We start from the raw sequence: 126,271 nt of genomic DNA on the forward strand, positions 1-126,271 counted from the left end.
ATATTTTACATTTTACATGTATTTATATTTTAAATAGTCATTCTATGTTTTAGTGAAATTGTTGACATGTCAGTTGTAAGATAGGAATTTCAAAGTGTCAATCTTAAAGTTTAAATATAGTACATTTTGAATGAGCTGTATTTTGAATGAGCTGTGAATGTATTTCACACTTTCTCTGCTTAACCAGATGTCCTGAACTGTTTGTACAGAAATGGATGTCAATCAGTAATATCAAAGAGGAAAAAGCAGTGAATCAAAAACTTTGATGGGTGTTAAGACTTGCCAAGCATCCAATTAAATCTACTGAGGAGCCATAGAGAGCTTTTTAGCCAATCTGATGTGTACAGTGTCTGAGAGGACCTTTTCTTGTGTAACATTGAAACCATAAAAGCACAGCTAATAATGACAAAAACTGCCTTTTTTAACTGTTATTTTGTTCATAAAAAAGCATCTTTCTACAGAAAACCTATGAAACAAAGGAAAATCATTGCATCAATGAGAAGGAAAGATATCTTGTCATTTTTCTATCTCTAAAATAAGTCACTGTATCAAATATATATTGTGAAATATTTGTGCATGTTGCTTTCTCATACTGAATTCTCACAGAGAGAACAGAAAAGTATCAGGAATTTGTCATCCTTTCATATGAAATGCAGATTTCATAATGGTACACTTTCACTTAGCAAACATCAAGATATCTCTGAAAGTATGGCGCCGAAGGGCGCGCCAAAAAATATGAAACATCCTGATATCTCTGATATATATGCCTTGTATATTAAAGTCATGCACCTGAAGGGCATGCTGAAGATGTATGATATATTAAAGTAATGAGCTTGAAGAGCACGCTGAAAAATATTTAACATACAGATATCTCTGATGTATGTATGCTTGATATGTTAAAGTTGGGCGTGCTGAAAAATATGACTGATTATTAAACTTACGCGCCCAAAGGCCGCGCCGAAAAATACAACTGGATGATGAATTTTGTGGCTGACACTAGCATTTTAGGCAATGATGAGCCTGTGTCAAAATTCAAAACACACTGACCCCCCCCCCCCATTGGGCATTTCAAAAACATGGTGACCCCCCCATCACCAAAGTCAAAAACAGGGTGACCCCCACCCCCCCCCATGAATCCACCGGCCCCCCCCCCCCCCCCAGGCTGAAGAAACTGACCAGTCCCTAAAATACAGGAAATAATCCATGCAAATACAGTAAGTATTATGGGTTTTCATGCAGTGAAACATTTCTCCACTCGTCCTTTTAATTGTCCTTTAATTGAAGGTTTTATCTACCCTTACAGCATTAATCAGGAATTTTTTGCCACAGTCCTAGTCTTAAAGGTACCTAAGTTAGCTATGTTTAACCACTCCAAGTACTGAAGTATAAGCTACCTGGTGTGCCCTGGACAGGAATCACAGGAATAGATTGCTGAGTACAGTAGCAAATCCAGCTATCCAACACACAACCCTAGGCAACCTCAATTGAACTACATGTACTACACTGGAGCAAAGGAAGAGATGACAGTTACAAATGCTTGAAGATATGACCGAGTATACCAGTAGCAGAAATACGTCTGTAGATGAACTGATGTCAGGGTACAAAACCTTACAACAATGTCTACTTTATAAATGCATTCATTCATGTCCCTATGCAGATGAACATCACCAAGTTGCCATACTGTAGATTTCAGCTTGGACACGATGACCCACAGTCACCTGTGTTCTATTCTATTCTTCTCAGGCATATGTATGCACGTCTATGAGGCACACAGGCGCAGAGTGGAATAGACCATGGGTGACTGTGCGGATTGACCATACCGTGAGGATATGTAGTGTGTTCCACATACATGTAATCAATAATGACAGAGTAACCTCAAATATATAATATATGCACACACATACAATCATACATGTAAAAAATGTACACACACACAGACTTCCCTTTCACAAGCTAGCAAAATCTCACATCAATTGCAAGATTGAACCTTACTGTTATAATTGAGTACTGTGAAAGTAACTAACATCTGCATGATCAATAAACAATGGAATTGAACAACACACATTGTAGTATCGACTGTCAAGTCTTTATTGTTTATATAGTCATATACTTGTATATTATCTACAGACCCTCACTGATACATAACAAAACAAGTACAGGAAAAATCATGACAGAATAGAACCAAGACAAAACAAGCTGCAAAAAGATGAGAGTTAATTACAAGTGGAATCTGGTCCTAGCAAAAGACATGTTTAAATAACTAAGTTTTGTTGGAATAAAACTGGACTGGGAAATGAAATCACTTGAGGGAATGAAAGCAGAGTGGATTATCTTGTTTATATTGTGAAAATTATTGTCATGGCAACAATATGCAAATATTGCAATATCATATTTGGGCATTGGCATATGCCTGTATGCTTGCAGCCTTCAAAGATACTACATAACTCTTCTTGGCTTTTGTACGAAGCAAGACAGACATGCGTCACTGCCTATGTTAGTTATCTGGCAGCTTCCTATTTTACATTCTGAGCCTGGCGTGAAGGATCCTTCAACTGTTACAATGTAGATGTACTGTGAATCGATGAAACCTGGAATTTAAAAGGATCACGGTACAAAAAATAACACATGCAGAAATGTTGACAGAACAATAGTTCTATCACAGATTCTGTGGATACATATACATCATGTGTATTCCTTTACACACATATAGACACATGTGTTTGTTTGTACCGCTTACAACATAGTGTCGTCAGCATCCACTTTCCACAGAGCACCTTAGTTGTCAGAGTGCAACATTTTGTTCAGGAGTAGGCCCCCTGTGTCAGTGTTACTGTTCTGTGACACGTATGAAAGCGTTGGCCAGTAATGTTGTTTGCAAATGTAAAGTGGAGCCAAGCGTGTCACAATTTGACTTCTCAAAAGTGTTAAACAACGCAGAACAGAATTGTATGTGATTAATTTCTGCTACCACACACAGTTCATCAGGCAAAAAGAATCTCTTCAAATATTGCTTGCATAGAATTTAACTTCCAACTCAAAATTAATCATATTAATCAACTGAACACAAACATGCAGCATATGTTATGATTTGTCTGCAATTGTCTGTCTAAACCCCTGTTAAGTAGATTACAACTATGGGAAAGCGATCCATGATAAATTAAATACAGGACATACAACATTAACTGGAAAATTAATTTCACAAAATTAAAAAACAACCTCACATCACTTTTCTGTAAAAAGTATACAATAATACATTTAAATTGTCATCATTTACACACATGCAAATATCCATATTGCTTTGGACAGACTGAAAAGGTCTTGATGTACTAACACAAAGTATTGCTGGTAAGGGCTGGCACATTGGAATGACTGGACGAGGGCAACTTCGGGCACTGTCATAATTACAATGAGGGCTTGTAAATGGTGCCCCCTAGAGTTTGTCATGAGAGAGGCTACAAAATGTACCGACTGTCAGAATTGACAGAAGCTTGCTGAACATACACACTGATATCCTTGGAACAAGTGCTTATACAAGCATAATTCCTTTTCTGCTTTTATAATTACAGTAAGATACAGAGATCACAAACTAAACAACTGCAGTTACTGCAAAACAATGCACATCCTGGCATAGTCACGGAAGTTGATGTATTTCTGTATCATGCAAATACACTGCAAGTTGTTCTTACGGTTCAACACAAAATACTGACAACCTTGCATGTGACCTTAAGTTTACACATTGGACCATCAATTACAAAAGAAAATTTCCAAACTCTGCACCATTTTGAAAGCATAATTTTGCCAACAACTGCAGACCTGCTTCAAATCTGCTGAACACAGATAAATATTTATTATAATCACAGCTGATGGATTTGCTCAAACGGTACAAAAACTATCTCTTCTTACAAAATATGAACTCTATATCCACTGATCCACAAAACAAGGAAACAATCTCTATTGTCACATTATGTTTACTCAGATGCCAAGACTGTTCTTGTTTATTTTCTTTAATAAACATTAATGTCCGCAGACTTAACTGTTCGCATATTAAAATTTCTTTCACTAGACTGACCAGCATCAACTACAATTAGAATATTGCCTATTTTTTTATCATTGCAATTTTTCTCACTGTTTCCAGATGCTAAGAAAAGACAAACTCATTGACTGCAGTGTGCCGTAGCTTACCTATCATCATCCAATGCATAAATAAGGCTTAGAATATGCACTCAATTTAAACTGTTCAGATAAACAGAGTGTACACGTTCTTTGCACACATGAGCAGGATTTGTGATTGGCTTTCTTTTTGCAAGTTTTTTTTCAGATTTCAACGGATAAATACACTCAATTGCTGCATGATAATGATTATTTATTGCACACATAGTGATAATTCAACAGCGGTGATTCAATGATTGACTTCAGAATTGTAGGACATTTTTCAAGAAAAATCAGGTTAATGTTAAAGAAAATCAACAAATTCAAGGGCTCTTCTCACAACTGTAAATCTTTTGTCAGTTGGTTTCTCTATTGTCTATGATTGGATCACATATTTTACACTTTCTATCCATCGTCTGCATTCAAGTTGAATTTAGACTGAATTTCATTGTACATGCTCCTTTACAGCTTGTATTTAAACTTACTACAAGCAAAGCTAAACTTGTTTAGACCAATGCTTTCCAAAGAGAGAGTAAAAACACATACAAAGGCTGAATGACTTGTTCTTTGATGATAACAGAGTGATCTCAGTGATCCAAGCATTCATAGAGGATATAGAGCAGTGCTCTTTTCAAGAGACAAGTACAACTCAGCAGTAGATAAAGACCTGTCTCTATCCAAAGTTCACAGATCTAGGATATTCTACAAAAATTCCAGTTAGTAATTGTCACATAAATCAACCAGATCACAATGTGACTGCTGTCACAAGATGTCAAACAGCATGCAAGAACACTTTATGGAGCTTTGATTTCTAAAAACTCAGACTTTAACTGATGAATGCACATGTATTTCCATTCAGCTTTGTCTTTGATTTGTTCTGTATATTCTCACAACTGTTAGACGACCTGCCTTTCAGGTCAGTATCTGTAATAGTTCTTGCCATAGCTTACAAAATGGTATGGATTTGCCCCCCTTTTTAAGAAGTCATCACAGATAATGCAGATTACACCATACGGTTCTTAAGTGTTTGATACATGCAGACTATTTCACTGCTTTAGAGTTGGAGTTCATAGTCACCAGAAAATACCAGAAAGAAGTTCATTTATTGACATTATTGGACTTTCTGTAAATGAAAAAACTGAATAAATAAAATGGTTTGGTTGTACTAGTAAGTAATCAACGAATCAGTAAATTTTGATTGCGGGACACTTGAATTGCATGATTCCTAGGATTTGCTGCGTCAAATTTTCTTCAGTTACCCCTGTAAATTAATTTCATTGATTCATTATCCTACGGAATTTCATAAAGAAATCAAACCCATTGGATATTGGACAAAAAGTGTCACATAAAAATCACAAAAACATCATGGGTAAGTTCATGCAACGCAGAGAAACGGTCACTTTCGTTATTTGTACACCAGCTCCTGATTTGTCAATGGACAGATGTTGCCATTTTTTCCAGTCCAATCACGACCATTCTGTACACAAGATTTTTTTATCCATGGGCAGGCTATCACACTACATGGCTGCTGCCTTACCTTTGATCAACACATGTACAACAAGAGACACTAACATGTCAGAGAAACACTATGAATCTAAAATGCTACAAACAAGGCATGTCATTCTGTATGCCTTCCCATGTGTGTTATTACTGTGGCAGAAAAAAAAAAATGAAAAAAATACCTGAGCTTTTATTGGTTTGGAACACAAGAAGAGCAGGACTAGCATTAACCTGTTTGCCCCGATACCCTGTAAACAGGTCCACAATCAGTATTGATAACAATGGGTTTGGGCCAAACCATTGTGGTGAAAGGGTTAACACTACCCGACATATGGCAAGATCTGTGAGGTAGGTATACATCTGACAACAGGAAGACAAAAGGAATATTACACAATCATTCAAGAGTGTGGCACACAGTCCATGTAGCCGACAATGACATGCAAATGTGATATGCGGTTAAGGTCTCCTCAACTAACTTTCAGCTGGTTGTTCACTTTCTACTATTTTTATAGTATTTTATACAAAGGCACAGACTTATTCTACCTGCAACTTAAAACTGATAGTGATTTTGTAGCTCATTCTTGACTATTTTTCTTAGTTTTTGGTAGCCGGTAACAGACACTTCGTGTTCGTGTCGGCTACATGGACGATCTGCCAGAGAGTGTGGCATTGCTGACACAACATACAAGACATATCAGGGACTCTTTATATCATGTTTCATTTGCATTTTGGTAGAGGCAACAGTGTTGTCATAAATCAACACATTTGCACAATCATCAACATTTTCTGTCTTACAGTATCAGAAACACGGGCATATATTTGAACATAAATTTGATTGCATGCCCTTTTCTTGAATAAAATTCATCCAAACTAATCTACACATTAATGAAAGATACATAAGAAATATCAGCTTATTAGCAAACTTTAAAACAAAAATGGATTGCTTTGTGAGTTAATTATGTTTCATTTGAATTCCAGTGCCTGGAAAGTACCAGTTGTACATGAATGCTGTGTAATCTTCCATCTAAACTAAGAAGTAATGTATATAGTAGACTGTACTTCATGAGACTGGGACATTTCAGAGTCAAGTTTGCTGGACAAATTCACCAAAACACTGGAAGGAATGTACAAAGTATCCTGACAGTTACAAAAGAGCTGACGATGCATCAGAGCTGTTTTTTTTTGTTTCAACACTTATAGGCATCTTAGATTTGGTCAGGCAAGTACGGTACAAGTACATGTGAAAGCATAGCGGAAAATGACATGCCCTGCATAAATGTACACCGATAATCTCACTTGCATAGTAAAATATTAACAAATACACATGACGTACAGCACCTCTACTCAATGTGGTACAAAAATAAACAATAAGTACTCCACCTGAACTTCATCCATGACCTTCAACCATGACCCCAATCATGGTTTACAGGTTCAGGATGATTGCATTACAAAATACATAATTATTAAAAAATAAATACGACGGTAAATGAAATATTTGGCTAGACAACACCTGGCAACAGCCACAGAGGTTTCAACTTAAAAAAAATTATTACCAACAAGGAATGTCCTGTTGTTTTTGTATTGCCTTCTGTTTGTATTCTATTGGATATAAATGTGTCACTTCATGAAGACACATTCACACAAACCTTTTCATGAAATCAAAATATTCAATATTGCTACCTTGGTACCCTCAACTCATGACATCATTGCTTCACCCCTATTACTTAATGTATGGCTCCAACCTCACCATTGAATGCCACAGGAGGGTTAAACCAAACTGATGAGGTTAGAGGGTTAAAAAGCAACTGTCTTGTGATTAAAATTGTACAACCAGTATTAATCACACTGTCACTGATATATATACTTTATATTATTTATATGACACCAAATGTATATTGTATACATCAAATCTAAGATAATCCAGTTTTGTGAAAATCTTTTCAGACTCTAGATTCAACAACCATATTCATTTATATCACATTATTTACAACTCACTGTACGGAGCTAAAACATTACACAAGTCAAACTCTCTTGTACTCAATGACATAAATAATAATGAATGCACTAGTAGCTTCATTAATTCTGTACTTCTCAATAAATGAATATTATTTCCTAGTTACATTCTCCAGGTATGTTAATCTAATATCACAATACAATAACAAATTTGCAGACACTGAAGTGTCATGTTCAATCTACACTATTTCAAGTCTGAGTGTCGAACGAAGGCGTCACTTCTTCCTGTCTGCTCCACCATGTTGAATGCTGCATGATGTGAACATTTCAACCTCCATGTTGAATGTTGCATGATGGGCTCACTTCCTCTTCTTCCAATCAGGATCAGGGCCCTAGGTGTGTCCCTGTAGAACCATTAACAACATGTGACTTACATATTTACTCTATCCTTGCCAGGTAATTAGCGGGAACGTAACCTTGTTGTCCGTTTTTCTCTACCAGCCACCATTCCGGATTGCCTTCCAGGTCATTCATTGTCACCACCCTCACAGCTTCACCTTCACCAAGGCTGACCTCATTTGGCCCTGTAGCCTCAAATGCCCACTCAGCATAGTAATACTGCAAAAAATACATCAGGCAGAGTAGAGTTAGAATGAGGCATGGAAGGCTTACAACTCAACACTGTGCTGTCGATGAAATGTTTTCCAGTGATCACTTTCGACAGGTGTTGAAGAGTAGATATGTGACATGAACCGATTCACAGATTAAAGTAATCACATGTGTGTCCCTTGGTGATACCGGTATGTCACAGTCATAGAGTAGAAATACCATGAGAGTAGATGTGGAATAAAATGTAGTTTTTTGAGAACATGATATGTTTTGATGATCATCAGAGTGAAGTATTATTGAACTGACTAGATATTAAGCTCTAGCTGTTTTCAACAGCACTTATCAAACACATGACTGTCCACCTGGCAGTCATACTAAACGTTATTGAAAGGTACAATGTAAATTGTGGTGAATGTACAAATATTTCTACATTATCCTCGCATCAACCTTGAGACCAGTGCAGCGATGTATCTGTGTAAACAAAGTTCTATGAATGCAGACACAACAATTAAATCCACAGACCCATTGGGTATTGACAATACACTCAACATTCATCTTGAGCATCACAATTATACCATGCCAAGATGGTGTTATTTTAGTACAAACAGAAAATGGAATCCTATATTTGATCATCTAAGGCAACAGATCACAACTTGTTTTCAATCTGTGGCACTCACAATCACACACTGTGTATATGTTTAGCTGTATGGTAGGTATTCTAAAATCCCCAAAAGATTTCATCTGATTAGTGACTTTGAGTATAGTCTGCCGGTTCTTGTTTCAGTTAGCATGAATGAAAATTGTTATGTTACCTGGCACACTGGTTCTTGTTGCTCTGGTTGGAACTGCTGACTGAAGGAGGAAGAATCTGCCTCACTGACGTAGTCAGGCTGTGAATGGGAACTGCTACTGAGATCAGAGATGGACGCTATTGGTGCATCTTTCATCTCATCCCCGCATGCTTCCATTATACTGCTAGGTACAAAACCCTGAGATGCTGTTGTGAAACAAGTTGTACAGAAATTTCATGTTAATCAAATTCTGGTATTTTAGTAATGATACAGGGAAAAGTACAAGGTGACACTGCTAGGCCAAAATTCTGCTACAGTAAGTAGATAACCTGGTTTAGAAGTTTTACACAATGAGTAGCAAATCCATCATCAGACAGAAATTAGAAAGTTGTGACACTTCATGTTTGACATTAATGCTCACTTTAATCATGATTGTCCTGAAAACAGACCATGAAGACCACAGTACAGTTCAACGGTTCCTTTAACCCTTTTCCTGCCAAGTCTATATTTCACCACCAGGTCAAGATGGTTAAAATTAATGAAACACAACATATTCCATATGGTGTATTTTAACATAATACTGTACATTTGAAGGCTGTTGAAAACATAGATAAAGTTTTTTTTGGACTGAAGATGCTATAACAGACCAAGCCAATTCGGTCAAAATATGCTGTTTTGGCTCAATACCGCTTTTTACTGACTTGGCTGATGGAGAAGTGATACTGTCTGGCAGGAAAAGGGTTAAGGAATTCTAGATGGCTAAAATTGTGCTTCAGGTGAACTCCCTAGATTGACTGTGGTTAGAGTACTTTTTGCTTTCACTTGACTCTGCTCTTGTCACTGAAGGTGGAAAATACAATGTACCAGCTGAAAAACTGACAGAAAGGTTCCAACAATCAAAGTCACTTCAAATTCAAGGATGTTTAAGGGCTTATTTGGCAATTTTCATAGACTTTTTGAGGCCCAAAATACCATTTTCCAGAATATCATTTTTATAATATATTAATTTTATATATCATTTTACATATCAATCTCATGATATCAAAACTGATTATTTATTTTTGAAAATTGTGGTTAGATTATCAATTTTCCAGGGCTTTCCATGAGTCAATTTCATTTTGAAGGACTTTTTTCAAGGTCTTTCCAGGAGGCTCTAAAATTCAAGGACTTTCGAGGACTATCCAGAAGTGGCACGGTCATAACAAACTCACCTCCATTATCAACATACCACTTGTCATTACCACCCATGGGATCCTGTCTTTTGATGACACCGACCAGATCTCCCTTTTTAACACTGATATCCATGGAATCCCTCGCAGTGTAATCTAACGTCACCCTGTACAGCTGATCAGTCAGATACCTGGACAGTACATACGACTTCTGACCATCCCCTTGTGATGTGGACTGCTGGGTCAAGAGGTCAAATTAGTATCCATGGTTACAAGAACTGGCTCATTTGAAGTCGAGGATTGATTTTGACTATATTGCATGAAATATTTGGAATGACAGTAATTGATTATATATGCTTGTGTTTCATTGTTCATCAGTTTCTATGGTTTACATACTAGACATGAATAATGGAGTCACAGATACAAGACAGCAATACATCTGATCAACTACAGCAGTACAAATGATTAACGACAAATTTCATCAGGCAAGACGTAGCAATTCAGTTTCCAAAACCTCCCTTCTGTTCATTACTGTAAGATATTCTCATTCCCTTCACAAGACCTTTGACTATTGAATGGAAAATGACTTTACTAGCAATATCAGTTGTAACTTTGCAGTCCGTAAGTACTATTTGTCCATCTTTCAAATAAATTTTCTTGTTCTACTCCCCTTGGCATGATGATGGGCTCTCGATGATACTAACAAATGCACTTCTTGTCTAACTTTGAGTCCCTTGTCATACTTTGTGATGGTCAAACTATAATAGTACATACAGTATAAAAAACAGGGTTGAATTGAAGATGAATTTCAGGACACTGAGGGTGCCGGATCGATTAAGTAGTATTGTTACATTAGAAAACAGACAAATTTCTTGGTACTGTTCCTCATACCCATTGCACATCTTTGCTGACCAAGTTCAAGTATTGCACTGCAAGGTATCAGAGGAATACCATGTATAACTTATATTATTATACACCTGCGTCTGTAACCTATGGAGTTTCGTCATACAGTAAGTTTTGGTATCAGAAGACGCGGAGTCCAATAACTTTAGGTGTTATTAGACGCTATTTGACCTTTGACCTCAAAACACCTTTATGTCAACACGGAGAAAAAGGAGAGACAATTTCACATATTTTACAAAAATATATACTTCTTAGCACTTAGTACTCCCAAATCAAATCATGGTTCCCAGTCAAAACGTGAATTCGAGTGAAATTCTGCTGCTGACGTACAATTTCTACCGTGTGCACCTTGCAGCGCGGGTTGAAATTTCGTTTTGCGCGCTTAGCACACATGCTCAACGCATTCCCAGTCTGCTCGTGATCGCTCAGTACAGTGCGCGATGAGCATCAAAAAGACGCCTTAATTTTGCCTTTTTTCTTGTAAAGTTGGACTAAAAAGGTGTATAATAATAAGGTTATTCCCAAGGTTAAGGTTATACCAGGATTTACGTCCTCGTACATCGTATGCTTCGGTATTGTCCTCGATCCTACGCGTTTCGAACAATACCTCTGCTGCACGATGTACTCGGACATAAATCCCGGTATTTTGGGAATAACCTTATATTCCATACACATACCTGGGTTGGCATCTGTTTTGTTGGTGATGGTACTTTCTTGATTGACTTCTTTTCACCGGACTTTTTGTCAAAATTTCTGGGTACAAAACTGAAGGACAAGAACTTCTCTATGGCTTGCTGGTTCCGCGTGGTGAAGTCATTCAATATATCCTCCCTTGAACTGTCTAGAATCATTGGTAGCTAATGAGAGAGTGTACAAAATGAAAATACTGGTTTTGAAAACTTTATTAACATAAGCATCATCAATAAAACTAAACATGGGGCCCCACGGGCACCGACGTCCTTTGTACCTCCTCCTGTTTATTATGTGACATGAATGTTAAGTTTGTCAAAAAGTCAAATTGTTTAGACATACTATTAAGTACTGACAAGATTTCATTGACTATTTCATACGAGCTCTTCAATTGGACGATACAATCCAAGAGTTCTAACTTATGAAATAGTCAATGAAATCTTGTCAGTATTGACAGATAAAAATAGTCACAAGACAGCAAACCCACTCTGCAGTGACTTTTTCCCAGCCAAACTGACACAGTATTTCACACTGCTGTTCCAAATCAAACTGATTACACGATCCCTGGATGCAAACTACAACAATGCCTTACTCTTTCCTATAAAACACTTTCTATATTTGAGCTTAACTATGGTGAGGAGCTTATAGACGGATGTGCAGCATTTTCAAAATTCCTGTAAAAGTAGTGGAGGGTGTTACACTTGGAGGAATGTGGAACATCACTGAAAGTACCATTCAAATTTTGCGCATCATAGTTTTGGAATCCAGCAAACAAAAAAGCCCAAATGTGTATGTGCCAAAAAAGGAAAATCTCTTCGTAACTCAGCAGTGATATTGGAGATTTGGTACAATCTTTATTGACAGAGAGAAATAAACATACCTTAAGTAGTGGGTAGAGATGTTTAAGAGTGGCATCAAAATGATCCCTTTCAGCCTCTATAAATGATTGCACACACTCTTTAAGTAGAGTCACTGACATGCTGTACAGCTTGGGCATTTCATCAAGTAACTGCTTGTTCAATGCTTCATAGTTCTTCAGCGCCAGGGTTCGCTCGTCTTTGGTCTGCAAGAATGTATCACACTTAAATTAGCAACCTGATCTTCAGAAACACTAGTGGCAAATACCTCAAGTGATAATGACGGCAAAGATAAATACCTGTCCCACCCCTTGTCCAGATACATGTATGAGAGATATATGTTTCAGTGTTTATGCAATGGTTTACATGTAGGCCATACTATTTCTGTATAACAGGAGCATCCCAGTAACATGACGGGGGAAACTTGGTGAAATTTATCAGGGTCCTGCCACATTAAAAACACTGTATATGGTTCAAAGTCTCACATTGACTGCAATTCACACATTCTGACCTCTTCAATATCAATGTGTACCGGTATAACATTGCTTAGTCATGTGGCACCATACAATATTACAGCAAAACGTTGACAAAATAGCTTATAAAATATAAAAGAGTGCTGAATATTATAGGGCTCTTTGAGTACCGGCCGGTTTAATTAATCACTGTATATTTGTTGAATATTACGTATACCGTACATGTACACAGAAACAAACACTATTCACTTTGTATTCATTTCATGATCTCTGCACACATTTCGCAGGCTGCTTTTAAAAGCACACATTTTCATTTGATATGGTTTGACCCTTTACTCCACTAATAAATATCGAACAACATAAACCAGACAAGGTGCACTACTTGTAAAAGCTAGTGGGATGGGTTGGGTAAGAAAACTGACAACAACATTACAAGCTCTTCATATAGAACATCAGAACATGCTAAATGAGTAACTGTATACAATTAGTGTCCTACAATGACTCAAACATTAGCTATGTAGGAGGTAGTCTATCACACTGTTCCTAGAATATCGGTATACTTTAAACAGAAAGAGCATGGTTTCACATGGCTGAATCCAATAGAAAAGTGACAAAAATAATGTGAATCAGATGAGTACATATGTTACAAAAATGGACATTTGATGGAGAGAAAATAAGCAACCCTGAACACAATTTTAGAGAAAATTGTAAAATGTTGTTGTTGATAATGTAGAGCTTGCAATTGTATTATGCCATCGACAGGGAATACAATATAAAGGCTTATCTAAGCAAATCAAAATAAGATAGAAACTGTGACCATCTACCATGCAAAACGTTTAGGCACACAGGTCATGCTTGAATGACAGAAATCCAACAGAAATATCCTACAACATTAAAAATCTACACAGTACATGTGGTAGGGAAGTATTTAGCTACAGGCTAAATCATAAGAACAAACAGGGAGGTCAACCATTGCTTTCCAACCTCTTTGGATTGTTTTTCTTTATCTTTTTCTCTTATTCCTTGATACTTGGTAATCTTTGGGCTATCGCAATCTTTTTCCTCATCTAACTCCTTTTCCTTGTGTTTGGACTGCACGGAATGCAGGCACAGAGAGAGAGACGGGAAGAGAAGACAACACATAATAATAAGAATCAGCCATTGTTACCAGCATACTAGCAGAGATTATGGACAGTTTATTGTCTTTGATACATGCTTTCTCAGTGAGCTTGAGGATTTGTTGACAATTCATGCAACCTGCTTTAAAAATTACAGTGTTACAATCCTACTTTACACAAGAATCAGACATACATACTTCTAGGAAGATATTTTTTTCAGATAATTTTGACCATAGTTCGAGACTGCTTGATGGATCAATCTATTAATCAATCAATCTATCTATCTATCTATTTATCTTTCTATCTATCAATCTAACTAGCTATCTATATAACTATCAATCTATCAATCTGTCTATCTATACATTTTCAAAACTGAGAAACCAGCAAGTAATTAGGATATGCATGTTTCATCCTCTCTTAAAGACGTAGATCAAACCTGATACATGTAGCTGAAGTTCAAGGCAATCGGAATAGACAGAAATATAGGGGAAAATTGTTTTTGAGTGCTTTATAATATTATGTACATGAAGACAATACTAGAGTACGAGTCAAGAGTACATACATCATGTACATGTATATATACTGTACATCACCAAAGTCATATACATACAAACAAACATTCATACAAAAAGATTCCATTCTCCAGAAAAGGTTCTGGCAACAGAAATTTTGATTTCTGTTTTTTTGACTGAATCTCACTCTTCCATTTCCAATACATTGTTTATAGAATAAACAGATTTCAATGTAGAACTTCACCATTGCTCAGAGCAATATTGTAATTTGCATCAGCAGTTTTTCTTTTGTGTTCCATCTTTATCAATTCAGTGATTGGATAAAAATTAAAAGATCACACTCCTTTTTCTGCAGTATCATTTGAGCTACCACGTCTCCATCATGATTTACAGTTCCTATCAAAGACATAGTGTCTGTTTCTTATCTTAATTCAAAGTGATGAAGTAACTCTTACTTCAACTACATATGCATTCCATATTCCTGATCTACTAAAACATGATAGCTATTCTCTATGACTGCAGATATCAACCTCTAACATCAGTCATATTTCAACTCCTCTTCTTTGCCTTAATTTTTGCGAATTGTGACAAAAGTTAATACCACTTTACCAGAGGCAGTTGATTGGTGGGCTAATAGCTGTATTTTTTATGATATTTTTCACTATTTTTGTTTTATACATCGATCACAAGTTCTTCTTTTGCCTGAGACATGTTGAAACACCAACTATTTACTCTTCAACACAATGTTTATACATGTAAAATGCACTGTTATTGTTTACATACAGTCTTGTACAGACCCAAATTTACTTGTCAACAATAACAATGCAGTCTCCACTTCTACAGGCTGAGTTGCAAGCTGAATACTGTGTGTCTCAACATGCTTTGAGGAGTAGAACAAGAAACTGTAGATGACACTAAAAGCAAAAACTGAGAAAAAATCACCAAAACTTGTCACTACTGGCCCTTCAAAACTCTAAGCATGCATAATACCATGTGATTTTATTATTCTGTACAGTGAATTTACTGCTTTTAGTTAAGATGTTGATAGGAAAGCCAGTGACACTTACCTTAGTTTTTTCACTTTTGCCCTTCTCACCCTTGTGTAAGACACTATCATAGTCTAGAAGTTTATCAAATCTCTTTTGGATCAGTTTATGAGGGCCTTGAAACATGATTAGAAGCTGGTTGAGGGGTGAAACAACCCTCTGCTGTACAAACAAAGTCTGTATAATGCGTGGAGAAATATGATAAAAATATATAATTATTGTATATATTGTATTATGATACCTTTTGGTTTAAAAAAACTGTGCTCATTTACCTCGCAAAATTGTACCAACCGGAGGTATGCACAATGCATAATACCAAATTCTGTCCAACATGTCGCTATCAGTTAGTAAAATACCCCATTTGATTGTGGAGGAACCTATCATTAGGGGTGACGATGATGACGAGTTTATTGATAACTTTGGTGAAAGTACTCCAACATTTGTACATTATGAACACTGTGAAATGAACCCTCTCAAACAAACAACCCATTAAGCCCCTGTCCCAACATCTATAGATGGTAATTAGAAAAAAAGATTACTAACAGTATACTGTCGCATTCCAATAATGAATAAACACATAGTACACATCCCTAGCTTTCAAATAAGTACACATATATCTAGCTGTCACTCCGTCATTTTTTCAATCACAAAGCTGGGCCTTTTTTGCCAGTTATACAACAAAGTGTACAAAATTACTTACATAATTTTTATATAGTTTATTAGCAAGATCACGCTGTGATTTACTGTATTTTGCCACTTCATCTAAATTGGACTGGTTGGCATAGTAGTCTGCGATATCTTCTGCTAACACAGCTTGTTCTGATGTGGCTTCCTGACAACGGATACGTAGGGAATGGAAAGATGAGGTATGTCAAGGATGGACAGCACTGGAGTTAGAAAACTATACATGTCTAGCACTTCTCAAATCACTGATACTGTTCTGTATTTTCAACATGGAGCAACTTAGACAAAATTAATTGATTGGTTAAAGAGTAGTAAATTCTTCATCCCATAATATGGCATGGAGCTCCATGTTTACTACTGAAAAGAATTAGGCTGGAACTTGTGACAAAAATTTTATGAAAAGGTCAAATGGTAAGATAAGAATCTGCTACGATGTAAAACACAAGTTTGCAATTTAGGTAGTATTGGCCTTAAAACTCAAAGTTTTAAACTTTTGCCCAAACTTTCCTCAGGAAGAAGCAATTCTCTTTCGTAATCAACGTAAGGGGGTCACAGTGAAAATCACAGAAATTTAAATTTTACCAAAACTTCAATTTTACCAATACTTAAAATTCAAAATGGCCACTATTCCTATCTTAATTCCACTGGAAAAATTAAATTTTTCAAAGTTTACAAAAACGAGACGGTGAAAACTTCATTCACTCTACAAGCTTCAAGTGAGTTTACACACAGCATATCAGCAAAGTACTGTATATATTTGAGGGCCTGTACACTTGTTACAGGGTGTCTTTGACCTATGTAAAGTATTAGAAAGCTATAAAATTGCGATATTTTCATACAAAGTAACAAGTAACAGATCTATGGTTCAAACAGAGAAAGTCACTGCAGAGTGAACACAGATGAATGATGTGAACTGTTAAAGTTGCAGTTTCACTTAAAGTGTATGGCAAAGTGCAAATTAATCCAAGTACAGCGTTCATGGGAGCATATCAAACTCAAGAACATGGGGAAGGATAGATGAGGTGGCTCGATCAGTGCTGTCAAACTTGATCTTTATTTTAATAACAAATAAAGATCAACTTAAAGAGTACATGAAGTCTTTCAGACTGGTTTTATAAAAACTTACTTGCAGTTTTTCTAGGTATGAATTGACATCTTTTACAAATATCTTGATTGTCTTTTCCAGGTCTCGGAATTTTCTCTCCTCTTCCACAAACTCTTCATCAATTGTCTGGAAATACAAATGAAATGCAGAGTCATACACTGAAAAGTCATAATCAGTTGTTTGGGTGAATGGATGAACAATTCAAAATTTATGTATTGTGAAAGAATGTATTGTGAATCAAAAGATGGTACATGGATATATCCTGTCCATAGAACACACACTCCTGAACAGAAAGTTTGGAATTTTTCACTCAAACTTTTTAAAAAGAAACTTTCAATCATTTTCCTTTCATTTTTGCGTCCTTAGTCTATAAAATACATTATAACATACTGCTATAAAGTACACTAATAATGTTTTTTTCCATGTAATCAATACACTGTCTCCTAGTCTTAACCCTTGGAATGCTGTACTTTGTCCAAACAACATTTTTGTGCAGCATTTTACCACTTTATATATTGAATTAATTTTTCTGTATATTTTGTTGGATATTTTTTGAACCAAATGGATGCAGCATTTATTGGCTACAGTTTTTGATCAAAATTTTGGAAAAATCTGAAAAAATTACCTGGACCTCAAAAAATTGTATGTGCTATATTTCATAAAGGTGACAAAAATTGATTTTGGCACACAAAGGATTAAAGAAGTGTTTGTGTAAAACTGTTTCAGGGATTGAACTAATGACTGCTAAAGGGGAGTGCCTATATAGAGAATGCAGGAGAGCAAATTTTAATTTGTCTTCATATGATAGATAACTAAATATGCATACAAAGTAGAAAGTTACTGTCAATATACAGCATTTACGAAGCAACATATAGAGTTAACTCTGTCACATGTGTATCTGTATTGAATCGGTAGTTTTAATTGACTATATATTGTTCTGCTGTACAGTAAATCTAACAATTATGAAAGCATTATAGTGGCTTTCCCAGAAAAAATCTCAGGCACTGTCCTGAGTGGAGTTGAAAATGGCCATACCTGTGTAACAAGTCCTGTCACTTGTGAGAATCTCTGGTTCATTCTCTGTGATTTCTTGCGGATGGAATGTAAGTTGAGTTTGCCAAGTTTGTTGGATATCGTATCGCTGTCTGACTTCCTGTACTTCAAAACTATTAAGACAAGTTAGGAAAGGAAGAAATCATGAGTCCAGGTTTCATGTATCTCAGCTCAAGTTTGTGTACATAAAGTTTGTCCGGTAAAGACTGCACTGCTGAAATAAAGGTCACGTCTAGTCCTTAGTCAGCCATTTTCATGACCCTATATGACCTCACATCCTGGTATCTTGGGTGGTATGTAGTATTCAATATTCAATAAAAAAAGTGAAGTTTTGAACAAGAATAAGTTATAGATTGAAGCAATTCAAGTACAGAATTCAGTGAATATCTTTTGGTTGTAAACAGTGCGATCAATCAGACAGGTGGATTCACAGGCAAAAAGATAGAGTCATGTAACTTCATGTGGTGGTAATGAAAATCCCAAACTGTCACTGGCCTTGCTGAAAACAAATGTTGGGAGACATGGCTCTTCCCAGAGTCATCTGTTCCCATATTTTACTGAGTTGCTATGCTGATTATAATACAATTGCATAAGGAAAATAACATGTAGATGAAGTTTGGTACTGATAATAAAACATTGTTTTTTATAGTGTTCTATCATATCAATTTTACAAGAAAACAAAATAAAAACATATGAAAAGAAACCAAATGTGAGAAAACATTTTCTATTACCTAGATCTTTTCTCCTTTTGAATTCATTGATGGCAGTGGCAACATCTGTCATTGTGTTGATGGCCTTCAGTAGGTTACTCTTATCAGCGTGATCTTCTTCTGTCACCTGGGGTGAAAGGGTAGAGGTCAAGAGATAGCTTGAAAGGAGACTGACAATCAGAGCACAGAAAAATGGCTTGTGAAAGATATTACTGTATTATGTACAGTTAATATGTATCGTTAATCTATGGAAGCCTGGAAACTCTCTCCAAAATGGGTCAAGATGGCTTGCCTTCTCAATGTTGGAGGATATTAAAAATTTGCTTCATCCAAAAGCATGTAGTCTGCTCAAATACAGTGGGTCACCCAAGGCCTATTGTGTGGGAAAAGGTACATACAATGTGAGTCGTAACTGCTGCCCTCTAGAGGCCACTTTATATAAACCTACATCATCTCTCAAGATTTCGTAAAGACTTGAAAGGAGACACCCTTGAGAGTTTCTGAACACAGAGCATTACTTCTAGGTAAGCCTGATTAACTATCTCTTGGCTGATTTTCTGTAATTGAAAAACCCTTGCTGATTATGTTTGAAGACGAAGACAAATTGGGACTCTGTATGTCTTTCAGACTTACCTTGATGAGTTCATTCAATAACAATGGGTACTTGAGAATTCTCTGGACTGGTTTTATTAAGAATGATGCCAAATCCCAACAGTTGGTGCTTTGTCTGGAAAAGATAAATAAGTAACTTACTATGTTGAACAATATATTAATTTTCTCAGTTTTGTTTCCCTGGAAATGTTCAAATATTTCACTGGGCAGTATACAGGTATGTGATGTTAACCTTTTGAGTGCCAAAGTCAATTTTTGCTGCCTTAATGAAATGTAACTCAGATTTTTTTTTCAGGTTTTTTCCACAATTTTCATCAAAAACTGTTGCCAATGAAAAGTCATGTCCATTTGGTCCAAAACTGTCAAAAAAATTACCAAAATTTCATAAAAATTGAAAAATTTTGCACAAAATTTTTGCTTGGAAAATTTACAGCACTCAAAGGGTTAATACAATCTCCTGCCATGAGTCTTTGGCAGAGGAGTGTGGAGAATGTGATACACATACTTAAAACCAACTACGTTAAATTCTATGCCGCCGGTATCATACTTGTACAAGTACCAAATACTGATTACACCAAGAATTATTATTCTGATCGCTAGTTTAATATTTTTATTTGGTGTTTGATAATTTTTCACCACAATTAATGTGATTACTTGGGCCTTTACACATATAAATGGTTAGCTACATAACTGACCATCTTAGTTACAAATCAAATAATTGTGTGGTCAAACAGAATCTAAGAGAGAGCAGAACTGTAAAAATATACCAGTACAGATCAGAAACAGTCAGGGATAGGAAGGCGGATAATAACTGAGATTTAATCTGCTGTAATTCCATTGTCTGCAAAGGAGAATGTAATTGAACTGCAGCTTTACCTTACAATGGCAAGACCATCATTGATGTACTCTTGAATGTCTGGGTTGTCTTCGTACTGGAACAGAGTGTACAATAAAACATTTATTCAATTGTACTGATGTGTACCCTGAGGTCACATGATGTGTCCTTTTCCTTTGAGCAACACAGCACGTCTTATGAATGAACACGTTTTATTGAAGTACCCAGTGTTTGCTGAATGTTGCAGGGCTTCACAAGCCACTTCACCATGAATCCACTAAAAAACCTGCTGCACTGTTGCAGACAGCAGAAATATTTCCATAATTCCAAAATAGTACATGATCCTTTGCCATAGCAAGTACAGTAGAATAACTCAGTTTAACTTAATACCATAATGTGAAGAGGGCTTCTCAACTGACTGACCTTTTCCAGCAGAGCGATGGCATCGTCATGGTTCCTACAGTACTGAGAATACACTTCCTCAAGTTCCTTGGAAAAGTTGATAAAACACAAACCTAGAATACAAAAAAAAACATGTTAAATGCCATCAACACTGGTAAGTATAAATAAATGAATGAGTATGGTATGTACAAATTGAATTAAATGCATAGGCACATACTAACACACTCATACAGTACATACCATACATACATACATAAATACATACATACATACATACATACAAACATAAATACATACATACATACATACATACATACATACATACATACATACATACATACATACATAAATACATACATACATACATACATAAATATATACAATATGTACATATAGACATACATATATAGTACATATGTAGATACATGACGGTGCGAGCAATAAATACACATTTTGTTGCAAGTAAACAAATACAAAGAAAATGAATAAAATAAATAAATAAATATTTGACTACAAAAGGATACAAAAAGTTAGAGCTAGAAAAGCAAATTAAAATTTACAATGTGTAGAATTCACCTCCCGAGAAATTTGTAAGTGCTTTTTTGCCTGTAGCAGTATACCAGTATTTTTGATAAATAGACACTATCATGACCTGATTTGACCTCAATTTACTTGATAATAAAAGATATCAAACTTCACAAGTCATCACTACTGTTATCACACTTCATTCAAAAAAACATTTCAGGCAAACCACAAGGTTGAATGATGCTATGTTTCTCTCAAATAAGAGGTTAACATGTATCAAGTAAAGGTATAACCTTGGCAAACACAGTGAGGGGCATACAGTGTAGATTACATATGGCATGGCAGTACCAGTTATATATGATACCCACCATGAACACCCCTCACGTGATCTACATGTAATACTTTGGTTACATTGACATGAAAGTACAGGCACATGATATACCGGTACAGTATCACTTTTGAAAACAACTTCCTTCCTCAGAAAGTACACTCTGAGGTCACAGCATTGGGATACTGGAGCAATTTTAACTTTCTATCACTGCTGTCACCAAATAAATTATTGGAATTCCTTTCAACTTTCACACTGTGTTCGATATTCCAGACATGTCTGCCTTGCTACCAACCTGCGAGTTGTTCCTCTGGTGGTTTCCTGGTGATGTTTTCCTCCAAACTTTCCAGAAACCTTTCCGACACATCGATGACTTGCTCCACATTTCCGAAGAGGATGTCAAGTTCTAGTCCCTTCATCTGTAAACAGAAACAGATGAGATGCAAATTTCCTTTTCCTTCAAAGACGATCCCAGTGGTGAATCTACAGAACAATTCATGTTGTGAAAATTCGTAGTTCTACATGACTGGCATAATTTATCAAAGCTAGCCTTGAACTTGTATGCACCGACAGGCTTCATCTGAGATATGAAATTTGAACTGTCGCTGAACAGAATGAAATTCTACCTGCTGCATATTCATGTAGAATCTAAAATTTCATTTTCAATTCAGTATTTGGGAATCTGCCTGAGACAAAGTCGTGTGATACTCAAAACAGGGTGTAATTTTACACTGGCTGAAATATAAATCCCTACCACCTTAGGTACAGGGTATAATTTATCTTTCTGTCTGTGGTCTGTTTTACAACAGTGTTGTAAACCACAAGAATGTTGTTACGCATACAGAATAAACTATACTAACATGAAATTGACTACTTGTCTTATCTATTCAAGAGCTGTATTAGTTGTCTGATCTGAAAATGATTAAAGTGAATATGACTAATAGTCTTGTAAAAAACAGACAGAAAGAGAAAAATTGAAGAAAGCTGCTGGAAAGATTCTACTGAGGACCTGCCACCACTTTTTGATCTATGGCATTCATAAAAGCATGCTGCCAATTGGTATTAAAGTTATAGTCATTTACTTAAGAGATCTGCTGATTGGCTGACAATGGACTGTATGTCAAATTTACTTGTATACTAGCGAATTAAAAGGCCAGTAACTGTAACTTTTGATGACTTTTCCACTATTTTTGTTTCTAAAGTTGAGTACAGTTTCTTGTTATACTCCCCAAAGCATGTTGAGATACACAGTATTCAGTTTGTCAACTTAGCCTGTCCGTTTGTGGACTTAATTGGTATTGTTGACAAGTGAATTCTATTGGGACTAGAATTCAAACGTAGACAATTACAGTGCATTTTACACACCAGACGCTGTGTTGACTAACAAAGTACTTAGTGTTTCAACATGCTTTGGAGAGTGGAACAAAAACTTGAAATTGAAATTCAAAACAAAACTGTGAAAAAATCATCAGAATTTACAACATCTTGCCCTTGCAAATTATCTTTTATACAAAAGACTTTAAAAGAAGCTATGGAGGGCATTTCTCGCCATGCTGTTGCAGCAGAACACAAGAAAATACAAGGATGCAATACTTTTCATACAGAATATATTAACACAGGATTTGCCACAAAATCCTTGAAAACGAAAATTTCAATGATTTTACTAAGATATGATCCTTTAGAGAAATTATTTGAGATGCAATTTCCTACACAAAAAATGTTCTGAGATGATTTCAAAGACAAGTCAGATTGATGGGGAAGTGTTAAAGCCTGTACAGATTTGTATTGCATGTTTTTTTTTTCACATGCAATTTATCCTGTATCTTTGTAATAAGGAAATCAATATGTGAAAAAAGTGTGAAGAGGTGCCTAGCCTTTAAAGTTGAACATTAGGATGATAGAGCTTGAAATAAGAAAGATTTGTGTCTGAAAGAGAAGGAGTGTGTGATAGGTGAACATTTTGGCTGTGTGGTGTAATTAAGTCAAAAGTGTTTGTATGTGTGAATCCCTCACCTGCAGGAAGAAACAGGGCTGTAGGTTAACTGTTAGTGGTTGTATATAGGGTTAAAATGAGCAAAGACTAAAGGTAAGTTGTGTTATCGTGGCAGCATCTGGACAGCGTGCATATAAACAGAATAGGAGCATGGACAGGGTGAAGAGTGGGGCTGGGGTCTCAGCATGGCAGCCTTTTGAAAGAACTGTTAGCATAAGTTCTAGTCAAGGGTACAAAAGCTGAAAGGAACAACATTATCGGTAAAAGATGAACATTTTAGTGTTAGAAAGGAAATGTGCACAAATGTGAATTGCAAAATAAACAGTTCAAATGGTTAGAATACAGCATAAATAGAATAAAGGACAAAGTGAGTTCTGTCATGCATTCTGGAAAGTAAAGTATAAGTAAAATAATGAGGAATCTATGTAGCAGAGGTTGTATACTATTCTCTGTGGGCTTCTTATCATGTTATCATAAATCTCTCTCTCAATGGGTTTCTTATCACCTTACTTTAAATCTATTTATCTCATGTTTCTGTAACTATGAAAATTGAACATATGACCTGCATGGGTCATGTACATGTAGGTACACATGTGTGTGTGCCTGCATTCTTTTTAGTGTATCTGTGGCTTCAAAGTGTTGTCATTTTGATCACGGTACATTTTAAGCAAATATACATTTGGCAAAATCTGGATTTCAAGATCTAAGAAAAACTTCTTTTTACGTCAGTCAGGAATTTGTTCTCAACTTATAAAATCACACAGAAGTTTATGGTACACATCGACTTGAAATGTAGTGATTGATTTTTTGGTATATGCAACTATACATGAGTCAAGATCAGCAAAAATTACTGACATTTATGTGAACAACTCCATATGAAATTTACAGGTTCTAAATTATGGCAAGAATTTTTAAGGCTCCATAAAAGTGGGTCATGAATTTATGCAGACAGCGAAAAAAATTGGTGATAGGTAACACATAGGGCAATAACTATGATACCTATGTATCAATCACAACTCCTGCTACATTGAGATGTGTGTTAGGGATACAGTACATGCATATCAGCAGGAACTAGAAAGGTAGACAGATTTGTTCAAAATAATTTGTATTACGGCAAGTAAGTGGGAAGTGACACTCAATGCAGAAAAGTACTATAAGAATTAGAGAAAATACAGTTATAAAAGGAGACAAATAAAAAAACAAAACCAACGGAGGATCTGTTTTGCTTGTTCTTAGAGTCCTCTTCCTGTTGCAGGGCTTTGGCTCTGACAAGTAATGTCTGGAACTAAAACAGTAGTCACAGGTTCAAAGGTCATTTCCCCATGGAAGTCAAAATCAGGAAATAGGAATTTCAAAGTGAAACAGCATGATATGTCACATGTTCTGTAAAAGTTGGAGTCAATTCACGATGAGGTGATGTGCAATCACCAAGGATGAGCAAATCCTGATTCACTGCATGGCAGTATTTGGACTGGTAATCACTGGTTACCAGCAGTCTGGCCTGCAGTCAAGATTTCTGGTCATGCGTACATTCTTTATTATAACAGGTGCATTTATCTGCACTGGCTGGTAAGCCCTGCTGAAGGACAAATTAATTGTCTTGGCTATAAAGCAAAAGATTTTAGTGTTCTAAGAAACGTGGCCAATGGATTTGCTCAACCCTGGATAAGCAATATAAGTATACACAATAGTACCAGTATATATGTTCATATACATGTTGGTAACAATGCAGGCATGTTGAAAGTATGGCTAGTACAAACATACATGTGTAGAAAACATAGTATTATATTTGTGCACGTTGTCATAGTGCATGGTTGAAAACTTCGTAGATGGATGAAAGTATCACAAGGTGTGCTATGCAATACAAGTGTCCGTGGATGATATTGCTTTGTTTGAAGTGTAGAGACTAAACCTTTTTAGAGTGCAAACAATTTTTGGACCAGGTATTCATGCGTGGTCAAAAAGATAATATCATTATGATGATGTTTAGGGTTGAAGTTTGTTCTGGAGTTTTAAATGATGAGATGTTTTAACAGAGGTGATTACTCCCAGTGCTGTAACAACAGTAGCAGTAACAAAATTGAATCAAATCATAAATACGTATGTTGCTTACGTACATTTACACAGGACTGGTCTAACTCAAGCTTTAAGGCACTTCACATTTATTTTGACATTTGAAATATTCATTCTCTACATATGAATCAACCATTCTGCAAAAGTTGACACCGGACACTCTTTTAATTACACACTCGTTTAAGTTATGGTCATGAAATCTGCTGAAGTCAATGCAATTACACAGCTATAGTAAAGAAACTTGTCTCTTACATTTACACTTCAATTGCCAATTCTGCTTGTAATCAGAAAATTCACTTATCCCCAGATAAAAGGATTATTTCAGACAAGCCAGCATAGGGGAATCTTTGATAATGGATCTACAATTGATACACTGGACAAAGCTATCTACAGTTGACATAGAAAACCTTGGAGTGTGCTTCTGTCCACCTTCTCACCTTTTGACCTTTGAGAGATCCAATGAAACCTTCATAGCATAACTTGATATCCTTGACATAATCTCTCTCCGTCTGCATCAACTCGTCCACTACTTTAGTTCTCATCTGGGCATTCCTCTTCTTCAAGTCACCAACCGGATCAGGTCGGAGGTCCTTCAGTTCACCTTCAAAGGATTCAGAAAAGATAAAATTTGAGCTTATAGCTTCTTTCAATGGTGTTATTATAATATTGTTTTGAATGATGTGGTTGCTGCCCATACTTTTCTGTTTAATGTTTACATCTTGGTACAGTGACAAAATTGCTGTTTGGACATAATTCTAATTACCATTTTTGTATTACTGCAGAAGTATGATAAATTGTTCAGTATATTTATGTTGAAACATTGGTGGACAAAACATAGCTTCGATTCTACATACTGACATAACCTATGGAAAGAGCGATGACACATAATTTCAGGCATTAATTAGAAATATATGCTAATAACAGAACAGCTGCTACGACAAATTATAAACCATAGAATAAAGTCCACAAAGGTCTTACTTTGCCTTCACCACAGCATGTCATCCATCAACATTTTTCAGTAGTTTATTGATTTTAAAAAGATTTTTCATTAATTTATTCACACTGTAAAAGACTGACTTTGTTTGGACAAAAATGAGATGTATGTCTACAAATGTAATATTGTACAAGACTTGAACACACAACAACTACAAAGATTATTGATGAGAAATGTGCCATATGACTCTGTCATTTCTGGACTCTTTTAGTCAGCATGGAACTCTATGGAAATTTCTTAGCATCAGTCCTATACTAATGCTTGTAATGTATAAAACTTTTCTTCCCCAGAGTCTTGAGTCAGTGACTCATGGGTCGATATCCGCATGAGGGTTGCGTATTACTGCTGTTACAATTTCCCTTTCTTCCAATGTGCATGCATACCTTTTACCCAGCTCTGCTCCTCAGTCAGTTTGTCAATTTCAGCAATGCATTCCTGCAACTGTCCCGTAATGTCCTCCCTGTTCTCATCACTCACAACTTTCAACATCTCTTCAAACTTCACTTTGGACTCCTTGATGGCCTGGAGAAACAAAATGATAAATTTATCCCACATTTATTTCTATCAGTTGATTGTTCAAGGTGTATTGGTATCTCACCTGACTGGAAACAAAATCTGGCATTTAGGGATTTAAACTGTGCTATTGTTATTCACCCATTCAGGATCTTTTTAGAAATTACCCTCACTCAACTCCATTGTAAAATATCATATCCACCACCAAATGAGACTACATGAAGAATGAGGGCTGACTGGTACCATGGGCAAGTCTGAACCATTGTGATGAAAATATTATGGACATGTTGATACAATACTACAAAGTATAATAAATAAATGCCTGTACATTTGAGATAATTACATTTCTATCAATAGTATTAGGGCAAAGATCGATGTGTCAATTTAGTTGTAAAGAAACTGTTCTGTGATATTATTATATCCAAATGTACAGTGTGTGAATAACAAGTGAAGACATCATTAGAAATTCACAGTTCATGATATGTTACAAAATAAAACAAAATAAAACAAAGTAAATAAAATCAAATAATTAAGAAGCAACTGATTGGCAAGATGATCAATCAATTAATAAATTAAATGACTGTTTGGTATTTACTTGTTATGAGTTCAGGGAATTTGTGACTAAAACCAAAGTGTAAGTTGCAGCCTTATGAAAGAAATGGCATTGGTTGAAGTTTCAGCAAGCCAGAAGTCTTGTGGAATTGTAGAGATGAATGAATTTTGGATTCATAGTAATATTACACTGAACAGGATGTAGGGTGTCTATGTTGTAGGGCAATGACCAGATAATGATGGTGTGTGTAATGACACCTGATAAAGAGTGACTGCATAGTGATATGACTGTGAAATTTAAATGACAATTGATTTGTGCATTTTGTAAACGGGATTACAATTACATGTCACAGAATACGTCGAACTGATAAATTTATAATGTTCTACTGTACCATTCAAGTGGCATGACAAAAAGAAAGAATATTTACTGGAAAATAAAATGCCATGAATAACATTCCTGGCATATTGAGGTAATCAGCTTTATCAATAACAGAATTTAACCTTTGACCCTGTGAGTTACTATGAAATGGTATAATATTATAAGATTTGTGACCAATTCCTAAAACAGCTGGCATAAAACTGCCTGGGCCATTGTAGAAATGGGCTACTCATGCCTCTGTTAGCATACACTGATATAATAAAATATGCTTTTGTGGTACTTAACATTTAAAGTATGTTGGTGTGATACTGTACTTGGATGAGCTTGGTAAAATTAGACCATTGCAATATCAGTGACAGTAACATTAAAGTTTGCAGAATTTAAATTACTCCTGGAGAAAATATGATGTTGTTGGTAAAAGAGAAATACAAGATAAATAAATAAATAAATGACTTACATAAATTTCCACATCCAGCTGATTGATTCTGGTTTCCAGCGATGCGATATATTCTTCATTCTGGTCCATAGTTCTGCCTGATAATTTATACATAGATACAATATGTGGCAATAAGCACACAGTTTCTATTAAAAGATAAAACCTAAAAATAATACATCTGCATGTAATTTGCATGTAAACATAAAGACACTGTTATTGATGGTTCCATGGTAGAGAATTATACGGATCAAAGATGTTCATTGTGCTGATATGTTTGGCTGAGAACTGAGAATATCTTAAAGGGACTATAAGTCACTCTTTTTTTAGCATTTTCCATGAATTTTATTTGATATGAAAAGTAGTTTGTATTGTTTGACTTTTTGAAACATGCTGAAATATTGGTTAAATGTGCACAACCTCAACTCTGCTTGCAGCCAGACAAGATTAAACATTCTGTGAAATAGTTTTTGGTCTGTACCAAAAAATCAAGTTAAAAAGGTACGACTCTCACCACGCACGGCTCAACATACACAATTACATTTCAATGAAATCTTAATCAATGGTGCTTTTCCTACAGCTAAGGATAACATCTTTCCCTTACATTGTAGCAATGTTTATCTGTCACATGAAAGCAAGTCAGAATAGGAAAATCCATTTTGCTTATACATGTAGAGGTCACAAATGAAATCATCTATTTGCATTCAGCAAAGGGGTAAATTTTGACACTTCACAGTCATCATTTTCTACACTTAGTGTCACATGTTTTCTTGATATCACACAAAGGTCAAGTCCCTTTAATTTTCACAGGTATATGTAATAATCAAAATTTAACAATGATAAAAATGATATGAACTGTAAATGCTCACCTGTTTTCATTATATATTGCAGTTATGTGTAAATTTGAACCTTTGCCACATGTTTGCAACTTCATTGAAAGTATTATGATCAACATAATAAACAATATTCACCACAGATTAACTCTATAGGTTATTAAGTATTCAAATATGTAATTAGCTGAAATAAAAATAATTAATTTCTTTGACTGCTATCATTGTATCACCACTTTATATAGCAAGTGTAATTGCCTTTGGTCAAGTCCTTCAAACTATATATTCCAAACTTTGAAAGCTCATTAGATATGCAAACTATAAATTAGCTGACATGAAAACTAAGTGGAAAACTTAAGTGCGAAATGATTTCCAATATTGGTATAACCTGGTATAATCATCAATGTACATAGCATGTTATGCCAACTTTGATCAAATAAATCCAAGTATATATCCCTAATTAGGAAAGTTAATGAAATACACACATTAGGAATTGGCTGAAGCAAAAATGCTTAATGCCTTTCAATAATATTAGCCTACATAATAGTATCTTTAATGTACATAGCAAGTTTCATCAATTTTGGTCATGTAAATTCAAATATATATCCCTAATTTCAAAAATTCATTAAATATGCAAATTAGGAGCTGGATGAAGTAAAATGCTTAATGACTTTCAATAATGTCGTATCGTAGCATCTTTAATGTACATAGCAAGTTTTGTCAACTTTGGTTTAGTCAATACCGATAAATATCCTGATTATGAAAGTTCATTAAATATGCAAATAAGGAATTGGCTACAGTTCAAATGCTTAGTGACTTTCAATAATGTTCTATCATAGTATCTGTAATGTACATAGCCAGTTTATCAACTTTGGTCACGTCAATTCAGATAAATACCCCTAATTAGGAAAGTTCATATAATATGCAAATTAGAAATTATGGCTGGAGTAAAAATGCTGAATGACATTTAATAATGTTCTATCATAGTATCTTTAATGTACATAGCAAGTTTCATCAATTTTGGTCATGTAACTTCAAATATATATCCTTAATTTCAAAGGTCATTAAATATGCAAATTAGGATTTGGATGAAGTAAAAATACTTAATGACTTTCAATAATGTTAAATCATAGTATCTTCAATATGCATACCAAGTTTCGTCAATTTTGATCGAGTAAATTCAGATATATACTCCTAATTAGGAAATTTCATTAAACATGCAAATTAGTAATTATCTGTCACGTCACCCCTTAATATCTTTCAAAGCTGATATATCTTGGTGTGATCAACATTTGTAACGAATTTCATCAAAATGTGTGCAGTCGTTGTCAATATATATCAGTTTTTTCTAAAATCATTAATTATGCAAATGAGCAAAGAGTAAGCAAGCCACACCCACCAAAAACTAATCACTCCTTGCCATTTGCAAACTGAATCTATGTACCAGATTTGATTCTGATCTGATGAGCCGTTTTTGAGATATTGAGTACACAGACAGACAGACAGACACACAGACACACAGACACACAGACATCGCTGCGACATATGCCCACGTGTGTCAACACGTGAGCAAAAAATGATTGATGGCTGTTAGATAAAATTGTGAGAACACAAGGATGACAGGTATGGTAGCAAGAAAATTGTGATATTGTTCATCAACTTTCATCTTATTCACTGAGTGGAATATTTCCATCATGTTCTATCATTTTTTATTTTTTTATAATATCAACTAAGTAAACCGCCTGGCTGCATATCTTAGGTTTGAATTGGCAGTGATTCCAATATCTGTATACCTGCCTACCCTGAACAGTGTAATCTAATCACTTAGTACATATCATAAATGTCACTTGTTATAAGAAATAACTTCTTCTTTTTTGAAAGAAATACTGTAATATTCATGAATAAAAAATCATAAATAAAAAGACTTCAAATAGAATGTTAATAACACTGTACTACACGGTATTTAGCCTTAAGATCTGTTTCCATATTTGGTTTGAAAAGTAAAGGGACACCGTACACAGGACACAGTAACAACTTTAAACATGGCGACAAGACTATTTGTGGCTGTCATGACATGCTTTGTTTGCATGTTTTTGTTATTCTTCAAAAACCTCACATTACATTTTTGGTCTTGGATTAATGCATATGCCACAATCATAGATTTTTCTCTGAGTGGTACACATGTAAATTGCAAACATTTAAGGTAGAAAGCACCTCGTGGACAGATATTAGTACTTTTAATATTTTACAATTCTTTTGTGGTAAACCAATTGTGGGAGATGTTTTTGAAGCTTTGAGCAAAGTTTAAATCTTTGAATTTAGAGGCACATACTACATTAATCCACACCTTCATTACAGAATTTCACCAAGAGGATTACAATGAATAGTAATTACTATAACCTCCTTATAAAATGATCCGTTTTACAAATATACACGTGTTGTATATGGTTGTAGCATGCATGTGAAATGTTTAAATTCCATAATTGGAATATATCCCAGTTTACACTTGCAATACCTTGATCCATGATAATGTTACATTGATATAAAATAATGCTTGTGTCACTCATACCAAAGTTCTATTGATTCTGTTACTGACCTTCACTGATTAAATGATCAGCATGTCCATTAAATCTACCTAGATATTCAACAATGTTGGCAAGGCAAATGGTGGACAAAAGTTCTCATACTTGTATGAGAGCTGGAAATGTAATGTCAAACATTCAATTTCTTCCAGAGGAGAATTTTGACAATTCTTACCAGAAAATCAGTTACTTCTGAAGAAAAAGTTTGACCTAATTTCTCAACCTGTATGATGATTCAATCATTTTACAATTATCGACAATGAAAAAGAGGATAAGGGTTTATACGCCAATAACTTTTTGATCGGCGCTGTGCGGTACAATGAAGTACTCTCAAGCAATGCTTGCATAATCTAAGATAACAGTATTCTGCATGTCTCAGAACATTGGGTGGACTACAAACTTAAAGAAAATACCTTACCCTTGCGACGCTACCTTAGTACACTCTCTGTTTCTCAATGACTGAACATTCACTAAACCGAAAGATCTCCAGTGTTACAATGGTTTAGCCACACAACAGGTACTATAGCTGACACAATGCAAGCAAAGAATAGGCCAGTCACATAGAAGAGGTCAATGCGGTTATCTACAATGGAGTGCTTTGGTAAAGGATTGCCAATGGTACAAAGGTTATATAAGTGGAGGATGTTAACTAGTAATATTTAATGATTGCCCAGATTTGCCTACTATGTACTTGATATTGTTTGTTGGTGCAAACACAAACTGTAATGCCAGGTAACTGAATTCTATTGTGTGACATGGCAAAATGTCAATAGCAAAAGGAGAAAATATTTTGCAGATGAAAAAATGCCTTGCTAGGCAGTATAGTGACAAATCTGTATGTGATTCTACCACAGATGACTTTAATCAAACAAAAAAATCACACACAAAAAAACCCTGACAGTTTGTTCATTTTAGCTAGATATCAGACAAATTGACAGGTTGATTCACTGACTTTGACCTGTTATTTTACAAAAAAAATTCTCAGCCATGGAGGAAGAATTGTGCCCCTGTTCTTCCCTAGCTGCCCATGTGTAACTACATGCTGATTATTCAATCAATTGAACACTCTACAGTTATACTATATCAACCATAGATCATGTTAATTTGATGCACAAATAATCATCATGTGAGGGCGCTTTATTAAAATTCCATTGAAATATTTAGGTATAGTTGATAGTGCACAATTTAGTCCAATATTTTTTAAACACTTTACATGGGAGCCCATATATTACAGAAATAATTGAGATGTTTTGGTAGAATATGGAATTTTTTAGAGTAACATATTCACAGCCTGGGAAAAATCATACATTGAAAGCTTTGTATTTAAGCACTCAAATATGAAAATTTGCAGCATAGGTTTGGTAAGCGTTGTTCGTGCCTCAAAATTAAAAGACTACAGCTTTTGCCCAAACTTTTCTCAAGGAAATTTTAAACCATTCCTTTTCAATATCAAGAATAAAACCAGGGGTTTAATGCAAAATTTAGTACTTGAGAAAGAATTTACCCAATATTTACCCAAATTTAAAATTCAAAATGGCAGCCATCCATGTGTAAACTCTATGGAAAAATACAATTTTCAATTTAAACAAATATAGGCTGGCAAAAACTTTATTTCTCCATGATCTTCAAAATGAGTACCCTCAAATGGTAGACCAAAAGGTATATAAAAGTTTAAGAGTCCAAATATCTGTCCCCAAGGCACATTTGGCATTAAGCACTCTTGGAAGATTACTTTTATAGAGCTGATAATAAATAGGAGAGTGTCTGACACAAATGTAATTTCTTGATGGTAAAAAGGGTGGAAACTGTGATTTTGTATTGGAGCAGTACTGCGGTATAGGTATCGTGGCTCTATTTGTCCCCCTTTTCTCTGACTCTGAATGAGTGTGATCTAAAAACAGCTTCACATTGTGTGTCTTGTGACATTGTAGATACTGATACTGGTACTTAAGTGTGGGCCAAATCATACCTAAACACTGTAAAATATGGGAAACGGATGGTACAAAATGCCAAATTTCTTCAGATTTCCACCTGGGCCATTATGTAACTGTCTGTCTCAAAGGTCACATGTACAGATATGAGGTTTGTTTCCCACTTTTATTTAATTGTAAAAGAGCATAACAGTACTTTGGCATTTGTCTGTAGATTACTATGGTACACAGATACCGTATTATAGTGGTATAGAAGGTACATGTATGTTACTTTCATGCAGACTATGGATCATTGATGTATGTTTCAAATATAACTATAAAGCCCAGTGGCTCTAGCTTATGCTTGCTATAATGAGTAGAAAATAAAACATGGCTTTTTAAAATGAGGCCGAGAAAATTCATTTTACCTGTGGCAGTCATCTAGGCCACAAGGAACTTGTTTCAATAGCACTAATTGTGAATGTCTGGGTTCATTTGGTATAAGCCAACTTGAGTCATCATTTCTGTATTTAGGGCTTAGTTTATTCATGGAAAGAACATTCATAAGAGAACTTTATTTGACCAGGTGAGGCTAGGAGAGTAGACTCAATTAACTTACAAGATGTGCACCATCGGCAACTTAAAGTAACTAACAGTCCGTGTCGTACATCATCACAAAAATAAGAATGCTAGTGAAATTAGAAATAGATTGGCTAATTTCCTGATTTCGCCAATTTTGTATTTCAGTACAGAGTTGAAGCCATATTCAAACCAAGGTTCAGAATGAGTTAATTACACCTGAAGGAATTCCATCAAGGGCACTTAAATGATTGCATTCAACTGACAATGTACGTGGTACATCAATCCATTCTTGCTTTATAGACAAGGCGTAACTTTGCGTCTGAATTACAGAAGTATAATTTTTGACCATGTACACTCACTCTGATAATTTTGCATGTGTACTATCAAGTGCACATTTTGCTAAATGTTTAATTTTGCTAAATGTTGGATTTTCATTAAAACACCAATTTATCTGCTGTTTTTCCATTCTTAAAAATAAAATCACATCAAAATATTATACCTAAATATGCATGGCGTAACTTCTGGGTACAAAAAGAACGATGACAATTTATAATAATATTGATACACTGTATACAAATATTAATAATTATAAATATCTACATTTATGTAGGATGATATACCCATACCCTCTAAAAATGCTAATAAATCGCACTTGATAAATAAATAAGGCATAAAGAAGATAAAGTGATGTATGTGCAAATGTTTTAACGAAAAATAAAAACTTCTATTAATTGAAACAAAAAATCATCCTAAATTCACAACTATAGTTCTTGTTATGTCCGTTAGAAGGTTAATATAGTTGGTTCTGGCATGAAAGGAAACAACGCATCCACCATCAAAATTTTGTGGGATTGTCATTTCAAATTTTTTTAGATGTATCACGGTCCAGGGACCGTGGATGTATATATATCTGTGCATGAGTGAACGCGCATACATGTACACGCTGGTTTAGGTTCAAAGCTTTCATCAGAGATTTGTGGTCTCATATTACATCCAACTGATATGGCAAAATCAATATTTTATTTTGCATTGACGATATGAAACAATTTAATATGATTGATACAACTCACCTCCTGGTCTGAGGGGGCCCAGGATCTCATCTTCCACAATGGTCTGGGGTCTTGTCTTCGGTGGTGCTGGTCTTGGCGGTACTTTCTTGGGGGGAGGGGGCCTGGCCACTGGTGGTGCCTTGCCTGTAGAAAAGAAATCTGTAGGAAGATTAGACAACTGGCAAACAGAGAAGATACTGCATGGAAAAATTATGTGATACTTGGAAATGATGATGGGTGTTCTTCCGAAGGCATCCGTGGTGTGTGAGGTGGAAAAATGAAAGAGGGTGGATCATGACAAGTCAAACACTAAATATGATATGGTAATGAGTCAATAACTCATGAAAACCTGTTATTGACACTGTATTTTTGGTCAATGCCCTTTACTATGGTTACCAGAAGTTATCATTTACATATTTCTGTATAGCAATAAAATATCGTAAACAAATGTCCATTCAGAAACTGATATGGTTCATGTCTTTTTCTATGTGTTCTATAAAGAGAGCCTGATAAAGAGTTATGTTTCAGTGTGTGGGGAAAATATTTTGCATACATCAATTGCAATATGTATGATTGTATTTCTATTTGACCAAATTGTATGAGATGGTATATATCAGTCTTATTTTGTTTTCACTGTTCTAAAAGACATGGGATGAAATAATGAAATTTCATATAAATTTATGGTTTTTATCATCAAAATCCAACACTGAATTGAATTGATGTGAAAATATGAATTTTGTATTTGCAAGGTATGTCAGTCTTTATGACATACAAAATGAGAGGATACCTCATCTTTAGACAAACTAAGTATTTTAACAGTACTGATTTCAATGGTAGATGGAAGCTACTTTGATGGAGTGAATGTATGTTTTGACAATGCACATTAAAAGCTAGGCACTCCAGAAAGGTGACTGATGCAAAGAAATCGCTTAACTGATGGCAGTACTGCCTCAACCTCTGAACCCGATGTCTTACAGTTTTGACCTTTACCTCTAAAAATGAGATCTCACTGGATCATAAAGGCAAATAGGTCAGCCTTTACTGAGTTTTATGATTCAGTCTGATTTTCTTCATTGACATTACATTTCATACAGCATGACCTTTCTTGTGGAACCCATGAAAGTATCTACATCGTGGTGATTTCTGCTTTTCACTTTTGTATGAAATGCTGAGGCACTGCATCAAGAGATTTTTTCTTTTTAAAGAAACTGAAAGGCATCCTCCAGACATCTTGTCAATTCAGACGGTATGTTATCAACACAGTACACCCTCATGCTGACATTAAAAAGAGCTACATTGAAAGTGGTTTTTTGAACATTTGAAGTTCAAACTTGCTGTCGAGTTACACAAAGGAAAACCCAGAAAACTAAGCATGGATGTCTGGCATTTTCGGAATCTGTTATTTGTAATGATTTTTTCAAAGATAGCTTTGAATAACATTTGAATTTCAAACACTTTCTAATCTACAAAGCTTTGTTTTTTTGAATTTTGAATTTGAAAATTTGAATTTCAACACAGCTTGGTTTTATGAACTTTTGAGCCTCTTGTCTTTAACAGGTTTCATAAAATGAAATTGACAGACGTTTTTCTTGAACATAACATACAAGTATACATAGTATTACACATTACAATTTAACAATACTGCCATATCTTTGATAACTGCAAAATGTGAGATGAGTGAGCCACAGCTACTTAAGAAAAGGCATCATACAACACAACAGAAATGTGGTAAATGAGAGAAATTATCAAAATCCAGTGGAGGGGCATTTGGGTACTAGCTACTAATAAATCTATGTTAATTAAAGAAATAAAAGAAACGAAATCAGTGTGCATCTTGCTTTTAGGATAGTCTCTTTCAGCTGATTCCATTTCAGCATGTCTTTATATTTCATCAACTTTTTCCAAAAAGTACACTTGAGAATAAATCTGATGTACATAAGATGTACTATAGAATATTTTCCAAAAGACAATCTTAGCATTTTCCAGTATTGCAAACTGGTATCTGCACAAAACTGGGCATGTCTTTTATTTTTTGACTGGCAAAATACATGAAAATAGGAAAAACCATGCAAGCTTTTCAAGTATGATTTTAATTTGGAAGTACTATGTATATTGACAGCACCATTTAGAATAAATTTGAGCAACACTCTCTATCTGTGTTCTTTACAGAATTCCCTGTGTTTCTCTGTTTACGTAACGTTCATGCCATAAACCCAAATAGTTGACATGTCAGTTGGTATATTTCCATAGCTTTATTATGGAAAATGAATTTGGGTATAGCCACATCATGTTCCTGTGAGTGTATGCAAGAGCACAGATTAAAATTGTTAGAGACAATGGGAAGAAGAAGGGTAGGAGGTGAGGACCGGTGAATTGACACTTTCTACACACAGCAGATCTGTGAAGCTACTTTATCTAACGCTAGAAAAACACAGACATTTGGATGAAAATCTCAAAACAAAAAACAACAGAAAAGCCCCCTACACACGAATTTGGGATGATTCAAAAATGAGAGTATGTGTGTCTTTTTACCTTCATTTTCAAAGGTGAGGGTGACATCTATATTGATAGTCCGAGATGGCGACAAGGGCTTTTCTGATTTGACTGGAGGGACTCTAAGCTCCACTGTGTGATAAAAAATTTGAAGGGGCAAAAGGGGTGTGGATGATACAGGGAGAAATCGGATGGGAGGGAGAAAAAATGAATAAAAGTAGAAAATAGCGTAGTTACACTCCTTGTATTTAAAAAGATGGGTGACAAGTTTTCTTTCAAAATAGGTATTTCTGTCCAATGTAAAAACTATTTCACTGTGGTGAAAATATATGGACATTTTGACAATACTAAAGCTGACACTGTGTGATGATACACTGCCCTGTCTTGCATATTGCATGTGGCATTTTCATTGTATATACTTATATGTACATGTAGACCTATGAGAAAACAACCATAATTTATCCATTAAATACAGTGTAAATATACCCAGGATGTTGCAGTTTCAGTTTATACCAAAATACAGTCAACTGAATTCAGAGTACTCAAATTATCAACGTAAGTACCACTGACCACCACTATACGTGTATACATGTACATATGGATACGTATAAGAAGCCCAATAACTGTTCACATTTTGACCTGGCACAAGGAATTAACAGAAATGTGTCCAAGAGCTTGATTACTTAGTATGATCTTTTGATTATTTGAATGATGTTCAAAGTGACATCCTAGTATCGTAAGTCACAGACGTGTCATGTGCTGATTTCACTATTCAGAATGGTGGTATCTGAAATGTGCGGTCCAAGTGCACATGGAACAGTCACTCTTTGAAACATAAGACCAAAGACAGCTCTCTACTGCACTGTATACAACTACATACTCTTACTCACACACCAAGCACTGCATCAAAATATTTCCTTTTCCTTTCGCAGTGACTGAACAGATTCCTTTCCGCTTGCTACATATGCAAGCCGGTAACACCAGAGACGGCACAATACAACAACTTCAATCAAAGTTTGAATGCTCCATGTTTAATGTATGCATTGAATGCTCCATGTACCGTGTATGCACCACAAGATTTGTTTGGGCACACAAGCACTTTGGACACTTTTACCACTAAAATTCATTACCATTCATAAAAACACACTTGACTCAATAAATGTGATAAATTCAAGTACGCATGGTACTTATCAAAGTCAAAAACTATTATGTTAACATCACAGATAGAAATGCCTCACTTCCAGAAAATACTGAAAGAATAGAGAGGTGTTCCACGCTGAATATGTGACAAAAATTTAGTAAAATGCCTGACATAGTAAAGTACACAATGATGGCAATTTCATAGAAATAATACAAAAAGTGTGTAACATACTGAGTTGAGTCTGTTTAGTTTTGCCTGAGTATTTTGAAAATAAAAGAAGTCTTCAGGTCACATTACAGGACACCTCATCCATAAACTTGAGTCTATCACTGTGCATTATGTAAGCGCATGCTGTTTTGCTGGGTTTGACCAAATTTAACCCCAGGGTACGTGAATGCAGAGGATTAATTAAATGTGATGGAGCATTTTGCTGCAGGATATCATATTACTTGCAGACTGTGTATCTGTACTACATGTTGTGTGATATCAAATTTCAGTCCCAGCGATTTTCAATTCTTTGATTTACGATAATTACGCCCCTTGCATTCTGCCTTAAATGATATGGTTAGGGGGCATGTAAAACCATTAAGAAAACTTTGCTTTGTGAATGATAATCTCTCACTATATGTATTTACTAAGTTGCGATAAGATACCCAATATAATCCAATGTACATGTAAAATATTACTCTGAGTCAGTATCGGAGAATTCCACCCCCCCCCCCCCACCCCCCCCCCCCCCCCGTTTTCATTCAAAACTGATCAACTTTCATTATTACCCTTTGTTTCAACCTTTGTTTTAATTAACCTTAATGTCTACTAGTACTATGGGAATGTTTGGGCCTTTGAACATTAAGTGGGGATGAAAGGGTGTAGGTGAATTCAAGTCACAGGAAAAATTGGGGGGGGGGGAACAGGGATCAAGGTATGTACTTCACCTTTTTGTGGAGCTGGAGGAGCAGGTCGGCTTGGTTTGACTGCTGAATCAGCAACGGTCGCTGTGCTGAGAGGCTGGCTATCATCGAAAGGGTCTCCTAATCCAAGAAGATCATCAACTGCAGAGTCTGATGACTGGGATACAGTTTCCGAACGCTGCGTTATGGCTGTCAATTGAAGTCACACACAAAAAAATGACACCATCCTGGGTTCAAATCCAGATTGTTGAAATATTGATGATTGAAGACAGAATTTTTATTATGTCGATGAACGTAGTAATGATGTTATTACAAGAAAGCAACCCTTTAATGTATTTATAAACCAACAAGAAGAGTGATTAAAGCTACATGCAGCTTTATTAATATACAAGATATTAATCACAGTGATGTCCAAAACTTGCCACGATTGTTTTGACAAGTCAGATGAAATATAGAGAGAAGCATAAGTCAAAGCTGTACCCAATCTACTGATGTTGATGAAGGTTATTACAAGCCTTGCAGAAAGAATGTCCAAGTGCAGGTATCTGATGCTTTGCTAGCAAACTGTGTGAATACAGCTAAAAATGGACCACTATGACAAGAATTGCAAGAAATACACCTTGCAAAACTGTGCGTCAATGTACTGATAGCTTTTGGCAAATTTCATCCATTTTCTCTAGTATTGAATTCACTTGTAGCATTAAGGTAATCATCAATAACCTTATTATTATTAGTTATCATTTGGTATCCCAGCATCAGTACTGGTGTTTGTAATACTCTGAATGGATGGCAAACAACCCACAGGAATGACATGCTAAGATTATTACAGGTATCAATGCACATGCACAGCTAAGAGACACTATAGCCAGTTTTACAGACCCGCAGAGATGGTTAGTGAAAGAGATGAAGATTTACCTGAGACTTCAGAGTCTACATCAATGAGTAATGATGGTGGAGGATGAGATGGCGGTGGTTTACTCTCAATGGAGTCAGTGCGTTGCAACTCACCAACATTCCACTCAAAACTCTCCAGGGCTTCTGACACTTTGGCTCTGTTGTCAGGTTGCGGTTGCGTTCTTGGGTGCCCTGGAGGGGGCGTTGAAAGCTGCAAGATTCCAGAACCGCTGCTTGAAGTTGAGTCGATGCTCTTTCTTGGCTTCGGGCGCGGTACTGCTGTCTTTGGATCGAACTTTGGCGACTGTGGCCGCTCTTCCGAGTTCAGGCGCTTTGGTCTTCTGGGTGAGGACGGAGGAGGGGGAAGCTTGAAGGCTGTTCCGCCGGCCACAGGAGGAGAGTCTCCGAGAGGTTTAATGCTGAAAGTTAATCCATGGTAATACCCTGCATCGTCTGAGAACTCTGAAGCCATGCTGTCAATGCTGTAGTTCTTGGATTGCCAGCCTGGAGTGACTTCAAGTGAACTTGGATGATCCTGTTGATGCTGTGGACGACGGTGACATTATTGCACTTTGTAGTTGCTGCTGCTGTTGCTGTTCAACGCTAGCAGCGAAGGGATTCGGAGAAGGCTGTCTTGGTGGCAATGGAGGTGGCTGAGGTGACACTTCAGTGAACGGTACAAATGGCTGTGAGTCTACAGCCACACTTGACCCAAGGGGATCTAACACATTGTCAATGCTGTCCAGTGTACTCACTCTGGAGGTGTAGCTGTCTGCCGTTCCAAAGAACTCGTCTAGGTCATGGCTCATCTGGGATATTGATCGCAGTTTGGTTTCAAGCGTTGGCTTGGCTACTGGCGCGCTGGTTGGGACTAGAGGTGGAGCTTGTGATGCAGGTTGTTGAATGGTGCTTTCTGCCGCAAAAGGATCAAAATCCGACGTCAGAGATGGTGCTGCACTCTGTGATCCCGAAGATACAGGTCTGTGCACTGATTTAATTTCTTTGTGCCCTCCTGGAATAAATGGCGTCGGGGCAAGTAAAGGATCAAAAGCAAAACTTGAGTTGTCAACTGGTTTGCTGGTACTGTCTGCAGCTTTGCTTGGTGCGAGAATATCCCCGCCACTTTCTACAACAGGACTAGCATCCAGAAGGGTTTTTGGCACCAAGGGTGCAGCACTCTCAGAATTCGTGGTCGGTTTTACAGGTGCCATGGAATCAAACATACTCAAATCAATGGCCGGAGGACTTTGTTGAGTCACAGCATCCTGTCTGTGTAGCATATCCCCTTTCCCTGAATCCCCACTGCTTGACGTAGACACTCCCTTTGGAGCAAAAGACACAGATTTGTAGGAGCTTCCTCCTTGCTTGTACATAGACGGCAACAAGGGGTCCTGGTTTTGAACTGAATCTCCGGCTTGAAAGTTGCCGAGTCCAATTGAGGAGTTGTCAGTGGCAGGTCCTGCTGTAAAGGCCGTATCCCCTTCCCCAAAAATGTTTTTCTGCTCTGTGCTAGGTAACGAGGTTGTCAGATCTGTAGCAGTATTGAGTGGTTGACCTGCTTGCAATGATGTTGGCTCCTGGGAGTGGTTTTCACCTGCAGATGTTATTGATCCAGAAAATATTGTGACTGATTGCTCTGTTGATGTTGCTGTTGGGAATGACGTGACCTTTGTGGGTGATTTTTTACCAGGCGGCTTTGGAGCGGGTCTCTTTTTGGGCTTGGATTGCAAAAGTTCTACATAGTTAACAGGGCAGTAACCAACCTGGCCGCTTGAATTTCTGGCTTCATACCAATCGGCATCCACCTTTACGATGATTGTGATAACTTCTCCTGCTTTGAGTGGCAGATCTTGAGCAGTGTCAGCGTTAAAATCAAACATGGCCTTTCCTTGTGTTCCTTTGCATTTGTCTGGTCCATTACTCTGTGTGTTTGTCCTTGTGGTCATGTTTGTTGATGCCGCAAATTCCTGGGGTGGCAAATCAACAACAATATTCACATAATTACTTGGAAATACACCCACCCTTCCGTCGATTCTACCCTCAAGCCATTGCTCGTCAATCCTCCTTGTCAAAATGATTTTTTCTCCGTCCATGAAGCTCAGTTCTCCCGGATTATCTGCACTGAACGGATACATAGATTTGGCCCAGGGTTCACTTGATTCAGACGCCGACTTTGCTGTTTTTGTATCAGCTTCGGTTGTACCCCGCAGGCTTTGTCTGAGATTGTCATTAAGTTTTGAGTAGTCAACTTTCTGTGATTGATCTGTTCCCGATGAAGACTGTGATGTATCCGACGTCAACATTTCCACACAAAATGAAGGTACAAGTCCATTTTTGCCATTTAAAGTACCCCGGTACCAATCCCCGTCAACTTTCTCCGTGATAGTGATGACGTCATTCTTCTTGAAACTGAGTTCATCATGCAGCTGTCCCGTCAAGTCCTGCAGTGCCCTCGCTTTCTGTGCATCGCCTCCTGCTGTCTGTGATCCTGTGAATTGAAAAATGCAGAAGAATAGATTGAGCTGTTCTGAAGATCTTGTACATACCAGCAATGTCCACCCAGTGAATATCCCCAGTCTGCTCACTTTGGTGAATGTACAATTGCAACAATCCCTTGATATTTGAATTTGCACATAAACCACACACAGATATACACATAAACACACACACGTACACAAATGAAAATTTTACATATTGCATGCACATGATGGTGAAAATAATGTCAAGGCTGAGTTACTTATGAATGAAACCGAACATACAGTTATCGTCGTTTGGATTTCATTAAAACAATCAGAAATTCTCATGTAATTGCCAAACTTTTCTACTCTTTTAGAAAGTTTTATGATAGTTATACAGACTTTTAATGAGACAGTACGTTTCCTGTTTCAAAAATCTTACAAGAGTTAATAACTTCATTTTCGATGAAGGTACTTGGAGATTAATGAGCAACTGCGATGAGATCATTTAGTTTTTTCAAACCAATGATGATTTATGATAAGGAAATGGATATTTACATGTGGATGACAGCTAACAGCTGCACTTTTAATTTTTTGTTGGAAATGATATATTTAATAGACTGACTGTGGAATATTGATCTCCTTGTGTGAAGGAGAGAAGCAAGCACGTAGCTGCAGTGCCTAGGGATAGGGATAGTGCTGTGGTTTAATCTGACATTCATCTCATGGGCATGGGTCTGTTGGGACTAATTACAGTGTCTGCTGTTCTGTGGAACACTTCACTTGTATTTGAAAAACACTGCTTGCATTCCAATAGAAATACACCTTTCCATGCTCTTGTAACATCGAGATTTCAGTGTTGTACTTTGTTTGTTTTGTTAAGATTATAGCATGCATTCTAAAATACAATGATCATGCAATTTACAGTTACTACATTTACACAAATATGCTATGAGCATTGAAACAGACTTTAAATACTCTACACGCTTTGAGCATATTAGTAAAAGAAAAGCTGAAATAATTTACTGAGCTAGTATGTACAATGAAGAATATGTCCATATGGACTTGGGCAGTCACTCGTGATAAAATAACGTTTTGTTGCAGTTTTGTAATGCACCGTATACTGCCAGGGGGGTCTCACGATACCATCTTTCTAAAACTTGTAGAGCCATCGGGGCTCTCGTGGTACCAATCTGGTACTACTCATACAGCCTTGGGGCTCTCACAGTGTCAAGATAAAAGTACCATCTCGTATAGCCACATGGCTGCGGGAGAAACAGATATAAACGATAAACCCTTGTAGCAGCCACAGGATTACTATCTCATTTCACTGTACCTTGGTTATTACTTGCGTTGTATTCTTCCACGTAGTTGAAAGGGAATATGCCGATATTGTCGCCAAGTTGTCCCCTCCACCAGTTATCATCAATCTTGTCAAGTAATGTGATAATGTCACCTGCACCGGACAAAGACAAAAACACTGAACTTTCCCATTTTCATCAATCTCTTGAAATAGGAAGACACTTGCATTTCAGCCATAAAATAATGCCATTCAGGGATAAATCTCAATGCATTTGTCTTAAGCAGCTGGTATATCTGAAGAAAGAGCATTAGGTAAATTATGCCTCAGGGACATTTTTTCAGATAATATAAGTAGAACCATACTTTTCTTGTCTACTGCTTCTGTGGATTCAAATTGGAGCCTGCGGTGAAATTGAAGTTTTCACTGTCTTGTTTGTGTATACATCAATTGATAATTAAATTTATAGTAACTGTTACAATAACATGAGTATAATTTCAAATATGAGTAACTATTACAAATGTAGGTAATTTATTTCTCCAGTGTAATAAATTTGCAAAGAGACCACTAAGAGAATAATCTAAAAGTTTCCTTGTACAAAGCTTGAACAACAGATTCAAACTTTCAGTTTCAAGGCATGTATTACATTAAGTGACTGGCACAACCAAAAAAAGAGAAATTAGCCTGCAAGTAGCTGTTCTTACATGGATCCTACAGCTAGTCACAGACTTAATTTTCTTTCTGTATTGTAGATGTGCCAGCTGTCCAAAACAAATGCACTACGCTATCTAGTATCTTCCTTGATAGTTGAATACTGCAAATGATTGTAGTGATGATCAAATTACAAAAATTTCAACTGTAAATCAATATGACTTTAATTTCATTTCTTTATGTCCTGCATCTTAAAAGTATCTTCTTGCAGCATCTGCATCATATATTCAAGCAGTAAATTCCTCTCTATAATGAAATTTAGACTTAACAAAGGGCATAAAAAATTAAATCATGGCGAGTCTCTGAACGGTAGACCTATCAATTCCATACTGCTCTCGAATTAAACACACAATAGTCAAAATTTTCAGTAGCTTTGATTGCAACTATAGTTTTGTTACTGAGAGCAGCAGTGTGCACACAGCATTTGCTTTTGCAGATAGAAATTCAGACAAATTTTGTCACTATGCATTTGTGTTTATGAATGCATCTTGTGGTCGGACCTTTTGGTATGCGATATTCTATTTAAATAGGAACATCAGTGGTCACGTAGGTACAATTTCACTATTCCTGTAGGAGTATTTCCTGACAGTCTCGTAGAAACCTTTGCTCAATATTTATGGTCCAACTCTGACGTCATTCGGATGAAGCCTATTGATAGTTACTGAGAAAAGCAACTCCTTATACCTACCTTTCTGGAATGCTAGATCACCATCAGTACTTGCTGGGAATGTTTCCTTGGCGACGACCCTCTTCTGTAAGACAGAGGTGACATAACTGGATGGGAATGATCCTGTCTTACCATCCAGAGTACCCACCAACCAATTCTCATCTATCCTCTCAACAATGTCCACAACATCGCCAGCTCGGAGGGTCAGCTCACTTGGTTCTGTGCCTTGAAAATCATAAATAGCTTTGGCTCGGCTTCCAGGCTCCATCGTAGATAATATTCTGAAATGTACAATGATAGCATCATGCTTAGGCTCAACACATATGTGTAGCTTATTTGAAAGAAAACTCAGCACAGAAAAAAGCATCATTCTTGAGAATTTTTCGGTTTCTATTCCAACCAATAGATATCACTGTACAAAACACTCTGCTTCGCTATCAGGTAGAATATGCCTTTAGGACAGATATTCCGACTCTCAAAATTTTACAATTCATCAGATGTGTCACTTGTTGGGGCTCATTTATAAGTCCTTGGAGTAAAAAGTATGTGTATATTCACAGTCTAACTTTTTCAAAAATTGAAAATTTTATTTTTCTCTATAGAGTTAAAGGGAAACCTAAGTCCAGCGACATTGACCGTTTATCCCTTCCAAAATCACCCTTGAATAAAATGCAGCTCAAATTTGCAACATAATTGCACGCGCCGACGACTACGGAGCGACGAAAAGAGAAGTTAAAGTAGACGACATTTATGGAAATGAGCTCGGAATTCCATGGGCGCGAAAGGGCTCATGGGAGAAGCGTGCGTGACGTCATCGGTGATACACGAACGTGTGTGACCGCTTACCAAAGCATAGGAGTCTATGACTGCAGGAGTGCAGTTCTGCACGTTACGACTCTTTAATTCTCATCAGTAGCATAAAAAATTATTAACTGTTGTTCAGTTGAGTGCAAAAATCACTCAAGGAAGAACAAACGGAGTCAGCTTTTATCGTCGTCACACAGAACAGCTTTTTCGAAGACAGTGGCTAAAGAAAGTCGGGCGAGTTTTAAAATCTCAAAAGATACAAAGTTTGTTCTACTTCTTTCAGGATGATTTTATAGGGGATTTCGGGACTCTGATACCGATACAAGACGGTACTACACAATGCGGTTCGTATCTTGACATGCTGAGTCAGCCTACTATCGCCGGTTTTAACCAGATAAATATTAATATTGGCGATTTCGGGACTCTAAAATCCGAAGGAAGACGAAACTACACAAAGCCTCTCTCATCTCGACAGCCCGGATCTTCGAAATCGCTCTTATATACACGATAAATATAGGCAATTTCGTGACTATATCTGGTAATATTGATATTACAAGATACTGGAATGACTTCTTGCCTATTCTCGACCGCGGAGTGACGTCAGTAGGTGAAACGCATACGAGCGAGGTGAATGAGAGATCAGACGATACAGAAGAGAGAATGATACAGAAATTGTGTGGAAAAAAGGAGAACTAAAAGTTATGTCATTTATGTATATTGAAACTTTGAATATTTCTTTGGTGGTTGAAAAATTCAAACTTCAAACGGCGCTGACACAAAAATGACGAAAGAATCTGCAAGTACCCGGATGGCCCGCGGTCGAGAATGATGTGTCTCGATCGGCACGCCGGGTCTGAGAAATCGCCGATATTATATTTACCCAATAAATATCAATTGCACCGGGACTCCTAGGCTAATATCGATATCGATACCAGACGATACTAGATTTACGTGCACTGTGTGGTGTCGGCACGCCGGGTCTGCGAAATCACGGATATTTATCCGATAAATATCGGCGACTTTGGACATTAACTCTGATACTAGACGCTACTTTGTCAAAATGTGGGTAAATATCCGATGTATATCGGAGATTTCACCACGTGCCTAACAGTTCTGACCACCCGACCACCTCTGTCCGACTCTTAGTTCATAGCATCCGTGGCCGATAGTCAAGAATAATGTATGTTTTACATTATTAGAATTATTCATGCACGAAATACATTTTTTACATGTAAAGGATTTTTTTCATTAAATTTCCACACGAACTTTCATACACTACAATCGGAACTTCGTCGAGAGCGCCGATCAGATATCACCGTGAGTTGGGGATTGCCTTGCACGAATAACATTCTTTACATGTAATACATTTTTACTTGGCGATCGAGACCTGAACAGAGGACATATCGAACATCGTCGAGAGTTTTGTTTGGTCTTGTATGAAATGCATTCTTTACAACAATATAGACGAAACTATTGTTTTAAATAGCGGGCAAATATCCATTATATCGGAGATTTCATCACTTTGTAGATCTGAGTAAACCCGACTTCCTAAGTTCGACACCAACTTCGAAAAAAAGACGACGCTATACATTTGTCAAATTGCGAATAAATATTTTCCCGGAAGATTTCGCAACCTTAAAGATCTGGCTAAGCTCGACTTACGTATCATTCACGAACCAAAATTAATTTTAAGCGACTGATAACGAAAACTTTGTTTTAGAAACGTAACGCTGAAGGATCGCAGAGTCACTCAGTGTCAGGTCTCCAATCCAGTTCGGGGTCTGTAGGCCTACAAGCACAGTGACTCCCTCCGCGGAATTACGAACGATCTGTGGAGATACTTTCCCATTATTACATATCTTGGTTCAAATTAGTATGGTTTGATTTCAGTGTGGGAAAAGTAATACTCGATGTCAGAAATATCGCTGTCCGAACTCTCCAGAGTCGTCTTACGAACGCGCTAAACTGTTCACGGTACTCCTCCAGCTGCAAGCTACAATCGTCTGTATCGCTGATGACGTCACGCACGCTTCTCCATGAGCCCTTTCGCGCCCATGGGATTCCGAGCTCATTTCCATAAATGTCGTCTACTTCATTTTCTCTTTTCGTTGCGCCGTAGTCGTCAGCGCGTGCAATTATGTTGCAAATTTGAGCTGCATTTTATATAAGGGTGATTTTGGAAGGGATAAACGGTCAATGTCGTTGGACTTAGGTTTCCCTTTAATACAAGGGATGGTGGCCATTTTGAATTTAAGGTAAACGTTTGGTAATTTGTTTCTCTACTACCAAACTATGCAAAGAGATCCCTTATCTTCATTCTTGATTTGGTAACAGATTGACTGACCATCTAATTGAGGAAAGTTTGAGCAAAAGTTTAAGTTGTACACTTTCGACGCACATACTATCTATGGTGTATTGTAGCAGATTATACATGTACCGGTAGATTATAGAAATCATGTTACAGTATCGCAATATTCAAGGGCCTTCAAGCCTTTGTTGAAATGTTTTATTTTTCAAATATTGCTACAAATTTAGCAAATAAGGAAAGCAAATCAATTCAAATTCTAAGCACGAACCCTTTCACTGCCATTGTTTGGCCCAAACCCATTGTTGTCAACAATGACTGCAGACCTATTCACAGGGAAGTAGAAGGTGAACAGGTATCAGTCCTGAGATTGTATTTCCCCTTTTCTCTTTCTCAATATTACCAGTACACCTACCAAAGTGATATAAGTCACGGAATTTCCTATACCAACTGAATATCTCCTAAATCTCCATACCGGTACTCTACAGAAATACGACTTCTTGAAGCAAATTGCAATTTAAAGCTTACGTATGAGAAAACTGATTGAATTGAAGCAAAACTCATCTCCCATTTTCTTCCATTCATGCACTTATCATGAAAACGCTATCCCTAACCGATTATTCTGATAAAGATCTGAGAGAATCCATCAATGGTACAACTGTTTATAAATGGAAGTTTTACTGTATTCCTACTTTTTCATTATATTTCATGATTCATTGCAAAATGGAGAAGTTCCAAAGAATTCAATCACTTATCTAATCAGTCATATTTTATTGTAGCAGACTATGTAAGATACAACCCAAATAGGGAACAGACAAATAGCTACAGCCTGTGTTGTTAGTTTGCATAACATCATACAAATCATATTCAATAGTTAAGGTAGCACATGCTTCGAAATTGAAAGATTGGAACTATTGTCCAAACTTTCCTCAAGGGAATTTCGACCATTCTCTTTCAAAGTTGAAAATAAAATTTGGGATTAACTGTGCATATTTCGGTACTATGGAAACAAATTACCTCAAATTTACTGGTATTTGAAATTCAAAATGGTTGACCATCCCTGTATGGGTAAAAATAAAATTTCTGATTTTCACAAAAGTAAGATGTTGGAAACTTTCTTCACTCAGCAAGCTCCAAAATGATTCAAAACAAGTGGCAGGTCAGCGCAATATTGTAAAAATTTGAAAGTCTGAATATCCATCCCCAAGGCGCATTCTACCTCAAGTGGTTGTCCATGCATGGTTGTATTGATATGTATGTATATTGGAACATATTGGACAACTGCAAAAACACTGCACAGACAAAATACATGTCCATGAACGTGCTCATGCATTCAAGGAAACTCATGATATATGTGGAAGTTCAGGAGAAATACCTTACTTATCACTGACACAACATGACAGTGACCAGCAAATTAATCTAATTCCCATGACTGGAAGAGATATATTGCATTTCAAAACTAACCCACTACTCTAATACTAACTTACTTTGTTTTGATTGAAAAATAAATTTACAATTGAAGTGGATTGTGGCTTACTTTCCTGGGAACAATGGAATAAACCTCAGGCTGACTTTCTGGTAACTTATCAGAGCTGTCCCTTTGTAAATGGATTTAGGCTTGAAAGGGTTAACAAGAGTACTTAAATCAGGTTACATTATAAAGCTGATTACAAACTGTCTTCAACTTCAAGGTGAAATACCACTGAATGCTTTTAGTATTGTAAGCTGTACTCTGATACATTCAGCATACTAGTATCACATGCAAAGTTCCTACCAACAATTTTCTGAATGTCCTGGAGAGAATACAATACTAGTACAGTAGGTAAGGTCAGGTGGCATGTCTATCGGAAGCTAATGCATTGTACTTTAAAGTAATCTTGAAATAGGGTAATTTACAAGCACAGCAATTGGCTGGGGCTGAGATGGGTCTTTCTACTTCTAGGTATACGTAGTGTACAGTTTCTGATATCAAAATGCAAGTTATAAGAGGAAAGAGTACACTAGATAAAATGCAGAAATTTATGAGGGATAAAAATCATTTGACCAGAAACATTACTATTGATTATGGATATAAAGTCTTGGAACGTATGAACGGCATAATTTGTGGAGTGAAATTCAACTGGCAAACATGTTTTATGAACTTGTGTAGGCGATATTTTTTCTGGAAATTTATTGTTCATTGAAAGAGATTAGTGATTTTATTAGCCTGACAACCAGTGCATTGAAGATGTTTCTGGAAGCTGATTTACAATGTATATTTATGATACATTCCTTTCAGCGGATCAGGTTTGCTTGTATCAGGTACAACCACTCTGTAAACCTAGCTGCCTTTAATGATCAATGAAATCTACCATATTCAGTGACTTATTCATGCAATATTGATCTGGTATCATTTAAATATCACTCACATTGTATATAATTACACTCTTCCTGTCCGATGCTTTTTAATATAGACATAAAAAGATTTTATTACACCACATGTGATGTACATATAGAACTGAACAAAACGTCTGTCACATGAATTGCTTTTTAGTTTTGTGGTGACTACAAGTTGCCAGCCTATTAATAAGTCATTCAAAAATAGAAATGGCAAGGAAACTTTAGACTGGCTAAAAACTCATTCATTATCTGATCACAAAATATTCTTCTTTCAAATCACAATATGTAAGGACTGAGTAAACTGCTTTTATAATCTTCTACAATGTGATATCAGGCAGGATGAATCCAAACACAAGCTATGGTTTCGGTATTGTGATATGCATATCACATAAACGACTAGAGTTCAAGTGATTCTCTTCAAATTATTCGGCTGCACTTTCTATTGATTTTTGAGGCATAGAAGGGCTGCTATACGTCATATCTTTACACGATATATTTTGATAAAATATTAACGAGTTTCTGTCACTGTCAAACCACAGTGTAATGTACACTACGTTACTTGTACAGTAAATACACATACTGTTATCATTCATGATTCATACCAACAAGTCAACCTCGCACTATTGAGAGTTTGAAATAATTCATGTCTGTGTATTCTGCCACTGAGTGAGAAAATGCCTACCTAAAATGTCCCATCTGATCTGAAATATCCATTAATACTCACAACAATTTTAATTATACATTTTTGATAAGTTTAATCCATTTTTGATAAGTTTGATGCAGTATGTGATAATGTGATAAAATATCCTGTGTCCTTAGTAATTCAAAAATGGCCATCTGACGGTATACCACAACATAATCATATGGGTGATTATGATAAAAGCATAAAATAAATTTTCTCGCAAACATTCTATTTGACCTCTGCCAAATTGTAACTAACATTTTCCATATACGCCACCAATCCATTGATGGCATAGAAAATAACAGGGAGTTGACATGAATGGGGTGAAATCTTGGTGACACAAAAGAATATTCTGTTACCATTAAATTGTCTGAACTCAATTTGGTTTGATTATTGGATAAGTAATATTTCCATAACTTGCCTATGATAGCGTCTTGATAAAATGCAAAGTCTTTGTTACTAGTAGTAGTAGCTGGATAGAAATTTGGCTTCTACTTTACACATGCACATAAAACAATACAAATTTGAAAATTTAATCACAAAGTTATGCCGGCAGTTCATGTTTACCAGCCGTGCATGTGTAAGTCAATATAAAACTTATTCACTGAGTTATTTTGATTGTGTTGCTACCAGTATGAAGGTGTGACTATTATATATATCTTGACTTCATGTTCCACAACTTTTGGAAATTAATGACTCATCGGTGCCTTCTAGCCGTGTACACATACCGGTACTTGACACTGTGACTGTTATATTGGTACGAACCTGTATACCAGTAATAATTTACTCAACTCTTTAACAATCAAATTTTGGTATAACCCTATTGCTTTCTGCAGCAAAGTCAGACCTCTTCAAAGAGAAATGGGGTGATAGATTAGGTTTTTACTGAAGAGCAATGCTGCCATGTACAGCATACTGGTAGTACTTGTACCAATAAGTGTGTGAATTATTCTTGTATGCTGTAATCAACATATAACTTCCTGTGTGGAATTGTGACTGTTCAACACAAACAAAACTACCTTAATTTTTGAATTGCCAGCACTTTGATATACATGCATCTGTGGGTCACTTTGCATAGTTGTTTTCCTTGTATATTTCCTAACATAGAAATGAAACGATTACATATTTTATAATATGATATATATGCCACTGGCACTGCTGGTATTGGTTAGGAATGTTTACAGGGAAACATATAATAATTCCCTAAATAATAAATGCACATACTTAATAAATGTCACAGTTCATTTAATACATTTGTGTCTCAGTTGGAACAGCTGCTTAGAAGTTTAAGCTTGAGTGACGGTATATGACCTATGTTGAATGAAGTTCATCAATTTTCACAACAAGAAAATTGATTACATGATTGTATATTTCATTGCACTTACAATTCAGGTGCCATGTTGTAAAGTATGATGTCTGTTCAGTTTTCTCACATGTTGAAACATTATAGATTGAGCCTACTGTCACTGGTTATTTTATAAATTAAATAGGAGGGTATCTTTCAAATGTTGTATTGGCATATTGGCAGAACGCACCTCAGGTACAGATATTCAGACTATCAAAGTTTTACAATAATCTTTTCTGATATACCATTTGTGGGGGTTCATGTTAAAGTTCTTAGTTTTTCGAAATTAGAAAATTGTATTTTTCTCTATAGAGTAACACAGGGATGGCTGCCATTTTGAATTTCAAATATCGGTATATCTTAGGTTATTTGTTTCTCTGGTACCAAAATTTGCACGGTGATCCCCCGATTTTTATTTTTGATATTGATAGAGAATGGTTGAAAGATTCCTTACGGAAAGTTTGAGCAAAAGTTTAAATTTTTCACTTTGGAGGTGCATACTACCTTAAACAATGTGAAGAGAATTCTTGGTGTGAATTTCCTTGAAATATGAAACCTTAATGCCAGAGAATTAAGAATATCCATAATGACAGGAAAACAGCCTCACATAAAAAGAACAAACTTTTAGATTCTGCTCAGACGACAATTTTTTGACCTAGATGATCGGTTCATTAAACAACATTCCTATTGTGCCACAGTAACAGTAAGAGGAGTTGTTAACAGGTATGCTGGTTTCCTTGATACTATAAGTGAGTGGGCAGGACTGATAGAATTATTCACAAGCTTCTGGTACAATGTGGAATGTAGTTATCATGGAACCATGCATTAGTGTGTTGGTCTCAGCAAACAAAAGATGTAACAGCAATCAATTTCTACCCCTGCTAGTGTGTCAGGATTAGTTTCACAAATAATTACAGCTATTGACTGCGTAGGAATAATTTACAAACTAATGTAAACTAAGTTCACTGTGATGCTATAAAGGGCTAGTAGCTACCGGGGTATATAATTTTGGATAATTTTTTAAACTATTTTTTAATATCAACTACATTTCTACCCCACAGCATGTAAAGATAAGTGTTCAACTCGTCAACTCAGCCTATTCATGCGTAAACTGCATCGTTATTGTTGACAAATGAATTGTGGTCCGGACTAGAATTCAAATGTAAACAATAACGATGCATTCTACACATACACAATTTGTTGACAAGCTAAATAGTGTGTGTTTCAACATGCTTTGCGGAATATCCAATCATCCACGGTTACAGCTACTGGCCCTTTAAACCATGCCATGTTTAATAGGAAGCCACCTGAACCAAGAACCATGAATGTTTCTTACAATATGTAAGAAACTGTACTATGGTAAAATTCCTGATGCAGCTGAAAACTACCTGTGATTAAGCTAGTCTTATTCATATCAGGTAGTAATGCGTCTGTCTGTAGATGTCTTTTTATGGGTGAATATTAGAGACATATCTCATGAGATGATGATGACATCATCACATGTACTGGGACCAACAGTATTCTATAGTCCTATACATGTTCACATTTTCCTAAATATATCACATACTTATTCATCATACATGTCTTAATATACAGTAACTGCATTGTACCAGTGGCCTGATATCACACATACACACAAACTCACTCTTTCTCATTCTCCCTCTGATACAACATGTTCTGCATCGTTGACAAAATAATTTCATCTATTTCACAAATAATGCTCACCACTGGAAAAACTACCAATTTGCCATTGTGAGGGGCTTCCATTCATAGAGTACCTTTCTAAATGAGTAATTCTTGCTTCTTACAGCACAAAACATCAGACACCCAACATCATATAACATGATCAAAATGTGACGCAAAACTTCATCGGTAAATGCTACAGGACGCGTGTTTAACAAAATTTCATTTTTTTCTTTCTGCAGAATTGACTGTGAACACCAGGATCATGATTGGTACATGTATAATATACCGGTATGCACTTCATTTTCCTAGCATTTGAATTCAGCAACTTTATGTAAATATTTCCAAAAACATTGATTCAGTTTAGTTACATGTATTTTAGTCAGTCTGATCATGTCTACAATTGTTAAGGGTATGTTGAATCAGCACCACTGCAGTACACAAACAGACACTGGTGAATATTTTGAAGAGCTTACTTGATTTGTTCAGAGAGCTAACATTTAAATTCATTCTTGTAGACAGTAACATCATTAAATATTTATTAATGGCAAGCGATGTCAATCAGGTAAAACTGCTTCGCTTGAGGCACACTTTCCCAAAGCAAATGTCAGGAATATTTGACCCAGATACAAAGGGATTAGTTTGATATTGATGGAAATACGGTGTTTTCAACAATAAATTTCATTTTCATATGATTTTGACTGGTGTAAAATTTCAAAGTGATGCATACTAAGCAGCAGACAAATCTTTTTTCCTCAGATTTGTAGTCTAGAGTAAAAGTGATAACGTGCATTTTAATTCCTTTCTTTCAAACTGACCTTTTGCTTGCAAATATATCTAGATAATCCCACATACAGTATTAAATAACATGATACGACACCAACCTTTACAGTTCAAAGAAGATTTTTCTTTCCTGCCTATCCCGCGGGGCATACCCTTCAATGCAGGGTACAAAAAAACCAACATCAATGAATACATGTACCGTTTCACATTTCATCCTTTCACGCCTTTGTACAACGCAAATTTCATCTCTTCGCCTTGCAAAAGCCACCGACCCAGAGGAGGCATTAAGTACATCTAGAGCCAGTCTTTATGAGATGCTGTCTACACTCGCTAATAAGGATCCGTATGCCTCAACTAGGGTAGCTTCCTCTTTCTGAGATGTCAGTTACGCTCCTCTGTCAGTCCATGAAACCTTAGTTCATCTTCTTTTAAAACAAGCATTTTTTGAAGTACCTTCAAATACTGAACATGTGAAAACACTGAATCTCCTAATGGTTGTAGGTCCCATAGCATTGGCTTAATCATCCTCAATAAGGTATCTATTATTAAATATATTCAGAGGAAATATTTCTAGCCTGTATTGCATATGCTACCCAACATTAAAGTTTCTAAATTATGTTGTCTTTAAATATTTTTTACCATCTACGATACTTGTGAAAACGTATGAAGAGGAAACATCATGGTTTTGAGTAACAAGAATATTTATATAACAGAAAAGATATACACTAAAAAATTGTAAAAATTACCAGTTTAAAAATCTTTTCATGAGTAACTAAAGTATCCTGCAAAGCAATACAGATAGATGGATAAAAACTATTGAAACTACAGACTAATCTGTCTCCTTTATCACAGTATGTCTATATGTCTATTTTGGTTGGTAACGGAAGTTACTATGGGCAATACAGTTATGGTTCAGTGCACTGTACACGTATCTGACTCCAGACAGTCAGATGGTTATACTTTTATAACAGTACTCTGAGAGTGTGATGCAATTACACAATACAAGAGTCTGAATTTTTTAGTCAGTCATCATAATAATCAATCAAAGAGAGAAACATTTCTATTTCCCTATAAATTTTTATGGAAAAATTGATCAATATTAATGATGCTAGAGTCAAAGGTGAAAAAATGAAATGGCAGTGAAATAAAAACCTACTTTTGCCTCAACTACAGCTTGCATACTGATAAAGTCTATGACAAGAAAGTGGTTTTGTGAAGTGGTTGTAAAATACATAGAGTGCCTTGTTTCCATCACTGTGCAATCACGTCAAAGTACTACAAATACAGAATATGTACAACTGGGTTCAGTGCCCTTGAAAATCCCTTAATCCTACATTCGTTGCCAATAGATTCAATCTATAGTAATCCGTTGGAAATCTCTAGAGATTTTCATTGGGGGAAATGAGAATCTCATTTCAAATTTCAATTGCAAAAAGATAATATTATATTGATACAATGATGTCAGTGTTCCACTTCAAGAGATTCATTTGCAATTCTTCAGTAATTCAATCTAATCTTTCTTTGATGTTTTGCCATTCTGTTCACATATATTCAGATAATGATTATCACATGAAGCATCTTGGATGCCACTATGTACCAAAACTCTGGTCATGTAACTGCTTTTACCAGGTAAAAGAAATTGAGGTGAAGTACATGAATATTGCATCTCGGCGCCCACCCGCATCAATTTGTCAAAACACATCAACCTATCTCCAACTAACCCTAGCAATATAACCCCAGGAGTTCAAACCTGCCTTGCCTTGTGCACACAAATGTAAGGTGGCGTATTTTTTGTAATTACTTGCTGAGACAAGTAGGCAAAATAGTTGGTTTTATTTAATAATATAACTAACCACACCGTGATATAATGAGATGACTGCCTGAGTAGGTCAATATTAGGATTCTAAGCAAGGAATCAATCATCCAATTTGGAACTTGCCTAAGACTGTTACAGATGAAGTGGAATGCGCTTGAGGGCAGACGATGGATGATTACCAAATTGCTGATGCTAAATTTATCCTTTAATGTGAGTATGAAGCAATTTATTTTCTTTCTTTGTGTACTTTACCTGAAGAGGTATGTAAACTTCGTCCATGGGGGAAAACATTTCACTACATCAGACATGTTATTGAAACCTTCAATCTCAATTGGGCAATACTGAAGAAGGTAAACTGTGAGAGAGCTTACATGTACCATTGATGTTTGGAAACCCTATCATGAGAAACTACATCAAATGTTGGTGACAAGGAGGAACCAAACTCTGAGTGACCCGATTCAAGCAATAAACCACATGATGGACATACCACAAAATTTCTACTAGTTCACGACATAATTGTGTAAAGTGCCATAGCCATTGCCCATATAGAGTATGTTTAACTTTTGACCACGTCTGCTCTGCTCAAGATCTGATGCAAGAATTATCAAACACAAAACTGGCTGTACAATAATACCAATCACCTTTGAACATGCAGCACTATCCGGGTACACTCCACTGTACAAAATTACAACATAATCAAACTGTGAAACTCTGATATTACTTCACACGTGGAAGACACAAGTGATGACATATTCAGCGATTTAGCTGAGAAAACTTAGACATCCTACTAGGTCCCAGCGTCCATATCATCATGTAGCATTCAACTGCTATTGAGTTTTATCTCAGAGTTTGATGGTGAACTTTTCCAAGGCAGATTGCAGAAGCCCAAGAAATGATTGTGGCATTTTATGAGCAACTGTAATCTTTTCCCAGCAGTCTAATCAAATTGGAATGGGCGACCTACCACTTTCTGGATGATCCTTGTACCATGATATTACTTGTACGACAGCCTGGTAAGCTTTAGGTTAATCAGACAGACATGCTGGGAGCAATATCTTTACAGCACACTTCATTCCAATTTTTTTACTGTCACCAACGCAAATTATGTCCAGTCGGAGGAATCATTTATAATTCAATTCACTTTGCGCAATCAGGATTGGGAACAATGCACGTAATTGGATCAGCAACTATCAGTGCAGAAATATCTCAGTGAGCTTCTCAAATAAGGGTATACAAGTTGAACTTTGCTGAAATGAACATTGAAAACTGGTAGCTAGCTTTACAGACAGTCTTGCAAAGTAACTGTTCGCGTTACATCCCAACATCAGAGATGAATATGTAGAACAGTACGATAACCCTTTTCCTGCCAAGTCGGTGAAAATCCGCTTGAAATTCGGTGTAGCTAGAATCTGAGCAGCCACGGCCGTTATCCTGCCAAGGCGGTGGAAATCGGGCTACTTTTTGTACCCCCTTTCCTGCCTAGTCGACGGAACTACGTGTAGCAAACCCTTGCTCGCGCTAGGGGTCGTTCGAGGACAGGTTTGGGCGAGGAACGGCGTTTGCTCTCGAAATGGGTTCACAGAGAGTCCAACGACAGGGAAAGGTGCGGAAGCTACCCAGCCAGTCCCCACCCCGGTGGGGGACTGGTTTTTTTTGGGGGGGACGAGTAGCGTACTTGGCAGGTTAGCACGTTGACGTATTCTAGCGGAGTTTGGGGTAACTTGGCTCTGAGGCACTACATAGATTGCGGCCGAAATTGACCGTCTCGGCAACGCTAATCTGTAAGGCAACCGCCTAAGACCGCCTCAGCTGGCGGTGCAATTTTTTGCCAATGGTGCGAGACGAAAATCACGGACTTGGTCCTGATTGACGGGAAGTGCGGACGGATTTGACGGACTCGGCTTTCTCTAAGGCAACCGCCTAAGACCGCCTCAGCTGGCGGTGCAATTTTTTGCCAATGGTGCGAGACGAAAATCACGGACTTGGTCCTGATTGACGGGAAGTGCGGACGGATTTGACGGACTCGGCTTGATTAGTCCCTGACATGGAACTGATCCGAACGGACTTGAGCGACATTTGTGAAGGGTAACCACCGCTTTTAACCGACTTGTTACCTTCTCGAAAAGACTACCCACTCAGATGTCGGACGTTGTCGGCTGCACTTGGCTCTAGACGTTCAAGCCGTGCAACGAAACACACTGCCTCAGCCTTGCCATTCAGGAACATGGCCTCAAAATTTGATACCATTGTTCACCGACTTGGCGGCTGCGGTTAGGTGCGTGAACCGTTGTTCACCGACTTGTTACGCCTATGTTGTCCCTGTGAAGTTCGGCTAACGGCCGAGTCTAACGGGAGTTGGCAGACCTGTGTTTGGTTTATACCGTAGTATGACCGACTCAGGTAGAGGTACCTGTCGGTATATTCCGAGTTTTACGCACTCGGGCGTCAATGACGGGTCGTCATCACCGCTGATGACGTAGACGTGCTGGCCACGTTATTTGAAGGAGCCATGTTTGCCCAACGGACGAGGCCGAGACAGCCGTTGACAATTTTGGCATCCTTCATCTTTGACCGCCTTAGTTGGGTAAGCCGCTCGGCAGGCGACGGTTATGACCTAAACAAGCCGCTGAAGCACTGTTCGTTGCCGTACAAGAACGAGACGGCCAGTCCATTACTGCTTAATGGGCGATCTGTCAGGTTGGCTTGTCACCGACTTGGATGACAATACGCCCTGCGCAGGCGTACTTAGAAGGGACATGAGGTTAAAGATACGGGTTTCCCACCCGTACTAAACATGGGCTTGGGCCAACGTCCTTGGGTGGCAGGTGCGCATGCCACGTACCCGCTGGAAGGAATGTCAAGTTGAGATGCTAATGACATTGACTATGTTATGCTAAGTGCTCGAGGGATTTGCATCACAAATGAGTATTATTAGCATATCAAATGGTGCGGACAGGCAATTTACATGACGGGTAGGAATGTCAGCGCCGGTTGGTGGACTGATTGCCGTAGGTCCATTATAATAACAGGTGGTTGCATATATTAACACCCCTGCGTCCAATCATGTCCAGGGCTTTGTTTCCCTGTGGCTTTAAAAGGGAGGGACCTGCTAGTCTGTCGACACTGTTCCAGACATGAGCTTGACGGACCGCAAAAGTTTTCTGAAGGCGAGCAGACGACTGAAGCTCAAAGATGCAGAGTCTCCGGGCGGTAGTGGTAGCGATCGTTGTGATGTCCCTAGTAAACGTTCTAAGAAGTCGGGCAAGAAACGCTCCCGTAAGGCGAAGCCATCTCCGGCTGAAAAACCCAGTGGTAAGCGTAAACGTAAGACCGATCGTTCTGCCGATGAGGATGATGACGGGTCACCGGTCGCCAGTGGTTCTCACCCGGCTGCTCCGGGAGAGACTACTTCACCTGCAGAGACTACATCTGCTCTTGTGGGAGATACTTCACCTGCACAGACTACGTCTGCTGCTGCTAGTGAGACAGTGAGTAACGAGACGGCTGATGCCATTGGTTCTCCCCCGGCTGCTCCGGGAGAGACACCACCTGTTGCTACTATGAGCCCTCATCCTGCGTCAGGAGAGGTTCCTGTGCCCAGTGCGAAAGAGCTTGAGTCCTCGTCATCAGCAGAGGCTGCCGAGCCCGCTCCTGCCATAGTTTCGTGTGCTGCGATGTCCCCGCGAAAAAGATAGTGCGGAGGGTTCGTTATCAGGATAGCCCACCTGATTTTGAGCCAGATATGATCCTTGATGCCGCTACGGGCGAGTTCAGGCCCAGACGCCCAGACGACGGTGATATCACCGCTGAGTCCGACTCGGAGGTTGACGAGGATGCGGCAGAGGACGATGACTTTATGACAGGCAGTATGTAGGTGAGGCAAGCTCTGACGACGATGATGACGTTGCTGCTGTGTTGGCGGAGGACGACACCCCTCCTGTCTGGCGTATGTCGGAGACTACCGATGCTAATATATTTGAGGAGACCGATTTTGACCATGAGAGAGGACCGACTTTCACCTTGCCCAGCCACGCCCGTGAGCTCGATTACTTTTTTAAGTTTATTCCAGCTACACTGATCAGATTGGCCAAGGACGAGACTAATAAATACGCCAAATTCCACCAGCGACATATCGCTAGGAAAATAGATAAATACTGGCGTAACGCTGACTACCGAGAGGTGCAGGCGTTCATTGGCGTCTTAGTCTGTATGGGTATCGACCGTAAATCATCAGTGGAGGATTATTGGTCTAGCGATCCCTTTCTGAGAAACCAGGGTATTTCTACTGTGATTACCCGCAGTCGCTTTCAGCAGCTTATGCGATACTTTCATCTGGCAGACCCAGAGAACGATCCACGTCGTGATCCTGATGAGGCACGCCGCCGACGTCGGTGTCAGGAGGATCCCCTGTATAAAATCAATCCATGGATGGAGCCCATAGTTGACCGGTGCGTAAATAATTATAAGATGGGTAGAGAGATCTCCATCGACGAGGGCATGGTGCGATTTAAGGGCCGTTCTAAATTTAAGCAGAGATTACCGCATAAGCCTGATCGAGACGGTTTCAAGATATGGCAGCTGTGCGACTCCACCACTGCATACATAGCTAACTTTGCACCTACCTAGGTGTGAAATATCGGGATCGGACTGATGGGAGACGGCAGGAGCGAGGTGTGGTGAAAAGAATTACGATGGAGCTGGTCCAGCCATTCTGTGGATATAATCACAGCCTATTCTGTGATAGCCTGTTTAGCACGGTCGTTACTGCTAGAGAGCTGATGGAGACCGGGATCTACATGGTCGGGAGTTTTAACCGCCGTAATCGTCGCACCATGCCCCCTCAATTAATTCCGCGGGTAAGAGGAAGCGCCTTCCTCTGTCTGTTGGGGATATGAAAGCCACGACCAGAACGGACTCTCGTCTTAACATCACTGCTTATCAGGATAGTAACGCTCAGGTGCTGATCTTGAATACGGTCTATCCACCCTTGGAGTGCGTGCCAGTGGGGGAGGGAGACGAGCGGCGACAAGTGCCTCTGTCGCTGTATAATTATCGCCGGTACATGGGAGGCGTCGACCGAGCCAACCAGAAGCGCAAGTACTTTCACACTGGGCGCAAGAACCACAGATGGTGGACATATCTGGCATGTTACCTGATTGATGTTGCCCTGGTAAATGCATATATATGCTTCAAGCATGTACACCCTGATAGTAAGCTGACCCATAAGATGTTTCATCTGCGTGTCGGGAAACAACTCATTGGCGGTTATTGTGGGCGATCGCAGCCCAGTGTGAGAGAGGTCGAGGCCACTGTTTCTCTTGCCTCGTACATCAATCCACAAAATCAGCCGATGCACGTTGTCAGCCGTTTGGAGGGGCGGCAGAAATGCTGTAAAGTATGTAGCAGAGAGGGTAAGACCACTGCGAGCGGACGACTGTCTGAGACGTCCAAAGGATGTAGTCTGTGCGGGGTTCATCTTCACGAGGGCGAGTGTTTTGCGGCTTTTCATCATCGCATGATGCTACGAGGTAAGAGGAGCATTGGCGTGCAGACCTCTACTCACACAGCCCCGACGACACCCATCAGCAAGAGAACCCGACGTAAATAACGGACAGGGGACAGCTTCGCCTAACAGTGGCTTGACTGTATTCTTAACACGGACCATGATCACATTTTGAGCACGGTTGTGCCGTTTGTTTGTGCTTTACGATCCCGCTGATTGTAAATTGAAACACGGATTATTTTGTACAATCCCCGATTGTAATCTTTGTAACACGGACCATGCACTCGGACGTCGAGACAGACTCTGAGATTTATTATTCGGCATAATGTAAATTATTCCCGAATAAAATACTATCTATGGATCGCATATTTTCGTTTGTTTTGTTTAGACGGATTATTTTGTACAATTCCCCCTATTATAATTTTTGAAACACAGATCTGCCACCCGATTGTAATTTTTGAAACACGGACCATGCACTCGGACGTCGAGACAGACTCCGAGATTTATTGTTCGGCATAATGTAAATTATTCCCGAATAAAATACTATCTATGGATCGCATATTTTCGTTTGTTTTGTTTTTACCCCCACTTTCGTTTTTGGCAGATCCGTAAGGACGCTATAGTAATGGATGAACGTGCGTTGTATCACGTGGGAGGGGCACAGCCCAACGGAGGCTGTGCTCGTGCGATGTAGACGTTGTACCAACCATCTGTCGTTGGGGTTAGTGCATAGAGCAGTTGCACTGTCCAGAGCTAAGGTGGTACAAAACTGCACCTTAGTAACAACTGCACAACTAACCTGTTAGGAAACGGTAACACTAACGAGCTAAGTGTTCACTGAACTGGCCAAACTACGTACACGCCTTCCTTCAATGGCGGAACTATGTCGTTGACACTACGTCAAAGCAGACTGCACTGTGCGACTCTTCCAAGTCGTTCAAAGTACGTGGCCAAGTGACACAACCCAGGGGAAACAGGACAGGTTTGAGGGTGCTCCCGCACCCATAGCACTAACCCCTGGGTCTTCTACTAACCCACGAGAGAGGTGACGTTTCCCCGGTGTGGCCGTGCGTGCCGGCGAACGAGCTTTACTTCCGCGAAAGTAAGCTAGAAAAGGGCATAAAAGTGCACGTCCCCCGGGGCAAACAACGCCCGTGACCTCGTCATTTTCTGGACACAACCTCATCAGCGGTTGCCCTCTATACGGGCATGCAAAAATTTTTGAAGTCTAACACGTATATGGTCGGTAATCGTACCCCGAAAATGCGGTATTTTCCCGCCAAATGCCTGGCAGGAAAGCGTGCAGGAGAGCCTATCTTCTGTAGACACGGAAAAGGGGGCCGGTTTTGACCGACTTGGCAGGATAACGGACAGGGGCGCTCGGCAGGAAAAGGGTTAAAGCAGTCCACATTTGAAAAGAAATATTTAACAAGAATTACCTTTTTGGGTCAAGATTAAAATAATTTTCACTTTAAATATTGTACGAGAAAGACATATATATGTTTTAATAATACTTTATGGTATACAAGGAGAAATACTGATCTTCATAATAGATTTGTGCCAGCCATACATTTGGTTGTCATGACTGTCACATGTCTTGTATATATTTACAAATATGGAGAAATGTATAATAATATAAAACTTGATTTTGCTGACAGTTGGCTAATCCACTGGGAGAGTACTGTATCTTATAAATGTTGTCACTGTACACATCACCAAAAAACAACAGGAGATAAATATTTAAAGAAAACTTTCATTTCATATCTCACAAATTTCTGGTGGTCATTAATAGTTTCAGAAAACATTAACGATACACCATCTAACAAAGCTAAAACCAGTATCAGGATCAAAGTGAATGTCTCAGAAGCACAGTAGAGTCAATGCATTAGCTACACTTAGAGGATATTCACATTGTGATGAGTATTGGCTGAAGAAAATTGAGGATTTGTCAACATGAGTATAGTGTGCATGAGAAATTGCTGTGTTGTAATCATCCAAAATTTAAAGTAAGCAAAGATGGCTGATCTAAACAAAAACAATATCAGAGGGGACATGTACATTAATATCAAAGCATTTATCACTATTAGTATTGTATATGTAGAAAGACTTGATAGACCTATTACATGATAGAAGTACATTATTTACAAACCAAGGCTAGGTTAGTTATGACTTGTCTCACCTGCAATCACTGCTACATCAATATAAATGCCAAGTGTTTCATTCATTCAAAGTCCCAGTATCCTGTGATTAGTCTTTGGAAGTTTATGGGATCTCATGGCAACTGAAATCCTGTGTTGGAAAAAAAGGAAAAAAACATTTTTTGGATGAGGAGAAGGCCTAAATTATTTGACATAATCATAGTACAGTGTATACCCATAATCCCCCATCTTACAGTATATTAACGTCCACATACTGGCACTCTACCATAGTGACATATCTGAAACCATGGATACACATGCATGGGGTATATCACAATGGTTTTGATAAATTAAATATATCCTATCCTGCTTGTATCAGGGTATATGAAACATGTTTACACTGTCTTTAACATGACACTCTGCTAGTTTGTTTAGATGGCCTTGATGAGATACAGTACACTTCCTTGAACAACACAATGTTTGCATGGATCAAACAATGCAGCTTTTAACTTGAAGAGGATATTTTGTTGACTTAAAATTCAGATTTATTAATAGAAAGTGCATATCACGAGTGGTACTCTAATTTTGGTTAGTCACAAAACCTTACATAAATATTTATTCATTGGTCTGTGCTTGAAATCAATATACTTAAATTTCTGCAATGAAGACTATGTTTAGATCATCATCTTAACGCATTAGACTGAAAGTTTTGAAACACTGGATTCTGTAACTCCAGGCAGTATTTCTTGAAACTGGTACAGGTTCTTGACCAGATTATTACAGGCAATGTGCCCTGAAACATTACCAGTGGATTTCTAGATGTGTACCGGTACAATGTACCGACTCGATACAACATAACCTCAGACTATCTTGGTTGATACTTTGTATACTTACAGTACATTTATTTGTCATTGGGAATAATAGTAACATAAACATGCCATTGAAATGAGAATGAAAGTAAAGCCTGAATATACCAACGTACAAAAACAGTCTGTGTAACATGTCTACCAAATCAGAACCTGAAAACCAGGAAGGCTTACATTTGCAACTAAGCTGATCAGGCACTATTCATAATTTGAAAACATGAGTAATCTCAATGGCTGTAGGGAACTGCTAACATCTGATATAAACTAGAGTTCATTTCCTGACTGAGGACAATTTTAGGACAGGGAAAACCAAGCTGTTGCAACATTATCCACTTATCTACTCACAGCAGGACACGTAATCACTTCAAAACGTTCATTAACCGTCGCAGTGAAGGAGCCTAGAATCAAAGTTAAAAATAAAAATCAGGCAATGCTTTTTATTGCGATTTTGACTTTAAGTCAAGACATTGATCAACCAGGTCTCTTTCTTTGGACAGAATCCAAAGTGATGGTAAAAATGGGAGTTCAGTACTGTTTGAACTGGAAAATATTTGGTGAAAAGATCCTAATTATGTCAAATGCGAGGGTTGTGTGGGTTGGTTGTTGGTCACAGGCAATCTACAGTAGAAGCAAATGACTGATGACTAAAATGATATTTGCACAATGCATTCGAGGACACAATTATCAGTATGAATCAGAGTTTTGTAAATGTCACGTTCTCCATATAGTACTTTAATTTTTCGTTTCAATCCACTGCAAGACGCATTCGTCTGCATGGCATTCTGATATTGCTTCTAGTAAAATGATAATGCTACAGAAATGTTTGCAGCTCCAAGTGAGACTCACGCATGATTTTAAACAGCTTTGAGGAAACAGTGCACATAATGGTACTAGTACATATACATGGAAATGGAGCTGTACATTACAAAACATGAAATTAAACAGAATCGTAACTCAATGAAACTGACGCTGGTCTACATAAATGGTATTTTTTCTCTGATTAATAATTTAAAAGTAAAACAATACTCAGCTGATTAGAGGTGATAGGATTAATTAACTGCGCATAATTATCGTCAGTGTTACTGATGACATCATCAATTCAGTGCATGGTACATCAGCCAGTTGTTGTTCAATAAAGATGAAATTTCAATTTTCATGTTGCTTTCTCTGCAACATTTAGGACAAAAACAGAACATTCCATCAATTATGGAAACAACTCTGGAAAAAACACTGAACTGAGCTAAAACAGTTCAAGATGCCCCTGAACACAACTTCAATTTTTTCAATCGCAATACCTATACCACAGGCATTGAATGCACAAGATAACAAGCTTTCCATAATAATGAATGATGAACACATTTTCTGGATCAGTGAATCACATACATCACTGATTGATAATGACAGCGGGTAAAATACCCACATGGGACTAAATTAGAGTGAAAATGTTGCTCTGCAATTACAGCCCACCAGCCATTTTCCTCCAGTTCTGATTTTGCTTTTTATTACATATACCGGTACGATGACGACAATTTTCACTCCTACACACCAAGCTATTAGTCCCTAAAAGACTGACTTTACAATGTACATATGCCATGCTGATCAGATGGCATCAAAAGCTGTGGGTATATAGTGAACAAGAAAGACACCAAATCAGACACTGCATTTTATACAGATTCAGAACAACAAAGATGAGCATACAGAACAGTCCCACCATTAGTAATTATCAACCAATTCTTCCTCCTGTAATGTAAGAGGAAAGTTACATTCTAGATTTTTGATATTTTATCAATTTGATTAATTCTGTAAAGGCCTCTCCCTTTCAGGCATGTTGAAATATGAAGTATCAGCTTCGCAGACACAATCAATGTATGATGTACAATATGTGCTGTTATTTTGACAAATGAATTCTTGTCAACACCACGCTTCACTTGTCAACAATAATATTACATATTTTCATGCACAGGCTGTGTTGACAAGCAAACATTGGACATTTTGAAATGATTGGGGGAGAATTTCTATTTTACAAAGACAAAAAAAATAATAAAAATTGAATCAAAAGATATAGCCTATGACGTGTCATCAGGTTTTTCATACACACCACAAAACAACCAACAAGCCTGGATTATCGGACCATTGGCTATAATTAAATGTTACAATTATCAGTGACCAGTGCACTTGGGTACTTTTGTAAATATACAATAATGGCAGAAACATCAAATTTTAATCAACAATATTCATAATCACAAATTTATTATTAACACATTTATTTTACACTTTTATTTTAATTAATAATGCTCTATGGCCCTGTGGGTATTGTTTGGATTCAACACTGAGAACCTGATGAAATGACATCTACAACCTTTCTTTCAGATCTGAAACTAAATTATACATCCATTTAATCTGTCTGGTCAAATTTAACCTTGTCATTCTGGTTTCAGGCTGTGTTATTGACCTTTACACAGGGGTCACAGCTTGGACTACTTTGGACAGGATATTGCAATGATTTCATTTCCTGAAGACGTGAATTTCATAGATGACCTTGACATTTTACACAAAACAGGGCTGGTACTTTCTCCTGATGGTTACGATAAATTCAATGAGCAATGAGATCCAATTATGGGCAGACACTTTCAGCTCTTGCATGGTGCAGAATGTTAGCATTCTTTATTTTGCAAGGTCTGTAAAATGCCATATTTCTGAAATGAGCCTTGGCTTGGCAGTTGTATCAACTACCATCTGAATATACCAACTTAAATGTTTATGGGCATAAATATTCTACATGTATTGCTGCAAAATTGAACACTGTCTTAAGGACGTCTTTGAGGTGCTGAAAATGACGCATGGCAGATCCTAAGTCATCCATGAATTGATGCAAAATATATGCTGAGCCAACCGGTACTCCATACTAGCCCACAGGCATAAAGTCTCAGCCAGCAATTACTGAAAAATAATTGCTTCAACCAAAAATCCTGTCTTGGTAACAACTTGTTTCCCAAAAGAAAAGGTCCACAGTGTCAGCTAGATAATGTAGGTGCAGAAACTCATGGTAACAAATTGTATGCTATAGGAATACTTGTCTAAGAATGTTTAGAAATGTGTTCCTCAAAGTGATTTATTTATGTACAGGGAGATACGTACCAGGTATTTAAATTTTTGATGTTAATATTTTTCAATGGTTGATCTATTTCATTATCTTCAACAAAGTACATAAAGTGAACACTCTGTTAATTTTCAGAAATAAAGTACTTGCTCTTTGACTACAAGAAAAACACAGGCATCAGCATCAGATGTGCCTTTTCATAAACAACACCAATAACAGTTTGTTTTTACCTTCAAAGGGAAGTGACATTCACTACAATTTGATGTTCCTTAGTAAGATGGATAGTGAGAAAGGACAGACTGCATGATATTGTGTAAATATAGTAAACTATTACACACAATGCCTGAGGTACAGTATGGTACATACTGCTTTTAATAATACACCCTAATGGTGTTATTTCCCACGTTGAATTCTCCATTTGCAAAAGCTGACAAAAAGGTGAAAAAATCATTAAATAGAGTAGTTGCAATACTGTTTTTTAATATTTTCAATGCTTTTTATCTTGCCATCAAAAATGAGCTAAGAACATTGCATGCATAATTGTTGCTGTAATAATTGCTTTTTGCTCTTCTGCTTTTCCTGCCAAGAAGAAAAAACATTACATTTTGACATTTATAGAATTGGTCTGTCATCTGTTTACATACTTTCAATTTTCTAAATGGATTTCATCATTTTCTTCCTTCAGCTTTTTTCAAATGACTAAAATCTCTTATACTGATGCTACCAGGTCTTGCCATGTACCTGTGATGTTTTTTCAACACTTAGAGTTTCACACTGAAGTCATCATTGAAGTTTAATTTACATATAGTAGGGTACGGGTTAAATTCATTTCAGGACTGGGTCACCATTATTTCCTGCTTCTTGAACAAAAAATGAAATTCCACTTCATCCTTTCACTACCAAATATCAAGTTCAAGGTTATATTGTATACCATTGTTTTTAAATAGAGACCTAACACATAATGTAATACATGTATTCCAAACTGTCTTCAACAGGGAATGGACAACACTGTATATTCCAAATATCTATATAGAGACTTGCAATGCATTATTTCCCCCAGTTTTCAAGTGGGAACCTCCAATGTATATTAAATACTGACTGTTGACTGTTTCAGATGCATACATTCATTGCCACTGTTTTCAAATAGGAACCAACAATCCAGATTATATTACTGTTTTAAAACGGACACCTACAGTTAATTATACACCCACCGTTTGAGACTTAAATACAGCATATTTCACTCTTTTCAAATAAAGACCTATAATACATCCCCATATTATGAATGTTACATCATAATTATTGGAACCTTGAAAATACATCTAAGAACATGCATTGCGAATGAAAGTACAGTAATGCTGATTCAACTTTTATAGCGTAAATGATTGAAATTTGAAGAAGCCTTTGTTAGTTAATTTCTCAAATAAATTGATAATTCTCTCGAAAAGGAAATTCTCCTGTAGTAGTGAGAAAACAACTGCCATTCATGATTGGCTGAATGTAAAAGTAGTGTATCTATCAGTTCATCTGAATACAAACACATTATGATCAGACATCACATAGTCAACAGTGATGTGTTTGTGTTTCAGTCTTTCAAATGCAACTGTAGCTGATACACATCTTTTGAACACATACGGAGTACCATTTTCTCAAGGGTCTATGGGAGTACTTGAATCTTGCAAATTGAATCTCATCAGAAATTTTGAACTTTCAAGGCTTGCAATGGAATAAATAAGTGCACATTCAAAAAACCTATTTCTTCTAATACAAAAAATAAATGGTCAACCACAAACATAAATGTGTGATATGCAAAATGTAAATTTGGTACATGATATTCAAAATACAAATTTGGTACATGAGTGATATGCAAAATGCCAATTTCTGTACATGAGTACATGTATATGCAAAATGCACATTTGGTACACGAGTTATATCAAAATGCAAATTTGGTATATCTACCGGTAGAATATGCAAAATGCAAATTTGGTAATGAGTGATCCGCAAAATGCAAATTCAGTACATGAGTGATATGCAAAATGCAAATTTGGTACTGTGTGATATGCAAACTGTGAATTTCCCAAATTTTGTACTTCACTCCAGAGACATTACCCACTCTTGTGAGCTACGGAAAATATTTAATTCAATTCAAAAAGTTTCATTTTTTTCGGACATTTATTGAACTTTGTAGATGTTTATATTACTGGTGGTTGCCTATAAAATTTCTTTAAAGTATATTGCCTATCTAGAAGAAACAAGGATACTTTTACATGCAAGATTTACATCTAACAAGTTTCCTGATACATTGACATCAACCCCTTTCTGTGTAGTTGTGAAGGGCAGCATTCCAGTAACAGTGGTCCTAAGTCATGTCACCAGGGTTCCCTTGAGAACGTTGATGCAATCACATCAGAAGACAACAGATACAGTGCCACGTTCCCATACCATTTATCTATCTTCGCAAATCATAGTGAAGAACACTATGAATCATAAAGATGTACAATTCATTGGCAGCAGATACATGTATTTCTTCACAACAGATTTCAGACAGAGCTGTCAATAGTCATGAAGAATTCAAAAGGCCATCTAGAATTTTCACTGAATTGACAATTTTAAAATCCACGACATTGTTGAAGGCAATTTTGCTGAAATAAGTGTTCTAGTCATGCACACATTTGTACATTTACACCGTCAGAGAAAATCATCCTTGTTGTTACAAGTTGATTTAATCCAACGAACAGAACACCCAGGCTGGTACCGTATCTTCAATCAAGTGGCATGTACCATGCTACATGCCAACTATATCTTAACTGTGCCCCAATCAGCCATTAGAACACTGGCCGTGACAGGAGTATCGTACTAACTGCTGTTGCCACGGCAACAATCTTGAAAGTGAACATTGAGTGCATTTCAAGATTACACAGCAAGTACCACCAAAACTGTAAGAGCTTTTCAGGCACAAGTAGTTGGATGTGCATTTGTCTGGTATTGGATCTGAAATAGCTGCCACTTTCTGTGCTGCACAATTCACCATGTGTTGAACCAGTTGTATTGAGATCAGAACATTTTTCACATCTGAAGGATGTTTACATCTCATTCTCACCAAATTCATTTCAGAAGAAAATTTTAACATCTTTTTTGAAAATTTCTGTAGCTTTTTTGTAGATAGACCTATTTTAAATGTACAGTCATTAACGTATCACATGAGGAAACATTGTAAAATATTATTTGTGTACTAGTCATGGTGTGGAATGCCACTATCAATACTCTGTGTATACCAAGATCTCATTGTAGAGGGAGACATGATTCACGCTTGTGTTTATTTAAAATTGGTTTTGTTTAAATATGATGAATTTACCCAATCACATATCCTGGAGAGAAAACAGCAGAGTACCGGCAGGTAAGAAATTTTTTTAAACTAAATTATAATTTGTAAATCTTTACATCTTATTATGCATACAACATGTATGTCTCTGACTTGAATTAATGTTAGTATGAGTCCATTTACTGAACAGACTTAGCCCTGTCTCTGAATTTTTATTTAATTAATAATCTAAAATGATATATTAACTGTGAGACAAAAGTTTATTGCTAAAAAACCAGAAAAACTTGAGACAACAATCATATATCATTCGAAAACAGTAGGTGCATACACGTGCATCTAGCTTAATCATCAGTGATGTCACTCAAACTCTAATCAGAGCACTCTGACAAATGCACAGAATGTGAAAATTAAATTGATATTGGGCTGGTAAAGCTCTCATACTCAGGTAAATTGCATATTTGTGCCTGACCACACAGCGTATCTTGAGAACTATAAACAGCACATAATGAATTAGATTATGATTACAATCCTTGGGTTGATACCAATTGCTGCCGATGTGTCAAATCCAACTGTGGTGCAAAAATCCTTTCTATGCCATGGATTACGATCAACCTGAAACACGTTAAATCATACCAGACGGACAATTTATATGTTTGCATTTATGTCATTTTCTCATGAAAAAATAATTAGCTTGATCACTTCTGAAAATCACAAAATGCCTTGCAATTTACAGAAAATAATATAAATACACTCTTGATACATGAACAAATACACAAGTATAGGTATACATTTAAAAAACGTTAAACAGATATAAACCCATGCATATACCCGTTATTTACAACGTAGTCAGACATTGAGGCTAAATACCGGTATACTTCTCTTACAGTGTTTCACACTGACATTTACTTGAACACTTGAGCTCTATTATCTCACATTTATTTATATTGTACCGGTACTTGTATTGCATATTAAAGGCCATACAATTTTTTTGTTTTAGGGTAACCCGACATACAGTCTTTCAGACCTGCCCACCAGCAAAGTCCTGCCCAATGGATGAGCAGTTGGCCATATTATCAGAAATATGCAGATTTATCTTATTTTTGCCTTGTGTTACTAATCTGTGCCTGAAAATCTATTCCTGAATTTCTCCCAAATGACACGCACTGTGTACACTGTAGCCAAGCTGAGTACTTACTACTCCAACCAACTTAAACTGACTTATAGTGAGAACAGAACATGTAGTAACATTATTACATATCATGTATCATACAATAAACCTCATTTCAATGACAAAATACCAGATTTATTACATGTACACGTACATATGCATCACACAGGGAAACGTAGATCTGCATTCTCTTATCTTGGATTGCTTGAGGTCTACATACAGTACACAAGGGAATGATTATCTTAGCTGTAAGGTATGGACAGTTTTCAAATCACCTGATATACGTACTAGCTGCTCTCAGAAATTCAGCTGGCCACAACCTGTACTGAGCAGTGTACTCACTATTGTACAGTGGAAATATCAACTCTGTGGATATTAAGCCACTGAATATCAGCACAACTATTATGGTCTGTACCGCAGTATTTTGACAACTATCCTGGGTAACAATATCAAACCACTGACTATCCATACAAATTAATTGTCATGGTAACTGTAAAATGTTTCACTTTACAGTAAATTTTGATCTATAGCTGTTAACGCAGTAAAACAATTATCGTTGTCTGCATGATAGAAATCAGCTATTATCCCATTGAAAATCTAATTTCTAAAGCATATTTCATTTCATGTGCTTCCACTAAAACTTCAGCAATAATGATCAATGTACCAGTATGAGTCTTTCTATTTTGATAACTTAACCCTTTGAGCGCCATGGTCTATTTTTGTCACCTTTATAAAATATACCACAGTCAATTTTTGTCTGATTTTTGCCCAAATTTTGATAAAAAACTGTAGCAAATGAAATGTGATATCCATTTGATCCAAAATGATGAAAAAACTTACAGGAAAGTTCACAAAAATTGGCAAAATATTGCATTAAAATTTTGGTGGGTAAAATTACAGCAGTCAAAGGGGTAATGCATTATAAACTTACATTCTCATGAAGCGTTACCCTTGACAAAACTAACACAATCAAAAAACACATTCAGACACATACTGGTAGTGATGTACATTTCTCCATTTCCATCATAAACTGGATGCATAATAATACATTCATACATTTTTCAAAGAACTTTTATCTATATATGCAAATTATTTGTAACCAGCACCTTGACCTTGCCATTAAATGTTTATCATTGTGGAGCTGGTGTTGCAGGGAATTCTTTTTGAGAGCGTAAATTTTTTTCCTGTCTTTAAAATTATATACAGACCACTATACCCATCTTATTTCTGCACGAACTAGCAATGCTTCATTGCGAGCATTTATAAACTCACTTCACCTAAATTTTTAGAGAGTACCCAAAGACGAAGAACTGCCAGTCTGATATGAAAGTCAAGCTAATAATCAGCAAATTATACCATGGAATAGCTCATAATCCATGTATGAATCGACATTGAACTAAATCTAACACACTCTTTACATTTGCTGTCAAACCAGAGACTGAGTAAAAAAATTTGGACAATTTCATCGGTCTATTGTGTGAAAATCTTAAATTCATTAAAAATTCAGAGCTGGAGTAGGAAAAACCGTTCCCGCCTGTCACAATCACTCAACTATCGCTATGTTTCCATTTCTCATCAAAGTGATTGCAAACAATCTACGCTTGTTTGCACGACTATTTCTCAATTTCTGCGGTAATGTCCTTCCTGAAAACATTAAGCTGACTGCCTCTGGTGGGGGAAAATTATATACTATAGATATTTCAAGGAATAAACAGTAAAAAATAAAAATTTGGGTCATGAAGTCATTCTAACAACTTATGATTCTCGCGAATAGTGTCAAACACTTTGATTGGTTGCATTTAATAAATTAATTGTAATACAATCAAAGCTAAAATACCTTGGAGCAGAAAATTTTTCATACTTTTAGCGGTGTATTGTCACGCTGGGCCTAGCTGCACACAGCTGTACTACTGATTTCCATGGGAAGTCTCTTAATTGACGATATTTTTATGAGCGATTGATATTTTTCAAAAGTGAATAAAAATAGCCCCAGTGTGATTCTTACCCGACAGATCAATAATTCAGCGCATACAAAAGTGACTGTTTTGCTTAACGATAACGTGCAATCGTGGATATTCCATTTTGGATCTTGGCCGCACAAAAAAATTTGCATCTGCAGATAATATTTGGATGAGAACACACAGGGCACACATTTCAACATTTTCACGACACCCATTTACACTGCTGATTGACGCCTGTGAGTTATAAAAAATCACTTTAAGAATATTTTCATCTCACCTTTACATAGCATGTGGTTTTCTCTCCCAGTCGGGCCCCTCTTCTCTTTCTCCTTGCCCGGCTCATTACATATTCATGAAGAGTATTAAATCTTATTATCATGTGTATGTGACACAACTTGGGGAAGACCGACACTGAATGGAAGAGCCACGTAAATTGATTTGCGGCAATTAATGGGCACTCAAATGAATTGGTGACATACAGCAAGTAGCTAGGCTATCATTAGATGCTTCACATTTGAAACATTTAGGTGTGATTTGGGGGTTGTTCAGTCATAGCTGAAGGCCCCTTGTATTAGGTTCAGATATTAAACTCTGCAGATGTACATCTAGATAGTGATCTTGTTCATGGGCTATGTTCCACCTCATTAACGAGATGTCCAAACAACATGTAAATCTCGCTCTTACTTATAATTTATTATTTAATTAAACCACTTACTGTTTACAACCTCTGAAACCTTCACAGAGCATTTGATTTAATTATTTCTGTCACTGTGACAATAATTTTTGGTTAAAATAACTTAAAACATTTTAAAAATAATCTGAAGCACTATGTATTATCTCATCTTATAAATACTTTCAGAAAATGACGTTTATAAAGTTTAATGTATGTCATTATTTAAAAGTATTTGTTGTAGACATCAATTTGCTTCCATCGTTTGCTTTTATTAAAATGTCACATTGAAAAGATATTATTGGGAAGAGAAAGCCATCATGCCTTCTCTGTGTCCTAAACATACTATGGTAACATTTTTAATTTGAATAAACACGGCCAGTGTAGTAAAATTATGCTACGGTGTAGTATAGTAATTGAATTTGCTTTACTATCACTACTATTGGGTGAAAATTTAACAAATTTCGTCAAGTGAATAAAAAAGCAATGTTCAAATCTTTCACTGCTAAAACTTGTCAAAAAACCCTCCAGATCTGATAATGATTGGAAAAATTATGAAAAATTACAAATTTTATTACCACTATACTACATAAATTGCAAAGAATTTTAATCAATTTAAAAAATGCAATTCTTTTAAATTGTCAGGGTACCTTCAAAACTTGTGTCATTCCTAAAATGACACTGTAGCCAATATTTTTTTTATACAGCTTACTAATGCTGATGTAAATTCTCATATGCCTTCTGTAACGTGATAAATTATCAATTTACAAGCAGAAGGTGCACTCTTACTCTAGCAACCAAAACCAATTTTCACTCAATAGTATAACGTTTCATCGGGATGTAATCTACCTATTACTACATGTATTACATGTAAACTTCCCTCAAATCTGCATCCAGTGATGGAAATATGATTGCAGCCTGGAATGTTATTACTAAATAACCCAAGTAAGTCTCACTTAGATAAGAAAACATGTGCCATTTATCAATGAACAAGTGCTACATGATCACTGGTGTCACAGCTAATGAGACTTTCTAAAATATCAGAGCCATAGGAACCATAGACAAAGCTATATAAATACTTTAAATGATAGAATAATCTCATTGGCAAAAAGCTAAGATGAACAAGAGTTTTTCTGACTGTTGCCTTGTTCAAGACTGATCCATGTTTTATCAAAACAGAAAGTAAAAGACACAAAGTGATACAACTATGAATGGTTTGTAAATTTCATTTAACATATTTTCTCCTGTAAATGTTATCAAGAAAACAGGAAAAGTAATCTTCTCATATTAATCTTTACAAATAATATAACACAAACAACACCACACAAAATCATTGAATCACAGCAATGCAGTTCACAGAATTACAGACTGTTCTCTATTTTCTGAAAACTGAGAACAATTTGATTTTAAATCAAATTCTTTAACTAATTCAAACTTATCCATTAGAATTTACACCACAGGCTGATAAATTTCATCCAAATTAAATTAGTTTTGCTGAGACAGGTTTACACAAAAGTAGTTTATCACGGTCCGCGTAAGAGGATTTTCAGCTTTCCATTTGTCAGTAGACAGTCAGCCATACTGAGTCACCCAGTCAAAGGACTGACCCCATTACATGTTCGAGACCCAATTTCCAAACTAAGGAAGAGATGTACTTGCCTTGACATGACCTTCTAGGTACGAATTGCTTGATGCCTGACACTTTCATTTTGAGATAAGAATTTTTTTCCCCTGAGTTAAAATCTGTGTTTACATTTTCTGTCTGCAAAGTAGCATGTCAGCTCCGGTACATAATGCAAGGATAAGCTGTGTAGAGAACCCTAGACTGGCGGGACAGCAATGTAATCAATTGTTGTCAGGTATCTCATGATCAAACAGTTCTGTCGCAATATTTTATCACAATATCACAATGAATAAATAAAAAAAAAATTCTAATTCCTTCATTTTTAAAGCAGTTTCCACCCTGCATTTCCATTTTATATTGGATTAATAATGGATAATATGAATAATAAATATGAATAATTTTTTTCATGGTTCACCTGCAGGAACTTTGAAACATTTCTTCAAAAATAATGACGAAAATTATGCGGGACCGTCACTTTATAAACAGGTTTTGTTTCAGGAAATAAAATGTCTAACACATACAATTATTTGAAATTGAATACAACTGCAGTCCACAAGATTAACTATTGATTTTCATTACAGGAGCTGGCATGCAACCTCTGGTCTTGTGAATATGAATTTGATGAGTCTATATAGACAGTCATTTCAAAAAATCGCATTGCTGAGTTGGAGACTTCATTTTCCTGAAAATCTGCCACCAAGGACATTCTGCCCTGCATTATAACCCATCCAATATTTCCAGCAAATATAAACTGAACTTGAACTTGCTGTATGCGATAATAAAAAATTTCTCTGTGACTCACTTCAAAAGTCATGTTGGTAAACATACGCATACTTTCCAGAACGACAGTGTTTCAACCTTTCCTAGCAGATAGATCAACAACATTGGGACTAGAAGACCATATCTCTGTAGCACTGTTGTATTATTATGCTGAACAATACTGCAAAGTATTACTTAATATTGATTACTTCCCATCAGGCATTTCAATGCATTACTCAATTTACCCAAAATAAGCCTCAAGTAATATTAACTCTCAAAACCTGTCAGAACTGTGAACAAATAATTGTTATTTCAGTGTCAATTTCAGAAACTCAGAATTTGGTATCCATGCGCAATGAAAAAGAAAATTGCTCAAATTCAAATTTAATATTAATATCCTTCTTGAAAATATACAAATATTTTAATCAAATGCACTTCATCGGTAAAAGTATCAAAACTAATTATGGAATAACTTGCAATACACGTTTTATAACAACTTGGCTTTTCCTGTAAAAGACCGGGTACTAAACAAGCAAAATGAGTTGTAGCTGGCTGCAGTTTGTGTGGTACAGATTTTGAGCTTAAATACTCAAGACAGACACTGCTGGTATACTATCTCATCTAAGCCAGCATGGTGTAACAGATTCATGTCCTGTCATGAGTCTGTCCTCTTGTCTCTATTGTGCTACTCAATGCCTGGTATGCGAGTCAACGCCCTCTCATGGTAGTGCCAGCCATTGTGTAACCCAGTACAGAACCAAATCTCTGCAGAATTTGGAATTTTCCCCATTTCATAAATCATGAATAATGTTCACACTGTCAAACTGACATGAAGATCCCATTTCATCATGAGTTCTCTACCTTTAAATTAATCGCAGAACATTGAAATGCAAAACAGAAGCACCCATTGTAAGGAATACATATGTCATAAACTATCCCTTCACAGTAGTGCTCTCGCTCAGCCCCTTACAAAAATTTTCTGATGGAATTTGCCCAGAATTCGCTTCACTTGAGGTCACAGTCTATGGCAATAAATAATTTTAAATATCATCAGTCGACTAAGACACAGGCAACTTACAAACAATATGCGACGTATCTGTGATGAGACGCTCATGCAGAACGGTTGAATATTTTTCCTGAACAAAGCTTGAAACGTATCACGCTAGTAATCAATGAATATGAACTAATATTGTAGTTGTTTCTGATTCAGGCCATACAGAAACAAATAAATCAAATAAAAATGTGTGGCATTTGACTGTTAAAATATTATAAGTTGCATATGTCATTGTTTTCAATTGTTTCTGCACAAATGTACTAAATGTATTCTTTGTGTAATGGGATTGACTTTGAGATTGAACGCTTAACAAAATCAATGATACAGTACAAATAAAATTATGATAACCTGTGATAACCTACTGCTATCATCAATTTTCGACGCTTGGAGATGAAAATATTCGACCTAGGGAGGTTTTCAACGATCACAACACGCGCCTGGCAATGTATACAATGAATGCCAAATCAATATCCTGCCACTCTTATCAGAGTTATCTGTGTCAAAATCACGAATAGGAACCACGGGTCAATAGCACTTCACAAGACACACTTAATTGTTCCAACAACAATCTGATGGCGACGATAAGATGTTTATCGCAAAATAAATTTTAATTGAAGTTTAATTCTTAATTCGGTCATGGAAACTTGATGATACGTAAAAGAGACAAGTTGGGATTCCCTCGAATACCGAATATGAAAGTTATCCGAGAGAATTCCCCATTTTGGGCATAAGGCTGTATTCATCCAACAATTTTCACACTTGTAATTGACGTAATACCTATTAAAGTTGTCCGCCGAAAAAGTTGGGCAAAATGTTAGGATAATTTTGATTTGTTTTATTTTCTACGCCCCCGGTCTACGCCTACGTAATTTTGATGTAAATATTAGCACTTTCACTGGGTCAACCCTTGTCTATTTTTTTCCCGCACGAGCAATCACGACTGGTGTTTCAAAACGTCACAGCATGACTCGTGCCCTTCGCCGCTCGAATCATGGCTGTCACTCTATATGTTTCAGCTGCACACAGGGGGACTGGCCGGATCGGTGGAAGTATCTAACTTTCTAGGAATGTATCTTTCGCGTAAGCACAGCCTCCACGGCTACGGCCTGCCTATGTGATTGTGAGTGCTGTCATGTCATAAATTTCCTGTAGGTTTTTAGAAACGCACTCTGCCAAGCAGAATCGACCTGTGCAAGGAAAAAATTCAAAATGCCAAGCTAGCAAATAAAAAATTGTGACACTTACGCTAAACTCGAAATGTTCAGCACAGCTAGTTCGCTTTCGTGCACAAATCGTGTAGAGAGAGATTCCGGATTACCTTGTCGCCATGTTCATTCAAGTCGACACCTTTTACCCAGTATGCATCATTCAGAACTGACGACGCGACGTTTGGTTATGTGTGTTGTATGCTGGGATACAAAATGTCTGCGCCCATCAAATTATGTCGACCGCATGGGCAATAAAGAAGAGTGGTGAAGGAAATGTTGCAAATGCATTATCTTGTAGGGTTTGCTAATCTTACGCCTCAATTTATAGCTCTCGAATTCATCCAACGATTTGTTACGTGAACTACTATATCAGGGTTCGCGATTGGTCCATGTTGCCTGTGCATGGTGGAGCGCTGGAGGTACTACTGTGATACAAACAACAGCAGAAGCTACTATTTTACTAAGAAATACCCTGCTGGGCTAATATTCGATGATCGGCACCATAGGTAGGAAGTCGACACTGACCTCGACCACCTTGCTATTGGTTATAAGTTAAAGATGAATGCTACATAAACATGGGGAACACCCTGACAAGTTTCGAGTGAGAATAACATTTTTACCACAGGAGCTTGGCTCATCGCTTCGCAAACTCAAAGCCCCTAGTATGATGATGTTGTATCATAAGGGCTTCGCAAAGCGACGAGCCAAGCGCCTGTGATTGCAATGGCGCAGATACACGAGATATGTAGAGGCAAGGCACAGTGGCTTGTGGTTAAGGTATATAGCTGTGAAATCACACATATACTTGTGGCGTATATCCATGGAGGTACCTACCTCCATGGAAATTCGAACGCGATCGGGTCACTGGGGTCATCGCCACAGTCCCGCTGCGAGCCAACGCATAGGCTTCGTTGGCAGTTTACTACGAGACCGACCAGTATCGTAGATTTAGCTCGCAAAATAATGAACTATATTAGCCTATGAATAAATAAACTTGTATCATCTTTATCATTGACTATCTGAGACTCATTCTGTACGCCTGCTAACTTTCTTGAAGATAAGAACACGTATTTTCGACCATTTTCCCGTGAGCCGTCGACGGTTTCTACGATGTTTGCTCTATCGCGCATACAACGCACTGAATACGTTGGAGGTCAAAAGTTCAAATTCAAGCAGGAACCATCGACGACTCACCGAAAAACGGTCGAAAATACATGTTGTCACAGTCGGGCTCATTAGCAGGAGTAGAAGATGAGTCTCAGATAGTCAGTGATACAGTAGGTATAATTTTATTTATTGCATGCTTTATCTATTTTATTATTTTGCGAGCTAAATCTACGATACCGGTCGGTCTCGTAGTAAACTGCCAACGAAGCCTATGCGTTGGCTCGCAGCGGGACTGTGGCGATGACCCCAATGACCCGATCGCGTTCGATATACGCCACAAGTACCGCTGCGATATCACAGCTAGGTTAAGGTACAGTGTACACGACGGGCAGTCCCTGTGGCGTTGACTTTTGTCCTACACACAGGCACCGCGGTAGTTGACAGTGCTTCTAGCTAGTGTAGTGCTGTCAACTAAGGTGGTGCCTGTGGTCCTACATTACAGGGGCTGTCCACTTTATACCTAATCATATGCGTCCACAACATAAGGTATAAAAACCGTGCAGCAACACAAGGTTGGCAACACATGTTCAACCGATGATACTTACCTCCCATTACTTGCTAAACTTAGGTAGATTGGCACTCTAAAATATATTCCCTAATTACTCTTGCAGCAGCACACTTTAAGAAAAGTTATATTAATATCATGATTTGACTATGAATATTATTAATAACATTTTTGCCATTTTACGAGGGTTGAGCTTTCTACTGCACTTTACAGCACTTGGAAAATAACTGAACGGGTATCGGTCATACTTGATATAGCTGTCTGTGGCATGTCCAAATATAACTCACGCTTTATATGTACATATACTACTGGTACCAGTTTTTGGTCTCCTGCTGTAACTTTTACATGCTCACTATGTAGAAACCCAAATATATGTCAAATCATGAGGAACACGGGAACAGAGATGTTCCATTGTCTGTGGTAATGATAATAGATCTGCCTATTATTTCATCGAGAACTGAGTTTTAAACTGTAAATCTGTTTGCATGATTTATTTGAAGTGTGACTCGTGTTTTTCATCCTTTTTATTCCATTGCCAGGATATCTGGAAAGCTACTGACTGAAAAATCATCAATGCTAACAGAGTTGGATTCCTTTCCTTACCATGATGTCTCTGCTACATCAAGACAGCATTGTTAGACTTGTAAGGATGTACCAATGTATGAGATTCTCATTAAATCAGTTCAGGAATCTCCAGTGCAGATGGATCATAAGTGACGTCTACAGACCAATTTTCAGAATCAGAAATGATAACCTGTGCAATCTGTGGATGAAGAGATGCCAGTCGGCGGAAAAATATCATACACTTGCTAATCAACAGCACCAAACTCATGGTCTTTTGCCAAATTTGGAAAGCAGGTATCATAAGCATTCTGAGCTTTTCCGTTGTAGATGCTGTTTTAGCAATCACAAGCTTGTGACCAGGGTGAAATGCCATTACGGAACCCATGCAAAATTTGCGGACATCTCACTGAGTGATTCCAAAGTCCAGGAGTACTTGTCTAGTTTGCTGGCAGAGTACAGTGACATTGAAACTGAGTTAACCGGAGAGAATACTCTGATGGGCAAGAAACAAAGATCTTTGCACAAAAGGAAGATAGAGATTATGCCAGTGGTAGAAAAAATCAAGGCATGGGAGCAAAAGAAATCAGAACTGGAGGAAATTTGTAATTTACTGAAAGGTAAAAACTGTATTCACTTATTTGCTGTTGTGCAAGATGTACTTGACACTTCATTTTCATACCGGAAAATGGTGCTAAGGCATTAACGAAGAATTGATGTAAATGAAATTGACTCAAGGTTTTGTACCAATTTCACTGATACTGCCAATGACATTTATTTACAATACTTTCAAGGGCAGAACCTGTGTAGCATTGTATCTAGGTCAATTGCACTTTCACTGTCATTTACAAATGCTTAGCGATGCTCATTTAAATAAAAATGCACCCCTTCCCAACAAATAATGGATGAAAGGAAATTTTGCACAACATAATGTATGAGGCGAAGCAGGGTACATTATGTTGTGCAAAGCTGTTTTGAGTCCATTATGTGGCTGGGAGGGAGTGCATTATTGCTATAGTTTTTGCAATGCCAGGGAATTTGTGGACGTAGAAAACATCTGGGCCACAGTACTGGATAATCAGATACATTATCAGTAATAATCTAGGGGTGATGATGTCACAGAATCACTGGTGACAAAACTGTAATATGATTCTCAGTAAGACAAGTTTGACATGATAATGCTTTCATCCTCCGTAGACAGCAGTGACAAAGAAATGCAACAACTGGCAGAAGAAACACAAACAGTGTATTGAAGATTTAGATGAAATAGAAAATGAAGTAAGTTTAATAATTCCTGATCATAGATCTGTTTATAATAAAAATTGGTGTTTTTAAATGACCCACAATTTATCCTTTTGCTTACTTAAAATTATTGAATTGGACAACATTTTGTCACTTTCCTTGTGGTACTTTTTTTACGAATGGTGCAATTATTATTGCTGGGAAATAGCAGACCTTTAGCTCAACACAGTAATCTAAAAAGTTTCAAAGTTCATTTTGTGTGTAACATACTAGAAGGAGTCGCTTTCATTTTACTCATGACTGAACTGGGAGAGTTGTGACAATGCATATAGCGCCCTCTATGTGTATTATTAATGTACTCTTGTTTATTTTCAAATTTGGAAAGTCCTCGATCTATATGTACATTTGCAGATCCTGTCCTCTCTAGTTCCATTGGATGACACAGATGACACTGATGACATAATTGTTGAACTGACAGCTGGTGTTGGTGGACAAGAAGCGATGCTGTTCACAAATGACATCTTCAATATGTATCGCAGATATGCAACCTTCAGGGGATGGAGCTTTGATGTTCTTGATATGAGTGATAGTGACATCGGTTGGTACATTTCACAGTTTTTGTCTTTGTTAACTGCTATTTAAAGCACTGGTTATCATTTTCCTCACAAAAGTTTATCTTCAAAATAAGATACATCAAAGTCCTTCCAGGTATATCACACAGCATATGTAGTGCGTTATCCCAAGGCTGACAAATTTGCAGAACAACCATTCCAACGTTTTGATATTTCGATCTGTCAATCACATAATACACAAACTAATCAGGTTGATAAATTAAAAATGTTGAAGTACAACTTGTACAGTCACAATCCACTTCCTTGATGTACTTGCAGTCTCCTAACTGACAGATTACCAGATTTATACTCATCTAATATTGTTTCCTTAAGCTGCCCTCTGGTGGTGACCAAAAGCACCATCATAATTCTAATCATTGAATTTTGCAAAACAGCAAATCACTGATGATCTTATGTTGGAACCTTACAATCCCATCCTTCGCTCTTGTCCTACACCCAACGAAAACTGAGGAAATGCATTGAAGTCTGGTAGTAAAAGGTATATACAATATATTTGCCTTGTCATTTCTTTAACATGACCAACACTGTGTTTTTCATACGCAAGCTGAACTTAGTTGCACAAAAGTGACATAACAAATCAAGCGACAGGGATCCTCACTTTTTTCAGGTGGAATGAGAAGAGCTACAATTAATGTGAGAGGTGCAGAAGTTTACAAGTGTATGAAGTATGAGGGCGGTGTTCACCGAGTGCAAAGGGTACCCAAGACAGAGAGACAAGGCCGTGTTCACACAAGTACAATGACAGTAGCAATACTTCCACATCCAAAACAGGTTAGAGCCTCAGTCATCATGATACTTTTGTCCACAGACTGCTGTTCTACTATATTTGGAAAGGCTTCTTACCCTTTGAACTCTGACGCCTCGTTTCCTATGACATCATCATAATCCATGTCAGGATGTCTTTCCTAATGCTTTTCGTTAGTTTCAATCAATATATTTTGTCAAAAGTTAAACTTGATAAATGTCCCTACTTAGAGTGTACAGTAGAAATCTGGCACAATACATAAAATTATCAGATCCATCTCACACTGTTCTGAAGAATTGTGAATCATAGCTATACTTTTATGACTATGATATTGCAATATTGCAAGCCAAATTTATAAGCACTGAATAGATGTTTCATTGCGTCATTGCATGATGGGCCTATGGCTGGAGCAGTGGACGCACGATCACAGGATGGTGAGTTGGAGCCCCAGCATGGCCATGGTGTTGTGTCCTTGAGCAAGGCACTTTATTCCTCATTGCTTCTCCCCATCTTGGAGTGATGGGTACCTGGTAGGACAGTGGTTGTAATGTGTGCGTTTAGCTCTGCTAGCCTGCACTTATTGACTGCACATGTGAGCTGTTGTTTGCTCCCCAGGGAGTTGAGTGGTATCATATTAAGTCCAGTGACCAGGGGCAATAATAATTGTAAAGCGCCTTGAGCACATGTACTTGTGGATATGTGCGCTATATAAGAACCCATTATTATTATTATTATTGCAATTTGAAACATATCTGGGAAACAGGTCATAAAAATTCAAGGAAGATGTACCTTTACAACAAATCCTATAGACCTAGACAATGAATAGACAATACCAAGGTACTGTCTATGCATTAATCTCTGAATCAACACATTTGGCTTTTCAGTGAATGTTCGAGGTATATAAATTTTCACTCTGATTACGAGAATTTAATTTAATCATGAAAGCGTGGAAATCACAAAGCCTGGGAATTATACCCATATCCTAAATACTTGAATATTTGAAGAAAGAATCATACAGTGCTATTAACATAACATGTTTTTTTTTATTATTGTTAATATTCCATACTTCTGTTTCGTTGTCATTAATTGTAGATCAACTTGTCCTTTGACCCGGGTGACCTGAAAATTGAGACAAAGAGAGCAAGTGGAGCAGGGGGTCAACATGTCAATAAAACAGAAAGTGCTGTAAGAATTGTCCATCTGCCGTCTGGTGAGTAGCAATATAGCCTAGAATACTGAGTTATAAAACCTGTATTGGTGACAATCTTTCCTCTTTCACATCTGCCAAAGCTTTTCCACAAAATGTCAACATTTTTAGAAGGTACAAATACACTCACTACTCTACAGGTTTGGATTTTCTTTGATGCAAGGGTCACTGTTGAAAGTATGGTCGATTTTCAAAATTCAAATTGTTGTTCATTTGGTACTCTACTTCATGAAACGCTCTGAAGAATCATAGCAAGGTGACAACATTATCTTGTGTAACATACCTGCCTTGCTAAATCTGATTGTATGTTGATTTCTAATACAAATGAAAGTGGTCATTTCTTTGTACCTACAGTTCGGTTTATTTGTACTCTTAACTTTGCAGAAGTTAGTTTCTGCTCATAAAGTGTTTGTTGCTGTATGTGGTCATTGAAAATGCACTAAGATTAGCGTATATATATATATATATATATATATATATATATATATATATATATATATATATATATATATATATGTATATATATATGTGTTAAGCATCAATTTTGCTGGAAACATTACTGTATCTGGTAAATATTTGAACATACTTTAAAATATTGACTGTTTAGTTCTCAGACTGTCGGTGAGACAAATGGTTGAAAGGGCTTGAAAGAATTTATTTATCCAATTTCAGGCATTGCTGCAGAGTGCCAGCAGGAGAGATCACAGATTAAGAACAGACAAATAGCGATGAAAATGCTGGAAGCTAAACTTTACAACCGGCAGCTTGAAGAGCAACAGAGCCGAGAACACCAGTCACGGAAACTTCAAGTTGGAACATCGGCAAGATCTGAGAAAATAAGAACTTATAATTTTAATCAAGATAGGATCACAGATCACAGAATTGGTGTCTCTGTTTTCAATATTGAAGGATTTCTCTCGGGAGAGGAAGATCTCGATGATATGGTACAGTCATTACAAGATTATGATAGTATGGAAGCTTTAAAGGAACTTATTGAAAACAATGCTAGGAGTGTCAAGGAGAATAAAACATGAATTACCAAAGTCTTTGATTTTTCAAAATCCATAGTTACTCAAACAGACAAGTTAGATACAATAGTGAAATTTGAGGTAGTGCACTTTGTGATATTGGCCATAGCTTTAAAGTTTTATGAAAGGATATACTGTGCAGCCTCTTCTCATACCCTTGCCCTACTCTCTGTTTGATTGCACTTGTGACAGTGACCTTTTCAAGGTGGTGAATGACCTACCATGTATGTTTTTACTATTTGGTGATGAACTGTGATGTTCTCAAAACTACAGAAACTTTGCCGTGTTTAAAGAAGACAGTGCCCACCAGGTCTTCATTATGACAACAATGAGACATTTGTACAGGGCCCCTCAAATAGCTCTATTAAGCAACTGGATCCCCTAGAATTGTGTTGATTAGTACAATTGCTCAGTGTGGGCCTAGTGTTTCTAAGTCTTGTAGAAACTTTTCTGTCATTATGTATATTACATACATGTACATTTTTTGTCCACTTTGATTGGACAGCAAAAATAGATAATCCTAAAATGCAATGCACTGCATGACAAGTATCACAAAAGATACAAAAGGGACATAAATGGGAGTTTGACGAGTGTGTCAAATTACATATATAAGGGGCCAGGATATTTTGAATTACTGCAATAACATCTCTTTTCATGAGTTTATAATCGTGAATATGTACCACATATCTTGTGTTAAGTAGTTCATGTTGCATTTCTGCTGTATGTCTGATTCACAGGAGAATGAAAAGACCTTTAAAGGAGTAAAATAAATTTTCACAGCAAAAACATACAAGAGCTGGTACTCTGTTCAGCCAACTGCAGGACACTTTTAAATTGCAGACCCAGTACCTGCATGTGCTTTCAGTGTTGGACAAAAGAGTGTTCCCAAAATTAAATTAAATTATCGGTATGGCCCAGTGAGACACAAAGATGCTCTGTATCAGCTCCAGGTTTCTCTGTTTTTACAGACCACTTGAAATGGAAATTGTTGTTAAAACTACAGTTTCCAAATACAAATCATGATTTAGACTACAAGAAGGTTAATACTCTTTCATTGCTGACACACCGAAGCTTGATCAAGCCTCAACCATGGTACTCCCATTTCCCTGTGTTTTAGGCCAGCAACTCCCATCACAATCTCTCATGAACCACGGGGTACAACAATGTATCAATTTTTATCAACAGGAAAACTCTGTAACAAACATAATTCTAATTATTAAAAGCTGGAGCATTACAAAGTGTTTGCAGTTTTCTGTAATTCACTAGCACAGCAAAAGCATACAGCAGTAAGAATAGTCTGTGCTTGTGCATTATTGTATGAAAATGGTAATAAAATAACAGCAGCTGTGTTACAAATACTGCTAGTACAGGTGTATATTTCATTGCCTAACAGTTACAATTGAAAATATGCATATTCCCCACAGTATCCCGGTAGATTGTTTGTGCATATGTATGGTTTGTGAGTTGGCGTGTATGCCCCATGTTTAGACATCAATGTGGGATAAACATCTTTATGTGTTAGAGATAGGTACTCACTAAATTTATTTGTCTCATTATTATTTATCAGTGTTGGAGTCCCACAGGTTAACCCTAATGTACTAATATAGTAGTTTAGCCTGATTGTATTGTTTTCAATAGCAAGGCGACTTTAATGAAGCAGTGGGGGGGGGGGGGGAATGTTAAACAGAGTTACATGTCATAGTCATGGGGTTCAAATTTTTAATTGAAATTGAATTTTAGGCCTCATAAATGCCCCTGGTTCAAATTTTCCTTACCTTCACAACATCAAAGAACCAGTGGTTGTCAACTGTCACTAATATAATGAGTAACAAAGTTTTTCACAAAGTAGTTTGTAGTTAATCCTGACAAATTCATCGCGTACACGATATAAATCTTTTAATATGAGGGTAATGAATCTACTTTGGAGAAGCAGGTTTACAAAATTTGTAAAGTGGTAATTCCGAGTGGCAAGTGAATTTCCATAAATGACATCTGAAGGTTCAGAACTGCGCAGCTGTCAAAACACTAGCTGTGATTGCTTCTGAAAGTCTGTACGATTGTCCTTCATCAGTGTACTTCATAAGACCCTGTACTGTAAAGTGAACATTGAATATTGTGGGAATATTTAAATCATGATATTTTAAGATTTTGTATGTTTTCCAACACAATCCTGTCATTTGTACAAAGTTTGAAGGCACATGATGTTAAAATTTTTATAAAGTACGGATAAAATATCTTAACATCTTTTCTTCTTTCAAAAAGAAAAGGGAAATGTCGTCTCCCGTCCGGTTTCTACGGAAAAGCTTATTTTCGGGATTGCACATGACGAGGAGCACAACACCGACTGCTAACCTGCTAACTGACTACCGCGCTGTAAATTTCGCCCTCGTGCGATGGCTAACATAAAGCAATGCATCATGGGAAAGTTGGCCTGAAATAATGACGTCACAGTTTTTGTGTAAACCTGACACGGTAACCAATAAAATATCAACAGTCTGTAGTGGAAGTGGAGCCTTGTGAGCGTAGTGCACAGTGACTGTATCCCCTTCATTGGATAAAACGTGATCGGTAAGTGTGTAACGGGCGTGTTTTCTCATCTTTCATGCGGCTGGTCCCGCTGTGGACCCGGTAAGTTCTTTCTGGTAGCACTTGGACCGCTGGACGTTTCGATACAAGTGCAACCGTCCAGTTTCCTTCTGACACACGATCTGTAGCCGAAGAGAAGGCCCTACGCCCGCCTCACTCACGTCAGCGCTGGGCGCTGCCACTGTACCGGCGTCCCCACCCAAGCCTTTTAAAAACTACGTCCGCACCGTACACATTTTCGTTTAGCCATTTCATGATGTATGTAACTATTATTCCCGTTCATTTTATTTTATCAAGTTCTTCCTACCACAATTAATTTTGCCGTAAAAGAGATATCTAATATAATCTACGGAGACAAACCACTTTTGCGCCTGTGGATGTCGACAGCGCAGCGACGTGTCCGAGGCAATACAGGTTTCAGATGAGTACTGAATCCCGTACCCCTCATCGACCTTCATAAACGAAACCTTGCTATAAATGTGAGTGTGTAGGCGTTCACAGTGTCAGTGCATAACTTGTGCAGATCCTCTTTATCACTGGTTTGATGCGTAAATCATCTTGCAGAGAGGACAACTCAACGTCTGAGCTGTCGCTATGTCAGGCAGAGGCATTGTTTTACTTGTGAACCTATGAACCCTGTTCTCCGCTATTAAACTGCATGCCAGTGCCACGTCGTATTGCAAAGTTGCCGTATACCCATCATCTTCATACTGTAAACATTTTCACTGCCACGTCTTCATGCCGCCAGGGCATAGTAGACTTGCAAACAAACTTATCATTTTGATGCAATAATCACAACAGACAGTCACACTGCACAACCCACACATACATGCATGCACACAGCAGGGTAGTGGTACTTGTACTCTGTCATGGATGTACCACACAATCTGTGGCACGTCCATGGTATACTAAACCATATACCAAGTTGCTGTAGGTCTGTAACCGTATCGTATACATACCACTCACTTAAACATGGTTATACTAGGGTTTTGGACCTGCAGCAAATACTGAGTGTTGAAAATTTTTGGAAACAAGACAAACGGAATCTATATACTCAATCCACTTTCTGATAGCTCAACCTAGATGCAGTTTTAGCTCGAGGTTTTGCTTGGGTATGTGGATCAGACAGCAAAACTGTACCCCACATACCCAGGCAAAACCTCGAAATACAGCACTGCAACATAGCTCAACCCAGAAGTAAAATATCACATGCCCAATGCCCTCACACTAAATCATTAGACATTGTGAAGAAGTCTTGACTTTTCTTCAGGTCTTGCATTCTCTGAAGTCTGTGAGTGTTTTGCAGTGGTGTAATGAGTGTTGATTTAATAGTGAATTGTGGGGGCCTCTGAGCTTGTTACCATGTGAATTTTCAGACTTTAATTAAAGCTTGTATAAACTTCATCCAACAAAATTTTGTTTTGTGGCCATTGTCATTATCATAATATGTGTCTTCAGGACTTTGAGTTAAGCTTCCATTGCTAGTGATTACATTCTAGTTTTTTTCATTCTTTTGACAGTGTTTCATCGATCAAAAACTGAAGAAATCATGGACATCGCAAAATTAAAGGAAGAGATAGAGACACATGGTCAAAGTCACCTCCTAAAGTTCTGGGAGGACCTAACTCCAGAGCAGCAGAAGTTTCTGTACGAAGACATCAAAAGCATAGATCTGGCTGAAATAAACAGATTTTATAAAGCAGCGACAGACTCAATACAGAACACAGAACTTATTGACGACAGCATGGAACACATTCCATCAGAACAGTTTGGTTCAGTGACAAGGGACGGAAAAAAGATTTCAATGTGGGCAGAGGAAGGTTAGTTCCATTCATTGTACAGATACTTGTTCGATGAAGCTGCAGCAAGCTTCTCTCTTTTACTGTTTCTTTATGCATACACTTTTGATTAGATTAGCTGTTATGGAAATAGAAGCTATCAGATGGATGGTAGATCTTCATCAGCATCACCAATAATTGATCCCACTCCTGGTTTGAAGTCTGTAACTTCAAAATTATGCAACTTTAATATAAATCCTTTCCTGCCAAGTTCATATTTCACCATCACATCAAGTTGGTTAAAACTAGTGAAGCAAAACATGTCCCATATGGTGCATTTTAACAAAGACTTGAAGATTTTAAGGTCCCTGAAGACACAGATACAGTAAACATGACTTTTCCAGACTAAAGCTGCTATAACATACATGTACCAAGCCAAGTGGGTGAAAATACATATGGTTTTGGCTCAATACCACTTTTTACTGACATGGCAGATAGGGAAGTGGTACTATCTTGCCGGTAAAAGGTTAAAAATTCACGTATACTATCTGTGAAATCTATCAGACTTGCTGCTTCCTCAAAATCGAAGAGACATCAAAGTGTGATACTTGTTCCTTTTTGGTGACAACAGTTCACATATCCTCCTAACATCCATACAAAGATACAAAATTTATTTATGATCCAGGAACACATGCAATGTAGTGCTCATCAGCTTATGTTGGATTGAACTGAAAAAAGTGAAGATATCCGAGAGAGCAAAGTGGTCATGATCATAGATTTCCATCAACATTTATGTGGTAGTTTTCCATGAGCATTATTAGATGCGTCATAAACCAAAGTTTAACCTTCAACTGTAATGAATAGTTCAATCTACAGTGGCCTGTCGTTCAGCTGCAAGGTTAATGTTGTAATGCATGGCATCTGCTTGAAGTAGATAAGTGACCAACCGGTAGAAAGCTGTAGCACATACATGTAAGGAAATGTAGATCTTGCACATGGGAAGAGGGGTGGTGGTTTTGTGCAGTTGTGATTTATATTTTAAGGTCACTGAGTTTGATAGCAGTCACATGTTGTTCTGCAGCAAAGTATGAATAGTGTAATCCTATGAATTGTGCAGTGCCTAGATTTTACTCACGGTTGGGTGTGCTACCCTGATAAGCACACTCCAATATGTGACTATTGGTATGTAAATAGGAACACCTGTTGTCCTTTTTTCGAGTGAAAATTATTGTACTGAATCATCAGTTGGAAAGTGTTCAGGCCTCGCAAAGATGTTTTCATTTGGGACGTTACAAAAATATATTTAAGCTAATCTATTGAAATGAACTGTCAGATTTCCAAAATGGTTGTCATTATATGTAAGCTTTCCAATCATGATGACCAAAGCTTCGACTTTTGCCAGAGTTGATTCATGATACGAGTTATTAATGCAAGCAGATGATACTAGCAGAAATGTACGGCTACTCATTGAAGTACACCAGATACATACAGTGTCTCCTTCAGACTACACTAAACAATGTAATGACCTTGGTGAAAAGACATCCTTGCATTAGAACTTAGAAGTGTAATCGATCCTCGCAACGCATGGCAAAACATTTTGGAGAACTGGAGCACTAATTGTCACGGAAAGTGCCTCTGATAGGAAATGTAAAATAGGGAACTTCTGGTTTTTGTAAATGTACATCATAAGTTTGACCTGTTCCTGTACAAAAGAAAATGTTCATCTATAGTCTTCAAAACAAAAATTGAATCAACGTACTCTCTTGAAGAAGAACAAGCTAGAATGGACTTGTTACAGTCAATATAATGTTTAAAACGTGCCCCTATTGCACACATCATCCATCAGGCACTCTGACTGAGTGATTAATTCTATGGTACAAGTTTTGAATGAGCCAGCTTGTGCATCAGCTTTGTACATTTCAAATGAAACTGAAAAATGTGATTCATCTCCCAGCTTTGGGTAGGGCTTTTAAAAGTTGTTCATAAATCCTCTTCCAGGCAGGCAATGAATTTTTCCTGTCAAAAACCTATCAATATTGATCAAACTCTGAACATGGACAAAATTGATGTCCACAGTAAGCAGTTTCCAGTTGAGGAAGATGCTTTAGAAGTTTGGTAAAATATCTAACATATCTAATGTTACCCATTTCACCTGAAATATGGTAGGGGAAATGCGGATATACATAGCACTGTATATGTATATTTCACTACAGTAAAACTGATCTTAACATCCCTCAACTTACCAAAGAGTTTTTCAATATGTGAGGTACATTCAACCCAGTACCTGAGAACATAGACCCTTGTGTCTTGGTCCAGGCATGGAGGAAGCAGAGTCTCTGCTACCTCCATGGTCCAGGGGGCTATGCTTAGACCATGGATGCTCAGACACAGCAAGTTTGAGCAGACGTTTACAGTTCAGATTAGCTTATTGTCCAGTCATAACTTAAGAACAGTTGATGTTGTAGTGCAATGTACTTACATGGAGTGGCACGATTTAATTTCCTTAATCTCGATATTCTGAAATATGTAATTCAAAGGGAAATTATAGAATTTGAATTATAGAAATTGAATAGATTTATGGACATGAGACACCTGTTAATAAAGTTGGTATCAAAATATAATTGTATAAACCAATATCATGTGAATAGACTTCAAGGGAACGTTACATGTATGGAGATAATTTAACCAACACATCATAACTTATGATCGACACATCATACCTTATGGTAATACTTTAATCACACATCATATCTTATCTCATCTGAAATGAGTAAATGTGCAAATGACATGCAAATCCGGTTTTAGTTCATGGTTCGGAGTAAGAGGATCATGTATGAGGCATCACAACCATAGATATTCATAGCCAACCCATACTGGTATAGCTCCACAGCTGATGCTTGTTTGATTCAATGAAGCCCTGCGGGTGATGTAATTTGTACTTTGACCTCACCGGCCTGTCTGCTACTGGACGGTGCAGGGCGTGAGTGTGGTGTGATCCAATTGTGTTCTTGTGTTTGTGGTCGGGTCATGAACCCCATGCACAATGAAATCAAGGCATTCATAGCCGTAGGTGTTTGAAACATGGTCAGGGACTTTATGTGAGATATAGCATTCTTGTCATTAGACCTGGTCTTGAATGAAGATATTGGTATTCATCAGAAACAAAAATCACACATAAACAATGATATACTATAAAAGCTTCAAAACTATCATCCGAGAAAGTACTACAAACAGATGCCATCTTCTTTTCTGTAATTTTCTTATTCAGGGAAAGGGATTGCATTTTTAAAATCATAACATAGTACCGGTAGCTACATTTTTCTACAGAGATATATTTATCAGATGCACATGTTGCAAGTGTTAATATTTGTTAACTTTTAATCCATCCTAACAATTTGCTTTCAGTTTGACCTAATTACACATACTTTACTGTGAATCAGTAGTGAATATCAAACAGATTGTAATACAATGAACAGGTAATAGACTGAATTTTCTACAGATGATGATGACTAGCAAAGAAGATTATGTTTAATTTTAGAATCTGAATATCAACACAAACAATGACCAGTGTAACAATATAGTCCCACTTTCAAGGAATAGATGACATTATATATCAAAAATGAAACTAATCTGTACATATTATATGATATACTGTCCCTTCATGAATTGTGGAGGGACCACAACATGTATGATAATCATAGAAAAATAAATTGCTGACAAGTTTGTACCAAGAAATGTTGTCACTTGCTTTATTTGGATTTTGTACTCTCCGTATATAGAAAGCTGGCATATTTTCGTAAAGCTAGAGTACATTTACAAGAAATATCAAAGCTTGCAATGTTAACATAGGACAATGAACTAAATGGGAGTGGTCTTTGATTGTGTGAATTTGTAAATGAAAGAAGCCCTTGCTCTATAGAGATGTAAATACCTGTATGTATGGAAAGATTCCCATTGTATTCGTGACCTTCTTGATTGGTATTTAGGTTACTGCTGGAACAAGGCTACAAAGCAGACACACCACACAATATGTCATAAAGCAAAATGAAAATTAGAATACTCATCAGTGAAAAAAAATATTTGTCAATGCTGTTGTGGCAGGGGAAACTGAATAAATGAAATTAGTTTATTTGTCTGATGTGTAATTCAACATGAAACAGAAGTTTAGCCAACAGAAGCGAAAACAAAGAAAATCTTTAGTGTTTGCATTGCAGTTGAGAAGGTGTTTTGGATTTCTCTACCATGGGGCGAATATCAGTGTGAACACTGCATGTAATTCCCCATGAAAATAAGAACACCCTGCCAACTACATACAACTGTCATTCTAGTTGACACAACCTTGCGTTAAATACTGAACAGAAATTCAATCAATCCCTTTTTACCAATTTGAATTTTTGTACATGTAAGCATCTTTAAAAGCCATTTACCCATAGATTCAAGTAAACAGACCAGCAATCACCATCGATAACAATATGCTTGGGCCAAACCATTGTGGTGAAAAGGTTAAAAAGTATGACAAATTCAAGTTCAAAACAAACATTGTTCTCTGACCATCAATTAGCGTTGTTGGTGACTTAAAAAATCACACTAAACTGTTTTAAACAGTTGCAGCTGTAAGTCACATTGGGTGGAGGAACTGTGTGGAAGTTAATTAAAATTTTGCATGTTCAGAGCGAAATTAATCTGGTATTTATGTTCTATAATCCCCTGACAGGAAAAGGATTAAAATGGTGATTTTTTTTTGTGTTACAAATGTAAATTACAGGTTTGAAGCGGATATCACTGGGCAAGGTGTGTGTGCTGCTGCTGGCCGGTGGACAAGGCACAAGACTTGGTGTCAAGTATCCCAAAGGAATGTATGACGTCGGGCTGCCTTCCAAGAAAACACTGTACCAGCTACAGGCGGAAAGGATATTAAAACTTCAAAGGTTGGCGAATCAAAAAACAGGAAATAATGGAGAAGTGCCATGGTAAGGCTAAGTTCTGATATTTGATGAACAGATTGAAATAGTTGTAAGGTCATTTAATACATTACACATTACAATAACCTGAGTACACAAATTGAATTTGAAAATGATATATGTTTTATTGTACATGGATATCATCATTAATATGTAGGAAGTACTGGTATCTATCAATCATATTTATAGACAGTAATAGGTTTGACAGGAATATTATATTTAAAACATGAGATGCAATGGCTCTAGACTTTCTTGCTAGAATTGAATGATAAATGTAGGTCACAGAATTGAAAATAATTTAAACCTTGAATATGCAACTTTACAGGGAAAATTACTGGAATAAGTAGCCTGTTTGTGTTCAAAGGAAATGAATGTACCATTAAAATCAGAATTCAGTGACCCTATTGAGATTGCTGTTTATTAATTTACATACTTTTAGAGACACAAGATGTAAAAGTTATGTAGACATTACTGTTGTGAATTTTGCATCATTTGAAAATTTGATATTAATCATTCATGTCTTGAAATATGCTGATAGTGTAGAATATAGTCAACAAAAGATAGATTTTGTCCCAACTAGTCAGAGACAATAGGTAAAGAAAGTGATAATGAAAATTATTCTTTATCCTTTACAAATGTATGCTAATGAGAAAACCAGGTACTCAAATATATTGCATACCATGATGTGCATTCCAGTGATCTTATATTTAACTCTTGTCATACATGAGAATATATGTTGTTTGTAGTAGGTATTGAATTGTTTTCATGGCGTAATGCCAAAAGGAAAACACAAATATGTCCTCTTCAACAATTCTGTTATGAATCCAAATTAAAGAAAGTCAATAAGGTCAACAGGTGGTCGGCTATTTCTGTCTTTAAATAAAAAACAGCAACGTGGCACTGCAGAAAAATGTGGTATGATGTCATGATGTAAAGATATGCATACAGTGACAGTCCACAAAGTACTGGTATTGAAACCGACAAAGAGTCTAAAATAGACAAAATGATCCTAAATGGACAATAGGTCTAACTCAATAATCTATTATCATTCTTTATTCTCTATAAAACAAGCCAATATTTTAATCTTGTTACATGTAATTAATGTATGGTGAAATACAATTTTTGCCAATAAAATGCGGTGATGTCGTTGACAAGTGAATTGTATATATAGCCTAGGCTAAAATTCAGTTGACATCGATACATAGACATTACTGATCGCACATACAGGCTGTGTGGAACATAGACATTTCAACATGATTTATGAAGTAGAAAAGGACATAGAACTAAAATATCAGAAAAACGCATCCAAAGTTGATGGACATATTTTAAATGGATGTACACAAATTTTTTTAAAGGATGACAGTCAGACTTGTAGACTTGAAATAATGCACATACAGTTACAAAATGCATGAAATATGCAGTGTTATTAACTGTTAAATAGACAGTTACGATTAATTGCTCTCCACCAAAAATCTGAAAAAAAGGTTAGGAATTACAGTATATTTTTCTGTTTTAGCCACTTTTCGCTGATATATATATGTTTACTGTTTTGTAAGCTAGAAGAATTGATATATATATTTACTGTTTTGAAAAGGCTGGCATGTTTTGCTATGACTGAAAGGTACAGCTTTCATCATAGGAATATTCCTTTTCAGTTTGCTGGTGTTTTGAAATTTAAAATATTACACACTGTTACTTTACCTCCTAGGTATATCATGACAAGTGAGCACACGCTGAAACCAACCAAGGAGTTCTTTGAGAAGCATGACTATTTTGGGCTGAAAAAGGAAAATGTGATTATGTTTGAACAGCAGATGTTGCCATGTCTGAGTAATGATGGTAAAATTATCATGGATGAGAAATGGAAGATTGCTCGGGCACCAGGTAAACTGGCAATTTATTACTGTGGGACACCACAGACACACAGTTTGGTTTTATTATCTTAACAAAAAGTTGACTCTTGATAATTATTTCAGATTTTTTGCTGAGAGCGGTGAAATGACACATGGTTTACCCTTTGCGGGCGTTGTGAATACTCACTAATGTGAAATGTTTTTAAAAAAGAAGTTTCATATCTGAAAAAACATGAAGGCGAAATGTTAGATCCTACTAGTCCTAATAGTACACTTTGAACAACAATGAGTTTAGCTTACTCTTGAAATTGAACATTCACTTTGAAAGAATAGATAGGCAAACACTTCCAAACCATATTTCCAGTGCCTCAAACACATCGACCTTTTGTCTGTTGACAAAATTCTATTGAACTTGAAATGAATACAAGATTTGCAGTTTTCTATCCTCCATGTTTTTCTCATGGGCATAACATTGGGTAATGTTAAAAATTCATGAAAAATGCCCACCCACCCTAATCCCTGAAATAAGTCTGTGAAGACTTATGTATTGATTATTTTTCAAGTGAGTGAAAACGTAATATTGATTATCAGTCAAGTCTATGGAAACATTAGTCGCCATGTTTCAATTTTGTCAGAGAAAACTTCTCAGTTGTATTCCAAATCAATGAAAATAATGTGTTTCAAGTCAATGAAAATATACTGATGAAGTTTCACATCAGTGCAAATTGATAAATTTGGTACTTGTATGTTTGCTAAATTTTACCATTGAAATAGCAATATAGAATTCATCATGATTTTGTTAAAAGAGCTACACTGTAGTCATATATACTTCTTTTCAAAGCTATTTTACCATTGTTCCCCTTCGGATAGAAATACAGTCATCATCAGGAATTAAAAATTAACCGTAGTATGAAATCATAGTATTTTCAGAGCTTTGCTGAACAGTACTGATAATGCAATACTGTATTGTCACTAGTTACGAGATGCATAAATCACCTGCTGGCAAAAAAAATTTCTTTTCTGAAACAAAAAGGAAACTGTACATTGTTATATCGCTGTAGCGTTGGGACAAACATTTACACTATGATCACGTTGCTTTCCATCCAACAGACGGCAATGGCGGTCTTTACAGAGCTCTGGGAAAGTGCAAGATCATAGAAGACATGGAAAGGAGAGGAATCAAGTACCTGCATGTGTACTGTGTTGATAACATCCTTGTCAAGATGGCTGATCCAGCGTTCATTGGATTCTGCCTGAGCAAAGGGGCGAACTGCGGTGCTAAGGTGAGCACAGTCATGTGAAAAGAACAGCTGTTGCTTCTAATTAAATTATTATACTTAAGGAATGTTTTAGTATGGTTACGTTTGGACAGATGTGCATTGTGATTTTAGGTGGGAGAGATTTGATAGTTATGCTTGTTTAACAGGGTAAGAATGTGTTGCATGTTTCAAATCTTTATAATCAACACAGTGCCATTATGGAATATTAGACAGGCTTGTAAAGCCTTGATTATTGTCAGTAGTTTCGCCACAGAATGAGTTAAAAAAAAAAGGAAATGGAAAGAATATTCTGTGTAGGAATGTCCTGGATTAATGGAATACATACATTTTTGCTAAGGATGGTTCAACTTTCTCAAATGCCTGAGTTTAAATTCAGGTTGGCAACAAAATTTATCCTAAAAACTGCACTACAGAAAATTTAGATTTTGACTGAAAAACCTGGCAGACTAATGATCATATTGTTTTCTCAGAGATTCTTTAAAAAAGTCACAATAGCTTTTCAGAAAAAAACAGTTGTAACTAAAATGTAAAAAGTTGTGATATTAGAGAAATCATTTATTTTTAAAATGAAGACCTGACTTGTCTACAAGATGCATGTTAGCATGGTTAGATGGAGCTGGCCAAGTTTGACAAGCTATATAGTGTTGTAAAAGCTAGTTCCTTTCCAAGTGAAATAAGAACAGGTATAATCCTGATCAGATAAAACAGAAAGCAAATTGTTTTTCCCTGATTTAAAATTCAAGTGAAAACAAAGGTTTACAAGAAATGAATTAGATACAAATACACACAATGATAGGTGAACCATACCAGGAAATAAACACCTTAACAAAAAAATTCCTCATCAGTAACTTTTTATTATTTCTAGTCTGATACGCTATAAAGACATTTGCAAAAAGCAACAAAAGTTTGATATGGGTGTAAATTTACAAGTAATGTAAACAAATTCATTGGTGCTTGTTCCATGTGCTTGCCATGTAGTCGTGCACACAAAGAAATAATTTCATCGCAAGGTATGATTATCCAAAAGCCATCACAAACTGGATTTCAGGTTTCAACATGTTAAACACAATTCTCATCAGCCAAAACTGATTCCATAAAGAGAATTCTATTAGGGAGGCCAGCAGGTCGCCCAGGACATGCTGAATTGACACTCAATCACCAGTGACTTAGTCATGTTCAAAATTGAAAAACATCGATAACGGGAAAGAAATTGTGGAAAAAAATACATGAGGCTAAAAATTAAAAATGCAGCTATTCTCTCATATGTTTTTTATTTCTTTATATGAACTACTTACTTTTTGAATAAACTGCAAAATTGAGCTAGAAACGGTACCGGGAACGGTGATCTGAAACATGGCAGCACCTAATATTTACATCGCTGATTTTGAAACGCATTTTTGAAGGTGAGCCAATCAAAACATCCCTTACATCGAATACTCATTTGAAAGCCCAGATCTCGCTCTTTCTCGCGATATAAGGTTCTTCACCAACATAGGGCAGTGTATATGACCAAATCCGAGACAAAAAATTGAGAGCGATTTTTCCGAGACCTAACCCGACCAACTCTCAGTGAAACGTCCTCTAGTACGCAGTTTATCATTATTTCTTTTGAATTTTTGCTAGAAAAATGAGAAATTTTGAACAGCTCACGTATTTATTGACGGAGATATTGACCACACTTCACAGTAAGTGAGGCTACCCACAATTCTCCATGATCCATACACACGGAGGTCACTCACTGAACTGGAGCAAATTCCTTCTGTACACAGAACAGCTCGGTCCATATATCAAAATTCTGGGACCATAGTTTTGATAATCATAATTCTCTAATTTCTCACGGTGAATAATGAGAAGATCAATCCCTTTTGCGCAGAGGAGATAGCAATTTTGTGATTTTGTCGACATAGATTTTTGACAGCCATACACAATATTTTCAAGGAAACTAAGGGAATAAGTTGCATCTGTGTTGGCAAAAGAAAGGATATTGATTTTTTTAAATGTTTGTAACAAAGGAAATTTGCATGTCTGACAGGTGGTATGATGAGACCATCTCAGTTGCTGATAACTTTACCATGACAAGTATGCAATTTTTAGCACCTCCAAACATCGACTTCTCATTCAATTTACTCCTGAATTTTAAAGATGATCAATAATTTTGGAACATGGTTTTAACCAATAATCCTTAAATTAAATTCTAAGTTTCAAATTGTTCAGAAACTGATAAAATTGAAGAAGCCTTTACCAAATAATGTCAAAACTCCACATGGCCCCAGTGGTGATGTTTTGAAAGCCTTTATTTGGATAAAATACTTTTTGTAGGTAGTTTTAATGCAGTAGAGCTATTCAAAAGTGTCATCAGCTCAAAAAGACCTTCAATTTGATATATCACTTATGCCATTTGAGCTTAATATTTTCATTTTGTCATTTCTCGTTAAGTGTCGTTCATCCGTTGCCATGGATAAATCCAATATGGCCACCATCGTAATCGCGTAATTTTAGGATACATTTGTGTGTGCCATTGAAATCTATCTCCATGCCAAATTTGGTACAAAAAGATGTTTTATTAACAAAGTTACAGCAAATTTACTGTAAATTTCAGCTAAAACTCATTTTTGTCCCATTGTTCCCATTGTTATTACATGTATTGTCTTTCTACAGAAAGAGTAAAAGTGAATGTTTTAAAAGCTATAAATTGTAACCGTTCATCCAATTTCGAAAATTAAAAAAATGTTTAGCTTCTCTCATTGAAATCTAATAAACTACATTAATTAAAATGCAGATTGAACATTTCAAAATTTCAGTTGGCCTCCCTAATTCTATGCTCGGTTTGTGAAAAATGTTAAAATAAACTGTGCCATGTATTATTAAAAACTATAACACTGTTTTAGAACAGTGGTATCATTAATATTCTGGCTGAATTTTTTCTCATTCTCTGCTTAGTGTTTCTTTGTTTTAGGTTTCTTTCATTGTCAAAAACCTAAAAATTGATGTGAAGACAAAATGAAAGGCATATTGAAAACCGTTGGTCTATTTTAGGATTTGGTAATATAACATTACAGAAGAGGTCAAAAAAGCATTGTTCATAATGTGGTGATACTGTCATAGGTTACACTGGCAGTTTTAAGAGAATTAGAGATAGAATTACTCCCCTTAAATAAAATCACATACAAATGCAGTGTAATAGTTTTTTTTGGAACAAATCTTGTAAGTATTGTTTCTGTATCTAGGCTATTCTATCGGGCAATTTGTGGTAGTTAGGTTCTTCGAACAAATTTGTAAATTCTCTGCTGAATCACAGCCTGTGAATAAATACAATGAAAACATGAAAATAAGAATTATCACTATCCAAGTTTTGTATGATGGGATGTCTTCATATATGATGTTTCCATAAAATGACAACCAGATGGTCAAATTTTTTAAATTTAAGCAATTTTTCCTCCAATTAAAAAGCAGATGTGTGGCCCTTTTGTGAAGAATTATATTTGTACTTCCCAATATTAAAAGAAAACTGTTAAAACTTTTTTCAAAGTACACTGCCTCCTAATACACATGCCATTTCCCTTTTGTTCCCTGAGCAGGTTGTAGAGAAAGCCTTTCCAACAGAGCCAGTAGGTGTTGTGTGCAAAGTCAGAGGCAAGTACCAAGTTGTTGAGTACAGTGAAATTACGCTGAAGACAGCTGAGAAGAGAAACGAAGATGGCAGACTCACCTTTAGTGCTGGAAACATCTGCAATCATTTCCTAACTCTGGACTTTGTCAAGCAAGTTGTAAAGTAGGTAACAATTTCTAGTTTTCAGACTTTAAAAATTAAATCAAGCTCAAGAGGTATACATGTAGCTCAAGGTAACTGGAGGGAGCTTGGTGATAAATTTCAAAGACTAAAATTTTCACAATTCTGTGCCCATTTTGAGTCTGTATGAATTCATTTTCATATCTGCAGAAAAAATAAAGCTATCATCATCTTTTCGTTGTGAAAATGGAGAAATTTTTTTCCCCAGGGAGTCACGACATCTCCAAGAAAAGCAGCCATTTTGAATTTCAAAAAAACATGAATATTCATCGAGTGGGGCCATCAGTATCTGACATACTCTGTGCTCTCTGTTTGAACATTTCACTGTCCATTTTCATCCTAGAGACTGTAGTTGTGATCAAAGACTACTATATAGTAGTTGGAATGAGAATTGGGTTGTGATCTGAATTCAAATTAATGTTTCTGTGTAGGATGGAAGGTGGGGATGGGGATGAAACACTAGATTTGTATTTAAGTTGAAGGTCTGCCCTCTTTTGTACGAAAATCAGATGAGTGACATCACAGGTGAAATGATAAGATTAATGTCTGTCTGAATCTTAAGTCAGCTGACTGCTAGTGAATTATGCAAATAAATAAATTATTGATAGAGAAGAAATCCAAAATTCACAAAATAATAATGTCAACTAGAGAGATATTACCAAATAATTTAAATACCTCAAAATAAATCAACCAGTTATTAAATACTAGTAGTATGGAGAATATGATGCAATGAAATTAAACTGCAATTTTGGAGTTATGTAAAACAAACATATCCATTATGATGAGTTCAGCGAGTCCTCTCTGTCTGTCAGGTGTTCTCAGAATGTAGTTTCATTTCCAAACCTCATGTCACTCGTTTGTTGAGAGGAGTTTAAGCAGCAGACATTTGAGTATGTGCATCTTAGCATAGACTTTAATAACGGAAAAGTCTATGATCATAGCAAAGAAGATGACCAGTCAGTGCACTTCCTTCAGAATATGCAGAGAGGTAGCAGTGACAGTTTGCACTTCAAGGAATAACATTTCTACAAAAAACTACAATATTGAGAAAAATAATCATTTAATACATATTATAAAAACTCCAATATCAAATAATGTAATATTTGACAAATACTTTTGACTGAAGATGATGAATAGAAAGATGGACATAATGGTTCATAATTACACGGTCTGTTGCTAAAAATCCATACAGCTTTTATTATTACCATTATCAATTTATTTCTGCATATTTTTGTTATTTACTTTCTGTCTGTTGAATTACATATGATGGTATGTGTGTCTCATATACAGGGCTGTAAATATTGGAATAACAAATGTCAGAGGTCATCACATTTTGCAGTTCATGCAAGCTGTGTAATGTTAGGGGTTCAGTTTCGGCAGTAAATAATCTTATGTCATAAATGCGAAGTGTTGGTCATTTGTATTTCCAGCATCCATGTATGCTGTCCACAACATAGATTTCATTAACAATGTACAATAGGAATCAGATACCACTGATGACCTTGGTGTGGAAACAAAGGAAGCTAGAAATTTTTTTCATTTCTGTGTAGGGTAGCTGTTAACGGGGTGATAATTTTTTTGTGAATTTTGTACAACAACATTCCATTTTTGTACTTCAGGCAAGCAGTGTTGGTATGTTGCAACATAGACCCTCGAGGGTCTATGGTTGCAATCAGCATTAATGTCCCTGGTGGTGTACCCTTTAATTACAATGGAAATATAAATATTGCATTTTAGTTTGGCCTCCGCTGTAGAAGGTCCTATAGTTTAAGATTGATATGGTGTCAAGTTTATCAGTGCCAGAATGGAAAAGAGAAATTTATATGTTAAAAAAGAACTATGAAATTTTTCCTATCAATAAAATTTCATGTTTCTGTTTGTGAAGTTTGTACCATATTACGTGAGATATTCAACCATGAAACTCAAGCACTTAGCTGCCAAGACATTGCTGTATTGCTGTAGTCATTGTGTTTTGTTATTCAGAAATACAGTAAAATATGGAAAGACCTTTATAAAGCCTGTTCCATATATCTTAAAAGACAAGCCAAAATTAATGCCATACAAAAATCCCCAGCATGAAGGTGTTACTTAGTAGGTCAGGTAGAGGCAATGCACAAACAGAAACATACACTGTGTGCTACTTTACAAATATTTGAGGACTTAAACAAAAATATTTGATGAATTTTCAAGTGGCTATTCCAATAACACTGCATTGATATTTTAAAGTACATACCGGTGTATGGAATATTTACCGTGCTGTTTTATTGATAATAAGCTGCCATCTGGAACGTTTTAATATTTAATGATACTCTGATCAGCCAGCAAAATTATGGAGTCCGAGATGAATTATTATCATATACCCATGCCCTTATTGCGTGATCAATATTTCATGTTTGACTTTCTGGTTTTTTCAAGTACTCGTACTAAGTCCTGAATTTTTATTCACACCTACAGAATAGGTAAGATTTTGAGAGCTCCACTCAAATCATCAATTACAGTGTTTGTACGATGTGTTCTCTTCTGGAAATCTTAGCTTCTAAAATGGAACAGCTGTAACTATCTCTCTTAACTTATGGTATGCAGAAGTAATAATAATAAAACTGCTTAAAGGATTTTGTACAAAAACATCTTTACTTTCTTGATAAAAATGTTGAGAAATTAGATGATCAGAAAGACTACTTATGTTTTTTTTGCATAAATATAACACTGATAGTTAACTGTTCCTCCCGGACATATGAGAATCAGCTGACAGGTAGAAAATAATAACATCTGAAAGTCCTTCAAAATTAAAACCAGTCACATGATGTCACGTTTTAAACATCTGTTACCATGCATTTCAATCAACAAGTATCATATATGCATACAATAGAGAAATGAACTAATAGGCTTAGCTCTGTCCTTGCTTAAGTCTTTTGCAACATGTGTATCATTGGTTAATTAGTGTGCATCACCTGATCAGCTCATCCAGTTTATAGTCACCAAACACGCTTTATGCCTACAGCTGTGCATACCGGCCTTCTTGATGGCCTTCTATGATTCAGAATGTAGCTGGAATGATCCATGTTTGTCGCACACATTCTCCCTGTTTTGAAAAAACCTATATATATGCACTGGTAAGCTGCAGACCAGCTGTTACTGAGTTCATTTAGAGTTGGGCCAGTGCTAAGCCTTTGTCGTTGCCAAAGAGACTGGGCCAAACAGCTGTAAATGGTAGCAATATATCAAAACAAGATAAAACATTGGATTCCATTGCATAGTGCATGCTTGATGTGGCTCTTTTATACTCATCAACTTACCTGTGTGCGTATTTATCAACTTTAATCAAGATCATTTTCCAGTTTTGAATCCATTGAAACACTTTGTGCTTGCCATTCTTTCAGTATAGTGAATGAAATTATTGAGTAATCTCTGAAACAAAACAAGAAGCATAATAATCATGTCCAAAGCAGTCTCCCTTTTAGTAATATTTAATCTAGCAATAAACCATCCCAGCGACATGTATACTATGAGATTTTGACCAACTCATGACATTATATGCAGGAGGGATAGCAAGTGTGTACATGGAGTGAACTGGTCAAAACTGAGTGGTATGCCCATTTCTGCTGTTATTTACTGCTGGTGTATTGTAAAAGCATATTTGAATTCTCTGGGTTTTTCTTTTACTGAGAGCGCGCATGTGTTCCAACTGTGCTACATCATGTATATAACACAGTTATTTTCATGTCTCAACCAAGCAGGTATTTTCAGCATCAGTGTACTGAATAGATATACCTGAAATGTAATTACTATCAAGTTTAATCTGTATTACTGGATTCTTTAGGAAAAGAAAAATACCCATTTTCTGGGCCACATATGCTACATCGCATCTAAGTATATTTATTTACAAAACTAATTTTTTTCTTTATTCTCTGCACAGTGAAAATGAAGTTTTCCTGAGGCATCATGTTGCCAAGAAGAAGATTCCGTTTATTGATGAGAATGGAGAAAGGATGACGCCGGAAAAACCAAACGGAATGAAGCTTGAAAAATTCGTATTCGATGTCTTTGAATTTTCAAGGTGAGACAGCCATATTGTGTTTCAAAATTTTGACATGTATGCCGTCTGCTTTAACCCTTGCAATATTGTGGTTTGGCTCAGATTCTTCATTATCAATGGTTATAGTGTGGACCTGTCCACAGGGAATCAGGTGTTGACATGTTAACCATCATACCACATACAGAAAAATCACTTTATCCTCAAACTGTTCAGTTCACAATTGATACATATACATTTGCAAGGAGAGCTATTTAGGTCAGTGAGCATTTGCTTTTGATATCTATTTTCCATTGCATTGCCCAAACTTTAACTTTGTTTAAAAAAATTAACATTTTAGTTTTAACACATTGAAAGCATTTCGCCACTTCCTTGTCAGCCAGTGTGTCAGGCAAAAAATAGGTAGTATGCACCTTGAAAGTGAAAGACTTTAACTTTTGCTCAACTTTCCTCAGTGAAACTTTCAACCATTCTCTTTCAAAATCATGAATAAAAAATCATGGTTCGCGGTGGAAGTTTTGGCACAAAAGAAGCAATGACCCAAGTAACATTTGCCGATACTTCAAATTCAAAATTGTCGCCATCCCTGTCTTAACTGTACGGTGAAAGATGAAATTTTTGAATTTCCAAAAAACTAAGACCGTGAAAACTTTATTTACTCCAAGAGCTTCAAAATGAGTCCACACAAGATTTAGATTAGAAAAGTATTGTAAAATATGAGTAACTATGTCTTTTTTTTTTATCCAGTGAGTTTGCTGTGTTTGAGGTGCTTCGTGAGGATGAATTTTCACCCCTGAAGAACAGCAACAAGGCTGAGAAAGACAACCCCACCACGGCAAAACATGCGCTGCTGTCACTTCACCACAGGTACATTTTGAATGCCGGCGGAATGATACAGGACCCGGATGGAACACTCATACCAGCTATCCCAAGGTACAATATATATCCAAACACTCACCCACTAATACTTCGTTGAACTCCACAATATTCACTGGTGTAATTAGACTCAGAATCTTTAATCTACGATACACATATAGGGATGACAGTATGAAGAAAGAAAAGAAAGAAATATAGAAATCACAACCTCACATGTTTTAGGATATTGTCAGGGGGAACTTAAACAAATGAAGACTTTTAGTTCCAATCACCAAAGCTCTCCCTGAGAAAATTGTTTGCTATATTCATATTTCAATTTATTCACGGTATATGCTTTTCAGTGATCACCCCATCCAAGTTTTCAGAAACGCCATACCTTGCTCTAGTTGCATATCCTCCAGGGTGACTGAAAACTATTTTAGATGTTTAAGTGTATGTAACCATAGTAACTGTTCCATCAAAGCAATAGTTTAAACCCAGAATTCAAACAGACCATGATACAAACAAAACCACATGCACAAATGCACATAGAAATACATGTATTTGCATAGTGTATATACATATGAGTTTGTTTGTGCTGGCATCATGTGATCTCTTGGGAGTACTGAATCTAAAGAACATCCTTGCATCCTACATATTCCAGAGTGACCTTTGTTTCTCATGCATGAAAAGATGGCAGTTGTATATATTTAAAAGTGGTGTTCCCCTACAGTAACACCCACTCTTGTATGGATAAGCATATCCAGCCTTGTGGCAACAGGAAGCACTGAATCTTCAGAAGAGAGTGGCATTTCCCGTGAATAACTTTGTGTAGATTAACTTATGCCACCCAGAGATACAGCGCCCTCTGTGTCAATTTCCATGTTTGCCATTGTTTGTATTATAACAATCTTTGTCTTGTTTATCCGTACCGTATTAAATTCAGTAATATGTAGAAGTATGACATTAAATGTATATATTGCAAAGAAAACCATAACAAGTACAAGTAATTAATAAATTGAATGGCTGGTACATGAAAATTTACCTTGTACAGTTCTGTTGGAATGGCCGTATGATGTCTATTGTCTGAAACTTCTTTTGCATGTTGAATACTGGCTTTGAAACCTGTCCTCTTTTTCTTTTCCTTCTGTTTTGTCTTTCCTGTGTAGGGATCATAGGTTTGTGCAGCAGCTGTAGCTAGTAATACTGTATAGTGTCATTTCTGCCGTTCTTCCACAGAGCTAGATATTGCAGTTGTTCAGTGACTCTATATCTGAAGGTGTTTGCTATTCAAATCCTGAGTTATAAATATTTGGTGGTTGGTGGTTGAACAATTTATAAGCCACATTTAATGTGCTGCTATCAAGCTTTGCTTTACTTTTGCTTTGCGTGGGTTTCGATGGTGCAGCTACCCACTCACAGAAAACAGGGATTGAAGGGTTTATGTCAATTCATCTCATGTGTAAGCACAGTCAATGTCACTCCCCCATTCTTGATAAATCAACAATTCCATCAGTCTGCAACTTAGATGTACACTGTTTATCTTTTCAGCAGGGAGTGAGGGTTCTAATAATTGAAAATATCTAATTTCTATTATTGTGAAAATATCTCAAACTACAAAATAATTGTGTACTTTATGTGTTCCCATGTTCATTCACAAACAATGTCATACTCATAATTTCTAAATATTGTATAAATTCTGTGAAGCAGATTGGTTTCATTACATCGGTTGTCATAAGTGTATCAATATTTCAATCCGTTATAGTTGTACATGGTAGGCTCTGTCACAGCCCATCACTGGCTACACACTGCAGACACTGCATCTCTCCTGCCCTGATTTTGAGCTGGTGTAGCCTGACTCAGCAAGCTGGCGTGTTCGAGTTCACTGTGCTGCAGCACAAAATCAAGGCATCAGAAGGCCAAAGTGTGTGTAGCTAGCAAGGAGCTGTTAGAGAGCCTACCACACATGGTAGTACTTAAAGTCAAGGGAAACGATGCACATCACATTATTATATAATGTAAGAATTGCATTTGATTAATTTATATTTCACAACTTATCACTGATAATAAACACACTTTAACTGGTCAATAATAAGTCATACTTTGAATTTAAACTCTCTTGAATGGAATGTGTCAAGGATTATACCAGTTTCATTCGCCAATGCTTGCATGTAACACTACATATAACAATTAAGCCTATACTATCTTACCACAGTAAACATTACAATTCTGTTCTTATTTTTTTTCAGTCGTAAGGCCAGTGAAGCGGACAGCTATCCTGTTGTCTGTGAAATCTCACCGCTGCTCTCATACGCTGGAGAGGTAGGTTTTCCTTGTTAACCTGTTACAAAAGAGGTTATTTCATCACCAAACAGGGTACCAATTTCAATTTTCAGTGTTAGCTAGAATGTGCCTCAGGCACAGATATTCAGACTCTAAACCTTTTACAATGTTCTTTTGACCTACCACTTGTGGGCGTTCATTTTAAAGCTTATGGAGTAAATAAAGTTTTCAGCTGCTTAGTTTTGTGAAAATGAGGAATTTTATTTTCCCCAAAGAGTTAACACAAGGATGGAGTCCGTTTTGAATTTCAAATATTGGTAAATATTGGGTTATTAGATTCTCTAAATTCAAAACTTTTAATGGTGACACCCAATTTTCATTCTTGAATTTGAAAGAGAATGGTTGCTAGTTTGCTCGACAAAAGTTTGAGCAAAAATTGAAGTCTTTTATGTTTTATTTGTGAACTACCTTAAAATCCTCAGCAAAATCTCTACTGAGTGTTATGCAAAATGACACCAGCTAACAGCAGACAGTTGGCCAGCCTTCACTAATCATGACACCTCCTGTGACAGATCCTTTCCGTGTCATAATCCACATATTAAACCAGGAATAACCTTACAGCTTATCTCTATAATGGCACACATGTTTTAGGATTTGCATCATACATGGGCATTACTGTGCAGTGTTCAGACAAAGTGATCTCTTTGCCCTATCAAAATGTAATCTGCACAACTCTCTCAGAGTAGAGTGGTTCTACAGAAATGTATGTCCCTATAAATGTTCAAGGTATAGTAAAGCAAGCATCCTATGTTGATATTGAATGAAAAATGAAAATCACTTATTTTTGAGTCGCTGCCGTACGTATGAAAGCAGGCATTGTCTGTCACATCTGAGAAACAAACCATGAACAATAATTGTCATTTGATCACTAAATGCCATCACAGAAGAACAGTATCAGAGACTAAAAAGTGAAGTCATGCAAATAACATCAATGTTCAATGCTTTGCCGTCTAATTTCAAAGCTTGCCACAATACATATGTGCTGATCACATGATCTTGTCAGGTGACAGGTCATTAATATGCAGTCAAAATTTGAGTCCCTGCCCACTTTTCTAACGCTGCCATAAATTTTCTTAATCTGTTGTTCAGCCCCCCAATCCCCACCTGCAAGCAATACATGTCGTTGTGTTTATCTTCACTGGTGTTTTAGCAGCAATGATGTCTGAGCGATATTGTTGCATCAGCTGTCTGAAGTCATGTGACAGTCCACCATTTTGTGGTCAGGATTTTGACCTAAATTGCGACCCATACCTGACCCTTTTTGTGAGTGTAGTGTTGGCAGTGTTAGAAAGGTGGCAGGGAACCAGACTACTTTACAATTCTACTCTGAAGTGACACTGGTGTTCCAGGATCAGCTTTAGGTGCAAGGCTTTGCTTTTGCAGAGATACAAAGGATTGTCCTTGTACCTGAAGATAGTGAAAGTGAAAGACTTAAACTTTTTCATTACACCCCTGATGAAGAAATTGGTTCTGTTTTATGATCAGATTCAGCCATTAGCTTATCTCTGCAGTGGCACACATGTTATAGGATTAACATTACACATAGACATTGCTTTGCACAGATGTAAAATATTGCCTGTACTCCAGCTTGCAAATATAATCTGCCCAGCCATCTCTGAGTAATGAGGCTGTAAAATGGACTGAAAAAATTTCAACCATTTTATGCAAATATTACAATGATGTCTTTGTCATTTTAAGGAACAATAGCTGTAACTATGATTTTTGCTGTGTCTTGATTGTCAACACAGCCATGCAGTGTTAATATTGAAATTTAGTCCAGACTGATATTGTGATGCCAACCTTACATGTGTACAGACTTTGTTGACAAACTGAATACTGGTTGTTTCATCATGCCTTTAGGGATAGGACAGAGAAGTGTGGTTGATTGACAGATCAACCATATTGACAATGTATTCAAAGGTTATAGTTGCCATTCCTTGAAAATGATTTCAGGGTGATATTGTTTCCTCAAAGCCTAAACAATAAAGAAAAAACAGTTTGGCAAACAACTGGTGTGAATGAAGTATCATGTGTGCTTCTGTGAGAAAGGTATTGTTAAACTATCTTTCCATCTATGTTTTTTTCTTTTTGAACTTCCAGGGTCTTGAACAGATTTGCAATCAGCGGAAGTTTACACCACCGGTTTTGCTGACAGAAAAAATACTGGAAGATTATGAAGACAAAGGTCAACTTATTGATAATTAGAGCAATTTAAAGTAAAGAAGAAAATGAAAACTTTAAAAAACTAAAAACAACCCAGCAATTCTTTCTTCAAAATTCTAAACTCATTCCTCATGAACGCATCAGTTATATAGAATATCAGCAATTCTATGATTTTTTTTGTCACAAAATGTCATTTGTACCAAAGTTGGGGATGAGTTTTTGCCAGTCAGATGACAAACTTAAATCTTTATGAATTTGGAGTGACTCAAAAACAAAAAACAAAGACTGGCAACACCTGCCTCGACTATGGAACTTTATTAAATGTCACAGAAATTTATTTTTATCTGGGCTTCCATCGGTGCTCTACTACTTTGCTTGCTTTGCATCTCACATATCTATGCCTGCAATAAATGCCAACTAAATCATTTTATCTAATTCAAAACACTTCTATCGTTTCAAACCAGACCCATTTATCCTTTTCTTTTTAATGTCAATCATTGCTGATGCCCTTGATTTTAGGAGGCACGGTTTTATATTTGTAATGTTAAGTTTATTAAAAATAGTTTTGACTGTGTTTTTAAAGAAAAAAAAAAACTTGTTTACAATGTTTGAGATGCAGCTAAGAGTTGAGAGGTAATAAAAATATCGACATCTTAATTCACATTTTTTTGCGTCTATTTTCAGCAAGTTTTCTACATAACATGAATTTTGATTTTGCATAATTTTGTTTTTGTTTTTGTTTTGTTTTTGTTTGTTTTTTTTTTTTTTTGGGGGGGGAATCATGCAAGAAGTCCAATAGTTTATTTTATTGATTTCAGTGTTTGTGCTTCTTTGTGGTGTGTATATATCACATGACAGTCTCCTGGAGTCACATTGTGTGGTCAAATTGTTTTGTCTGTGATGTCATTGTACAGGTTCTGTGTCATAGATTGTACTTTTGCTGCAAGTCTGCATAATTGCTTTCTAAAAATCGATGCTAATTTTCTTCCTGCCAGTGTGCACACGTCTTTAAATTGTTGCCATAATTTGCATATTTATGATAAATAAATTTACTATATTAAAATGATAATAATATTCCTGAGGCCCAAGTGCGTCTTTTGTTAGTGGTTCTCCTGGGGAGAACCATGTCTTTGCAATACTTTGTGAATCGGATTCACTTTGGAGCACTGCAAGCGTAAGTTATAAAAGCAAATCGAAATACTGAGACATACAGCAAAGTTGAAAACGTTTGACTGAAGAATGAATTTTGGATATTCAGCCTGGATTCATTGTAACACTGGCAGTTGTGCAAGTGTCAGTTGCTGTGTTTGGTGAGCTTTGTAGCTACCATGTACCTGCTACTCACATCATAAATGTGCTGTGTTGGTACTTATGAAGTATTTCAATTTGTCAGACACTGCCTTTTTTCATGTCTTACATTCTTGTTTTCTGTCACTGAGGGAGAGTCTGCCGTCTCAACTTTTCTCATGATTTAATTTTTGCTGGATCTCTGTGTCAGTATTCAGGTACAGACTACCCCTGTAAAACTTTAGCTTTGAAGAAAATGGATGGCTTTGGTCAAGGAACATTTTCTCATGTAGCAGAAAAATTGACAAACTTTAGGAGTTTGCAGTGATTATGTCAATCCTTGGGACACTCTGACACCTCTGAAGTTTGCAGTCACTAAAGTAGATTATCAAAATGCCTGAATGTAAACATTGAAGGTGATCATTGCTAATTTGAAGGAATTTTACGATGTTAACACAGCCTTTGGACAGTTCTGATAATGGGGGCCACTGTATTGACAGGAGATTCAAGAACTCTTGAACTTGACCATGACAATCAAAGCGCACGCTACATCTAGCATGTTCGTTGCACTAACAATACTCTGCCTGCAAAACATAAACGTCATTTTAGAAGAAAAGTCATTTTCAAATAACTGACTGCTCTATGCAGAACATCAACTGTACATCTTTTTTTCATCTTTCCACTAATTGATAAATACAAGCTTGCTATTGTTGCAGGTAACTCCCTGTCGTCATCTCTTGTAACACCTTTTTTCACTTGGCAGAAACAAAAAGCTTTCCAAAACTATCATTGAATGTCATTAAATGACTATTTTCGTTTTTACCGCAGGAGAAACACTGTTGTGCAATAACATATGATGGTGGACGAAAACTCTAAATCTGTGAGAACTAAAGCAAGACAGATTGATAAAGAAAGCCGTTTGCAATCTTGATGCCATTGTTACTACCTCAGTCATGTACTTTATTTGCTGTGTTGTGGCGACTACATCAATACTAACAAGCCATTTTCATTTGTGTGAACAGCAGTAAGCAGTGGCGGCCATCTTTGTCTACTGTGTCTCTCTGCATTTTGGTAAAAATTTTATCAGTACTTTTGCGTATGTTGAATTTTAGTTTCAAAATTTTTTTTTTTTCACCAAAAAGGTCAGACAAATAATGGCAGTTATATGTGCTTTTAGTTTGTTGTTATCGAAAAATGTAGGTTGATACAGTTGTTGTGCAATGTCTGTCCCAATTTTTGTCTTGTTTCAAAATCACTGAAAAACATTTTTTTTGTTTATATTTTTCTTTTCTGATAGCATTGCTGCATACACAGCAACCTGTCTCATAGACAGATAGCACAAAACACCCACAGTGCATTCACAATACACAAGTGTTCAAACACTCGCACAAACTTATTTTATACATGTTTTAAATGTATTACGGGAAATGTTATAAATTGTATCAAATTAGATTTCCAATAACAGACAGGTTTGATTATTGCTTTTGTAAAGTACTAACAGAAGGTTTAGAAAGACCTGTCTGCCTTTGATGAGAACTGCAAGTCATGTTTTAATGTCTTGTGGATTTTTATACGGAATCCAGTACACACAGTGAATGCCAGCATTGTGGTCCAGTGTTTACGTGCAGTGTGCAAAAGAAACAATGTTGCTATGAAATCATCCAATCAGAGTGCTGGTTATGTTTCAAAACTTGCTGAATATAGACAAATCATATTGAACTTTATGTACTGAATGGCGGCTTTTTCTTTCATTGACTTTGGCATTTGAATTTCGGAATTATCTTCCAAATGTTTATGAAAAGCAATTTATTACAATATTTTTTGGATGGAAGTGGCTTTGAACACAACTTTTGATTTCTAACATCATTTTGTTTAATTATTCTGATGGTTTTATCCAGGAACTTAGCTGTTTTTACTGAGCTATTTTCACACTTTGCTGCACGATCAAAAATTTCCATCTAACATTCTTCATCACAATATTTTTAACGGTTATCGTAACGATGTTTGCTACCAAAGACATTTTAGGGGTTGAGGGAAGAAGTATTGGGATGCAAATCAGGAGACATAATGTTTTCAAATATTCTAGTTCAAAATCCATTGTTCCAACCACTTTCTTCTTTTCCAGAAAAAAATTACTGTCAAATGTATGTGTTGATCAGTACGGAATAGTTGATTCATTGTCAATTTTTTTTGACATTCCATGCACTTTTGCAGTGAAATATTCCATTGTCTTCATTGCTAATGACAACCAGCTGAAATCATTCCTTTTGATCAATGATGTTGGTGCTGTCTGATATGTACACAATCTAAGCAATGTACACATTGTCGAGTGAGATAAATCATTTGGATAATATTTAAAGTCAAAGAAGACCTGTATTTTTTTGTGTGACACATTTTTCGTTAACCGTCTGTAAGTTTAATGCCAAACTCCCAAAATCAGCTGTACAACTTGTGAATGTACTCATCCAAAACTTTTGGTGGTAAAATTTTGCCCTTGTAGCACGTTTGATGAAAATTTACTTGAAAATTTTGATGTTCAACAATGTCTCACTGAATTCGTGTTATCATATAATACATAGAATTTTTGTCAAAACGAATTTTAAAGTTTGTGAGTCTAAAGACCTTGGAGACTATTGCATCTTTTAGCCCTTGGAGAAGTTGGGAAAAAAATAAATAAACATGATTTAACAATTTGAAAGTATTTACTGAATGGATACTGACAAACTTTCAAGAAATTCTGGCTTGTGGAAAGGCTTTCTGAAGAGCTGCAAGCAAGCATTGTGTCAATTAAAATGCCCTTAATGTTACTGTGGATTAATACAATAGAAGTAAAAAAAATGTACAACTGTACTAGATGTACCTCCTTCGTGTGTAATAGTGCTGGGGTCCTGGCTTTCCGTTGTGTAATCATTTGTTTTGGTGTGACCATTTTAATCAGTGTCAAGTGCTCACTGCTCTGACAAGACAAAAATACTACAAGCAGGCATTATATTTATATTAATTACATTATTACTGAGATTGACATGAAATTGGAAATCATTTGTTGCAAGTTTGATTGTTTTAAGACCTCTCGGTGTTCTGTCCTGTTTATTTAAACATATAAAAAAACTAGAATATGATGGTCAGTAAACTTAAACTGTGATGAACATCTTTTTGTGAAAGATAAATCATTTAGAGTCTGATATTCAGTGAAATGGCATCACAACAGCGGACAAAGTTTCAAACTCCTGCAGAAGTTTTGTGGTAAAATAGTCATCTCAGGTTATTAAAGGGTTGAATGAAAGCTCTGTCACTTGAGGGCGCTCTCTAAACTCCCCCTCTTAAGAGTAGAGAGCACGCTGGAGCAATGGATCTTTCAGTCTAATTAAAGGGATAACATCCATCAGTGTCTTTTCAAAATTATTTCAGTTGTTTTTGTTTCACGTGAGCAACTATTCATGTTGTTCTGCTCAATGAATTGGTAATTTCTACCCTGTTAATCATCAGATCTCTACTCCCAAACTGCTTGTAGATGTAACAATAAGTGCTTTGATGGCATAATTTATGGTATATACCAAAAGTCATGCCACGAGATTAATTCTATGTTATTTATGATACACACATACATGACACATACGTAAGGTGTGAGTGGATCGAACTCTGATGATTGATAATTAAATATGTTTCAGTAAGCAGAACAACAAATTACTCTTCACATGAAACAAAAAACAAAATAATTTGAAAATATAGTGGCTTTGTCCCTTTAAATACGTCATTGTCAATGTCAAAATTTCCGGTGGATTAATTATAAGTTAAATGGAAATGCATTAAAACAGCTTGTTGCTACGTAAGATTGGTCTAGTTCATATCCACAAAATCTAGATGTAACTAAACTTGCCATTAAAGTGCAATTTCAACACCAACAGGGTGACTTCTTCCGACAGTTCCATCAATTTATCTCACCATCAAAAGAGAACTATAGCATGCTATGAATTAGTGTCGTACAGTTTTCAAAATACAGATGTCAATTTAATAAAACACGCTGCTCCAATTTTCCTGGAGATATTAAAAGATTTTAAAGAACTTTGCCTTATGTGACAGTTCAGGAACTACATGTATATGGCATTTCGAATCACCATGAATTGTATTTTTCTTAGTAAAGGGCCTGCATGAAATTTCAAAATGTGCATCTCCCAGACCACAATGTGGCCTGCATACACTTCTCAATGACACATGGTTATATCTTGGTGAGAAAAAAACAAAGCTCTGAAACAAATATATTATATGTGGTTGTTTGTGTAATTTTTTAAATCTGATAATGCAGTGGTTCTGGTATTTATAGTGTCGCTACTTTATGTAATTTTGCTATAATTGTCTGATAAATTTGTATCGTGGATGTGTTTTAGTACTTCCTTTCTGTTTCTGATCTAATACACTTTTTCCATTTTTCTTGGTTTTGTTGTTCCAGATAACATTCTTTTGTTAAACATATTCAGTCCAAATGCGTTTAATTTTACTGAAAGTGTGATGATACTGTTGTTCAGAATTAGCAATATGTAGGCAATTGGTAAAAACAAACACTAAAAGTGAAGTTGATGAAAACAACCAAATTCCATACAAATAAATGAAAATATTTCAAATTTTGAATTCAAAACATTTGGCCATATTATGGTACTGTCAGTGTTTAAAAATTGATTTGTAATGTTTCAATTTACAAGAGGCAAGCGTATACAAATTCACCAATGATGAATGGAACATCAGCTATATTTCAGTTGTTTTTTTCAAATATTGTTTCATGTATCAAAATTAGTTCATTTTATTTCATTGGATGTGCCGATGTCAATGTAACTGGTTGATTATTTGATTCATCGTAGCACAATTGAAATGTAGTTTATTTTACTGTAAATTATAATAAAATATTGTTAAGTTTATGATGGTACTGAGCTGTCACGTCATTCATTGCTGTGGTACCAAAGCCCTGCGTGATAAGAGATTGGAAAATGGGGAAGGAGAGAGAAGGTCTAAAGGCAGGGGGTATCAATGTTTTGAATACAACCTATAGCTGGCTTTTTCTAGATGGTGACAAGTGAATTCTGGTTCGGACTAGAATTCTTGCTACCCTCAGTAGCTTTTGTCTTGTGCAATGGGGCAAAGTAAATGATATTGAAATGCATTGTGGGTAAAATGTCACCTCACCACAGCAGGAATTCGAGAAAGTGATCTCATACTCATAGATACTTTTGTCTCAAATGTAATCACTGTTTGGCAAAAAGCTGTGTTTATGCATGAACTATATAGCTAACTTCATTCATCCTTTCATCATTTTAGGCATTTCTGGCATTAAATTCCTGTATCACCGAAAACCTAAATCTTACTTCTGTAATCTTATGTGATTATCTGTAGAATCTGTCATATTTAGGCTGCGTTCACAAAAAATGTTGGGGGGGGGGAGAGTTCGAAAATTTTCGGGGGTAGTAGAGGGGGGGGACTTGAAAATTTTGCTCTACCTGTAGGGGGGACTTGAAAATTTTTGGTTCCCTTTTGTGTGTTACATTTTCCAATTCCAAGTTTTTGTAGGTAATTCAATGAAAAATGAATACCATTTTTCTGTCATCAAAATGTTGTAATGTTAGTAATAATTTAACAAATCTAGAACCATTTTGTCACATTTCATGACTTTTATCTCAAAAAATCTAAACGTTTGATTTGTCGTAAAAAAACAAACTTGAGCCTGGTAACTGCAATATTTCTATGCAATATAACAACTACAGTTTCTTGCTATCTCCCTACAACATGCTAAAACACTCAATATTTAGTTTGTCGACAAAGCCTGTATATATAAATATAAATATGTATTTGGTGATAATTTAATTGGAGTCCAGACTGACAGTCAGTTGTCAGTGATACAAATGCATGGTACACATACATAGGCTGTGATAGCAAGCTGAATACTGGACAATTCAACATGCTGTAGGGAGTAGAACAAGAACGCAGTCGTAAAACTGAACAAAAATATTGCCAAAATTATCAAAGTTAATACAGCTACTGCCTATGGGTAATGTCACTATCATTAATGCTCTGCTACTGCAGTGTCACTGTAACTGCATACCTGAACAGTGACAGAGATAGCTCTGACTCTGATCGATGTACATGGTAGTTGAAGAAGAGTTTAGGTCAAATGACGCTCATGACAGTGAAACATACTTGTACACAAGATCAGGCCAGAGAGCAACACATGGAAGAACACATAGAAATTTTTGAATTCTGGCATATGAGAATAATCAAATATTAAAGAAAAAAGATGGGGTCACCATGCTTGATTTTCTAAATTTTCACATTCTTGTTATAAAATGATACAGAAGTAAAACTTTGAACTGTAAAGACTAAAAGAAAAAATATGTGACCAAATGGAATTATTTATTTTTTAACCAAATTTGCAATTATTACATCAAAAATTTCAGAGATTAAAACATTTATTTGATGGAATATTTTAACCTTCCAGTATTGTCGATTTTGAGTAGCATCTAATCCACAAATTTTTGGTAGGTCACTGTGCAATATGGCAATTAGCCAGAATTCACAATTTGCCTACTCTCTCATGATTGTCATTTTGTGTGCTCTTCAGCAGGAGCAATTGACCTGGCCAGAGTTGGATTAACTCAAGTTGGCTTTTAGACCAATAAATCTAAAAAATTCACCGATGCATGTAAAGAACTTGCCTTTGGAATATGACTATACAAAATGCTAATACAGGTAGTGTTGAACACCTGTGAGCAGAACGGCGCAATACATGTTTATTTTTTCTGCGCTCACATCCTTTACAAATATGCGGGTCTGTGATAGTTCGGGGGGGGGGGGGGGGGGGGGGGGGGGGCTTGAAAAATTTTGACCATATAGAGGGGGGGCATTTGAAAATTTTTTTGGGTACTTAGGGGGGGATCTGAAAAAAAATAAGATTTCAATCGAGATTCCTCCAGCCCCCCCCCTCTAATCGTTATTTGTGAACACAGCCTTAAAGTGGCACTCCCACTTGGTAACATTTTTAAAACACATTTTTAATGCCAACGGTCGATATTTGACGTGGCGACTGCGTGTGGATCACGAGATATCGATAAAAACATGTCCTCAAAAAAGTAAAAGTTTGAATTCCCGTGGCCCACCTAAATTCAGCTTCCGAATATTGAACGTTCGGCACTGGGGCCATTGTCAACTAAGCTATGGAGTACGAGTCTACGCTAACGCTGCTGTACGCTACAGTACCACTCGCGTCGGTGATCGGTCATGCGCCGTGGGGAAAGCCGAGTCTTCTGACTCAGACAAAAACGGAAAACAACGTTTGCTGATTCCACCAGAATTCGCATAGGTGACTAGCACAGTTACGTGCGGTTGATACATAGCGGCCGCCGCATGGTATGCATAGACGCATACCACGCGGCGGCCGCTATGTATCGAACCACACGTAACTGTGTGGCAGACGACAAAATGTAGTCATCAGAGGCAGCTAATATTTTACACGTAAAAACTGATATCTATGTGGTATTGGTTAAAAATATAATAGAACTGATTGAGAATAATGAAAACGACAAAAACTAAGGAGAAGTTTAAAAAAAACTTACCTGAAGTGAAGGCATAATGCTGTATATAAAGTCTTCGCAGTGGGAGGTAAAATTGCGTTGTTCGAACTTATTATGGACTCCCTAGAATATCGTCAATCAGCACAACAACAAACCTTCGGGGGATTTCGGGTCATAATCAGAAACGATCGTAAAACTTCGGGATGAGAAAAATACGCTCGGGAAATGACATGTTTTTATCGATATCTCGCGATCCGTGCGCAGTCGCCACGTCAAATATCGACCATTGGTATAAAAAAAATGTGTTTTAAAAATGTTACCAAGTGGGAGTGCCTCTTTAAAATATGGTCAACTGCCTGAGACTTTTTTGACCCACTTAGGTCCCAAATTTTAAGGGTGCTGAGAATTCAAAAGCAAAAATCATGTATTTTACAAGTATAGAGGCCGTATTGGTGAGCTAATTAGCAGGTGACAAAAACTCAACCAAAAAAAATCAACAACATAGAGTTACTGGCCCTCTAACTGTTGACTCACCACCCCACATAGAGCACAGATAGATACCTTTCACACTCTCATATAAAGGCTGGGACATATACTCCATCGTCTATATACAAAATGTGGTAGTTTTTGTTCAAAAAAAGTACAGGTACCATTTGTACCAGTGCAGCTAAACCTGAACCTTGTTTGAGCCAATAAGGGGTGTCATATGGAAAAAGTTACACCACTAGAGGGCGCCAGCAAGTTTTCTCCAACCTTTGACAGTTGAAAGGTAACCCTGCCACAGATGTGATTTGCAGTGATACACACAATTTATGAATATTCACATGAAGAATGACATTTCCCTGACAGACAGTAAATTATTGCTCTAAACATGCACAGAAGCTTGATCCTTTTCTGTGAATTTTTAAAAATTTTGCTGTACATAATTAGCTAACATCACTGGTGGAATTCACCTTTTGGTATTCTTTTTTAAATACATGTAGGCCAACATATGATATGTAACAGTCTATTGATGGTACTTTGTTATTTAATTTCCTTGTCCTGACAAAGACAAAACTGTAGGTTTGATTCTTATCCTAGATCTCTTACAAAATTATACTGCGACATGTTTTTTGCCCATTTGCACCTTTCACCCAAATCAAATGTAAAAAAATGCTGACGCGGCTTGTCAAGTGTGACAGGCATGAGGTCGACAAACAAACCCTTTCCTGCTTTTCAGCATTGGTTAAGAGACTAAATTGATATAAAACTTGTGAAATAGTGCACTGTATAAAGCAGTTACTCTGATAAATTTTGAAACGGAAGAGTAAGGGTTATAAGGCTTATACCGTGTGTTCACTGTTAGCTGTTTTGTTTTGACAAATCACTGAGTGGGAAGTGTTCACCATTTTAACAGAGAACATTTCATTCATCTTGAAGAGGATCAGGTTTTTAAGGTGGTTGGATCCTTGGTATATAAGAATAGGGGGTGACAGGCTTGCAGAAGTGTAATATTACCCAGAATCCAATAAACGAGCCGTGACTCTAAATATTTAAACATAAAGCTTTGCTTTATTGGTATCACCTACAACACTTATACAACACCATCAATATCATGATACATGTACATGAATGATCAACTGACTGATTTGATTTCAACCAAGGATTCTTTCACTTGATTCACAGTTACGTCAGTGTTTCAAATCTGACATACAGCTCAACTCATGTGAAACTACACACTGATATGTGGTATGTGTGAAATTAGCGTACTCTGGCTTTCGTCAGCTAGGACATGGTGCTCCAAATAAATTTCATGTTTGTTTCATGTGTGAAAATCAGTGTACACCAACTCCTAGAATAGAGAGAGTCATTCTTCACATGGCTAGGAAAATCATGATCTGTTTTTCAAAAGTTAATTGAACATTACAAACAAACCAGCAACTTAGAAACATGATCTTGACAGGGCACTGTAGGGCAATGCTACTTGACAGCCATGCATCTGGTATCAAGTACAGAGTAGTACCAGACTTACTTTCTATAACAGGTCTATCTAGATTTCAAGACAATGATATGCATGAAAGTCACTACAGTGTTCACAGTGGACCTCTGATCACACAATGATCAAACCTGGCATAATATTTCTTAGGACATGCAAAACAGGATCCATGATTATACAGCATCGTACATATGCTACCATGCATAAAACCACGCAATGGGTTCTGTAGAAGAGAATATTACACTCATTACACAAATGTATTCAACATTAAGAGTCTTGCCTTTCTTTGGCTTGCATCATTGCAGTGATACATATTTGACAATTCTCTCTCCTGAAGTAAAAACAAAACGACTTTTAAGGTATGGAATAGTAGGTACGGAGTTCATTCTGCAGGATAAAAGCATGAGAGAGAGTTTTCTCTTTCAGTATTGTGAGATGATAGACATACCTGCCAAGAGTTTGGAAAACTTTGGACAATACACCGCTATAACCTTGGAGATGTAAAGGGGAGAAAGTTGCTCTTTCTAGAGAAGTTTTTGATGTTAGCATTAGAAAATACCCTACCAAAATATTAACCAAGATAATGTTGATGTATGATACAAAGAGGGCTTAATATAAGAAACCTCTCCACACTACATACAGAGGTTAACATTTTGGAAGGCATCCTCATCTCTTAACCATTTATTTATGATGGATATTAGAGGTAATGTCACCGTTTCATGGGCAGTAGACTCATTAACACTTGGCACACACTGAACAATGCTACAAAGAGACAATCCTAGGGAGTCCAGTTGCTTTATGAACAATGCTACAAAGAGACAATCATAGGGAGTCCAGTTGCTTTATGAACAATGCTACAAAGAGACAATCCTAGGGAGTCAAGTTGCTTTATGAACAATGCTACAAAAAGACAATGCTAGGGGGTCCAGTTGCTTTATGAACAATGCCACAAAATGACAATCCTAGGGGGTCCAGTTGCTTTATGAACAATGCTACAAAAAGACAACCCTAGGGGGTCCAGTTGCTTTATGAAGCTGTGGAAAGTCTCAAAAACAGAATAGGCCAAGTGT

At 36.7% G+C, this 126,271-nt stretch overlaps 4 protein-coding genes across 12 annotated transcripts; 2 read left to right on the plus strand and 2 right to left on the minus strand.

The window, feature by feature from the left end:
- Nucleotides 1-2,064: 2,064 nt before the first annotated feature.
- On the minus strand, nucleotides 2,065-41,987 carry LOC139140000 (rho guanine nucleotide exchange factor 38-like). Of its 8 annotated transcripts, none has more exons than XM_070708985.1 (23): nucleotides 41,468-41,825; nucleotides 40,484-40,648; nucleotides 38,447-38,539; nucleotides 35,936-36,073; nucleotides 28,986-29,062; nucleotides 27,468-27,606; nucleotides 26,528-26,691; nucleotides 25,228-25,302; nucleotides 22,320-22,443; nucleotides 21,193-21,284; nucleotides 20,811-20,866; nucleotides 19,956-20,049; nucleotides 19,344-19,449; nucleotides 18,595-18,725; nucleotides 17,581-17,685; nucleotides 16,471-16,602; nucleotides 15,792-15,947; nucleotides 14,079-14,186; nucleotides 12,645-12,827; nucleotides 11,752-11,931; nucleotides 10,214-10,409; nucleotides 9,024-9,208; nucleotides 2,065-8,220 (listed from the first exon to the last, which is right to left on the minus strand). In XM_070708985.1, exons 1-23 carry the CDS (start codon nucleotides 41,823-41,825, stop codon nucleotides 8,041-8,043), a joined length of 3,237 nt encoding a protein of 1,078 aa, XP_070565086.1. In that variant the 3' UTR covers nucleotides 2,065-8,040. The 8 variants fall into 8 exon arrangements, with proteins under 8 accessions (XP_070565086.1, XP_070565083.1, XP_070565082.1 ...); XM_070708982.1 differs by having other exon boundaries at nucleotides 10,214-10,406; nucleotides 41,375-41,825; XM_070708981.1 differs by having other exon boundaries at nucleotides 41,375-41,825.
- LOC139140460 (dynamin-binding protein-like) lies at nucleotides 41,869-81,828 on the minus strand. Its single transcript, XM_070709747.1, has 5 exons — nucleotides 81,695-81,828; nucleotides 65,970-66,079; nucleotides 46,509-46,768; nucleotides 45,146-45,265; nucleotides 41,869-43,841 (listed from the first exon to the last, which is right to left on the minus strand). Exons 3-5 carry the CDS (start codon nucleotides 46,753-46,755, stop codon nucleotides 41,869-41,871), a joined length of 2,340 nt encoding a protein of 779 aa, XP_070565848.1. The 5' UTR covers nucleotides 46,756-46,768; nucleotides 65,970-66,079; nucleotides 81,695-81,828.
- A 26-nt stretch (nucleotides 81,829-81,854) lies between these two features.
- LOC139140002 (peptide chain release factor 1-like, mitochondrial) lies at nucleotides 81,855-90,114 on the plus strand. Its single transcript, XM_070708990.1, has 7 exons — nucleotides 81,855-82,163; nucleotides 83,869-84,510; nucleotides 85,088-85,168; nucleotides 85,544-85,730; nucleotides 86,372-86,535; nucleotides 87,602-87,719; nucleotides 88,389-90,114. The coding sequence occupies exons 4-7, from the start codon at nucleotides 85,634-85,636 to the stop codon at nucleotides 88,748-88,750; spliced, it is 741 nt and encodes a 246-aa protein (XP_070565091.1). The 5' UTR covers nucleotides 81,855-82,163; nucleotides 83,869-84,510; nucleotides 85,088-85,168; nucleotides 85,544-85,633; the 3' UTR covers nucleotides 88,751-90,114.
- A 1,073-nt stretch (nucleotides 90,115-91,187) lies between these two features.
- Nucleotides 91,188-116,829, plus strand: LOC139140003 (UDP-N-acetylhexosamine pyrophosphorylase-like). Of its 2 annotated transcripts, XM_070708991.1 has the most exons (11): nucleotides 91,188-91,312; nucleotides 92,851-93,150; nucleotides 97,874-98,078; nucleotides 99,778-99,953; nucleotides 101,033-101,205; nucleotides 104,781-104,974; nucleotides 108,909-109,049; nucleotides 109,773-109,958; nucleotides 112,130-112,202; nucleotides 114,324-114,408; nucleotides 116,502-116,829. In XM_070708991.1, exons 2-11 carry the CDS (start codon nucleotides 92,880-92,882, stop codon nucleotides 116,528-116,530), a joined length of 1,533 nt encoding a protein of 510 aa, XP_070565092.1. In that variant the 5' UTR covers nucleotides 91,188-91,312; nucleotides 92,851-92,879; the 3' UTR covers nucleotides 116,531-116,829. The 2 variants fall into 2 exon arrangements, with proteins under 2 accessions (XP_070565092.1, XP_070565093.1); XM_070708992.1 differs by lacking the exon at nucleotides 116,502-116,829 and having other exon boundaries at nucleotides 114,324-115,460.
- The last annotated feature ends 9,442 nt before the right edge of the window (nucleotides 116,830-126,271 follow it).

Source organism: Ptychodera flava, chromosome 9, assembly GCF_041260155.1.
Source record: "Ptychodera flava strain L36383 chromosome 9, AS_Pfla_20210202, whole genome shotgun sequence".
Lineage (NCBI taxonomy): Eukaryota > Metazoa > Hemichordata > Enteropneusta > Ptychoderidae > Ptychodera > Ptychodera flava.

Excerpts from the sequence above, each read along its gene's own strand:
- LOC139140002 (XM_070708990.1), top strand. The coding sequence starts at position 85,634 with ATGCTGTTCACAAATGACATCTTCAATATGTATCGCAGATATGCAACC. Across the intron at positions 85,731-86,371 it reads TATGAGTGATAGTGACATCG|GTGGAATGAGAAGAGCTACA; the intron begins GTTGGTACATTT and ends CACTTTTTTCAG. Across the intron at positions 87,720-88,388 it reads AATTGTCCATCTGCCGTCTG|GCATTGCTGCAGAGTGCCAG; the intron begins GTGAGTAGCAAT and ends ATCCAATTTCAG.
- LOC139140460 (XM_070709747.1), bottom strand. The coding sequence starts at position 46,755 with ATGGAGCCTGGAAGCCGAGCCAAAGCTATTTATGATTTTCAAGGCACA. Across the intron at positions 45,266-46,508 it reads TGATCTAGCATTCCAGAAAG|GTGACATTATCACATTACTT; the intron begins GTAGGTATAAGG and ends TGTCCGGTGCAG. Across the intron at positions 43,842-45,145 it reads CAACGCAAGTAATAACCAAG|GATCACAGACAGCAGGAGGC; the intron begins GTACAGTGAAAT and ends TTCAATTCACAG.
- LOC139140000 (XM_070708981.1), bottom strand. The coding sequence starts at position 41,825 with ATGGCTTCAGAGTTCTCAGACGATGCAGGGTATTACCATGGATTAACT. Across the intron at positions 20,867-21,192 it reads CCATCGCTCTGCTGGAAAAG|TACGAAGACAACCCAGACAT; the intron begins GTCAGTCAGTTG and ends ACTCTGTTCCAG. Across the intron at positions 11,932-12,644 it reads ATCTCTACCCACTACTTAAG|CTACCAATGATTCTAGACAG; the intron begins GTATGTTTATTT and ends CTCTCTCATTAG.
- LOC139140003 (XM_070708991.1), top strand. The coding sequence starts at position 92,880 with ATGGACATCGCAAAATTAAAGGAAGAGATAGAGACACATGGTCAAAGT. Across the intron at positions 93,151-97,873 it reads TTCAATGTGGGCAGAGGAAG|GTTTGAAGCGGATATCACTG; the intron begins GTTAGTTCCATT and ends TGTAAATTACAG. Across the intron at positions 98,079-99,777 it reads AATAATGGAGAAGTGCCATG|GTATATCATGACAAGTGAGC; the intron begins GTAAGGCTAAGT and ends TTTACCTCCTAG.